Below are 144,179 nucleotides of genomic sequence, written 5' to 3'. Positions count from 1 at the left end.
GAATAACTTACAGATCTTTGCTGCCCTGTTGTTTTTGTCTTTAAATCTCAAGGAAGGACTGATGATTTCCATTGTTACTTTATCCTCCCCAAAGCCCCATAAGGTAGGTTAAAATAAGAGATAGTACTGGCTGCAAGGCATGTAGGAAACTGAATAGATTGGAATGAAGATATTTATTATCCTAATTCAATAGTAGAGGGGGGGAATTTAGTTCTGTGTGAGCTAACTTCACTCTCCACAACATTCCAGGCCTTAATTATTTACATAATTGACTGACTGTGCAGCTTCTCAATGGACTTAATCCAATCAGGTTCATGTCTTCCATATAGAAGCTGTATACATGTAGAACCCATTCATCTACAAGCTGGATGCATATATAGCAAGGGTGGTGACCTTCACATGTGCCAGCAACAAGGAAGGAACTAATCCATATGGCCTCACAATGCCTGTATCTCACATGTTCATTCAGGGCTCTGCCATTATATTACACTGATACTAACTCAGTGTTGTACTTCAACTCCCATAATCCCCAGACACATCCAGAGGACACTGGGTTGTCAATGGCTGTTCTGTGTCCCTCCATTCAGTCTTCAGAAAGGTAGTCTGGACTAGCCCTAGCCCCGGTTTGTGGCCCCTAGAGCTCTATGAGAATGTCATGCTATAAAAATAAAAGCAATAAAATGTGGAAGAAAAATAATAAGCAGTAAATGAGTACCGTAAGCATCCAATAGACTTATCATACTTGTTTTACTTAAAAAAAAATAAAACAACTCACTCCATGACAAAAAAAGGGAGGGATGAAAATCCACCCCATTCTTTTTATTTATGTCACAGCAACACTACCATACCTCCCACGAAATCAGGGTGCAAATGAGAACAAGGCTTTCTAACGGTGGAAATGGGAACTTCCTACTCTTAGTACAACCTTGAAAACACTGAGAGACAATGTGATGTGGTGATTAAGGGGTTGGACTAGGACCAGCATGACCCAGATCCATCCTCAGCTACAGAGGCTTATTTTAGGTCAATCGCTTTCTCAAGCCAACTTACCTCACAGGATTGTTGTTGCAGGGAAAAATATGAAGAAGGAGCCTTATACTCCTGAATGCATACAAATCTAATGAACAGATAAACTCACTCCCCAAAATGGGCCTAAAATTACCCCTGTCTCTTCCTACAATGTCACCAGCTTCCCAAGTAGATCATGTACAGGACTCTAGAGGGCTGGAAGAATGATCCTTGGACAGTTGTCCAGCTCTGGCTTTGGCTGATAGTCAGGTAACCACTATGACAACAAAATGATGAGATGTGTGTTATGACGTCGTGATACAAACTCTGCCCTTTCGTGCTTATGTCCCAACGTTAGGTGCAAGTACCTAAGTCATGAAATCACAATGCACATTTTATAAGGGTTTTTTTTTTTTTTTGTAATCCTTTTCCCTCCCCCTGTCAACACTGGTGGATGTACCTAGATAGAGATAGTCTTGCGACAATAATTCATCCCTTGGTTGTCTTAGGTTGTCTACATAATGGTGAAAGTACAATTAGGATTATTTTTGTTTTATATTGCAGTTTTGCATTATTTTGCATTGTCAGCCTTGTGAGGTAGTTGTCCTATTCAGACTATGCAACCAGGTGAGGTCTTATAAAAACACTCTTTATTAAATAACTATTTACAATAATTAAGTCCTTGAAATATGAAGACTTGGATCCACAAGCCCAACTGGGCACAACAAAGCAGCAAAACAGAACTTCTCACTGGACAGGAAGGCTGGAAGCAATTGGAACGCCGTGTACTGGAGGCAGCAGATCTCGAACTGGAATGGTACTGGAACTGTTCTGCCATTGGATCGCTGGTTATCTGGAACTGGATTTGGACTGGACATGGTAACTGGAACCTGGAGGCAAGACTATGAACAGTGAATAAGGCTGGGCTAAATACTCAAAGCAGGACTCGAACCCAAGACAAGGCTAGACTTGGCTGGGAGCCCTGGACTAGATGGGATTCTCTGGACTGGAGACTCGGAGCAAGGCTTGGAACTTGGAACAAGGCTGGACTCAGCTAGAAGCCCTGGACTGGACTTACACCCAGATTCTGAACAAGATAGGTGTGAAATTCCAAGGCATGGCTGAGTGTACAAAACACAGTTGTGCAGGACCAAGGGCAAACAGTGGCACTGTAATTTCAAGGTGTGACTACGATGCTGAGGAGATTGCAGAGTTTCAAGGCTGGATGCTAGGTGAAGGCTTCTGGGTGTGGCTGACTCTGATTCCTTGGTTGCAGCAGACACAGGATTCAGTCCTTCCTCAGAGTGGAGTGAAGGCGCTGGTACCTCTTTGGCAACAGACGCTGTCTCTGATGCCAGTAAGGACTCTTCTTCCGAAGCTGCAGGCCTGGTGGATCGGTTGTCTCTGGCAGCTTGCTCTCCACGCGGCTGCCTTTTATCCCGATCTTTGGCGTGCTTGGAGTCTCCTGTAGCCAATCGGGCTGCTTTCTCCTTTGCATGCTTTTCAGCCCATCGTTGGTGCATGCCGAATGGAGGATTCAAATCCTCCCCCAAGTCTTGCCCAATCAGTGCCAAGGATTCTTCCTGCTGTGCTGACTCATCCAGGAGTTTCATTTTCCCGATTTCAGCCTGGTAAGTTTCCAATTCCTCCTCTGACTCAGAAAGAGTTTCACTTTCCGAGTCGGAGGCAGGCTTGGTTCTGACAGTAGCACAGGCAAGAAGCACACCCAGAAGCACTAGTTCTAACTTTATTGTACGGTTACATTAACAGACACTTGCAAGTCTGAAAGTACATCTCTCCCTCCCTCACCTTTACAGTCCAAGAAACTAGGGAGTGTCCCTTCTGAAATGTTTGCCAGCCCCCATTCCTTCTGCTGGCTAAGCCGCCTCTTATCTGACCATTGTCTAGTCTGCAGCTCTTCCTCCTGTCTCCCAAGGTCATTCCCACATACCATTACATGCATATACTGTATATCACTCAGAACTGAAGTCCTTGAGTGACCTTAAAATAAATTAATAAAATAAAAAAAGAGCAAATAAACACTCTAAAGCCACAGTCCTATACACCAGAGATGCTCAGCTCATAACCAAGAGACATGCCACCGGGTCATTTTTCCAAACCCCAGAGCCTAGAAGATTGCTGAGGAATTTTTGGCATTACAATTTTTCTTGGTAAGTGGAGGTGAAAATAGGCTACAGTTCTTTTGTTAAGGGTTTAATTCGTCTATTTTCCACTTAATTCCTCCCCCTCACCTCCCCACAACACTCATTCACTTGCAAAGCCAAGGAGAAGAAAACATATCCCAAATATGTGAGAGCAAGATCCATTTAATCAGTGGAACTTACTTCTAAGCAAGGATACTATAAAGTTCTAGTCAATCTCCCGTAACAGTACCTCTAAATCCATTAGTCAAACCTGCATGGAATTTTTTTTTTTTTCCCTACTCCGTATCCATTTTAGAAGAAATGCATAGTGTAGTACATTACTGGAATATTTAACAATGATAGGCCAAAAGAGGTTTTTCTTCCTTGTCTAAAGATTCTCAAGTGTATTATACTGAAAGATTAAATCTCATCCCAGAAGAATAGGACAGCTAGAATTTTTATTGCTAGCACAGCTAATCAAAAACCCCAGTTGCAATCAGCATTTATGGCACTACATTTAATCACAGACTTGCTGGTTATGGTTAGTCCAGAGGTGAACGTTTTTTATATCTTGTCCATAACAAAAGAGAACAGTATTTTTTGACCAGGAAGAAACATACCCATTTTGATCTTTTTGTTTTTTCAAAAAGAACTTCATTAATTTTCAGAGTATAGTTAAAATACAACATGTAGAATATACAGTAGAAAAGATAGAATACAGAACGAAAGAAAAAAGAAAAACTATAAAAGTGCAGAAATGGAGAGAAAAAAGAAAGTGACTTCTGACCTTCTCCAATACAGATATAGATGCATTTACAGATATAATCTCTCACCATTAGTTATACCTTAGTAACATTGTTGTTGTTTATTCGTTTAGTCGCTTCCGACTCTTCGTGACTTCATGGACCAGCCCACGCCAGAGCTTCCTGTCGGTCGTCAACACCCCCAGCTCCCCCAGGGACGAGTCCGTCACCTCTAGAATATCATCCATCCATCTTGCCCTTGGTCGGCCCCTCTTCCTTTTGCCCTCCACTCTCCCTAGCATCAGCATCTTCTCCAGGGTGTCCTGTCTTCTCATTATGTGGCCAAAGTATTTCAGTTTTGCCTTTAATATCATTCCCTCAAGTGAGCAGTCTGGCTTTATTTCCTGGAGGATGGACTGGTTTGATCTTCTTGCAGTCCAAGGAACTCTCAGAATTTTCCTCCAACACCACAGTTCAAAAGCATCGATCTTCCTTCGCTCAGCCTTCCTTATGGTCCAGCTCTCGCAGCCATATGTTACTACAGGGAACACCATTGCTTTAACTATGCGGGCCTTTGTTGTCAGTGTGATGTCTCTGCTCTTAACTATTTTATCGAGATTTGTCATTGCTTTTCTTCCAAGGATTAAGCGTCTTCTGATTTCCTGACTGCAGTCAGCATCTGCAGTAATCTTTGCACCTAGGAATACAAAGTCTTTCACTGCTTCTACATTTTCTCCCTCTATTTGCCAGTTATCAATCAAGCTGGTTGCCATAATCTTGGTTTTTTTGAGGTTTAGCTGCAAACCAGCTTTTGCACTTTCTTCTTTCACCTTCATCATAAGGCTCCTCAGTTCCTCTTCACTTTCAGCCATCAAAGTGGTATCATCTGCATATCTGAGATTGTTAATGTTTCTTCCAGAGATTTTAACTCCAGCCTTGGATTCCTCAAGGCCAGCTTGTCGCATGATGTGTTCTGCATACAAGTTGAATAGGTAGGGTGAGAGTATACAGCCCTGCCGTACTCCTTTCCCAATCTTAAACCAGTCTGTTGTTCCGTGGTCTGTTCTTACTGTTGCTACTTGGTCGTTATACAGATTCTTCAGGAGGCAGACAAGATGACTTGGTATCCCCATACCACTAAGAACTTGCCACAATTTGTTATGGTCCACACAGTCAAAGGCTTTAGAATAGTCAATAAAACAGAAATAGATGTTTTTCTGAAACTCCCTGGCTTTTTCCATTATCCAGCGGATATTGGCAATTTGGTCTCTAGTTCCTCTGCCTTTTCTAAACCCAGCTTGTACGTCTGGCAATTCTCGCTCCATGAACTGCTGAAGTCTACCTTGCAGGATCTTGAGCATTACCTTACTGGCATGTGAAATGAGTGCCACTGTTCGATAGTTTGAACATTCTTTAGTGTTTCCCTTTTTTGGTATGGGGATATAAGTTGATTTTTTCCAGTCTGATGGCCATTCTTGTGTTTTCCAAATTTGCTGGCATATAGCATGCATTACCTTGACAGCATCATCTTGCAAGATTTTGAACAGTTCAGCTGGGATGCCGTCGTCTCCTGTTGCCTTGTTATTAGCAATGCTTCTTAAGGCCCACTCAACCTCACTCTTCAGGATGTCTGGCTCTAGCTCACCGACCACACTGTCAAAGCTATCCCCGATATTGTTATCCTTCCTATACAGGTTTTCTGTATATTCTTGCCACCTTTTCTTGATCTCTTCTTCTTCTGTTAGGTCCTTGCCATCTTTGTTTTTGATCATACCCATTTTTGCCTGGAATTTACCTCCAATGTTTCTAATTTTCTGGAAGAGGTCTCTTGTCCTTCCTATTCTATTGTCTTCTTCCACTTCCGCGCATTGCTTGTTTAAAAATAATTCCTTATCTCTTCTGGCTAACCTCTGGAATTTTGCATTTAATTGGGCATATCTCCCCCGATCACTGTTGCCTTTTGCTTTCCTTCTTTCTTGGGCTACTTCTAGTGTCTCAGCAGACAGCCATTTTGCCTTCTTGGTTTTCTCTTTCTTTGGGATGTATTTTGTTGCCGCCTCCTGAACAATGCTGCCAACTTCTGTCCAGAGTTCTTCCGGGACCCTATCTACTAAGTCCAGTCCCTTAAATCTATTCTTCACTTCCACTGCATATTCCTTAGGAATATTAGTGAGCTCATATCTAGCTGATCTGTGGGTCTTCCCTAATCTCTTTAGTCTGATCCTAAATTGTGCAAGAAGAAGTTCGTGATCTGAACTACAGTCAGCTCCAGGCCTTGTTTTTACCGACTGTACAGATGTCCGCCACCTTTGGCTGCAAAGGATGTAATCAATCTGATTTCGATGTTGTCCATCTGGTGAAGTCCATGTATAAAGCCGTCTCTTAGGTTGTTGGAAGAGAGTGTTTGTTATGCAGAGTGAATTGTCTTGGCAAAATTCTATCAGCCTGTGTCCTGCTTCGTTTTGTTCTCCCAGGCCATACTTACCTGTAATTCGAGGTGTCATTTGACTGCCCACCTTAGCATTCCAGTCTCCTGTGATGAAAATAACATCTCTTTTAGGCGTGTTGTCCAGTAGGTGCTGCAGATCCTCATAGAACTGCTCTACTTCAGCTTCTTCAGCATTTGTGGTTGGGGCGTATATTTGGATCACTGTGATGTTAGATGGCTTGCCCTGAATTCGAATTGAGATCATTCTATCATTTTTTGGGTTGTATCCAAGCACTGCTTTAGCCACTTTACTATTAATTATGAAGGCTACTCCATTTCTTCTGTGGTCCTCTTGTCCGCAGTAGTAGATCTGGTGGTCATTTGATGTGAAGTGGCCCATTCCAGTCCATTTCAGTTCACTGACGCCCAGAATGTCTATCTTTAATCTTGACATCTCACCAATAACCACATCCAATTTGCCCTGGCTCATAGATCTTACATTCCAGGTTCCGATGGTGTGTTGATCCTTAGAACATCGGATTCGCCGTTCACCACCAGCACCGTCGGCCGCTAGCCGTCCTTTCGGCTTTGAGCTAGCTGCGTCATCACGTCTGGGGCTAGTTGAGCTCATCCTCTGTTCCTCCCCAGTAGCATTTTGACCATCTTCCGACCTGGGGGTCTCATTTTCCGATGGTATACCGACATATCTCTGGTTGTACTGATCCATTTAGTTTTCACGGCAAGAATACTGAGGTGGGTTGCCATTACCTTCCCCAGGGATCGCATTTAGTCTGACCTCTCTGTCATGACCTTCCCGTCTTGGGTGGCCCTTCACGGTTTAGCTCAGGGCATCATTGAGGTGCTCAAGCTCCAGCACCACGACAAGGTAACGATCCTTTGCTGAAGTTAGTAACATTATTTCTATCAAATCAAACCATTTAATCATCAAAACCCAAAATCAAAACTTCATTTTTTTCCTGACACAAGCAAATAGTCTAAAAGTGGTTGCCAAATAGAGACAAATCCAGACACGGTATTTTCTCTTATCAACGCTGTTAACTTAGCCATTTGGGCCAGTTCCATCAGTTTAATCATCCATTCCTCTACTGTAGGAATTTGTGGATCTTTCCATCTTTGTGCGTTTGTTTGTTTAAAAATTTGTCAAATTTTTATCACCGTCCATCTCCCCCCTAAGGAGGGACTCTGGGCAATTTACAATAGAAATTGTTATGGACATTGCTGATGAAGGAGAGGGGGGACCTCTCGAGGGAGAAAAACCCACGTCCAGTACTGATTCTCTTTGCCTCCCTATCAAGAAATCCAGAAAGGAACCGCCTTAGCCTCTGAGCTTTTCTGGTAGGAATTACTGGTGCTTTCTCAGTTTAGCAGGATTTTGTCTATTGTAGAGCAGAACAATAAACACTAGAGCTGAGGCTTCGGATCTCAGTTGGTTCTTCGCTCTATATTCTGACAGAAATAAATTTTAAAATTCAATACAACCTATAAATAATAGCTTAAATATAGATACAAATAGAAGATAAAAATATAAAATGCAATAAAATCCAGATGGCAGTAAGGTTCTAGTTCAGTCTGTGAATTTATAAGGGGCCATTCTAGGGCTCCAGCCATCCCCAAGAATGACTATTCCTGTTCCCGCCCCAGGTGTGATGGCAAAACCAGGTCTTCAGTTTTTTACGGAAGTCCAGGAGAGAGGGGGCTTGCCTCTATCTTGTTGCTGTAATCATGTGTAAAAGCAAAGTCCCATGTTGTTTCTCAACCATTTTGATCTTTTTGGAATATTTTATAAACTAGGAATAGTAAATGGAATGTGATTATATTAAGTTACATTCTGTCAACATATACCTGTGTTTTAAAAATACTGAATATGGAATTGTCCTGTTCAGACTATGAGATGGCCAGGCAGGTTTTAGAAGGAATTCTTTATTTACAATTAACTATTTGCACCAGATAAGAGTCTATTAATGAGGCAATACAGTTCAATCAAGTCCACCCAGGCAGTGGGGGAGAATGAGTCAAGGCTGCAAGATCAGGAGTAGAGGCAGAACTCAGATAGTCCTCGCAATGAAGCAGCAAGACCGGGTGTAGCTAGAGCGCATGGCAAGAATGAAGCATGAGGTTTGGCTGAAGGATGAGGCAGGGAGGCAAGGCAAGACTTGGCTATGGAGGCAAGGCTGGACTCGGCTGGAGTGGCAAGACAAGGCTTGGATCTGGAGGCAAGGCTGGACTCGGCTGGAGAAGAGTGCAAAGGAGGTAAGTCTGCGGTGGTGGAAGGAACTGGCAGTGGTTCTGTGTCAGCTACAGGCAAGGCTCCCGATTCTGGCAAGGACTCTTCTGAAGAAGCGGTTAGCTCAATGGATTGGTTGTCTCTGGCGATTTGCTCCTTGCACTGGTGCCTTTTTATCTGATTCTTTCTGCACCATTTCTCCTCTGGAGCCAATCAGGCTGCCTTTTGCTTGGCTCGCTTCTCAGTTCTCCTTTCACAAGCAGTGATTGGAGGATTCAAATCTACCTCTGGTTTCTGCCCAATCAGCTGCTCAGGACTTTCCTGCTCTGCTGAGTCACTCCTGGTTTCGATTTCCCCAATTCTTTCCAGATAGGTTTTGTTTTCCCCTTCTGGCTCAGCATAAGTTTCAATTTCCCCTTGTTCAGAGTCAGAGTCAGACTCAACCCTTACAAGAATACAGATACATTTTTTTCTTTTGCTTCATATGAGTACATAGACACACACACATATACAGGGACTTAAATATAAATAAATAAAAATGAATTAAAGTGTTGCAGTTGCTAGGATCAATAGCAGTTATTTAAAATATCTACAAAACCTTGAACTGTGGCTTCAATTCATTTTTGCATTTTTACTTTATTTTATCCTCTGCATTCATTGTGAAAGTTTCCAATTGTTTCTGCTTCATGAGAATGTAGATGAATAAAACAATTGGGAACTTTCACAAAATATCTTTGTATCTACATTCCTTTTAGATATAAAAGCTGCACATGAGCACTAATTGAATATTGAGCTTTATTTCCAGTTATTATCATAAAAATATATTACATATATTTTTAATTTCACTTTCCAGGAGGGAAGTAGCAAAAGGCGTTTCGGTTGAAGAGCAAGATTCACAGCAATGGGCAAAGACCTGGATTAAATTGTGATCAAGGAAGAGCTTTGCATAATTAAAACTGTGATTATTTTTTTTTTTCCTGTTGCATATCACTCAATTCTCCCTGGGGGACATATGCATGGAGAAGCAGGTTTCTGCATATGTACTATTAACTAAATGGGTTATCATAGGCAACAATTAATCCTCTGTGCATAATTTCCTACCCTGTTTTAAAGAAGTGTAGCCTATTTGCAGCCCTTTTCAAAAAGTTCCAACCAATCAGCGGTGCAGAAAATGGAGCAACATAGGTTGAGAACATTGCTGATTGGCAGTGCAACGGTTTGCTTTCTTGTTTTAAATATCTTAACAGTACTGTACAATAAGTTACAGTTTATCACCACGGATCACTCGAGCTTTTGGTGACCTTTCCTACAAAAAGAATGTGAAGCAAATGGATGGTATCACTTCAGGCAATGAAGGCTCGCATTTTTGCATGCTTTGTTATGTGAAAAATATGCTATATGAGAGAATTACATGAACAGGATCAGGCAGGGCTGCAGTTTTTCTCCCTGATGGGTTAGTATTGTAGCTGTTGCCTGGAGTTCTTTGACTTAGAGAAATATTCAGGAAATGCTTGGCTCCCTGGGGAGTAAAGTGTCACAGTGTCGTGTTCGTCGTTTCAATGTTCTGAATACATTGTAACGTTTCGCATGTCACTTTCCTGATCCGTGTTTGCTGAGTGGAGATTTCCAGCCGTGCCAGGCTGTAATCTCCTGTCATGTTCACCGTTTCAATGTGCTTGGTACATCGTAATGTTTCACATGTCATTAGCCTAATATGTGTTTGATCTCAAAAGGGAGGAAGATTCCTCTTCGGGGAGTTCTTATCTGTTGGCTGCTGGGTTGGAATGTATTTGGGTTATCTCATGTATTCAAGATTGCTTTCCCAGGATGTGTGGAAAACGGTTACCGGCACCTGGGAGGGGGGTGGTTGCTATGGCTGGTAGGGGGGAGGGATTATGTTTGGAGCCGAGGGCTTTTAGTTTGTATTTGGTGTGCTTTTAGTCATTCTCAGCTTTCTCTGTAACTGTCATAATATCCCTAATAAATCAGATTTCATTTAAGTAACCTCTTGTGAGTCTGAGTGTTTGGGATAGGCAACCATTACATAAAGCTGAGAATCCAAAACTTCAAATCCCGCTGGCCCCCATCCAGGAAAAGACAAGCTCGTCCAATCCTGTGAGGGAGAGTGCTGGCGATGACCAATCCAGATGTGCTACTCGTGGAGAGTGAGGGGTCGAGTGAGGGAGAGCCCGATTCCACCATGATGCGCCCCGACAGAGCCCCCCTGGGAGAACTCTCAGCGATTCGAGAGGAGGCAAGTTCGGGGTCTGAAGGCAAAGCTACGGGCATGAAGACCGTGCCAGAGACCACGGTCATGACCCTGGGCGAACTGGTCACCTGGGACGACAGTCGGGGGGACTTCTTGGAGGCAAGGGGCTCGTCCTGGAGGCAGAGATACCCGCTGTCGCCAACGGTGGTACAGGTGCCGCCGAGGGGGGACTCCCCCACTCCAGACCGAATCCGGGTGCTAGAGTCAAAGATGGACTCCCTGGAGCTCATTCTGCAGAAAATGAGCATGGACCTGAGTTCGCTGAAAGAGGTGTGGGAGGGGTCAAGCCAGTGGCATTCCACCCCTTCCTCCCAGGCACAGTCCCCAGAACAGAGAAGGGGAGCTCGCCCAAAAGAGGGGGATCGGGCTCCCAGGGTGGAACTAGTGTCACCGCCTGTCCCTGAGTGGAGGCGGGCGGGATCTGTCAGAGCAGCTGAACCGCCAGTGGGGGGACGCAGCCCGTCGGGCGGAGGATTGAGGGACTTCTCTGTCAAGTTTGACGGAGACCCGACAAAACTCTCATTCTTCCTGACGAATGCCAAGGTGTACATGGAAGAGTGGGGGTCGCTTCTTCGATCGGAAAAAGCGAAAATTATCACCATTGCCACCAAGCTTAAGGGGTGGGCAGCGGACTGGTATGTACAGATGTGCCAGTCGGAAGCTCCTGAACTGGAGAAATTCGACGAATTCCTCTGGGCTCTACAGCATCATTTCAAGGATCCACTAGCGAAGGAGTGGGCGAAGTGTGCCTTGAAAGAACTCAAGCAGGGATCGAGAACTGTGGCTGACTATGCACTGGAATTTAAAGCACTAGTGGGGAAGGTGGAAGATTGGTCGCAGGCAACTGTCATAGAGCTGTTCAAAGATGGTTTAAACACCGAAGTGCTGCGCTGGCCGCTGGGGTGAGATGACCCTGACAGTTTGTACGGGTGGATCCAGCTCGCTGGAAAGGCTGAGCATGCCCACAAGGTGTTTGTGCAGAGACGAGCAACAAAGTCAGGGCAAGATGGCAAGCCCACCCGCCCCTCGGGCTCCTTTGGACGATCCGGACAACGTTCCTGGGAAGAGGAGAAGGAGCGGCGTTACGCGAAGGGGCAGTGCCTGTGCTGTGGCAAGGAGGGGCACCGCACGGCAGCATGCCCGAGGGCGAAGGGTGAGGACCGGCAGGGGAAATCGACTGTGAAATCCCCTTCTCTACTGAGGAAAATGAAAGCAGCTGTGGCCGACAGCGAGCTGGAAAGCGTGCCATTCTATGGGGACGAGGGTGAACCAGAATTGCTACAGCCGGCGGGAAATGCCAGCCACCTGCTCTAAAGGGCGCCGCAGGGCAGGTGTCATGTTCGCCGTTTCAATGTCTTTGATACATCGTAACGTTTCGCATGTCATTAGCAGGATGCGTGTTTCATCTTTCTTGGGAGGATGGGAGTACTTATCTTTTGGCTTTGCTCTGGAATGTATTTGCATTATCTACTGCTCTCAAGGTTACTTTCCCAGGCTAGCAACTCTGACGATTGCTAGCACCTGTGCCGGGCGGGGCTGTCAGGAGGGAGGCGGGATACGTTTGCACCAAGGGTTTAAGTTTGTATTTGGCGCGCTTTTGCTCATTCTCAGCTTTCTCTGTATTTGCCTTTAGTTCCTTAATAAATCAGATTTCATATAGCAGCCTCTTGTGAGTCTGAGTATTTGGGCTAGGGCAATCATTACAGCAGGTGGTAGAAGTGGGGCGCGAGCCAGTGTCGGTGAGCGGCAACTATCGCATTCTCACTGTGAAAGTAAAATTGGGATCCCGTTCTAAGACGATAGAAGTGTGGGCGATGATCGATTCTGGGTGCTCACGGTGCTTAATGCATCTCGATGTGGTAGCTGCCTTGGAGTTACCCACCTTTCCATTGCAACGACCCATTGCTTTCACCCAATTGGACGGGTCCATGGCCGGGGGCAAACCGGTCACGCATTTCACCGGTTTGGTAGCCTTGCAGATGGGTAGCCACCGGGAAGGGTTGTCATTTGTAGTGGCTCCGGTGGGGGGTCCTTTGGTGGTTTCGGGTGTCCCATGGTTGGTCCAGCAGAATCCTCAAATAAATTGGGTCTATCGAACTGTAACCTTTAGGGACGGATTTTACCAAGCCCCAGAGGGAACTGAAGCCCCAGAGGAGGTGGTGGGGGTAGCGGCAGCTGCGACTCTGCAGTACCCAACCCCTCCTCTTGAGGGCCTACCGGAGGAGTACCAGGTCTTTGCTGATGTGTTTGGGGAGAAAGAAGTGGATCAACTGCCTCCTCATCGGAAAACTGATTGTGCCATTGAGCTGGTGCCTAACACCCAATTGCCTAAACCAAAGATTTACTCAATGACTCAGAAGGAACTAACTTTGTTAAGGGAGTTTGTGGACAAAAACTTGGCAAGAGGGTTCATTGAACCAGCTAGCTCGCCAGTGGGGGCACCGGTCCTCTTCCGCCCGAAGAAAGATGGGACATTAAGACTCTGTACCGATTTCTGTGGGCTTAATGCAGTCTCAATATCAAATAAATATCCCCTGCCTTTGATAAAAGATATGTTATCACATCTGGCAAAGGGGAAAATCTTCTCAAAACTGGATTTAAGGGAAGCCTATTACCGTGTGAGGATCTGGGAGGGGGATGAATGGAAAATGGCATTCAATTGCCCGTTGGGAGCTTTTCAATATAAGGTTTTACCCTTTGGTTTGGCTGGGGCCCCTGGGGTGTTTATGCAATTGATCAATGAAGTACTACATGAACATCTGTTTAAAGGGGTATTAGTCTACTTAGATGATGTATTGATTTATACTGAAACTCTGGAAGAACATGTACATTTGGTTAAGCAGGTGCTTCGCAAACTAAGGAAAGCTGAGTTGTATGCCAAACTGTCAAAATGTGCCTTCCATCAAACACAAATTGATTATTTGGGGTACCGGATCTCAGATAAAGGCATAGAAATGGATCCTGCTAAAATCCAGGCTATCTTAGAATGGGAAAGACCCCGCACCCGTAGGCAACTTCAAAGTTTCCTGGGGTTCAGCAATTACTACAGGTTGTTCATAAAGGGGTTCGCTGAAATAACCTTACCCCTGACTGATTTGCTTCGGACAAAGGTGGTGGGAGAAACCCGCCGGGTAAAAAACCCAGGCGCGCTGCTTAGATGGACTCCGGCTTGTCAGGCGGCATTCGACAAGCTGAAGGAGTCTTTTACACAGGAACCTATTTTACAACATCCTGACCCCTCCAAGCCTTTTGTTGTTCAGGTGGATGCCTCTGATTATTCTATTGGAGCCCTGTTGTTGCAAGCCAATGGGGCAGGGTGCTTAAAACCATGTGCCTACCTGTCCCGCAAATTCTCTGAGACAGAGAGACGTTGGCATGTGTGGGAAAAGGAGGCTTTTGCAGTTAAAGCGGCTTTGGACTCTTGGCGCCATTTGCTGGAAGGGGCTAATCACCCATTTGAGGTGTGGACTGACCATAAGAACTTGGAAGCCCTTAGTACCCCTCGCAAGCTGAGCCCTAAACAAGTCCACTGGGCTCAGTTCTTTAACCACTTCAACTTCAAACTGAAGTTTATCCCAGGGAAAAAGAACTTTTTAGCAGATGCGCTGTCCCAGCAACCTCAGGACTCCAGCGCAGCGCCAGAGGTGGTCAGCACGCTGTGGACACAGCCACAACTAGGAATGCCTGCTGTGACCCGCAGCCAAGCCTGTGCGCAGCAGCCAGCCGGCAGTGATTCCGCGCCGCAAGGCACCTTGTCCATTTCGTCTCAATTGCAACAAAAGTTTCTAAAGGAGCAGAAAACTGACACTTGGTTGCTAGCCAATAGAGACAATGTTACTTTTGATCGGGGATTCGCTTGGAAATCCAACCGTCTCTATGTCCCTGACAGCTTGCGAAAGGAGGTTTTACTCCGTTCGCACGATGATAAGCTTGCTGGGCATTTTGGTTTTGTAAAAACATTGCACCTCGTTCGCAGACAGTTTTGGTGGCCCACATTGCGCAAAGATGTGAACGATTATGTGGCGTCTTGTTCTGTGTGTGCTATGTCTAAACGTAAAGTGGGAAAGCCTCAAGGCTTGTTGCAACCAGTGGCCAGTCCCGCTTGCCCCTGGGAGGAGGTGTCCATGGATTTTATAGTGGAGTTGCCTCCTAGCCAACGAAAAACTGTGATTTGGGTCGTAAAAGACTATTTCTCCAAGCAAGCGCATTTTATCCCATGTGTCTCCATTCCTTCAGCACAATTGGCCCGCCTATTCCTTGTACACATGTACAGGTTACACAGATGCCCCTCCCGCTTAATTTCGGACAGGGGCACACAATTCACCTCTCAATTTTGGCGGGCATTCTTAAAGCTTTTGGGCACTAAACAGGCATTGTCCACGGCATGGCATCCTGAGACTGATGGGGCCACAGAGGCGCTAAATTCAACACTGGAGCAATATCTGCGTGCTTTCGTGAATTATCAACAGGACGACTGGGTTGACCTCCTTCCCTTTGCTGAGGTTGCCTACAACAACGCTGTTCATCAAAGCACCAGTCAAACCCCTTTTCGCACCGTACATGGCAGGGATTTTGTCCCTATCCCTGACTTGCCACAGCCATCCATCCCGCCTGCCTCGCCGTCCGAATGGGCAACACAGCTGGTGGACTCTTGGCCGGTCATCCAGCAGGCACTAGCAGACACCCAGTCTGCTTACAAACAGCACGCTGATAAAAAGCGTGCCCCTCACCCTGCGTTTCAAGTGGGTGACATGGTATATCTGTCTACTAAGTTCATCAAGTCCTCTCAACCTTCGAGAAAATTAGCTCCTAAGTTTGTGGGTCCATTTCCTATTGTCACACAAATCAACCCTGTGACTTTTAAACTTGATTTGCCGCATAACTTGAAATGCTTACACCCTGTCTTTCATTGCAGTTTGCTCAAACCCCTTACTCGCTCTGACCGCTGGCATGATCAACCTCCACCACCTCCTCCCATCATGATTGACGGGCAACAACACTTTGAAGTAAAAGAAATTCTTGACTCTCGCCGGCTTCGCAACACGCTGCAGTACATAGTTCGCTGGAAGCACTTCCCCCACCCTGAGTGGGTGGCCGCTCACGATGTGGCTTCCCCTGTACTTGTTACTCGATTCCATAATGCTTACCCCTCCAAACCGGGTCCTTAGGTTTTTTTGGGGGGGGCAGTATGTCATGTTCACCATTTCAATGTGCTTGGTACATCGTAACATTTCGCATGTCATTAGCCTGATACGTGTTTGATCTCAAAAGGGAGGAAGATTCCTCTTCGGGGAGTTCTTATCTGTTGGCTGCTGGGTTGGAATGTATTTGGGTTATCTCATGTATTCAAGGTTGCTTTTCCAGGATGTGTGGAAAACGGTTACCGGCACCTGGGAGGGGGGTGGTTGCTATGGCTGGTAGGGGGGAGGGATTACGTTTGGAGCCGAGGGCTTTTAGTTTGTATTTGGCACGCTTTTAGTCATTCTCAGCTTTCTCTGTAACTGTCATAATTTCCCTAATAAATCAGATTTCATTTAAGTAACCTCTTGTGAGTCTGAGTGTTTGGGATAGGCAACCATTACATCTCCTTACTGTAACTGTGGAATGTATGTTTGGGTTATTGACTGTGTTCAAGGTTACTTTCTCAGGCCGATGTGGGTGACAGTTGCTAACACCTGGGAGGGGGTGGTTGCTAAGTGGGAGCAAGGGCGGGACCGGGTTTGAAGCAAGGGTTTTTAGTTTGTATTTGGCGCGCTTTTGCTCATTCTCAGCTTTCTTTGTATTTGCACACTATTCTTTCAATAAATCAGTTATCCTTAAGCACCTGCTTGTGAGACTGAGTCTGTCAGAATAGGCAACCATTACATAAAGCTGAGAATCTCAAAACCCTTATTCCGCTAGCCCCTATCCAGATTCGTCTGTGAAGGGGAGCGCTAGCGAGGAACAAACCGAGATTGCAAGAGATGGAGAGCAAGGCATCGAGCGAAGGGGAACTGAACTCCACGGTGGTTAGAGTGGAGAAGGTACCCTGCAGTGACGCTCCAGAGGTTCAGGCAGAACCCAACCCCAACTCAAAGGAGAAAGAGGGACGTCAAAAAGTACCAGAAACGACCAGTACTTTGGCTGGTGATTACCTTACTTGGGAGAAAGAGGCTTTTGCTGTTAAAGCTGCTTTAGACACTTGGCGCCATTTGTTGGAGGGGGCTACCCACCCTTTCGAGGTTTGGACTGACCACAAGAACCTCGAAGCACTCAGTGCACCTCGTAAGCTCAACCCAAAGCAAATCAGATGGGCTCAATTCTTCAGTCATTTTGATTTCAACCTAAAATTTATTCCAGGAAAGAAAAACTTTCTGGCTGACGCACTTTCCCGCAGACCCCAAGATTCTAGCACTGTGCCTGATGTGATAGGTACACTATGGATGGAGACACAATTGAGTCTGGCAGCTGTGACCCGCAGCCAGACCCGTGCACAGCAACCAGACGCTTCACTTTCACCCCGTCCGGGACGTTTGCCAGTTCCCTCTGACTTGCAACAACAGTTTTTTTCCCAATTGAAATCTGACACTTGGTTGCAAGCAAATTTACACAATGTTACTTTTGACTGCGATTTTGCTTGGAAGAACGATCGTCTCTATGTGCCTGAGGCTTTGCGCAAAGACATTTTGCTCCGTTCCCATGATGACAAACTGGCTGGGCATTTTGGGTTTGTTAAAACGCTCCATTTGGTTAGACACCAATTCTGGTGGCCAACACTAAGGCGGGATGTTAAAGACTATGTTGCCTCCTGTCGTGTATGTGCTGGCTCTAAATGGAAGTTTGGTAAACCCCAAGGGTTGCTCCAACCAGTGGCCAGTCCCTCTCACCCTTGGGAGGAGATCTCTATGGATTTTATCGTGGATTTACCTCCAAGCCAGAGGAAAACTGTGATTTGGGTTGTAAAGGACTTCTTCTCAAAACAAGCCCATTTCATTCCATGCGCTTCCATTCCCTCAGCACAACAGCTAGCCCGCCTCTTCTTTGTACACGTGTACAGACTCCACGGGAGCCCCTCCCGTTTGGTGACTGACAGAGGCACACAATTTACTTCCCAGTTTTGGTGGGCTTTTATGAAATTGGTGGGCACCAAACAAGCGCTGTCCACTGTGTCGCATCCTGAGACTGACGGATCTACAGAGGCGCTTAATTCCACGCTGGAGCAATATCTGCGTGCTTTTGTTAACTATCAACAAGATAATTGGGTCGATCTCCTGCCCTTTGCTGAAGTCGCCTACAATAATGCAGTGCATCAGAGCACTGGTCAGGTGCCATTTCGCACTGTCTTTGGTCGAGATTTTGTGCCCATTCCTGAGCTGCCTCAACCAACCTCTCCTCCTTCGTCCCCTGCAGACTGGGCAGTGCATCTGGGGGACTCCTGGCCTAAAATAAAACAAGCTCTTGCTGATGCCCAAGCTGCTTACAAACGCTTTGCTGACACCAAACGGGCACCTCAGCCACCCTTCCAAGTTGGAGGTAAAATTTACCTCTCTACAAAATTTATTAAATCTCTGCAACCTTCTAAGAAGTTGGCACCAAAGTTCATGGGCCCCTTTTCTATTGTGGCCCAAATTAATCCTGTTACTTTTAAGTTGGATTTGCCTCATAATCTTAAACGTTTGCATCCCGTTTTTCATTGCAGCTTGCTCAAACCCTTCCACCACTCGGATCGCTGGCATCCACAACCCGCCCCCCACCTGCTCCCGTTATGATTGATGGCCAGCAACACTTCGAAGTCCAGGAGATTCTCGATTTTCGATGTCTTCGTTCTACTTTGCAATACCTGGTCCGATGGAAACATTTCCCTCATCCCGAGTGGGTTGCTGCCCGCGATGTTCACTCCCCTCTTTTAGTTGCCCGTTTTCATGCTGCCTATCCTACTAAGCCTGCCCCTTAATTTCGAGTTTTTTAAGGGGGGTGGTATGTCATGTTCATCATTTCAATGTTCTTAATACATCGTAACGTTTCGCATGTCACTTTCCTGATCCGTGTTTGCTGAGTGGAGATTTCCAGCCGTGCCAGGCTGTAATCTCCTTACTGTAACTGTGGAATGTATGTTTGGGTTATGGAATGTGTTCAAGGTTACTTTCTCAGGCCGATGTGGGCAACCGTTGCTAACACCTGGGAGGGGGTGGTTGCTAAGCGGGAGCAAGGGCGGGACCGGGTTTGAAGCAAGGGTTTTTAGTTTGTATTTGGCACGCTTTTGCTCATTCTCAGCTTTCTTTGTATTTGCATACTATTCTTTCAATAAATCAGTTATCCTTAAGCACCTGCTTGTGAGACTGAGTCTGTCAGAATAGGCAACCATTACACACAGCCTACAGTTTTCTCTGGTATTTTAACTTCTCACTCTGCAGTCGATGCTGGTGTATAGAACCAATGAGTTCGTACATGAGGCAAGGGGGTGAAAGTAACAACTCCATTCTGGCTTCTGTAAATGGTGTTCCTAGAACAGTTTGTCTCAACCTGATGTCTTCCATGCTGGCTGGAAATCCTGAGATTCATACTTCCAACATACCTGAAGACTGCAAAGTCTCAGGTGTGTTAGGAGAGAAACTCCTAGAATCCCAAACATAAAACTTCCAATCCTAAATCATAAAAGATCAGGTATTCTAAAAGTCTGGAAAAATAAATGGCTGTTCTACAGCCACCCAAAGATATAAAAGCAGCCTCCACCCACCCCAGAAATCTCCACCATCTAGAGGGCACCCAGCTGAGGAAACCTGCTCTAAGCAGTATGAAAAGAAAAGAGGAGGAGGAAGAGAAAATCCAGTATTTATCTGGTTTTGTCTGGCTACTGTACGGGAGCCGCAAACTGTCAAGTTAGGATTCCGCTTACAAGACTGGAAGCTGAGTTGCTAGGAAGACGGGTCAAATACGAGAAAATTGGGAGTGGGGGGGCAGAGCCACAGCCACAGCATCTTTAAAAAAAAAAGCTAAAAATAAACTAACTCAGACCTTGGACAATGCTGATGTTATAGAAACACAGAGATCCATAGGGCTTTCAAACTAGGTATAAAATCCCTTTGTGGAAGTTGCCCCAGTATGGTAATGACAATACAACTTCCATAAAAAATTCTGTAATTACTCAATTACATTAAAAATGTAATTAAGATGCTGAACTTCCCTTAATTGAAACTTCAGCTAAAGGAAGCAAGATGAAAAACAGGAGAGGCTGTCCACATATCTGCAGGCAGCCTGTTGTTGCATTACCCAAGCAATAACAGGAAGGAAGCCTTGAATCCTGGAGTCATGTGACTTTCATTATTCTATACTGTAGATGATTTCAGTCTCAAGTTAGATATTTAACATAAGAATGTGCAAATTCTTGAATCAGGCATAACAACATGGACATAATGCATTGGTATAGGTAGCCTCAACTTATAACCATTCGTTTAATGACCGTTTGAAGTTACAATGGTGCAGAAAAAAGTGACTTACGGTTGGTCCTCACACTTACAGCCATCAGAGTGTCCCCATGGTCATGTGATCAAAATTCAGACACTTGGCAACCAGCATGTATTTACAACAGTTGCAGCATCCCAGGGGCATGTCATCACCATTTGCGACCTTCCCAGGGGGCTTCCAACAAGCAAGTCAACGGCAGAAGCTGGATTTGCTTAACAACCATGGCAAAAAAAGTTGTAAAATCAGGTGCAACTCACTTAACAACTGCATCGCTTAGCAACCAAAGTTCCAGTCCCAACTGTGGTCGTAAATCAAGGATGACCTGTACACATGGTCAATTTGAACACATAATCTGGTCCTTAGGATAAACCCAAAACAGCTGTACAGATGCCAGTTTAAATTGAATTAATGTGGAAACTACTCTAGCTGGTGGTGGGAGATGTAAAAGAGAAAGCTTTGTAGAAAGTCTGTTTCAGAGTAAAACTATAAATGTTTTAAATATCTTGCCTGCAGCTGTGCTTCTGATCTTTGTTTATAGGAGTGTGCACGCAAGGGGGCCGGCCCCTGACTGAGACAATCATACATGAGTGGGACGTCTTAAACTCCCCTCCAGCAGCTTGCCTTGAAAAACTGTCTCACCTCAGCATGTTTTTATTTTAATCCAGAGTGCCAGAAGAGAGTTGGTTTTTTTTTTCCAAAGGAAAAAAAATCATATGGCAGGAGATTGTAAAAATAAAATGTTGGTGACGAGTTTATCCATTTGTCTCAATCTGGATCGAAGTTCCCCGTTATACATGAACAACAGAAGAGCAATTGCATGCAATGCATTTACTGTACTATGAAGTTCAGCCCTCAGTATTGGTTATTTCTAGTAAAACATTAATAAAAATAGGCAGTCGCTTTATCCAGTCAAAGTAAATAATCTTGGGCCACATGTACAAATAGGTCTTGTACAGTATATGGCATTTTCCTAAGAGTTCCTGATAGCCAATTTATAATATTCACCCTTCTAACATAAGCTACCTTTTCTATAGGCCATCCTATAATGCTGTATAGATGGTTTTGATACATTCTGTGCTAGAAAATAAAAGAGTAGAGGGGAAAATGTTGAAATAAGAAAAATAACAATGTCTCAAACTCCTTAGAGAAGGAACAAATGAGATGGGATATCACTGATAAGCTAGATGGCCATATACAGGGCCATTGGAATGTGTTTCAGCACACATTCTTATTAGGGCTGTACAATGTGTTTGAAAAAAAGTGTTTTGCAAAATGGGGTGCATGCAAAGCACTCTTCTTCAAACCATGAAAGCAAATACATCTTTTACCTGGCTTTTCTTGCTTTACATTTTTCCTAACGAAGTGGCTGTGTATACAGGACAAAGTGCAGGCATGGAAGAAGCTTGCAAAGCATCTGTACAAGTCTGGGAAAAAGATGCAGCTACTTTAACGATTCGAAGGATGGTGCTAATGATTAGGCCAGCAAAAGTGTAGAACTGATATATTTTGCCCTAAAGGTACTCTGCCAGAATATTCCTTCTGTTCTACATAGATGTTTTCTTTTCAAATCATCTAAAAGCCCTGTCTGTTTTACATTAATTGTACATAGTTATCACTTCTCCAGTAAGACTTTTTATTTTCTACTTTATAGCACCAAGGCTCAACAAAATTGAAGTAAGGTTATTTAGAGTTTTTTGGGCAAATTAAAATCAAAGCTTCCACCTCCATGAAGAGTTCTGATTTGTTTTATTCTACTAAAATCAGTGTTTCTTTCTTTAGTCAGACAAAATTTGGATTTGAAATAGTTAAATCGTCAATCAATATTTACAAAGTTTTAATAAAAGAATGTCTCTTTTAACAAATTGAGAACAAAGCATTTTCTTTTAACAAAGTTTAACTTTTAACAAATTGAGAACAAAGTATTGCATCTCAGAACAGAAATATTGCATTTTCAGAGAAATGTTCAGGCATCAGTACAGAATGGTGACCAAATCTGAACGAATGATGGGTGGTATAAAGTTACCCTACAGGGAAATATAACACAATCTAAAATATCTGAGCTGACATTAGATATTGATTAATAGTATTTCCTATGCAAGTCTTATTTGGCATATTATCTGTTGTTGGATGATGGAAGATGTAATCCAACATCTTCATAACTATCAGTTTGGGGGATGCTGTGCTTCATCATTAATATCATTAACCTAAGGGTTGATTATTTGCTTTTATCAGTCTTACAGTGATTTCAACAGAAGCTTGTTCACATAAAGAGCAAAAATGAAGTGTGCTGTGATATTGCCTTCCCTTTGGGGCTGTTGAGCTGAGAAGCATAAAAACATGATGGTGAGATGCTATTAAAACACAGAAGCATAGAAATATTCAAGCTACATTTCAAAGCACCTGTAAACTCAGTGCCCATGTACTTCTAGAATAGTGGTGGCCATTGCCATTTCTTAAAAAGAGGTTGAACTCCAGAAACAAGCCCATACCTGATAAAAACACGTGGCACTGAATTTGTGGAAATCTTGACAAATTAAGTGACCTAAGAGTGATGGTGGGAAGAGGAGCTTTGCTGATAAGGCAGAAGCTAAGGATAAGCTGTGCCGATGTAAGAGAAGCCAACCAGTATGGAGAAGGAACTCCATGATCAAACCCAGAAGAAAGGCATTTTTATATAATTGCCTAGAAAACTGCCTGGATGTGGCTCAACATTTAGACACTATGTCAGATTTTAAGACCACAAAAGGTGCTCTTCTAGTTATTTCATGAGCAGATCTGGAGACAGTGACGTGGACACACCAAACTCAAAAGAACGTCTGGTCACCAACAGGGTAGTACTGAAAGAGGAGGTCTTCATTTGGAATTGAAATGTGGAATGTGAGAAACATGAGCCAAGGAATATTTGGAACTGTCAAAGCAGAAATGAAGCACACTAAACTGGATATTTTAGGAATAAGTGAATGTAGGCAGACTGAAAGAAGACACTTTAAATCAGATTATGACAAGATACATTATTTAAGGCATGAGGCCGTATGAAGAAATGGAATAATAATTTTACTCAAAAAGGAAACTGCTATGTGCTCAGCTATGATAAGATCATAGCTGTTAGAGTTAGTAAATAGCTAGTGAGCATCACTATTATGTGTATGTGTGTGTGTGTAGCCTGAGTCAGTTTTGATTCCCAGCAACTGCCCGGACAAGTCCCTGCAGTTAACTTGGCAAGATTTTCAGAAATGGTTTGCCATTGCCTGCTTTCCAGGGCTGAGTGTGTGTGACTGGCCCAAGGTCACCCAACTGGCTTTGTGCCTAAGGCAGGGCTAGAACTCATGGTCTTCTGGTTTCTAGCCTGCTGCCTTAACTGCTACACAAAGCTGGTCTCATAAACATGCAGTATTAGAAGACTGTTGAATACCATGATGGCAAATTGCAAAGGATGTTAAAGGCAACACCTAGAAAGGATGTAGCATTACTATTGGATGATTGGAATGCAAATGTTGGAGTAATGAAGAAACCTGAAATTACGGGAAGATTTGAATGGTAAACAAATAATGTGGGAGATTGTATAACAGTTTTTTTTAACAGAATTCTTTGCTCATTGCCAACACCTGCTTCAGTCAATGTGAATATAGACTCCATACATGGACCTCACCAGATGAACAAGCTCTGAATCAAATAGATTACCCAGTAGAAATCAAAAGATGGAACAATGCAATCCTGCCAACCAGGAAACTTCCAAATACAGATTGTAGAACAGACCATGAATTATTGTTGTTAAATATATGGGTTAAACTCAGAAAGTTATGCAAGATTTGTCCTGCAGACATAGTCAGAATATAAGATCAGTGTAAGGAACAGATTCAGTACATTTATGAAAGTGAACTTGGAGAGATATGGAAAGAGATAAAACACATTGTGAAAACTGAAGCAGAACAAAAATATTTCCAAAAGTTCAGAGAGGAAAATAATCTAACCAGTTCTGACTGAATAAGCTGTCATGTTAGCTGGAGAAAGATGAATAATGAAAACCTTGAGCTACAAGAACCGATAAAACTTTCAACATCAAGCAAGAAAGGACAAGGAAAGCTGTCTCAGACAAGAAAGTCAACAAATAGAAGAAAATAAGAAGAAAAGGAAAATGAAAGGGCTTTTTCCTGCCAAGAAGATGAGAGAAATCACTGGAAAATTTATAACTAAGCAGGACTGTTAAAGAATATTCATGGTAGATGTGCAATAGAGGCACATGAAATTGAAGGAAGATGGAAAAACTATATTGAAACTTTGTATACACAGGATTAGAATGAGATAAATATTTGTAGAGAATATATTCAAAACAAATATAGCAAGTGAAGTATGACAGGCAATAGGCTAGTGTCAAATAAGAAAGCATCAGGTATAGTATAGAAGAAATACCCAACGAACTGCTTAATGTTGCAAAAGAAATGTGTGTGTGTATAAAAAGAAAATACTGCCCAGAGAATGTGCAAATTGCATTAATTCCTCATGTAAGCAAAGTTTTGCTTCAGCTCTTTCAAAAAACAATGGAGCCATACATGGAAAAAGAAATGACACAGATTTCAAAAAAGAAGGACAGGAGATCAGTTAAATAGCATAAGATGGATAATGTGCAGTCCAGGAGAATACAAAAAGGTTATTTAACTTTGTTTATTGATTATAGAAAAGCAGTTGATTGTGTAGATCACGTCAGAGTGTGAAATACATTAAGGGTCACAGGTATATCAGAATACCTGATACACTTCTGAAGAAGCTTACTGTGAACGAGAAGCTACTGTAAGAAATGGAGCTGGAGGATCTGAATGGTTCAGAATAGGAATACCCATTTGAGATATGCAGAGGATGACTTCATTTGGTTAGCTGAAAGAAAAGTGAAAAAGCTTCTTATAAAGTAAAAATTGCAACCAAGCCTGGATATGGTCAGTCTCAATGATCAGGGATGGAAAGTATAGAAATCAGGCTGAGGAAGAAGATTGTAATGAAGGCATGGGAAGTCCTTGTGGGAAGAAATTGAGTAGACAGATCTGAGGGCAGAGAAAGTGGAGATGGTAAGAAGAAAGAAAGGGTAGTGCAAAAAAGGGTAGAATGTGGAAATAAGAATGTAAAGGTGGAGGAGAAAAGGGGAGAAAGAAGAAGGAAGGGAAACTAAGCTAAGTAGATCTTTAGAGGCAAAAGGGACAGTTTTTGTTAGGCCTATGACTCCCTGTTCACGACACAAGGCCATAAGGTAAAACTGGGCATTCTGCTTATATACCACCTACCTTGTAGTACGGCAAAATCCTTTCTGGGCTCTCAGCCCTCATCTCAGAAAGTCTATTGGAGTTTCCGTATTGTATGATGCTGTGGGATTTTAATTCCCATTCCTTGGGGTAGAATTCAAGTAGAGTTCAGGAATTGGTGGCTTGATGGAGGTCAATCTCTGGCTCAGCACATGTAGGTGGGCATTCGTTAGACCTAGTCTTCACTTTGGAGTAGTTGCATGATAATCTGAAAAGGGATGTTAATCTTTTGCCTTTCATCCTTTGACTCAGACCTCTGCAGGGTGGGAGGAACTATTAAGCTAATGGATCCAAATGGATTCCAGTAGGTGCTTGGAGATTTATCTAGCAATCTGGAAGGCAATTCTCCCAAGTGCCTTGGTCAGTGCTGGAATACTAAAGTGGAGAATTAGATGAGTTCACCAACCCCTGGGTCTCCTGAGATTTAGGGTGTTTAGTCTGAAGGATAAGACAAAAGTATTTTCTGTTCAATTGATTGTTTAACTGTGTTTAAAAGCATAATTTACAATCTGGGATATTTTGGAAGAAAAAAATCATTTCCAGATAGTTGAAACTTTCCTTTTTAAGTTCTGGGCATTTGTCCAGCTTAGCCCTAGCAACTGTTTCTAACTAGCCAATAAGGGTTCATCCACCTGCCAAGCAAAGTCCGTAAGAAATGACAGGATAAACTTCCCCCTTCTCATGACAAGACAGCTATTTAGTTCCTTTCCTTTCCTTTCCTTTTGCTCTCAGTTGGAGATGAGGTTTGCAGGTGCGTTCCCCTCTTCTGGAATTCCTTGCCAATGATCTTTGCAACAGCCTATTCTCTTCCCTTGTCCCCAACCCTTGCAGGTCCGTTTGCCCAGCAACTAATTAGAAATAAGCCCAGAGGGATTAGTCTGGAGCTTTCTCTCTCTCCCTCATTGGCTCAGCTTCTCAGTCATTTCAACCAAGATTAACAGGTGGCATTTTTCCTGGCTTTGCTCCTCTGGTCAGTCCTACTAGTGGTCCTCCCTCAGTGGTTGGTCCATCAATTACCTGGTCTGGACCTCCATTGCTGGCCTCCTTCTCCCTGGCCCAAGCTCAACATAAAAGCTCAACTGCAGTGGATCTCAGCTGTCCACCTCAGGTGTCTTTCCTGAGAGTCTGGTTGCTTTATCATCCCTGGAGCCCTGCGACACAAAACATCTTCTTTCCAGTGTGCAGGAGGAAGGCCCATAGACACTGTTTCTCTGTCATGGCCCCAGTACTTAGGAACATTCTCCCCTGTGAAATCCAAACAGTCCCCTTCCTGTTAGGTTTTGGGAAATTATTAAAAACAGACCTATATAAGAAGGTTTTTAATGTTTGAGTGCAACCATCTTGGTGTTTGTTTGTGATTCTATCATGTGATTTTAATTTTTGACTGTCTGATTTTCTGTAGCCATTTCACTGCAAATTACTGATTGTAATCCATTGAGAGTCAACTGATTATGTCGGGCTAAAATTGAATACATAAATAACATAAATAAAACTGGACCTCCTGGAATTCTCCTTGATGATCATCAGCACTCCTCAGACTGCCCTCTCCAACTCTCCAGCCACTGATAGACAGAAACTTTATTTCGGTCATTGACCAATAAAAATACATTCTATAAAACAAAGCAAAATTATCCCTTAACATCAATAACTGTTGGCAACCATTTGTGGTCAAAGCTTATACATAATGTAGCAGAATGCAACTTTCAGAGAAATACATTTATCTTGGTTATTTAACAGCCACTGATACATGCCACACTATGCCACCGACACACCAATAGTTCACCCTTAGACCTGTAGCTCTCTGGAACTTAGTCTTTTTTAAGCCTTCTTTTTAAGCCTTCTTCTTCAGGATTCTTCCAGAATACTGACTGCCAGAAGTTGTCAATTGTATGCTGCTGTTGTACTTTCAGCATCCTTCCAATTAGCAGTTTTTAGTGAGGCATTTTGAGCTGAGGCACAAAAATATTTCCCCAGGGTCTAAAACATGAGGGATAGCACAAAGGAAGGAAAGAGCTACAATAACTGCTTCTGAACGCTGTATCAGTTAGCAGACTGGGTATTGTCATGAATTAAAACAAGATGGCTGTGATTAATCAATGAAGAAATTAATTTCCATTTCTGAATCTCTGTGCTAGTGAGCCACCCCTTTTGCAAGAAATGAGAGAGAGAGAGAGAATGTCCCACAGAAATTTAATTCTTCCCACTCATGTAGAAGGTTTTGAGGAGCTTTTGCTGATACACATTTTCTGGAGCTCTGGGCACAACTAGGCAAGTCTGAAGCCAGGTATCCCTCCCAGGGATACTATACTATACAGCTCCCATGGCATTACTCTTCTGTGCAGCTTGAAGATAAGCCTATCTATACTCATGAATGGGGTCTTTTCATTCCTTCCCTGTCACTCCCTGTTTTCACCCTTTGTCAGCCCCTTGAGGTAGTCCAGACATGAAAACGAAACCATGTGTACTAACGCTACCTTTATTGTAAGGTTACAATAACAGAATCTTGCAAGTCTGAAAGCTCTTCCCCCTTCCCTGCCTTTACTTTCTGGAGAACTAGGGAGGGTCCCTTCTGAGACGCTTTCTCCACCCCCATCCCTGCTGTGGGCTGATATATCTCTTGTCTGACCATTGTCTAGGATGCAGCTCCTCCTCCTCCTGTCTCCCAAGGTTATTCTCATGGCCCATTACACTCTTCCCCTTTGAACTCCCTAACCCATCCCTTGCTTTGCCCTCCACCATGCTTCCCAACTGTTTTTCCTCTCTCCACACTATCCTTCCTTCTCTCCCTCCCAATGTCTCTTTTCATTCCCCATCATGCCTCCCTCTGATTCTTTCCCTTGCCAGTCTTCAGCAAGTAGCAGCATCCAGTTATGCCTTATCTGAACTTTAAGCAAAGCAGGGTTGGGTTTGGTTAGTTTCTGGAAGGTAACTTTACCAAGGATATGGGCTAGATTGAGAAGGTGTTTTTTTTAACAGCAACCACAACAACAATGCCAGGAGAAGGTAAGGGCAAGCTGCTTCCATGTTTTTGCTAAGAAAACTACATGGAAAGTCCATGAGGTCTCCCGGAAGTGAGGTAGACTCAAAGGAGATGCTTCTCCACTTCCTCATATCCTTTTCCTTCCCTCCTGTACTGCCTCTGCTTTCTCCCATTCTGACTTTTCCTTTAACTCACTGTCCATCCAGTCATGCTGTATCTGGATTCTTTCTTCACTCGATACCCACAGTGTTGTTTGCTAATATGTATTTCAATCTTCCTGTGTAACTTATTGGTGTTTGGTTGTCCATTTCTTTGTGTTATAGTGTTTTAATGTATATGTGTATCTCTGATAATAACGTTTTCTTAAGGTGTACCAGATGGTAGCTTTCATACCCCAACTAGGAGTTAACATCTGTAGGTTTCCTGTATCTCATACTGCTGTTGTTATGCTGACCTCAATATCTAAATAATAACCACTGTGTTATTATTATAATGCATTTCAGAATGAAGCTTCCTGTAGAATATTAATAAATTCTCCAAACTAGATAAGTAAATCCAGATTGCCCTGCCAAATGATAAGGATACCATTTTAATAGTGTTTGTATAACTTAATTCTTCTACTTTCAAGATTCATTTTTGTTCAAAACGATCCATGTACAAATTGGCCAGCTCCAGGACAAATTTGCAGCATGCATCTGTCCCTGATTCTAGCCAATAAAATTAATCTTGAAATAATAACAACATCAGAATCTTTTAAATGCAACTTTTGACAAAGAACAAATAAATTATGTAGGAGATTCTGACTGCCAATCATATTCATAACATCCAAAGCTTTTTTCTCAGAGATACCACATTTAGAGGACCTATGTGGACCTATCTGGAATCCATGAAAATTAACATTTTAAAGATTTTAAAAAAAACTTTCACATAAGATGGTATCTTTGAAATGAAAGGTTTAAGAAAAGAATCCACAAACATAAGTTTGGAAATAGATCCATAACCAGAAACAAAAAGAGCTATCAGGGTTAGGAAGGCCTAGCTATTTGACAGATGATTTGTTTCCATACTGTTCACCCATCCTACATGCTCTGGTAGAGTTGGCTTGCTTTGTGCCAGTTAAGCAATGCCATCTAGCAGGTCCCAGGAAGTTGCTGTACTTGCCCTTTAGAACCACATCCCCCCCTTCCAAAATCCACATGGTCCCACCTTGCCCACCTGGCTTTTCCCTCAGGGCTTGGGTTAAGATGGATAGATGGGCTCCATTATGTTGGAGGGGAAATAGGAAAGGATGGCTTTGTTCCCTTGCACAGTTGTTTGATGGAAGTTTGCTGTTTTTAATGGAACTGTTGTTCTTTTATCTTCAGGAAACCACCCAGAGTAATGGGAGTTGGATGCCAGAAATTTTTAAAAAAATGAAGCTTAGGTAGTAATAGCAGATATACTGTTCTGCACTCTGATCCAGGTAAATATTCCATGTCCTTGGCAATAAAGTCCCATATGCAGCCTTCAGCTAAAAGAGTGCACACATCCCATTTCATAGGTTTTCTGCAAGGATAAAAACCAGGGGTGATAGTATTCTTTCACCTTTCCCCCTCTCCCGGGTATACAAAGTGGCATAGAGCCTTCCCTGCCTCCATTTTTAGCTTCACAGCTGTCTGGTGATTGTCAAGCCAAACCATTCCTGCTATTATTGAAATTGTGCAGGTAGAAATCCAACAGGTCTAAAATCAATTCCTGCAGATTATCCTGCTGAATTTCTGCCTAGATGCCTCATGAATTTTGGAATAGGTGAGCCAACTATGAGGCAGATTGCTTCAGATTTGGTTAAGACATGAGAGCTGGTCAGTTCTGAGCACTGGTGCCCATCTTTCCATTGCAAGTATATTCATCAGAGGCATTTCTGTCAAGTCCCAAGACGTCCTCCTTTCAGGGCAACTCACATACTGTGCATATCTTTCACATTCCATTTCATTCAGACATCCATGTTCAGAATTCCCATCCATCTTCCCAACCACAGCACGAGCTTTTGAAATGCTACATTAAGATCCCCTTTGCTTAAAAATGCATTAAGGGTCTGGAGACAGTTTCCTATGGCATGCAGTTCCCATGCCTTCCTCAGAGCCAAGCAGAAGAGGGTGGTTCAAGCAGACAGCAGGGGACTGTAATCTCAATAAAACAAACTCATGGCAAGACTTGTGATTTTGCACATGCCTATATAGTCCACATGCCACACCCTGGCACGTTCCATCCCCCCATATTCTTTTGCATTTCCTCAAGCCGTTTCTCAAAGAAGGAGCAATTCATTGCAATTTGGTGAAAGGAGTACAGAAACATGACCCGAAATGTACAGGTTTCTGCCTCGGAAAACGGGGTAAGCTAGGAATGTGTTCAAATCTTTCCTCTGATTTAAATAGTTTGATACAAATTAGTCAAATTACATATCTTAATTACCTCACCCATGCAAGAATAGCCGCGTCACATTTCTCCATGTTTTGTAAATGGTTACTGCACATATAAGCAGGCTTTTTAGTGTCATTTAGGTCAACCATGATATGAACTATATTGGTATGCATCAAGCAAAAATCCATTAGGTGTAGCTGTAAGAAGTGATTAGGAAATAGGGATGGACTGGGGAAACGGCTGAATTTCTGTGAGCACAGTTGTTATGGTAAGTGGAATTTGAGGAACCATTATGACCTGTGCAGATTATGACATTAAGCAGAGTTTCCTAAGAAACATCTCAAGTGATTGGAGCACTGTTCCTCTCCAGACCCTTTCCTAATGCAAACTGTGGATGCAAACCCATTGTAGCGTAAGGCTCAGCAAACATTTTCCACTTACATTGCACAGAATAGTAAAATCTTGATTTTCCAGTTGCCTGGATTTTTGAAGCAGGAGCGGAAACAACAGCAGCAGCACGATCTTTGCCCCTGAAAGTAATATTGTTGGGGTTGTTATACAGTATTATAATTTTTACAAATATGCAAAGTTCGTTGCTGGTACAGACTGAAAAATAATGGAAAAGTGGCCTTGAAGCATTATTTGCAAACATATTCAAATTTGAATCATCACTGGATTTGCAGCTGATAAATACTTTCATTATATCTCCACCCTTTAATATATTTTGCTAAAACAAATCTTTGGAACTGCAGAAGAGAGGCGGCTTAGCTGGTGCTTCCACATGCTGTATGGAATCCATAATTATAAATCTGCCAGAGAATACACATGAGAACCTCAGTATGAATATGCACACGGGTGGTATTCCTATATGCCTTGTCACTGTTTTCTATTTCAGAGCTAGTGGTTGGAGGGAAGCATCAAAGCTGACTCTTGAGTGCTTTATATAGCAGTAGATTTCCAATGCTGTTCTTCAAGTCTCACAGGATTTCTCCAAAGCTTCAATATTCTTTAATGAGACCAGTAATAATGAGAACATTTCCTGAAATACGTGTCTATGCTATTACTAATTCCCTTTAATTTTATTTACAGGTCATCCTTTAGAAGAGAATCAGGGTAGTGTATCTCAAAAGAAACAAACCATCATGGAGTATACAATCACATATAAACAAACCAGCAACAAAGCAGAACAAGGTGAGCATTCAAAATAAAAATTCAGCAAAATAGATGAAAGCACTGTATTGTGAATTGATGTTACATAATAGAAAGCTGGAGTAAAAATGGACTCAAGCTGATTTCTGGTTTGACCTACTGTAGAGGACATTTCATAAATGGGGTTCTGTAACAGAAATATGAGGTTTCATGAGAAAACTATCTAATTTACATTGTAAAAAGATTTGAAGGAGAATATATTATGGCAAACGAAGTGTTAAGGCAGAGTTGTGTTGTAGAAAACAGTCCTTAGGTGCTCTTGCACCCCACAACTCTTCTGAAATCACTTCTACAATGTGTAGCCACTGGAAATATGAAAACCATTCTAAATCACAATCTCAGTTTGTATGGTTTAACACAGTATCAACATCCAATACACATTCAGGGTTCTGTGGTGATATTCCATGTGGTCTGCAATAGACAGATGGGAAAATGCTGAAGGGTAAAGGTTGGAAAACATTTATGAATAGGAAAATCTCAGTTATTCACACTTCATCTCCAGAATGTAGTGGTGTCTACAATGGCATGGATGTTATTGTGGATATTGTCCATAAATTCTGTTACAGTTTATTACTAATATTCACTGCTAAACTCTTGATGGTGAGCTAAGCCCAGCCTTTCCTAAACAAGAAGCCTTCAAATATATGAGAATTACAGGTTCCAGAATCTCAAGCCAACATTACCTGTAAGGTGTTATTAATTTATTATGGATAAATAATAAATTAACTTCCTGTTTATGTTATATTTCTATTTTTCCTTGTCATACTGATGTTTTGAATTTATTTATTTATTTTTCGATTTTTTCAAATTTCTATCACTGCCCATCTCTCCCGAAAAGTTGGTGAATTGTGTTCGCCACCCAGAGTCACCATAGTAAAATGGGTGGCTATATAAATTGAATTAAATAAATAATCACCATTGACAGTAGTAGGCCTGATATATTTGGAAGTCATGAGCTTGGATAGACTTGTTCAACAGTCCAGTATAAGACAATGATGAGTGAACAGTGGGTAGGAAACAACTTTGTGAAGTGATTGGATATTAGGAATGAATACATCTTTCATAAATAAGAATAATCAGAAATTGCTGCTGAAAAACTAAATAGAAAGGGCATAATAAGTTAGGCAGTTCCCACTGAAATGTGGCAGTTGATAAATTAAGATTGCCAGAGCAATTCTACTGAGGTGGAGAGAACTGTTATTCTCTTCGCTTATCTTAGTCCAAGTAAGAAAAACTTTCCCTTCCCCTTGGCATAAATGTGAAATAAAATTCCAGACTTTGCACAGTTCTTCTCCCTTGGCAGTCTTATGTTTCAGAACCCAGGTGTCTGCCTTCATCTCTGTTTAGGCAACACATAGTTACAGATAAATCCACAGGACACTGATGAAGTTTTCTATCAATGTTCTAACATATGGGTCTTCTTCTCCATTTCCACCAGAATTTATCAGCCACCAGAGGCCAGCCAGCAGGCTTCAAATTGCAACCTAAAATTAATGGTGCATCAGAGACTCAGTTTTGGTTTATTAGTCAAATGTAGGAGCGCATCCACCAACTAAAACAAGCACTTTGTTTTATTATTCGGACATTTAAAACCTACTTGTCCCCTTAAGCTTTTAAGTGCCAACATTTTACAATGCTATCATTTCACTGCTCTTCTCTTGAATTTGACTGGTGTTCGGGTTCAGTGTCTACTCCAGCTTCAAAAGTTTTCTTAGCATAGCTTCATCATTTCCTCTTCTGCTGCCTTTGCTGGTTATCATTATTTGTTTTGAAATTTTTAAACAAGCTTCTAAAGTTTTAAAAGAAAGAAAAGCTGAGGAATATTTATCATCACAGGTGCCTGCTGCAAAGAGGTTGTGTCAAAATGACATTGATGCAGTACCATTGTAACACAATCTCTACCCTTACATATTGGTGCCCTGACATCTGAGTCAGTTTTTCTGCCATTGTGCATGTTAGCACTTGCCCTCTCCATTGCCTCCTTCTAGATGCCTATGTTGATCACGATAGGTAAAGAAAAGCATTCTAAAACTACACTGAAGTAAAGCTTTTCAAAAGATGCTTAATGATGGGAGATTCAACAAGTTCAACTCCAGTACTGAAAAGCAATTTGGGAATTCCATCATGTAATCTACTGAAAAACTTACGGGAAAATCCATTGTGTGGATTGTAATAATAATTCAGCAGCAAATAGTCATGTGAAAAAAGTGATCAATGAAAGAGCAAAATGGGAAACGCACAAAAGAAAGGTCTTCCCAAATCAGTCCAGGTACCTTGTGTTTAGCACCCAAGCTAATCACAGCCTATGTCCCAAAGATGGTAGCCCACCAAGCATCCTCAGATACCCGTGGTCATTTTTTGTCAAATTCCAGCAGCTCATGTTGATGACATGGTTTTTACAATTCACTGAATCTCTTAAAGGTCTCTTCTGCAGAAAAAGATGACAATGTATGCTTGAAAAAAATTATTTTATTTTCTTTAAAAATACAGTACACAGCAGTGTGTTTCTTTCCCAGTCTGTTACTGCTGGTTCACAAAGATAACATGATAAATTTAACCCCAATACTAGGCTGTTATAAATCCTGAGACTGACTCGGTTACATGCTGATTTACATAAGACAATATGCTGAAAAAGAATAATCTTTCTTTTAACATAAAAGAGTCTCTTCCTGAACTTATGAATCAGATATAAAACCTGCAGAATTACTGTGCTGCAATGTAAAGAGGTTGTAAAGGATTTCTCTGAAATCCTCATTGTGAATAATTTTATGTAAAGTGGATCCTAAATTGCTATACCCAAAAGTGGAAAGTGTAATGAACACATGGAATATGGTATGATTTACCAAACATATCTGATACTTTAATATAAGGTTTCTCAAACTTGGCAACTTTAGGATGTGTGGACTTCAACGTCCAGAATTCGCCAGCCAAGACGTTGGCTGGGCAATTATGGACGTTGAAGTCCACACATCTTAAAGTTGCCAAGTTTGAGAAACACTGCTTTAGTAGGTGGTGGTGGTTGTAACACCTGTTGTACTCTCATAGTTAAAGGGCCCAATTCTCCCATTTATATAAGCACTTCAGTATAGGTGCTTGTTTCATTTAAATTATCCAGTCTTACATAATCTTTGGGAAACATCCATGTCAGCTGCATATGCTCATAATAGTACTTTATATCACACAGTGTGGAATTTTTTATATTCCTAGAAAAGACAAGAATTTAAACCACCTCAGCTGCATACATGAGTACTTGCGTTCCCTGATGGCAGTATGTTGCAAAGGTGTATTTTGAGCCAAGCGACATGAATGGCAGAATCACTGCTCTAAACATTCAGTAGAGCCAGGCTTCCTTCATTTCAGGCTGCAGGCAGGAAATCACTTAAATGAGTAAGCAAGAAAGGAATTGTAGCTATGTTGGTTGACTAGGGGGAAAAATTCACACTTGAGACTTTTGTCAGGACCAAGCCAAATGATGCAAGGGTTTGCAAGCTTTCAAGCCTGTGTGTTTTGCTAGTGGAGAAGACAGATTGGGAGCAGTGGGTTTTGTTGTTAGAGTTGGCAGGCACCGTATTTGTTTCTGATGCTGATTACATTGCTAACAATTTAGTCTACAAACACCAGTTTGAGATGGCATCTGTAACAGCTAGCGTAATTCTGGGATTTTCTCATTTCTCCTCCTCCAAACTCTGCTTTCTGTAACATCCTACCTGAAGTTCAGGAGAACTCAAAAGCTTGCATGCTCCTGTGTTGTTGTATTCAGCCTTAATGCAGTTATTACCAAACTGATTGAAAAATCTTTCTTAAATAGGACCCTATACTTGTCAGAGATCATTCAGCAACTCCTTTTTGTGACATTTGTTTCTTGTATGCAGAGAGGTTTTAGTTTACAAGAAATACAAATGATACTTGTACCCATCTATATTCAGTGGCATCAGTATAAGGAAAAGGCTGCACCATATGATCCTGCTAACACTGTAGCTTTTTATTTATTTATTGCTTGGGGTAACATTTAACTGGTTGTGTTCTACTGAAGATAACGAAACGGGAATAATTCTAGATGATCACAGATTGCTATATTCATCTTTTTAAAAGTTGGCAATTGTACTACACAGAATTCATCTTTTTATCCTGGAGGGCAGTGTTTCTCAACCTTGGCAACTTTAAGATGTGTGGACTTCAGCTCCCAGAATCCCCCAGCCAGCATGCTGACTGAGGAATTCTGGGAGTTGAAGTCCACACATCTTAAAGTCTCTCTAAGGGTAAAACATGGGTAACTCTGTATCAAGTACACTGCAATCTTTCTTGTCTTTTTACTATCTACACGTGTACTTTCACGGTGCAGAAAGCATTTCAATGATCATTAAAAAGCAGGATTGTCTCTCTATTGGGTTTGGTTCTGTGCATATTCAAAACAGTTAATAGAAAGAAAAGGGCCTGATCCAATGAAAGCTCAGCATTATAAGTACTATTGTTTTAAGTGAAAGAAAATCAAGCGTGTGTCTAACTTTTTTAGTGAAATCAGTTATTTGAAAATACTTCATTTCTGCTGGAACACACCCAAAAGTCTATGTAATTTTGTAAATGTAAATTACAGGGGTGATGCCATGCATTTTTCCCCACATCTTAGACTGCCATGATGAGTTAGGTATTAGTATTTGATTCTTAATAATCATTGGGAAGGAGGAGGGAAGGAGGGAGAGGGAGAATGCAATTATACATTAGGCTTATTTCCCTCTGTCTCTCTTGTCTGATGCTTTCCTGGCATATCCAAAGAATTTCCTGAGATATAGAATAATTGGAAGGATGGTAGTACTTTGGTTCAACTTTATATTATTTCGAAGACCACTTTTCAAGAGATTTTTAAAAGACCTCTCACCACATACAGAACCCAAATTAAAGCAGTTTTAAAACACTGAATCTCCTGGTTGTCAAGCTGTAAAACAGCCCAGCTTCATTTTTCCTATTGTTTGAAACATCATGTGGAAATAACCTTATTTGGGAGGCTATATCTCATTTTCAAGAGAGGCATAAGCAATTTTTGGCCATTCATATCATTCTAGGCATTGGAGCTAGATTAGGCTAGATAATATTCCATGTATTAGTAGAAGAGGGAACTGGTATTACTGAACACCTGCTTGTAGTTATTGCACTAAAAGTGATAACTGCACCATTACCAGGTTTAAGGTGGTTCACAGCAAGGGAGCTTTTTTTTCAGGGGTGGGGAGGAAGTGGAAGAAATGAAATGGAAGCAGACACATCAAAAGACGGTGTTCAAATTCCGAGAATGTATACTACTATAACGTGAACGGATCCTCAAAAAACACATGCTGATTTTATATTATTTGAGGCCAATGGGACGATATCACTGTACATGATCTGTGACTTATTCCTGTCCCTAAATTTAAGGTAGCTGCTGTAGAGACTATATAGATATCCTGGGTGATGCAAACACAGCAATGCTGCACAACTCTAATTCATCTGCTGGTCAAAGGGGAACCCTTTGTGACAATATAGGAAGGTTTGCCATTCTTTTCACCCACCCCCCTTCTCTTTGCTCCGTGAATATTTATTTCCCCAAGTTTAAAAAACAATGGTGGTGATTCAGCACTAAGCAGGAGCAGGGGGAGATGTCAACAGCCGAAATAAAAACATATAAAGTCCTCTGCCCCCACTGGGAAACAAAGAATATTCTATTTATTGCTCCCAATATGTAAAGGACAGAATCGAAGGCTTTGAAATTACTTTTATAAATGTGTTTTCTAAGTCCCTGTAACTTTTAGGTACTATCAATGAATAGCAATAATTTTATGAATGAATAGGTATATGAATATGCTGGCGATAAGTTTGGAGCTATAACCCTTCAGTTAGTGATCGATAATAAAATAATCTATCCCAATGTCTACATGTTCTCATTCTAATCCTAACAACAGGGTACATTGAAGACATTGAAGAACTACAAAATCAACTATTCAACCACATGAAGTCAGGAAAAATATCGAAATAAATAATTTGTTTTAAAATAACAATAGAGTACTTATTACAGTATAAATGGCATTTTTTTTCTTCAAAAACAGAAGCACCAGTCTTAAGAAATGTGGTATGAGAAATATATAGTATGAAGTGCCAGTGGCATTTGAATTTTGGATGATTCTTTTAGAAAAGTGTACACTGAAATCTGCTTCAATGGGAGTAAGTGTCATGCTGAATTTTAAAAACCAGATTTCCTTGGAATACTGTTTAATACATGACCAAGTTGGGAAATAAATATGCCAAAAACAGGGGAAATGGTATGTTTATGTGACATGCTTAAGTTCACTCTTCCCCCACCCACAGTCCCTAAATGGTACAATGCTTTTGATTGGAGTTGGAAAATATTCTTAACTCAGGCATATTCTTCATAGGTTGCTGTAAATTTTAATGCTGCTAGATCAGATTCTAAAACCAAATAAGTTTTTTTTTTAAATATTGAAATAGTTTCAGTCATTACGAGTGAACTGTGAAAAGGGACGACGTCCAATGTAGTGAGTAGACATCCATTTCTCCATCATGTGACTTCTGCAAAGGCTGTGATGTGGTTCTACAAAGATGAAAAGAAGAAAGCATGGGAGTCATTCACTATAAAAATGAGATGTGCATTTTTTTTTCACCTTCACCTACCACAGTAGATCCCACATTTTAGACTTTAGTAGCACTTTGGAGATTGAACCACACACGTTTCAAGACAATCTAAAATGCTTTACAAAATACTCCACGTATGTTAAGGCAGAATTGTAACCCAGTGTATGACTGCTTTTGCATAGTACCCAATTCAGTCACCACTCTTCATGTTGATTGAGTTCTTAATGCACTTAAACTGAAGCCTAATTCTATAATCGTTTTATAATAAGTAACTACAATATAAATTCTGAGAACAAGCATGATAAAATCTGATAAATCATACTGTGTTTCATTAATACTACTTTAATTCTGCATTTCTTCCTTAATTTTTTCTCTTTTAATACAAAGCTTCATAACTCTTGAAAATGGTATAACATGAAACAAGAGAAATGTAAATGAAAATTATATTTACTATTCAGCAGAATGCAAAGAAGTCCTCTTTCATTAATTAAAATGTCTTCTTTATTTAAGCTACTCTCCTCTTCAACAGGATGCTTCTATATTTCTCTTGTGTAAAGACATTCATAGGAAAATACATGCATGTATACAAAACATCATCTTGCATCTGATTGTAATTGTCACCTGAGCTGAGGCCCATAATCCCTGATTTGCAGTGTGTGTGTGTGTGTACACTTCACATCTTGTTCTCAATGACAACTGTAACGGTACTGTAACATTAAAATAATCATGTTGTTTTGTTAACTAGAAAGGCTAAAGTAATAATGAAATTGACCTTAATTCTATTAAAATGAACAGGATGTCCCAATAATTACAACTGGACTTCAATGATTATTTTTCTTTGATTGGGACAAGATGCTCTATGACATCGGTTTCCCTAAGACAGAAATGGAAAGTAAGGGTCTGGACTTCAGTGGGGTTACCCTTTGCTGTTTCTTGGCCCTAAAAGTTATTTCATCTCAATGTTATTTAATTTTATTTATTACATTTACAAGGCTGCCCAACTCCATAACAGCTCTGTTTTGCCTGTATTTGTTATTGGAAAAAAAGAAGAGCTTGCTCTTTAAAAATACAGGAAGGTAATAGAGCCAAGCCATACTATGTAAGCCAAGTCATACTATGTAAGCCAAGCATAAGCTTACATAGTATGGGACATGTAGGCAGGTAACTTTCATAACTGCTTAAAGTACTGAATTCTAAGTGAACAGGGGATTTGATTTATGAAAACACAATGCACTGAAATTAATAGCTATTTCCATGAATTTTCTTATGAATGTACATCAGTCTACTGATCTGGATTGGAATTCTATCAAAGAGCAACAGGTTAAAGTTTCTTGCTAGGGATTCCAATCTAGACCAAATCCCCTGTTCACTTAGAATTCAGTACTTTAAGCAGTTATGAAATATGCTTTTTCTTTTCACCAAAATATACAGGGAGCCCCACTGGAGATTGGTTAATCAGGACTTTACCTCTGGCTTCCATAGGGCCTTGATCTAGATTGGAAATTAATGGAAATACCTATGGAAGCCGGAGAATACCTATGGAAGTCCTGATTAACCAACCTCCAGCAGGGATCCTAATTCATTTTGGGTCCCTGTATATTTTGGTGTGAGGAAAAAAAAATCTGCTAGCTGTCTCTGAAGTTGTGGTAAGCCATCTAGGGCTCTTCAAAAGTTTTGGGTGCTATTCCATAGCAGCAAAGCCATTAAAACATTTGTGGGGCACCGGGTTTTATAGTCTTGCTCTAAAGAAACATTTTATTCGATCGTTTGAGGCTGAACAGCAGCAGGAAAAAGCCACTTTAAATCTCATAGAATCATACGGAATCGGGGAGGGGGGGCTTGTAAATCATTTAGTCCAGCCTTGTCCAGACTCTGCTTGAAGACCTTCAGTGAATGATACCCACTCATCTCAAATAACTGGTCCTCTAACTTCACAACTTCTCTAGTTACGTATAAAATCGATCCACTGCTATAAGTTAGCCTCCATTAAATCACATCTTGCCCTTTAGAACTGCAGAGAATTTATCTTTTCCCTCTTCCATGTGATATGGCTTAGGTATCTGAAGAGTGCTTCAAATAATCATTTCCATCGTTATTCCTGGGAAACACTGATTATTGCTGTTTATTTATGAAAGGTAAAAATGCCAATTAAAATGGTAGCTTTTGAAATATAAGTTTCATTCCACTTGGCAGGGGGAAATAAAAAAATTCAAGATGGTACCTGCAACCTCATGATTTTTACATATGCTGCACATGTAAAGAAGAGTGGGGCTTCAATTCTGGGTATCTGGATTTTTGGGGGATGGGCACCTCTTACCTCCAGCCATATGCCTTCAATCACTCTTCCATGCTCTCTGTCTACAAAGAACTGTTTTGTGGAGATCCATTTTAGGAAATGTGAGGACAACTACCGATCTAGGATTAAAATCCCCCCAAATGCTAATGTTCTTGTCCTTAGGATTCCATTCATATCTAATAGTCTTAATTGTTTAGTCCTAATATTCCTTAAGGACCATGCCTAAATGTTCCTTAACATGTAATACAATAGAAAGCAGCGTAATGAGATGTAGATTTCTACTGTTTTAACTGGAGTTGGTAGTGACCATAATGCTACCTGAACAATAAATAAGGCAGTATAAACCTTTTTGCGATCATACGCTTGAGTTATTAATATATAAGCCAACAAGTACTGCAACAGACAGGACCCTAATATAATGAAGTCACTGGAGTGGGCAGATAGGATTTTCAGCCTGAGTTTTTCACTTTCAGAAGTTCAGAGATTTGGAGACCCCCTTATTTTTAAAGGCATCTATTACATCTGCGGCCAGCTTGTCCCATTTTTTTTTTTAATGGGTGAAAAATTGCATCTGTTACTCTTCTTCTTGACAGTAACTCTGTGGTACATTTTTGTGGAGCAGCCACTGGATTATGTCTTCTGAAGAATATAGGGCTCCACTCTTGCATCAATGCACATCTTTAAGAAATGGGGGAAGAAGTGCTATGCAAAGCACCCAAAGGGACATTGCAGCAAATATGTTAATAGAAGCAAAGTACTCTACCTCCTTAAATCTCCAAAAGGCTCAGTGCAGCTCCTTCAAGAGCTTTCCCAGGACATTGACATATACATGGGTGCGCAGAGCTGCTTTCCTTCACAGAAAGTCCTGGGTGCCGACAACCTGGGAAAGCCCATGAAGCAGCTGTTCTGAGCCTTCTGGAGAATGGAACTGCCTTCACGTTGAACAAAAATGCTTTTTTGTACCAATGTGTTTTATGAAGCATCCTTTCAAATGCTTTGCACAGACCTATTGGGGAGATTCAAGGAATCCATTTTTAAGTCAGCTATTCCTCATTCAACAACTGTGACAGGTGGAACTCCAGATGTGCTACAAAGCCAATGACAAAAGTGGGCAGGAATTAGGGAAATGTAAAAATACCTATATCTAGGGTACAAGGTACAGCTTGTTGGGAGTCCTCTGAGTACAAAACCTTTAGCAATGCCTTAAGATCTAGCACCTGGTCAGAGCAGACACACTGAAACCCATGCAAGGAAACAGGATATATTATCCAATTCCACAGTGAATGTTTGTTGGCACAAACATTCAGCATTAATTTGCATCAATGTTGTGCTTGATTTTGTGAAGAGCAATGCACAAGTTTGTATTTTTGCAACATCAGAGGTGGTTACTAGTAAGAGCAACAGAAAAAAGCATGCACAGCATAAAAAGCATGGTAATAGTTATTTCTAACCAATACATCACTGGAGGTCATCCAGTGATCTACTGGTATTAAGAGCAAACCAGAAGAGGTCAAACCATGAAACACCACCATTAAAACAACAGAATTTATTAAGACTGAACCTTAAGTGCAGGTTTCTGTTAAAAAAAAAAAGAGGGACTATACTTAGCAATATGCAAGGTAATGATGATTCTTGCTATTTTAAATAGCATTTCACTCATGTAAAGTACATTTTGACAACATTAGTAATTTATAATATAAATCTTCAGTAATGTATAGCTTACTAATAATTTTGAATATGGGCAGCAACAGAAAATACAGAATACACGATAAAATTACGTTGTATTCCTGATCACATTTCAGTCTATGCACTTCATTAAAATGCAGTATTAAACTGCAGTTTTGACCCTACATATCTTCTCAGTTTTTAAAATATTTTTCTCCCTACTACACAGAAGATAAATAGCAGCATAGAATACAAATGCAGATTCACAAACTTCTGTTTCTCAGAAAGACCTCTGCCTGCACTGAAGGTTAAAGTATGTCCCTTGCAAGGCAACACTTAAACACACCAGTGCGCTTGTTTGCACACATAACTTTACTGCCTTATATGAAGATGTTCAAACTGGTCCATTCCTGTTATCCAGGAGAAAAGCCTAAAGAGCTGTGCTTTAAAAGAGTGTTCTTGCAAAGGTTCATCTTGACCACGATTAGCACCTTGGTTCTGCAATATGTACAATAATTGCATCACTTGAATCATGTGACAAAAACATTTTTCCTTCATCTTACCAGCAGATAACATAAAAGGAGGGTTCTTTTTTTAGTTTTAACTGAAATAAAAAGAGTACATAGACTACTTTCTGAGGGTCAGTATTGAAGAAGGACAGAAGTATTTGACAAGAGTAGCAGTTCAAGAGCCATGTATAAGCAACACAGTGATCTTGTACTTTGTGAAACATTTACATTTTTTCTGTTTGCAGGAAAATAACAATAGAACCTGAATTTCACCTTTAAAAAATGCGGATAGAATATTTTTTTACTTATTCATATGCACAAAGATCCAAATGTATCTGAGAATTACATCATCAGTATAACACTTTTTAATTTTACAAATAATAGACTTGGTATGACCAAGATGGCACCAGGGGCTTCAAGATCCCTGTGGAGTTTTCCTTTAGTCATGCTGCCAGCCCCACCTGAACCCTTCCATAGGTAAAGGTAAAGGTTTCCCTTGATGTAAAGTCCAGTCGTGTCCGACTCTAGGGGGCGGTGCTCATCTCCGTTTCTAAGCCTTAGAGCCGGCGTTGTCCGTAGACACTTGATCATCATCATCATCATCATCCCAAATCCATCCACTTCAGTGAAAGCTTTTTCGCTGAAGGTTATAGACTGCAATCTGTCATGCTGGTCCAGATAAATGTTTTTCAACTTCCTACTCTTGGGCTGCATGTCGCAAAACAAATGTAACATTTATTTCCAAGAATTTCTCTGGATCAGGAAAAATCCCGAACCATATGTATGTCTTTGAGCCAATCTACAGCTGAGAACCAGTTTGGTGTGGCAGTTAAAGCACCAGAATAGAAACCAGGAGACCGTGAGTCCTAGTCCCGCCTTAGGCACAGTCACCCAGCTCGCTTTGTGACTGGTCCTTGAAATTCCAGCCACTGCAGCACCTCCATGGTCATGTGATCAAGATCCACAAGCTTGGCAACTGGCCTGGAATTCTGACCATCAGAGTGTTCCATGGTCTCGTGATCACAGTTTGCAACCTTTCCTGCCTACTTCCCCACTGAAGTCAGAAGTCGTGATCATATGAAGTCCTCACTTAACAACTGCACAATCCTTGCTACATGACAGTAACCGAGGACTGTTGGAACTGCTGTCACTAAGCGGTGCATTCACATGACTTCATGTGTTATGACCTCATTGCTTAGGGACAGAAAGTCTAGTCCCAATTACCTTTGTTAAGCAAGGACTACCTGGAATAGCATAAGGATGCATAGCATGTAAAGAAAACTAAGCTATATTAGAAAATGCAAAAACATAATGAAATAAGAACACAATCTCAGCTAAATGATGTTCTTCAGACTTGGCTTGAGATCTCAAATCATATATTTTCCAGTTCTTTGAGAAACAGGAGCACAGTTCATGCATGTTTTATAATAAATAAATCCATCCCACTCGGTTTCCTTGGCAGTGGGCTTTATCCCTAATACAAAAGTCAGGATTGTAGCCAAACATATGCAGGGGTCTGCAACAGCATAAATGGCTATTTAGGCAATCCACTATATTGTAGTTTCAGAGAGATGTAACAATTTCTTCAAGGCATAGTTGTTGCCTTTTTTTTTTAATAAATGCTGTAGAGGGTATAGAAAATGGCCTTGAAGGACAGTGGGAAGATCTGTTACCAAGGCAACGATCAGACAAGTGTGGCTTAAGTCCATTCCAAGAAACTAATTTGAGAAAATACCTCAGACAGGCCCCTCCCTAATTTACACAAAGATCAAGTGAGGGAGGAGGGAAACACATTCAGACTTGCAAGGTCCTGCTACTATAGCTGTCCTAATAAAAGTAGTTTTAGACCTGTATGGCATTGGTTTCTTAGTGTGGTCCACCCTATAGGGCTGATGGTTTTAATTTTATGTTAACCACTAAAAGTTTTCTCTAAACAACAGGTGACTAAATAAATAAAATAAACAGGGTGATCTATGAATGGAAGGGCTCCTTCCATTCCTAGAGGCCAATGGGATCTAGCAGAGGCTTGTCACTGAAAGAAATGTCAAAGAGGGGGGCATAACCTTTATGGATCCTCTTGGGTTGCCTCTCCTGCTGCTCTATAATGACTACACTAGGACCAAACAAACAGAAGAAGAAAGATTCATTTTCTTTAGGCTGAAGAGTGTAGCTTGGTATTTATCCCTTCCATACTAAAATTTATGTTTTGCTCATATTGCCAGCTAGGCAAAGTTACAGCCTTTGCATAAACTGTATTACCCAGGGCGAGGAATGAATTTGTAAACATTAAAAATAGAATGTAGATGAACTCTTCTGCTGTCCCCATGCTCCCCCACCATTTAACAGTTTTCTCCCTGCTCAGCTTTGACCCTGAGAGTCAGTGCAGTGCAGTGGTTGAGATAAAATTAAAATTAGGACTGAGAAAACCCAGATTTGAATCCACTCTCAGCAACAGAACCTCACTGCTGACTTTGAACCAGATCCTATATCTCAGGCTAGCCTATATTAAGGATTGTTGTCGGGGAATTTGGAAGAGCAAGTGTGATATGTACCACTCTTGAGATACTAGAAGAAAGATGGGATAGGAATCTAACAAATAACAATAACAACAACAACAACAACAACAACAATAATACCTGGAGACAGCAGAAGAGGAGAGAAAGAACTTGAGAAAATCACAAAATATAAAGACCTGCAAACAGAAGTAGAATGACGGTGGCAAAAGAAAGTGAAGATAGCACCAATAGCAATATGTGCCTTGGGTACAATTCCAAAACATCTGGAGCACCACTTGAGCACCATCAGCACTGATAAATTCACCATCAGTCAGTTGCAAAGGGCAGCTTTACTTGGAACAGCTTACATCCTGCAATACTATCTTTAATATTATTAAACAACAACATCTGCCTATCCCAGGTCCTTTGGAAGGACTTGATAGGTGGACAAAAATGCCAAATCCGTTCTAAACACCTGGCTGATTACGCAACCAACCATAATAATAACAACAGAACTGAATTGGATTCTAGATAAAGTGCCTGATGTAATGATGCCTAAGTAGGGAAGGCAGGCAGGCACGTTTAGCTGCCCCACCAATGTTAATTTGGGGCAAATGAAAGCCTTTATTTTGACATCTCACAGGAAGCTAACAGAATGGATTACACAGAAGTTACACATCCATCAACCAGATGCTTGCTTGAACAAGTGAGATGGTGACCCCCTTACGACAAAGTATCAGAGAGGCTTACTCTGGGCTTCAAAAACCATGATGAAGAATTCCAAAAGGAAATAGGTTGATTTTGAGATGGAACTGAACAGAATACATAAAGACTTTTACAACAGTTCCTACTCTGCTGTAACTACCACGGTTTTCAGTTAAACCAAATTGAGGGGGTTATCCTAAGAAAAAAACCCTAAGGAACAAAATCCCTCTTTCTGTGACACCACTTCATAAAACTAACAACCCAGCCCTATAACTTTTACACATGAGCACCCTCATGCTTGCATGCAGGATGTCCACAACCACGGTACACCGAGCACTTGAGCCTGTCATACTGTCAGGGATATTTTGGGGTAAAAACCAAAGTGCATATCAGCATTCAAAGCAATCACTGATTTTATGCAAACAGTCTCCTGCAAATACTGCTCAAACAGAAGCCTTCTAGTAAAAGGTATGGCTAGGATACCTTTAGGGCACACCTCAATATGTTAAGTGTAATTTTAAGGGTAAAGGGAATTTTAAAGGGAAACAAGTTAAAGAGAGAGTCCATATCTCTAGTCTCTGGTAACATCACATCTATTTATTTATCAGTCATTTCCATATAAGTCCCATGTCATTCAAACAATTAAACGCATGGCCATATAAAATGTGCATTTATTTTTACATGCAGTTTTTTCCTGTGTACGTGTACAGCCACAAAACCATCACTGGGCAACCAATGTATTCCTTGAACTGAGAAGTTCCAACAGAATAAGGATTTTTAATTAACTTAAAAATGGAAGAGAATGTTTCTGTCCCCTCTTCATGGTGTTGTGAGAGGAAGAAGGGAAGTGCATAAGCCAAGGCTTATTACTGCTTGTGATAAACTGTGATTTAACACCACGTGTAAAATTAGCCTCTTTTCTTTCAACACTGTACTGCATTTTCTTCATGGCCTCCTATGTATAATTCCTGAGAAGATACAGAAGTGTTCCTAGTCTTCAGTCGACCATTATTTATGACCTGGACCTGAAGATTCACTTCTAATACTAAAATTGAGCAAGGCAGCCATTCTACCTCAAATTCACCACAGAACTTATTAATTCACAACAGACATTACCTTTACTAAAGAGGTTTCTACACGAGGGATGCTGATCATAGGCATTTGTGCCAGATTCTCCATGTGTGAATGTTCATTTCCTGGTTGTCTACCTCTAAAATTATTGACCACACATACCACCTAGAAAGAGAAGGAAGTTGTTAGATACTATGAATTAGTAATTCATGATTATGACATCTGGGTCTTGAATGTAATTTGATAGAAATACCATTAAAATTAAACTGTATGATTTCCAAAATATTTCCACACCCAAAAAAGTTGTAATTTAATACACTGCGACTTATAAACCCAGCGCAGTTGAAGCGGAGGTTGCCATGTTATTCCTGGTACTTAAAACAATGTTTTTAAATATGTTGGTGATACTTCCAAACTAATATAGTTGCAGGGGGTGCAGCTTGATAGAATATGACCTTAAAATGTGATCACCTTCTTTAAATTAAAATGGAATCATGTCAGCGTAAGAGTTGATGCTGATGAGGCTGGAATCTTGGATTCTCATGCCTGAGAAAGTCATTTTGTACACAAGGGACAAATAACCTTGGAAAGAAGCAGCTCAGTGACTGCAGACTCAAAAATGCAGGAGAAAGAAGCCCATGATCCATGTCCAGATGGAATGTGGAGACTCAAAATGATAATGACTGTAATAAAATAAGCTCTGGTCTTAAAAAAATTATTGTCTGAATAGAATAGTCTAACAGTAAAAACCTCATAGATGGAATAACACAATACCATGTGATTACTTCAGTTGGGTAGGGTAATAAACAGTTGTGTTTACTGAAATGCACACAGCATATGATTTTATATATTTATTTAATCAGGTAGAGTTATAAATGCTCGTCATTCAGGCAAATGGTCTGTATCCTGATGGATAAATGAAGTGATGGATCCTTCCAAACAGACAGACATAGAACAGGTAGAATAATATGTAGCTCATACATACCAAAAACACAGCTATTGAAATACCGACTAGAAATCCTGCTATCACATCTGACCAATGATTTCGGTATTCTGCTACTCTGTTGATACCGGTAAGAAATGCTGTACAAATTAAGCTCAAGCAGAGAACTGGTTTTGCCAGCCTGGTTCCTCTGGCCTTTATTGTGTGGGTGATGTACATCTAGGAATAAAAAAGGAAGGGAGGGAGGGAGGAAGGGAGGGAGGGAGGAAAATGTAACACAACATCCATCAGTTTCCATTCATTTATTAAGGCATCTGAATCCCTCTCCCACTTTTGAAGAGTAATGACTTTAAAAATCACATAAAGTAACATTTCTGCCATGATCCAAATAAGTTATTGATTTATTTACTGGATTTATATCTTGCTTTTGGACTGAAATCATTTGCAATTGACACCCTGAAAATTACACAAAGTGGGAAGAAAACAAAATCAGCCCAGGAATCAATGCTAGGTTATCTTTATTTTCTTCTCTCATTCCTCCCCGCTGCCCCCGGTCAAGACTGGTGATAGATAGTCCTGTAGAAGAGGATACAATCAATGATGGGCCAGAATCAGATATGGCTTTCACACTCCTCATTTGTGTTTCTCAGACTCCTCCCCCTTCCCACAGTGCACTTGGTGGCACAGTTCTCAGTGAATAGAGGTTCAGATTTATTGCTATCTGGACTTATTTATGTACATAGCCAAATTAGTACCACGCACACACTTTTTAAAGTTTTGACCACATAAACTAACAAGGAATTCTGAAGATGACAGGAAAAACTAATACTGCTTTTATATCTAATATACTGAAGCATGTTTAGCAATATTGGACAGCAAAGGCAACTCTTTTACTTGCATTTTCATGAACACTCAGTGCAATTAACATTAAGCAACCACATTGTGTGCAGAGAAGTGCAGCTGAAATTGTTCAGTTAATTAAAAAATATTTATGCTGGCTAAATATCTTGCAAGACATAGTCTAGCTAGCAATCTTGTTACAGTTTATGGCTGCCATCCAACACTGCTGCACTTTAAAGTGAAATAAATGGATTGAGTGCTCAGAATTCTATTAAACCCGAACTTACTATTTTCTTCATTGTTGGGCAAAATGTGTTCACTGTATGCAAGAATTAAAAAGAAACAGCAAAGAACTACAAGGTGTATGTTTGATGGTTCTGCTGCTTCCAGTGACCAGATGAAACATGTGTACAAAACTTGTCTTTCTTGCCATTGATTTTTTTCTTACACCCACAGATACCTGATTCATTCTAATAAAAATCCAGCAAAAGACACCATCATTCCAGTTTTATATGTGGTGAACTGAAAACAAGCTATAGATGCACTTAGATGTCTTTGGTGTCTTAACAATGACAACAATATTTATATCACACTTAAAAAACTAAACACAGAACAGAAGTAAAGGAATATCAGTTAAATCAGAATATACACAAAGTAGACGTATTAAAACCTAGGCAGGGAATAACAGAATACCAAATAGGTAACCACCTTATAATAAAAAGAATAAACTTGATGTATAAAACCTACTAACAGCATATATCTGATTAAATCGGGTAAAATTAAGCAATACACAAGCCACAAGTCCCTAGCATTGAAGGTAAACTAACAGAGAACCCTGGCAAAGAAATGTTTAGCTTTTGTGGTGTTTGAAAAGACCCTGAATTCCTGAAAAAACTTATTTGCCCAGAGATGGCAGACAAAACATGTGATCATACACTGCATGTTCACCAACTTTTAAGTTTTTCAAAAAAACCCAATCTTTTTTTTTAAATGATCTGACACCTATTGAAGTATGTTTTACTAAGGGTGTGCAAGATTTGGGCCATTTCTGTGCTTATCATTTAAGTTGCTCCTGATCTGTGCTAATGCTGGCTTAACTCTAAGCTGGTTTAAGAAAGACCTGTTCAGACTGAGACCCTTTGACAACAGCTTACAAGGTATTCAGTCCAGACCACTGGCTACCACATCTTCCCATTTAACAAATCTCCTGCTTCTATGTGCTTCCACCTTTCTGTATAGAAAAGCAATGGCCAAAAGTTTTCCTTCCGGGACATACTGTATATACACACATATGTCCTTCCTGGACCCATATACACACATATGTCCTTCCTGGACATATACTGTATACACACACAAGCACACACACAAAGTTAAATTATAGCTACAAGGCCAAAGCCTCAAAGGTAGAAGGCTTTTTCCCTCCAGATCCCAAACAGCTACAGGGTTATTTGAAAGTAAGGGTGAAAGTTTTCTATCTCAAGCCACTGAAAAACTGGTGAAATGGTGGAACCGCAGTATTAGAAAAAATAGCGCATACTGAAGAGGAGGAAGCTTGGAAAGAAGAGCAGTAATTAAAAAACAAAAGAAGTTCCTGCTAAGTTTCAAACCAGCCACATTGGGGTTATAAAGCAAAAGATCTGTTGATTGTGCTGTTCTTCCAGTCAGGATAAAAGGGAGCTCTAAGAGTGGCTCGGCTGAAGAGGTGGCTCTTCTGTTCCAAAGTAGCCGATGCCCTGCTGAAGTTCAGCTGCAGCAAACTGAAAGTGCTCCACTCCAGATGGAGAGGAGCACTCAAGCCAACCAAGGAAGGGAAAGTGTACTTTTGAACCCAAGCAGGGAAATAGGTGTGCAAGTTGCGATCAAAGTGAGGGGAAGGTTTATTTATTTATTTATTATTCAAACTTCTATCACCACCCATCTCCCCCCAGAAAGGGGGTGTCTGGGTGGTTTATAATTAAATTATCCTTTTAAAAGCATCAACATATAAAATTACAAAGTTAACAACTAAGATACTAAAATAATAAATATAAATATAAAATCCAAGTGGGGGGGATTACATTTGGTAGGGAGGACTCTATGCCACCAGCCACCCCCAGGAAGAGCTACTGCCCTTCCCACCCCAGGTGATCAATATAAGATCAATAGAGGGTGACATCCATTTCTGCCCTCCAGAAATGGATGCCAGCCAGTTTTGCCAAGGGATTAAGAGGTAAATCCAGACCTGCTAAGAATTAGAATTGAATCAAGGTCTTCCAGCTTCATGACTGACCGCACTCCTGAAATTACAGCTACTCACTAATGGGCTAAATAGCAAACCTGACATACTAATAGAGGCACATTAATGTCCATTTCAGACCTGTTTCTTTTTTCCTATTTGGATCCAGTCCTTTCATTAGCTTATTACTGCTTGCCTTGCAGAGCAGTCACAGCCACGCTGGAAACTTATTCAATATATTTATCTTTATTGTAAGGCTGTTTTAAACATGTGAATGAGAAAAGAGGGGGGGGGAAGATAATGGTAATGAATGTTAAAATTCCAGTCCCTTATAGAGCAGGACACCTAATCATTCTGCTTATAACATTTCCACAAGAAAAAGAGAAGAGAGAAAAATTAGGTGTAGCATTTTCTTGTTGGAAAATGCTGAAGCTCATCACCTGCTTGTGAAATAAGGCTTTTTATGAACAGCAAGCTAACAAAAATAATTTTGCCTAAAATTGCCAGAATAAATCAGTGGTTAAAAAAAGACTGCATCCTAAATCACACCCTTCCGTCTTTCTCCCTTCATTTGGGAAGCAACGTGATTTTCACTTCACAGCTCTTTTTTCATCTACTCTGCTCAAATTGCAGCAGACACTCTTCTCTGTGGTAGCCTAAGTTGCCATATTAGGTTAGAATACTGATGAGTCTAGAAGGAATTCAGCTTCTACCTGTTTTCTACTCCCACAAGCATCTTGTGTGAGATACTAATAAACTCCCAAACTACTGTGGAGGTGGATTCCTGTCATGTTCGCCGTTTCAATGTCTTTGATACATCGTAACATTTCGCATGTCATTAGCAGGATGCGTGTTTCATCTTTCTCGGGAGGATGGGAGTACTTATCTTTTGGCTTTGCTCTGGAATGTATTTGCATTATCTACTGCGCTCAAGGTTACTTTCCCAGGCTAGCAACTCTGACGATTGCTTGCACCTGTGCCGGGCGGGGCTGTTACGAGGGAGGCGGGATACGTTTGCACCAAGGGTTTAAGTTTGTATTTCGTGCGCTTTTGCTCATTCTCAGCTTTCTCTGTATTTGCCTTTAGTTCCTTAATAAATCAGATTTCATATAGCAGCCTCTTGTGAGTCTGAGTATTTGGGCTAGGGCAATCATTACATAAAGCTGAGAATCTAAGATCCCAACTCCGCTGGCCCCCGTCCAGGAAAAGACAAGTTGTCTAACCCTGTGAGGGAGAGCGCCAGCGATGACCGAACCCGACATCGTGATGATGGAAGAAGGGGAACCGGACTCGACCGTGAGGCGGCCCGAACGACTGTCCCAGGGGGGGGAGCTGTCAGCCATCCTAGAAGAGGCGAGCTCCGAGTCGGAGGGTGAAGCCGAGGGTCTGAAAACCGCCCCGGAGACTACCGTAAATTCTCCGGGCGAGCTGGTCACCTGGGATGAGACCCAGGGGGATGTCACGGTGGCAGGGGGCCCATCCTGGAGGCAGAGATACCCATTATCCCCCACCGTGGTGCAGGTGCAGCCAACGGAGGGCTCCCCCACCCCGGATCGTATCCGAGTACTGGAGTCAAAAATGGACTCGTTAGAAACTATACTGAAGCAGCTGAGCCTAGATGTGACCTCGCTGAGAGAAACCCGGGAAGGATCAAGCCAGCGGCATTCAACCCCTTCGTCCCATGGGCGGTCCCCGGAGCAACGGCGGCCGACGCGGAGGCGCGAGGGGGACCAGTCGGTCCAGATGGAAATCGCAGCATCGGCGGTGCGGCCGCCCCCGGGCCCCGCGCCGCCGCGAGCCCGGGAGGTACCAACCCCTGCAGCCCCGGTGGCGGGGCGCAGCCCGGCGGGGGGCGGGATGAGAGACTTCCCTGTCAAGTTTGATGGGGACCCAACCAAACTCTCATTTTTCCTGACGAATGCCAAAGCCTACATGGAGGAATGGGGGTCGCTTTTTCAATCAGAAAAGGCAAAGATCATCACCATTGCCACCAAGCTGAAAGGGAGGGCGGCAGACTGGTATGTCCAGATGTGCCAGTCGGAAGCACCTGAACTGGAGAAATTTGATGAGTTCCTCTGGGCATTGAGACAACACTTCGAGGATCCCTTGGCGAAAGAGAGGGCAAAGCGAGCTCTGAAGGAACTTAAGCAGGGGTCAAGATCCGTGGCTGATTATGCACTGGAGTTTAAAGCGCTTGCTGGGAAGGTGGATGACTGGTCCCAAGCCACCATTATCGAGCTATTCAAGGATGGCCTGAATACAGAGGTGCTGCGCTGGTCCTTGGGGAGGGACGACCCATATACGCTTTACGAATGGATCCAACTGGCGGGGAGGGCTGAGCATGCCCATGAGATCTTCGCCCATCGAAAGACCGCCAAATCGGGGCGGGAGGTGAAGCCCAGCCACCCATCGAGCACCGGGGGGAGACCAGGACAACGATCCTGGGATGAGGAGCGAGAGAAGCGGTATGCAAAAGGCCTGTGTCTGAGATGTGGTAAAGAGGGGCATCGAGTGGCGGCGTGCCCGAAGGCAAAGGGAGAGGAACGGCTCGGCAAGCCGCCGACAAAGTCCCCTGCCCTGCCGAGGAAGCAGAAAGCCGCGGTGGCTGAAACCGTGGGAGACGATGCGATGTTCTACGAGGAGGAGGGTGAGCCCGAAATCCTGCAGCCGGCGGGAAACGCCAGCCACCTGCTTTAAAGGGCGCCGCAGGGCAGGTGGTGGAAGAAGGGCGCGAGCCTTCATCGGTGAGTGGCAGTTACCGCATTCTCACGGTGAAGTTGAAGTTGGGCTCCCAATCCAAGACTGTAGAAGTATGGGCCATGATTGATTCGGGGTGTTCCCGGTGTCTAATGCATCCTGATGTGGTAGCGGCTCTGGAGCTACCCACTTTCCCTTTACAGCGACCCATCGCCTTTACACAGCTGGATGGGTCCATGGCAGGGGGCAAACCGGTCACCCATTTCACAGGGCGGGTATCCTTGCAGCTGGGCAGCCATCGGGAAGGTTTGTCTTTTGTCGTGGCTCCAGTAGGGGGTCCCTTGGTGGTGTTGGGGGTGCCTTGGTTGGTTCAGCAAAATCCCCAAATAAACTGGGTTTACCGGACTATCACGTTTAGGGATGGGTTCTACCAAGCGACTGAGGGGAAGGGGGCCCCAGAGGAGATGGTGGGGGTTGCGGCAGCTGCGACTCCGCATGTCCCGGCCCCTCCTCTGGAAGGCTTGCCGGCAGAATACAGGATGTTTGCGGATGTGTTTGGCGAAAAGGAAGCCGACTAATTACCCCCCCATAGAAAGATGGACTGTGCCATTGAACTGGTGCCCAACACCCAATTGCCCAAGCCAAAGATTTATTCCATGACACAAAAGGAACTGACTCTGTTGCGAGACTTTGTGGACAAAAATTTGGCGCGCGGATTCATCGAGCCGGCGAATTCACCGGTGGGGGCGCCGGTTCTCTTTCGCCCAAAAAAGGATGGGACATTGAGACTTTGTACCGATTTCCGCGGATTAAATGCCGTCTCAATTTCCAATAAATATCCCTTGCCATTGATCAAGGACATGTTGTCACATCTGGCTAAGGGAAAGATCTTCTCTAAACTTGATTTAAGAGAAGCCTACTATCGTGTACGAATCAAGGAGGGCGATGAGTGGAAAACTGCCTTCAATTGCCCGTTGGGAGCTTTCCAGTATAAGGTGTTACCTTTTGGTTTGGCTGGGGCCCCTGGGGTATTTATGCAACTGATCAATGAAGTACTGCATGAACATCTGTTTAAAGGGGTATTGGTGTATTTGGATGATGTATTGATTTATACTGAAACCATGGAAGAGCATGTGTCTCTGGTAAAAAAAGTGCTGAGTAAACTCAGATCAGCAGAATTGTATGCCAAACTGTCTAAATGTGCATTTCACCAGACACAAATTGACTATTTGGGGTATAGAATTTCAGATAAAGGCATAGAAATGGACCCTGCCAAGGTGCAGGCTATCATGGACTGGGAAAGCCCCCGCACCCGCAGGCAACTTCAAAGTTTCCTGGGGTTCAGCAACTACTACAGATTATTCATAAGGGGATTTGCTGAAATTGCCTTGCCACTAACAGAACTGCTCCGAACCAAGGGTGTGGGAGATACTCGGAGAGTAAAGAATCCAGGGGCGCTGTTGCGCTGGACGCCTGCTTGTCAAACGGCATTTGAGCGGCTGAAAGCAGCTTTTATCAAAGAGCCCATTTTGCAACATCCTGATCCCTCCAAACCTTTTGTGGTGCAGGTGGATGCCTCCGATTATTCCATTGGGGCATTGTTGATGCAACAAGACGGGACAGGATGCCTCAAGCCATGTGCCTACTTGTCCCGCAAGTTCTCCGAGACTGAGCGACGTTGGCATGTATGGGAAAAGGAGGCATTCGCAGTAAAAGCCGCGTTGGAAGCTTGGCGGCATCTGTTAGAAGGGGCGAATCACCCTTTTGAGGTGTGGACTGACCATAAAAATTTGGAGGCTCTTAGCACCCCTCGAAAACTGAGCCCGAAACAAGTCCGTTGGGCTCAATTTTTTAATCGGTTCAATTTTCATTTGAAGTTTATTCCGGGGAAAAAGAATTTCCTGGCTGATGCGTTGTCAAGGCAACCTCAGGACTCGGGGGCAGCGCCAGAAGTGGTTAGCACCCTGTGGACAGCGCCCCAATTGGGTATGCAGGCTGTGACGCGTAGCCAAACGCGCGCGCAGCAGCCACCCGCTGCGGACGCCGCCCAGCCGAGCGCTTTGTCAATTCCTTCCCAGTTGCAACAAAAGTTTCTAAAAGAACTGAAAACAGATACTTGGTTGCTGGCAAATAAAAACAATGTTACTTTTGACCGAGGCTTCGCTTGGAAATCCGACCGCCTCTACGTCCCTGACAGCCTCAGAAAAGAGGCGTTACTATGTTCACACGATGACAAACTGGCAGGTCACTTCGGGTTTGTAAAAACCTTGCACCTTGTTAGGAGGCAGTTCTGGTGGCCCACATTACGTAAGGATGTCAAAGACTATATTGCCTCCTGCACTGTTTGTGCGATGTCTAAGCGCAAGGTGGGGAAGCCTCAAGGACTGCTGCAGCCGGTGGCTGCCCCTTCTTGCCCCTGGGATGAAATTTCTATGGACTTTATTGTTGAATTACCACCCAGTCAACGCAAAACTGTCATTTGGGTGGTCAAAGACTATTTCTCAAAACAAGCCCACTTCATCCCTTGCGTGTCCATTCCGTCGGCACGTCAATTGGCCCGCCTGTTTCTAGTACACGTGTACAGGCTACACGGATGTCCTTCCCGCTTAATTTCGGACAGGGGCACACAATTTACCTCACAATTTTGGCGGGCGTTCCTCAAATTGTTGGGAACGAAGCAAGCCCTGTCCACGGCTTGGCACCCCCAGACGGATGGGGCCACAGAGGCTTTAAATTCTACTCTGGAGCAATACCTTCGAGCTTTTGTGAATTACCAGCAGGACAATTGGGTAGATCTCCTCCCTTTTGCCGAAGTGGCTTACAACAATGCAGTGCATCAAAGCACCGGCCAAACCCCATTTCGGGTGGCCCAAGGCAAAGACTTTGTACCTATCCCTGATCTACCGCAGCCTTCAGGCGGATCGGCCACTCCGGGTGATCTGGCGTCGCAACTGGCAGACTCCTGGCCAATGATTCAAAAGGCACTAGCTGAGGCACAATTGGATTACAAACAGTATGCTGATCGGAAGCGTGCTCCTCAGCCAGCGTTTCAAGTAGGGGACTCGGTTTACCTTTCCACCAAGTTCATAAAGTCCTCACAACCTTCCAAGAAGCTGGCTCCTAAATTTGTGGGTCCTTTCCCAATTACCGCTCAAATTAACCCTGTGACTTTTAAACTTGACTTGCCTCATAATCTCAAACGCTTACACCCTGTTTTTCATTGCAGTTTGCTCAAACCGACTATTCCTTCTGACCGCTGGCATCGCCAACCTCCACCTCCAACCCCCATCATGATTGACGGTCAGCAACACTTTGAAGTTAAAGAAATTTTGGACTCTAGACGCCTTCGCAATACTTTGCAATACTTAGTTCGTTGGAAACATTTCCCTCATCCAGAGTGGGTCGCTGCACCAGATGTGGCTTCCCCTGTCCTAGTTGCCCGTTTCCACTCTGCTTATCCCACTAAGCCGGGTCCCTAGGGATATTTTTAGGGGGGCGGTATGTCATGTTCGCCGTTTCAATGTCTTTGATACATCGTAACGTTTCGCATGTCATTAGCAGGATGCGTGTTTCATCTTTCTCGGGAGGATGGGAGTACTTATCTTTTGGCTTTGCTCTGGAATGTATTTGCATTATCTACTGCGCTCAAGGTTACTTTCCCAGGCTAGCAACTCTGACGATTGCTAGCACCTGTGCCGGGCGGGGCTGTTACGAGGGAGGAGGGATACGTTTGCACCAAGGGTTTAAGTTTGTATTTGGCGCGCTTTTGCTCATTCTCAGCTTTCTCTGTATTTGCCTTTAGTTCCTTAATAAATCAGATTTCATATAGCAGCCTCTTGTGAGTCTGAGTATTTGGGCTAGGGCAATCATTACAATTCCTCAAAGCCTGTATTTAAGACTACTCCATACTTTAAGGAGCCATCATACCAGCTAAGACTCGCATGGTGTCCTGCAGCAAAGTAAACAAGTATGAAAATAAATGTTTGTTCTTAAACATTCTCTGCATAAAACTGAAACCCTTGGCTGACACATGTTCTCAGTTGCTCAGGAAGTATTGTCTATGTCTTAAAGTCTACCAGGAGCAAATAAGTATGCTGCATAATGTGGGCTTGATACTCAGTGGCCTCTCTAGTAGAAGTAAATCACCAGCCAATACAAAAAAGCAACATGTGAACAGATGAACAGATGAAAATGTCTTTTGCAGTTGCTGACTATCCACAGTTGTATGAGACTCTTTACACTTGCAAAGGCTTATTTTCTCACTATTAAATTCTATTCTAGGGCTTGCTAGAGAGAGGCATAGATGGGACTGCAATCTGCAGAAAACAATCTATAAAGGTCTTTCCATCCTCAGTTATACTACTTTTTAGCTTTACTGCAATTAAACTCACTTTCTATCTCTATATATCTGATAAGCAGTTCATCCAAAGCCAGAAATGGCAAGATAAGCCACTTCACTTCTATGCCCTCTCTAATTTAGCCAACTCTCAAAATTCTAAGTTTGTTTCTTCTCTAATTTATGATTGCATTTGATTTCCATGTTTGTTCCAAGCGCTGTTCATCTGTGTTCTATGTGAGCACAGTTAATACTGTAAAAATGTTCCTTTATCTTTACATTTTATCAAATAGTTGATGATGGTTGCTGTAATCCAAGAAAGATTTTGACAACGTCCAGTACCTCTCACCATTAGTTATGCTAACTGCAGCTGTCAGGACTTCTAGTTTGGCAGCTACTTTTCCCCACTCTGGATTGGATAGACAAAATTTCATTTTCAGGGAAAATATGATTATGGTTGAGCACACCCCCTCAGTTTATAGGTATTTAGATAGAAGAACAGACCATCTTATTTATTATGGCACAGCAAAAAGCAGTTTTTTTCGTATCAAAAAGGTAAGTTTAGGTTAAATATGAGATGCACTGATTCTGCCTAAAATTGCCAGAATAAATCAATGGTTAAATGATGTGCTGAACAAAACATTGGAGCATGGAACTGTCTGAGGGCTTCAGCTGGTCAGCCAGGCTCCATTACAAGACACTCCCTTTCATTCTGCCTTCTTCCACAGTGTGTAATTTTTTTTTCTCCCTAAAATCTGGGCTGAATCAGCAGACTTACTCTCAGAGGTTTTGGTGGTTTTTGTTTTGCTGACAGGTCAAGGAAAAACACTTGGGTTATTTTCCCTTTTAAATATGCCTTTAAACCATGAGGTTCACCAAGTATGCTGGTAACTCCCACACGCACAAATCAATTCCAGCCTATTTCCACAAAAAAGAATCCTTGGTATTTGTGTGCACATTTTGTGTGAATGAAAATTCATACCCATTTTTATACACAAATTTCCCAGAGAAAAATGGTTGAAAGCACTTTTGATGTCAACCCTCTCTTCCAAAAGGAGAAATATTTAAACAGCCCAAAACTAAGTTCTCTATGATCTTCTCATATACATCTGGTTCATAATTTTAGAAAAGATGCTGATCTAGATGGGACTATAATCTGTCCCAGCTCTTACCTTCTTATAAACCTCAACTAAACAACCTATAGAAAATGTCTCTCCTAATCTATGCCTTACAAATATGTCAGAGTATAGCTTCCATCCCAACTCTACATTTGGGATACACAGAGATTAAGTGATATGGGTATTGCCAAACCCTGGTCTTTTAGAAGTAGAACTGTGAAGAATATAGATCTAGGCTACAAAAATAAGGGTGGCTACCAGATGGCAGCAAAGAGATACAGGAAGCTCTAACTCTTAGGCACCATCTGGTAGTTGCCCAGATCCAATAGCCTTACTTTTAATATTGGCAAAGAGAGAGAAGGCAGTTGCTACACCTTCCAATCCATTGATTTACTAATCTTTTGTGAGCTCTTATGTCCCTCAGGATGCAAATTCTTTCACTTTTTGAGAATGTTTGAGAAGGGGGGGGGTCTGTTAAGAGACACTTTCACTTAAAGATAACTGACTAGGGGGGAATTAGCTGGCAGTGGGAGAGGCTGAAGCAAGAAGAGTCTTTTTCTTTATCCCATTCTCTTCCTCTCCTTTTTGTCACCTGACACTCTCACTTTTCTCTTTCCTGCTAAGCATCCTATTGAAGGAGGGACACAGCACTGGTTCCGGGTATTTGATCATTTCCTGATTCCTCTTTCTTGCTCTTTCAGTATTTTTTCTTCTACCAGATATATGAATGGATCACTTTCCAAAGAAAGATACCCTTCTTTCCTTACATCTGCTTAAGCTTTCAACTCCATTTATCCCCCTCCTTGCTGCAGAAGCAAGGGTAAACCATGCAATGGCTATGCACATAAAAGGGTAGATGGATGGCAGGGATTTAAGTTATGTATATGAAATTGGACAACTCGACAATCTGTAGGCCCTCAAATTACCAAACTACATTTTTGGACAAGATCATTCAAGTTTAAGAGAATGCTGGTTGAGATGAAAACCTTGATAAGACACATTACAGGGGGGAGATACCCAAAGACTGGTCTAACTCAGATTTGATGAGGGCAAGATTCATATTTCAGAATTTGCATTTTGTTAGTGTATCAACTTACTGAAAGGTTTAGAGTGTTCTTTACGTGAAACCAGATAGAGAAGCAACCTTAATGTGAGCAACAGTTCCATCTTTTCTAAGAAGTACTTGGTTAAAACAACAACAGCAGCAGCAGCATAAAACATCCTTCTTCCAATGTGGAACCTCTAGATATATTGGCTTGTAGCTTCCAGGAATCCCAGCCAGCATGGCCAGTGTACTGAATGGACTAAAGAGAACTGGGGGCACCAGGTGGGGCAGGCTAGCGTAAAGTAATAATGAAGTTTTGCAAATAGGCAACACCCAAGCTGTTGGGAAAATGCTGATTAGCAGGCGAAAGAAGTCAGTTACCATAGCAGCAGCCACCCACAGTAAGCAGTCACAAAAAAGGGGAGAATCTATTGTTAATAAAACAATATGCTAGGATATTTTAAAAGATTAAGAGTTAGAACAGATGCCAGAAACAGTTAAGGAGGACAAAGGCACATGAAACGTAACATTAATCATATCTCTTAATCTGAAGGCCATATAGATTGGGGGTGGGGATGCAGAGAAAATCCTGGGCAGGGAAGAGAAAGAGAAGGTATGTATTTATTTTCACTACTTTCACACTCAACGTCCAAAAAGCTTCAGGGTGACTCATCCCATAACAGCTGTGAGATTAGCTCAAGTGAAAAGGTTAGTCGCCAAAGGCTTGAAATTTCAAGGCTGAGCAGGAGTCTTCCAAGATCATCCACTTAACTCACTTCCCTTTTGTACAGTTCCAGATTCTAGCAGGTTCCAGATTCTCCTAAAGGGTTAGGAGACCAGGCACACCCTATCTATTTCAACTCGTATCAGTCTGCAAGTTCCCTGTTCTCTCTGAAGTGTTTCTGGCAGCCTAGAAGAATTGATGACCAAGTGATCCTTCTCTCCCTACATATGTAGGACTACCAGCTGCTCTCACCCAACTTCCTATCATTTAAACAGACCATTTTTGTATGTTGCAGCACCTTTCCTCTAGAACAGCATCTCTCCGGAGATCCAGAAAATCCCAACCCTTTCAAAAGGCACTGAAGACCTGGCTGTTCCTCCAGGCATTTGAATGAGGAGGTTAAGCAAGCTCTGCTGGCTAGTATGATTTTGTCTGTTGACCTTGGACAATTATTGGACCTTGGGCAATTATTATTGGACAATTATTATTGGATTGTTTTAATTGCTGTTTGTTTTTGTATGCTACTCAGAGTCACTGTGTGAGATGGGCAGCCATACAATTTAAATAAAATAAATATGTGTCTTAATCTAGCTCTCCAGTAGTCCCATGAAGCCAAATACACATTCTAAACAACCCATTTTGTTGTTTTGTTTCAGCTAGAGGTGTGACACAAAAATAGGATATTCACGTTTATAGGACCACTGTATATGATCAACAGGCTTGTCTGGCAGTAATTCAGTCCTAGTGGAAGTATTTCATGTCACATTTGATGCACTTTTGTAACACTGTTAGCAATAACACAAAAGTGGAACATCAGAAGCACTAAAGCTATTGAAGAAATACATTATAGAGATTTTTGAAAAAATATCACATGAATTATTTATTTGATTTATATTACCACCCCTCTCCCCCAATGGAAGAGTTGGTTGTTAGGGTGTTAACCCTAACAATTAAATAACTGTTCAAGCCATTCCTGTCTTCTTAAATTTTAGAGAATATACCACCAAAAAAACAAACAAACAGAAAGTCCTTGCCACTTTATCCTGCCCACCCATCTCAGCATTTGGAAGAATTAATTTGTAAGAGGGGTTTGGACTACAAAAGAATGTATGACAAACCTGCTTTGTTAGATCTGACTCATCTTTCATTCTTATTTTTACTTGATCTCAGAAGAGGGAAAATATTTTCACTGTAACATTCTTCTTTAAGTAACCAGTAGTAAAGACCTGTCGAGTATGAGGAAAATGGGTTGACAAGATAAAAGCAGTTGTAGCACAGTTAGATTAGTGGGACTGGAGTTCTGTGGACATGGCCATACAAAAATTAATGCCATTTATTTAATGACTGCATTGTTTGATGTTCTCTTTAATGAGACAAATACATTTTGGGGAAGAGGAACCCACATCCTCCTGATGTTCAGGAAGCTATTAAAGACCTGGCTATTCTCCCAGGCTTTGGGGCAGGGTGATGGTTGAGCCCCTGACAGATGGCTTTGTTGATAGGTTTGTCTTTGAGTCACTTGTGGTTTCTTCTCTATTTTGTTGTATTTTTATTCCTTTTTCAACTGTAAGCTGCCCAGAGTCATTAGGAGTCAGGCAGACTCTAAATAGTATGGACGTACAGTATGTATAAATAATAAACACCACTAACCCTTTTCACTATCCACAGCAGGAGTAGAGAGATTTTCTTGGACTATAACTCTTACCACCTCTCACCACTGGTCATTGCAAGGGCTGATAGGAGTGTATTTCCTCCATCTTTGATTTATATCAAGGTGCCAGTTTATTTATCTACTTAAGACTAGATATCTGCTGAATTGGGTAAAAAGCTATATAGGTAAAGAATGAGGGAACTTAGAAGTCCTTCTGGATTCAAAACTGTGGTGTGGAAGCAAAACTTTGCTTCAGCAACTTTGAATAACACATCACCTGTAAACTTACAACCAGGAGACAGATCTATTCCCAATGATGTATGCATTATTCACATTCTAGTAACATTAGACAGCTCTGCATAGTTGGAAACATTGGCTGATACTCACTTGGGGATACAGAGTAAGAGTATGGTTCTCCAATTTTGTGCCAGCTGCACTGACTGCGGGTGTGTTTTCAGCCTCACTTCAAAATTCTGGAATAATCTTTAATCAAGAGCCCATGATACCTGAAGGACCACCTATACCTTTACTGACCTGCCATACATTGGTTTTATTCATGCTGTTATTACTGATTATTTCAGTTTTAATGTGGCTTATTTTCACTAGTTCTTTAAACAAATATAAATATTATTTATGGTTCTATGGACTTGTTATTGATATGGGATTGAATTTTTTATATTGTAAGTCACCTTGAGATAGGAAAAATGGCTAAGCAGTACATTGAACATATATGTGAATTCCATTTACGTAGCTTTCAGCGCCACTCTATTTCCTAGATCGGGATCAAATGAACAGGAACAATCTAGTTTTGTACAACAAAACTCAAATTGTAATCATCTACATAGAGATTTCAATTTGTCTGGACTAAGGAAGTAATATACTTCTGGACATACCTTTTAAAAGACAATTTGGTAGTCATGTATCCATAGGTTGGGGTTCAGTTGTAATACTGACTGGCATGGGAGGTATAATTACTCACATTTTTTTAACCATCTGCTAAGGATGCTATAAATAAATCCTATATTTTAAATCCTGAATTGAGCAGGGGGTTGGGTTAGATTATCTTTATGTGTCTCCCAACACTATGATTTTGTGAATATAAGCAAAGTCTTTGGGAAGACTTCCCAGCCTAAAGTATGGTGCCTGTGGTTGCTTACCTCTCATTTATTACACCCTAATTCATGTAAAAGAGCCTATGAAAGAACTGTTCCATGTGCACAAATGTACACAAGCTCCCATTTGTGGCACAGCCAAGAAAAAGGGACTGATTCAGACATCTGGCCTTTATGTGTATTGGCCAGATACTAGACCAACTGTGATGAACTGAGTAAAGGGGTGAGCCATGACATGGGTATGTCACAACATAAATGGCCCTTCAACTAGCCAACCAGCACAATGCGTTGTAAATGAAGATGGTTTTATGATGCCAGTAGGAATTAATATTATCCATCATTCACCCTAATATGGGATCATTATTTTCTTATTACAAATATTTCTGTATCAGAATTGACATTAACTATCCCAAATAATTCTGATTGCTCTATTAATAAGTATAAAGTGAATTCTAAGAGCCAAACTATTTTTTCTTTGTTAAGATATTACCCATTATCTTTAATTTTAATTGGCATTAGATGTTGCTTTGATTTTACTTCCTGTCCTAAACTATCAAGTCAGGATAGTGTTTGTTTTTATTCTCTTTCTAAGGGAAAAAAAAACTTTATATGTATATATAAAAGCATATGGATCATTCTAAAGGTAGTCTGTGTTAATGTCACAGGTATTATACTATTCCTTCCAATACATTTTCTGCAAATAGCTTTTTCTTTAAAAGGAATTCATAACACTTTGCAAAATCCACATGTTGTCCTGTATAACTTTCATTTCCCTATACAATTTCCTCTAATAAATGTGTTTTAATGCAATTTTTAATATATGCTTTTTGTCTGAATTTTTGAACAGAGAACCATAGAAGCTACCACATGCTATTTATCACTTTTCAACCGTGTTTTGGTTGCTTATGCCATTTCAATCCCAAAGTGGCCATTGCTTTTATATCCCTAAGCAATTATGTATATAGAGATACATGTTTACATATTGATGCATGCATCTGATTTAATATGCAGATCTCTCTCTCTCTCTCTGGAATTATTATCTGCTATCTAATTCAGATGTATGATTTTCAACTTACAAACCTAAATGAAGCATGTATCAGACTAATGACGTGTAATCATGTTGTTCTGGATGCTTAAAAGACCCCCCGATGTCAACATCAATGTGGTCAAGTCAGCCTGCCAAGGTTGTTTTTCACTCATGCAGAAGAATTAGATGATAACTGGGACTCCACATAAAACCACATCAGCAGAAAAAAGGAAAAGATGTTGTATCTTTCTTTCTGCTAACCAAGCGTGAGCATTAATGGGGCAGCAGGAAGAAAATTCTCTTTGACAAGATAAAACATTCTCTGCTTAATTTGCAACAAATGCATGATCTTATCTCTCCTTATGTATTTTAGTCAATTATTTAAATTTGTATGAAAAACTAATTCAAAAATGAACCTAGGTGCAATGGTAAGTAATTTAAGCAAGATTTGCATGTTGTTATAATCACAGCAGATTTAATTACAAGTGATCCAGCATACTGTGCCAAATTCAGCCCTTGAAATAAACTGAGCATTTTCTCCTGCCTCTGGTACACAAGCCACAGACTTAAGATAACAGATACCTGCTACAGAGGCTCTGAAACAGGAAGAGCTGCATTTGTCAGAATTGTGTGGAATAGATCTGGCTGGAATTTCTTGAGCAAAGGATTGTTCTAATGCCAGGGAGCTCAAAAGCTTTTATTACATGCTCACGCTCCCTCTCTCACGGTTTCTCATTCTCTCTCTCTCTCTCAGCAAATGGTCATAGGCACCAAAGATTTTTGACTTTATCCATCCAAGATAAGATCTCCCATATCTTTACACACTACATACCCATAGAAATTGAAGTGGGAAAAACATTAGTAAGGAGTTTATTACCAACTGTGCATATTTTTATCAGTCTGTATTTACTATAGTTATATCCTGTGGTTCTTTCACCAAGGTTCTGCAGAAGTTTCCGAAACGTTAGGTATTGACAAAACCAGACTTGTTTTACAAGTTTTGCAAGGTTGTTACAGCATGGATTTTCAGATCATACCCTTGGACCTAACATACTCTTACTCATTCATTATTCTGCTTCTAGTGAATTCAATAATGTAGCTGTTAGTGAAGCGTCAAGAGCTTTCTGTATGAACTGTGGCCTGTTCTGTCACCCTATCAGTCATTTTGATAGACTGTCAAGGACTCCACAAATCTCCTGTAGAACTGCAGCCTTCCTTTCAACCTTGAGAATGCCCAGATAGGTGGGTCAGAATAATCTCAGCAGGTACCTTCTCCTACTTCCAAGATTGAAAAGAAGTCTTCCTAAATTGATACTTGATTGCCAACTCAGCCAACATAGTGGTCAAACAAACAAACAAACAAACAAACCCAGGAATTTGGAATATGAAAATAAAATAAAAAGTTTCCTTGCCTACAATGCAGTTGAATGGGCACACTTAAGCCAAAAGAAAAAGTTCTCTATCTTGTTTGCCCAGATCAACTGAATGGCCTGATAGCCAGACCACCAAGACTAGATCCCGCCAATGACAATAATTTGATACCAAAGCCAGCCAAAATCATAAACCCCAATGGTTAAAAAATAAAAAGTAAACAAGTGGCTTGATTAAAGATTTGTAGTTTACCTTTTTGTAGCAATGTAAGAACAAAGGGAAGAACAATGACATTTAAGAAAGCCTTAACATTTTAACAAAAGTAAGGAGAGGGTTATGTTAATACATGTAACTGAACTATCAATATTTTGTATACACACAGATAGCCTTTCACCACATTCACTTTGTCAGCTCACTGATCAGCTGATTGGCAGGCTGCCTTCTATCACAATGGGGAAGCTTTTCTGCCCAACACAACAATGCTATCAGGCAGGCTGCCATGAAGTTGGGATGACCGTACTGTATTTGCAGCAGGACACAGAGCCAACTGCAGACGGCCACACAGGCCCTTGAGTCAGATATGGGAAAAACTCAGCTCCACCATACCCAGATTTTTTAAGAGTGGATGGAGAAACATTCACACGGGATTCTTCCTTCTCTGGATATCAAGCAGAAGGCTGGATGAGATGGCCATCAAAGTGACCTCTACCTATGCTTCTTCCTTATCCTTATAACATTTAATGGATTCTTAAGAGGTAATTTTGTAATTATACTTATATTTGCTGCAAAGGAAACTGGAAGCTTCTTTCGATTTCTTCTTCTTTCTTTCTTTCTGCACTTTTTCTTTTTCATTCTCTCTCTGTTTTTTCCATTCTTTATTAGCTGGTGTTAATGTTCTTTGTAAAACTTTTAATAAAATTTATATATATATATTTTAAAAAAGCATTTAATGGTTTCTTGCAGCAGTGCTGTGCAAACCTCTGGAAGGATAACCTAAGAACAACTATGCAAAATTTTGAAGCCACTTTTTGAAGCTCCTTCACAAAGCATCATGGCTGTCCTTTTCAAAAAAGCAAAATGAAACTGTGGCATTGCTTTTGAAGCCTCCCCTGCTATCTGCCTATTGTATGGGCCGGAGAAAGCTGTCAGGAAAAACAATGCACTCCGTGAGAACATCACCTTGGTGTCCCACCAGGGAGAGTAACACTGCCTCGGTGTATCCTCAAAGCAAACAGCCTTGCTTCTGTGCCTTGCTGAGCCCAACATCACCTCCCCAATTCACAGTGCCTCACTGAGACAAATAAAAGCCACTTTGCACAGGGTTAATTATTACATATCATTTGAAGTTGAAACAGCAGGCAGTGCTATCAAAAAAGTAATATTTAGCCTGCAAACAGCTGTGTTTGAGATTTTAAGTGGTAAGTGGAGCAGTATTGCCCTCATTCTCTTCTCCAAAGAGCATGCATTGGAAATTAAGATCTTAAAAGAGAACATTTCAAATGAAAAGGAAAAAAAAAGAGTGGCCATTTGACTCTTAGCCATATTATGATACCTAAGCTATGAATCAGGAGAACTTAATACCGAAAGAGCCATGCATGAACCCAAAGTAGGGTCAAAAATTCTGTGGGTGGATACAAAAGCCAATATGCAAACCCTGGAGGAGAGAAATAAAGGGCCACAATGTCAGTCACGTCACCCTCCCCAGTCTGGAACATCTGTACAAGTGAAACTGACTTAAAAATGTTCCGAAGTCAACATGCCTGATACTCCTGTAATGATATAAGCCATTTCTTCATAAGTGACTTACAGCATATCATCATCTGGCCATTGCTGTACCTATGTAACAAGAATGAAGGCAGGTTTCACACTGCTGTAATGGTGGTTGGGCAAAGCTGGTGGGAATTGCCTACAAGAAGTTGAAGTCAACTGGGGAAAAGGCCAGCATCCTGAACACAATTGTCTGGTTTACTTACAGCCACGTACGTTGCTGCATATATACTCAGAGCTGCTTCTTTGGATGGAAAAGTTTTTCGGGCTTTCATGATAAGATCAGGATTTCCAGAGCAAGCCTCAGTGCCACTGATGAACTGTGTAAACTGCTGACATCCCAGAGCTGTGTAGTTGGGTTTGCAAAGTGCAAGGAAATGAGGCGCAAGATTCCCAGTTACTACTTGTCCAGCATTTACAAATATGTCTGTTGCAAAAAGTCCAAATGCATAAATGCCTAAAGGAAGGGAAGAAAAGGAAATAATTAATTTGCTATTGGTACCATAAAATATTGGGCATATAAACATGGTGAAAGGACCACTGCTAAGTGAAAATAGGAACAATATAGAACCTTGCCCTGTCTTTGAACATACCAATGCAGATATGCTTACCATAATCTTGATTTATTTTTATACATGCTATGTTTGTAACAGATACAATCACTGCTCCTCTCTCAAAACAGGTAAAGAAGTAATTGGTTTAAGAAGTTCTCACTTGTACCCCTAATATCATTTTTGGCTTGGTATTTCTTAATTAATAAGCTGCTAAGGGATATTTACGCTATATAATTTTTTTATTTTTAAATTTATTACTTGGGTAATTAAAGTATTAATACAGTAATAGAGGAGTGAATGTAATATCATTATGTGATTTGTCTTTTAGTATACTGCTGTATCAATTTGTTTCACCTGTTATTGTTCTTTTAAATTTGCTGGTCATTGACTGAATAAATACCTACCGACCTTGGTCCTCTCTCCCCCGGATTCTCCTACCATGGCAGTGTGCAAGTGAATATTAGGGGTGCATGGGAGGGGCTGACTCTTTCCTGGCAGGTCTCTGATCCTATGAAACTGTCTCTGCCCTATCCAAAAAACCTGGCCCGGTGCCACGAAGGCCTTTATAGATGATAACTAGTGCCTTGAATTGCATCCAGAATCTTACTGGTAGCCAATTCAGCTCATGATACAGAAATGTTATGTTGGCATACTGTGGTATGCATGCCCATAATTCCCTTAGCTGCTGCATTCTGGACCAACTGCAGCTTCCAAGTGGTCTTCATTGCTACAGTCCACACATGAGGCGACCAAGCATGCATGATTGTCCTGGTCCAGATATGGGTGCAACTGGTGCGCTAGATAATTTGTACAAAGGTTTTCCTGGCCTCCTCTGAGCAAGAGCTGTTCAAAGACACACCCAAAGTGTGTACCAGTCCCAAAGGGTGAAGTGCAATCCTTTTCAGGACTAAAGATGGAACCCTTTAGTCCTCTCTCCAGACTCGGGTGATCCAAATTCCCACAACTACTTAATCTTGCCACAGCTGAACTTACCACTGTACCTCCCTATCCATACCTGTACAGCCTCCAACACTGGGACAAGATGCTGACAGCATGACCTGGCTGGCCTGAGATCGAGAAATCATCGGTGTATTGATGATACCTGACCCCAAACTGTTGAATGACCTCATCTGGTAGCCTCATGCAAATGTTAAACAGGAGGAGTAAGGGAAAGGTTAGAGACTATATGAAAATGGCCAGAGTGTCAAATCCAGCCGTCTCTAACTTCAATAGCTCTGGACTAATCTCCAGCCTTAATTTTCCCCATGCCTGCACATTCCCTGGTAACAGTACATAAAATATCAGTCATTTCTGGCATATTTATCCAATGTGCCACAAATGCAACCAAAAGCCTCTTTTACTTCAACCGTGGTCATGCTATCCTATGCAAGCTAGGATCTCTACTCTAGAGACCACCTTGCTAACCAACATATTGTTGCTTGCATCTCACCAACTCAGAAGTAGATGCAATGAACTGACACAAACTGAGAATGCTGGTTTTCCAGTGGCATCATTTTGGCTTCAATCATAGGCACTCAAGAGCAGGGTTTGCTATTAGAGGCAGTCTTGAGAGTTAAGATTATAATTTTATATTTATAGGGGAACCATAAGAACCCAGAGAAAAATTCAATTGAACAGGAGGTTTATATTACTGAATTATACTCCCTAATGCATGAAGGTTAGAAAATAACACCCAATACTCTTACCGAGGAACCTGACAGTCCTTCGCACCAGTGGGTTTATATAGCAACAGTCTCCAGTTAATATTGTTTTTTCTTGGTTTTCAAAATCCTGTGTGGCCATCCGTAAGCAAAATACTGCAGTTTCTCCGACAATAATCTTGAAAGGAAACAATAAAAATAAAAGGAGGCATTAGATTCCATAAAAAGAAGGCAACACTACAATATACAGTAGATACATTTAAATCCATTCACAGGGGAAAGATACCATAAGCCTCATTTCATTTTTCAGAAAAAAATTAAAGCAGGACCGAAGCCTAACTTCACCCTTGAAAGGGGCTGTGCACAATACACAGAAAAACCCAAGTAGAGAGAGAATGGATTATAAGTTCCTAGGGTTCTATAGAAACCTAGTGTTTCACCATAGACTGTGATTGAAAAAATTAAATGTTGTTTGAACTTTGCACGTTGCATAGTGCTAGCGCTCGCAGTGATGGGAATTTTTATACACCATGACTCAGCTGCTGGCCTACTGCTTTGCTGTTGTTGTAAACATAATGCAGATTGTGTAGGTTAGAAATAAATTGTACAGATAGTCCTTGCTTAGTGACTGCCTTGTTCAAAGTTATGATGGTGCTGAAAAAATAACTTTATGACCAATGCCCTCATTTACAAACTTTGCAGCGTCCCTCAGTCACACATTCGCCATTACAGTCAATATGCATTTTCCTGTGCCCAACCTGTTGTTTTTCTTTTTTTTCCCCCTTTGCAGAGTGGAGAGATTGGAGAGGAAGGGATTACAAGAGAGTAAGCAGACACACAATGGGGAATACACATCGAAAAGAATGTGGTGGCACCAGCAGGCCTGAGCATGCTCAGGGCTGGGAGCCACAAGTGCACTATGCAAACAGCCCAGTGTATTTTCCATTGTGTACTTGCTTACTCTCTTGCAATCCCCTCCTCTCCAACAAATGTAAATACAAACATTAATTCCCTTCCCTTCATTAATTAATACATAATTAATTCCCTTAATTATCCCAGCACTGGGGTGAACATTCCAAAGGGCCTGGGAGGGGAGAAAAGGAAAGCACAGTCACGGTCATATGATTTCCTACTTAGCAACAGCTTCGCTTAGCAACGGAGTTGTTGGTCCCAATTGTAGTTGCTAAACAAGGACTACCTGTAATGTGTCATGCCCCCAGTTGATGAGTGAGCCTCAGAAGAGGAAGAAGACCAAGAGAAGACAATTGGGAGTAAGACTGTGCAATGTTTCAATTCCACTTAGGTGTTTTAGATCATGGAGGAGCATGGTAGCAGCTGCACCTCTTCCTAGGATCACTCAGCTGTTGCAGGGAGGCGTCTGCTGCAGCTCTGTGTTTGTCGAAGCAGATGCAGCTGCTTTAATGAGTCACTGCCAGATCTGTTTTCATGCTTCTGTTTGTTCCAAAGCGTCTCTTTTGAGTCAAAATGCAAGGAACTGCACAGAGCCAGTGGGGATTGTCCCAGGCCTAGCAACAGTGCTGAGAGGGCATCAGACCCCACCACCCCCAACTGTAGACCTTGTGGCTGAAACCATAGTTTATCCAGCCCATAGGAGGACACCCATCTTCGTGTGAAGAGACAAACAGCAGGAAAGCAGAGGAGTGTTCAGTTGCATAGAGGAGCAACTGGCATAGTCATATCTACTTAGGAGCAATCTGGTGCTGAAACGCAGGACTGATCAGTGGCCACAATAAACTTCCTCTATTTAAGATCCCAGGTGAATGTAGTATACCGTCAAAGCAACTTATGCAACAGCCCACCCTGCACTTTCCTCTGAACTATGTAGTAGCTGACTCTTGGTTATCTACTGTGAAAGTAGTAGATAACCTACCAGTGCTATGAAACTTCCTTGAAACCTTAACCCTTGCTTGACCCTGTCTTGCCCCATGAACTCCAGCTGCAATAGGGACATGCTTCCCTTTGAACTCAAACTATATTAAAACTAGGCCCATGCCTGCTGGGTTTAGGAGTCTTAAATTGTTAATTAACCAACTCCAGCTGGGGTGGGCATGGGGAAGAAGGTAGGTACTGCTTTATAAAATCTAGGCATCTTACACTGCAAGCTAATCTGTCCAAATGTGATCATTTTATCTGGCAGCAACAAAAGGAGGGGAGGCACAAGAGAAAGGCCACAACTTTAACTGTTGATATGTGACTTTTCACAGGTTCTGGATCCCCATTCCATACTTAGCCAGCCTCTCAGCTGGCTACTTAATCTTTCTGAAGTCGCCTGGCTAGGAAATTTCCAGGAGGGGACAGGAGAACCAATCATGGGCTTCCCAGCCATCATTGGGAGTGGATAGGTAGAGAATCTTGGAGCCTTTGAGCTTCTTGAGACCTCCCCTCTACTTTGGCGCTTTTCTGGGGAATGCACATCATTACCAATCTGCTTCCCACCATTACAGATCTGGCCTAATGCCCCATACGCCAAGGCTGCCCCCTCCCATGATGAGAGTGATTTATACACAGATGTATGCGTTAACATAAATACAACAAAGGATGAATGGATCAGAAAGCACTTCACGGACCTTGTGAAGACCCCATTTAAGTACTTTGGGGATGGATTTGAGTGAAGACCAAATGGCCAGGTTCATCTGAGCAGCCCTGTCCTCCCCAAAGCTACTTGGTTCCCCAAACAACTTCTTTTAGCACAGTCCCCTTCCATTCAGACATTCACAGCCTGGATGCCTGCCTGCTGCCTTCCACCAAGTAAAAAGAGATCTCTTAGTTAAGTCGTGGTTAACTAGACTGCTTGCTTGCTTTGCTCAAACAAAACATCATTACAGAAACTACTCTGGTGATACCTCTGTCCAGACAGACTTGCCTTGCATGGGCAGTGACCCAGAGAACAGCAGATAATCAAGTGGGAAAATGTCTGTAAAGCATTCTGTTTTCCCCACATTATTGAACACTCAATACTTTTTTGTGGCTAAAATAAGCATTAGGGATAGACATATGAAATCTAGTCCAGGGAGCTGACACCTCAAGACCAAAGTTAAGTTTCATTCCCAGTTGATGAGATTCACTCCATCTCCCTTCTTCCCAAAGAACACAGTGTGACTCAGACAACCTTTTCTGGTATTTCTTCCTTGCAATAAGGATGAGGAATAATACTAAGAAAGTAAAGGTAGCCTGCATAAGCTATAGGAAAAAAAATCAGAATTTTATATGAGGGCAATACCTTTATTAGGTATAAGCTTCAAGTTTTCCAGAACTCTTCATCAGGCAAGATGGTAAATAAAGCTAGTAAACAAATGGGCAGAGAGAGGGAAAGATCAATCATCACTGAAGTCATCAAGTTTTCCTTTAATTATACTCCTAAAAATTCATGTGGAAGGAGATCATTAGATTCCACCTGATGGTGAGATCATTTTTTGAATGTCACCCATATCTATCTCTGTTTTAAAGTGAAAAGGATGACAAAGAACTATGGGGGAGTAGGGCAAAAAATATGGATTGAACTGTCATGGCTACTGGCACTTTACAGGTGCCATGGCAGAATGGAGATGACAGCACAGAGTGCAATTAGTGACAGCATCATTCATCATGGATCTATTATAGAAGTGGTTATCATTGGTGGAACACTATATGGGGTCCCACCATAACCATCCCCTCAGTGTCACCAAAGAGGAGTAACTGTAGCCACACACTGCTGCTAGAAAACTACTGAAATAAAAGAAGAAATAAAGAAATCTTCCCTTATTTCTGAAACTATATAATTAATCTGTTTCTTGGAACTTTATCCATCATACAACAGTGTAAAAAATAATCACTCTCAGACATTTGTAGAGAAATTTGAGAACTTTAGTTAGATATAGTTTAAGATTTTTTATAGCATGTCAGTATAATGGGAATAATGCAACACTGAACATGATTAAAATAGAATGTGGCAATAAAATTCAATAGGGTAATACAGGAAAATGACTAAAAGCAATAAAATATGTACCACGATGTATTTAAAAATGAAACCAACAGCTTAAAGAGATTTATAAAGGAATTATTCTGAAGATACAGACAGTGGGCATTTTTCAACCAGATGCCCCCTAGATGGGTTGGCCATGGTGGTGGGAATATGCAAGTTATAGTCCAACACCATCAGAAGGACACCAATTTCAGGAATGTTAAGTCTATCTGGCCCACAGGCTGCATGCAGCCCATCAAGCAGCTTTGTGCAGCCTGCTGGTGTTTTTAAAAAAGTAATAAATTCGCCACCACCACAAAAGAAATGCTGCCAAGCACCTCCAAACCTCATCACCACCACTAGCTCCAGCATGGCCTGTGCTCCACTAGCCACAGAACAGCTATTCTGCACACCAGGCATTCTTTTGCAGTCCCTCAGGATTTTTAATTTATCAATGTGCCCCTTTCGCCTCTATAAGTTGTGCAGGCTTGGTCTAGAGCATTACATAGTTACCGTATATTCCAAGCATACTGTACAATGTGGTGTTCTCAAAAATCTAAACAGTTCTTCTAAATGCCTATACTACTTCTTCACTTTTCAGGTTTGAAAAGATTAGCTGATTTGTTTTTAAAATTTTCTGAATTAGATTCAAGTCACTTCTGCATGTGCATCCATGCATAGCTGCTTTGCTTTGCTGGCTGTTCCAGCAGAAGCTTTCCCTCTGTTTACACATGATGTGCAGAGAACTGGAGAAAGCTTTTGATGCAGCTGTGCCAAGCCTTCCAGATGATGCAGCTGCCTTGGCACTCAGAGGAAAAGCCAGTCATTCATGCCAGCATGCTTTGCTTTGCAAAAGGCTAACAGATAGACTGCTGGATCATCACATATGTAAAGCATCTTTACATTTATTGTGCAGTGCTATAAACTGCCCAGAAAGGACTGTGAACCCTGAGAAAATTATACACTTTTCTGTGTAAGCTAACCTATCTAAAAACTATATATTTATTATTGTTATTATTTACACTCTCTCACACACACAATTAAAGAAATTGGGTAATACATGCTTCAATGACAGCACATTTTTAATATTGATTCATAATCCCAGTTATAGCGAGGAAAAAAAATCTTGAAACTTAAAATATCCTCTGAATTCCTAACTAGTACGTGCATACATTCAAAACCCAAAGGCTTTTACTGAATATACATACAAGGAGCCATTTAATTCTGTAGTCAGCTTACATATATTTGGGTAACTTCTTTATCTCCTGTCTAACCTCTATGATTTGAAAGATGTAGTTTCTCTACTTGAAACCCCTTCAGGAGTATAGTATTCAGAAGGTCAATAAATTGAACTTAACCTGGAAGGAATGATAAGCAGAATGATTTGACATTAACAACTCTGTTTGCCAGTCCTAGGCTTTCATCAAGAACAACTAAAGTATTATTTATTAAGTGATATTTTGACTGAACTTTTCACATTACTATACAGTTCAGGGGTAAACATGTCCTCCATCAATACCACTCTGCCAACTAGTAAAAAATACCCAACCTCCCCATCCAAACTCCCACAGCCTCCAGACACGGAGAAAGCACTAATGCCACCACTTGGTCAATCAGGTATATTGATGATGATCTCCCCAGTAGTTTCATGCAGATGTTAAAGAAGAGTGGGGATAGAGTAGAGCCCTGAGGAATCTCACAGAGGAGATACCTGGGTCTCAAGCTCTTGTCCTCATCAACACCAACTGGAACCACCTTGGAAGAAGAAGGAGAACCACAACACTGTGTCCACACTCCTATCCCCCAACATTGATCTAGAAGGATACCATGATTAATAGAATCAAAATTTGCTGAGAGATCAAGGAGGATCAGATGGCTGCACTACCCCCATCCTGATTCCATCAGAGATTATTCACAAGTGCAATCAATGCCCTGTTAGAACTCTAGGTCTGCATCCTGACTGAAGAGGGTCTAGATAATGTGGATGACTATCTGTAACACAGAAGTTCCTTTTTCTGTACATGTTTTTTCTATGACTAGAGAATGAGAAAGGAGGACCAGATCAAGCACACTTGTCCCTATTCCTCTTTGTTCAGACATGGAGCCTAAAATTTTACAAATGAACTGAAGACCTGAAATTGAGATGAGTATTCATGTGAAAAGCATAATCATCATTAAATGGGTTATGCAGAGTTATAGAGTTCAAAATCAGTACTAATTTTCAAGAATCAAAACAAGGCAATTTTAAAAAATCTGATTCATACTAACACATTTAAATTATAAAACTTAGGTTTAACTCATTGTGATTTCAAGCATGTAACAGAGTCTACATAGAAACAAAATAACAGCTGTCAGATGAGGCCGAAGTCCATCTCGCTCAGCATTCCATCTCCAAAACTCAAAAGTTCTATCTTTATTTCTATTTTCCCTTCCCTCTGCCTGTTCTAAAAGTACCCATTTTACTGTTTCTACACAAAAGCCTGCAACATCTCCTTGCTTTTGAATTGTTCTAGAATGTATCTTGATAATTTTATTTGTTTGGGTGAGCATCTGAACTATATGGCTCTTTCAAAGCTCTTTTTCTGTCTAGCAGTATTGTTGATGTTTACAAAAAACATCAAAATGGGCTCATACTTTTGAATGTTCAAAATATTCATGGAAATTCAGGACTAAGGTGAAACATCAGGTTACTGCTCTGAAAATTCTTACTTTTGATGAAGATAGAAAAAAGGTATTTAAAAAAAACAACAACCAGAAGTGAAATCAACAGTCTTGGGAATGGTTCCAATGTTACCAGAAATGTAGATAGTTCAGCAAGCTACTATTATCCAGTTCCACATGATAGTCCCTCCTTCACTTTTAATGGATGAGCTTCTGAAGAATCATCTTGCCATGGAATAGAAGAGGCAGGCTGAACTTGAACTCAACATCAGCATTTGACATTGCATAGACTTAGATCCTTTCCATGTTGGCATTATTTTTACTTCCTACTTCTCAGAAACAATTTCAAACCAAGCCACCTTGGTTTGAAACGTACAAAAAACCAAGTAAGACCATCAGTGGTGTCCACAAAGAGTCAAAATCTGAAAGATGTTAGGACAGCACTGCAATCCCAAATCTGTTTCTTTTGTGTGTGTATTGCTACCCATGCACAAGAGGTGAGGCTTAAATCACAATATCACACTGCCATCTTGCACATTATGACACACACCTCATGGACATTCCTGACAACAATGAAAGCACCTTCCAGGTGACATTAGGAAGGTGCAAAAAACCCTATACGCAACCAGTACTTCACCCCGATTGAATCTGAATTTTGCAAAACCCCTGAGTGTTTTCAGTTGATGGAAACTAAAAGCAGTAGCGCACCATCCCTCTGCTCAGTTTGTGCCAGCCCAGGAGCTGAAAGACTGGGTGGTGTAAGAGTTCCCATTAATGGGAAAGTGGCCCTCCCCAAAGTTAACCAAATCTGTAGCATTCCCATTACAGAAGAGCTTCAGTGCAATTCCCGACGAACTGTAGGTCAGCCAGAAATTAGTCGGCAGCACACAGATACAGAGCCAATCTGGAGGCAATGCAAACTGGAGGTAGTGCAGATAGGTATTTATTTATTCATTTATTTATTACATGTGTATAGCTGCCCATCTCATGTAGTGACTCCAGGCAGCATACATAGTAAAAACAGTCCAAATACATAAAAACCATTAAGAACAACCACTTTAAATTAAAAAGATAAAAAAGAAAATGGAAGAAAAGCATGCGAGAGGGTGCATTCAAATAACTATCATACAGCCATCTAGCAGGCTCCACTCTATCAAGGGAACCCCAAGCCAGTTGGCAAAACCATGTTTTGAGGGCCTTCCAGAATGCCCAGAAGGTTGAAGCCAGCCTCACTTTGGGGGGAAGTATGTTCCACAGAGAGGGGCACAGCAGAAAAGGCTTTCCTCCTAGGTCCCACCCGACAAAATTCCCCAGCCAATAGGACCTGCAACATGCCTCTCCTGCTGGACCTGATGGGATGGGTAGATGTACCTGGGGAGAGGCAGTCCCTCAAGTAACCGGGTCCCATGCCATGTAGGGCTTTACAGGTCATACCCAGCACCTTGACTTGAACCTGGAAGCTTACTGGCAACCAGCGCAGCTCATAGAGCAAAGGCGTCACATGTGCTGAATGACAGGCACCCGCAATTGCCTGCACGACTACATTTTGCACCAGCTGAAGCTTCCAGACACTCTTCAAGGGCAACCCCATGTAAATAGGCCATTTGAGAAGTGACTAGGGCATGAATGACTGAGAGTAGAAGGAATACCTTGAAGACTTAATGTCAAGGTAACCAAAATGGGTATGGAGAAGTTTGCCCCTCCTTGGCAACTCTTGCCATCTCAAAGAGGTATTGACTGGATGAAAAACCCACCAGTATATGCCATGACTCCTTGTGTTCTTGCAAATGAGAATTAAGCTCTCTGTAAAATTAAATTGATTTGTGAGGTGAGAGCACTGAGAAGTTAGAAGAGTACCAAAACAACTATCCAGGGCAATTTCAAGTGCATTATGCTGAGTGTTCCCTTGAGGCCATTGCTGTGGCACTTCCTTTTTCATCCTTCCTTGCTCCTTTGAACAGACACAGAAAGCCTTGCTTAATTCCTCATAAGCAGTTCTTTCCCTCCTATTGGGGGAATAAGTTTGTGGGTGAATTTAACTGGTTATGTTACTGATTAGAATACATAAGATTGAAACTGGAACCTGTTTCAGCCAGACTGAAACTGGGAACTGTTCCATTTTGGGCTAAAACACCAATACAAAGGACAGAAAAGGAGTAATCTACTATGCTTCTACCAGCAGTTGCACACCTTAAGATTTCTCCATTTTCCCATCTTTAGAAAAAACAGCATACTAATCCATCTACTTGCTCTAGGTCTTGCTACTCATGTGTAACTTGCAATTGTTCTCACTGTTTTCCCTGTCAAACACAAATACCTTGCAGTTTGATACCTTAACTTTCAGGTTCAGTCTCCTCATTGCATCGAAGTAGCATTTGCTGCAAATTATTCAGACTCTCAGCCAGCTACTTGGCAGTGTCTGAATTAAAAATATATCATATTATTGGTTCCAATCAACACACCTCTACCAACACCAGAAGAATTCTTTATACATTTATCTATAAATATACTAAACAACTAAGGGGACATTATCCATCTTTATCTAGTTTCCTGCTTGTTATTGAACCATTCACCAAACTTTCCATATAGTCATGGATACTTTATTTCCATCATATTCCATTCTTATAATAACAAGCAAACAACCTTCAACTCCATGTTTGTGCACAAACTTCCATATTTCAAGTCTATTCATTTTATCATATGCCTTCTCTAAATCAACAAGCACACAATAAACTTTCTCACATTCAGACTGTGCGGCTAAACTGAAGTACTGTACTGCTTAACTTAAAATAGCATGAGTGTTATATTTTTCATTGCTTTTATTATGCTGATCATGTTTCTCCATCAACAAATTCCTGCTCTTATCCTGCAATCTCTACATTCCCTCAAAATCTAATTAAATTTGGGGACACAGAACACTACTGGATAGAAGGAAAGAAAGGCAAGAAGTCTACTTGTGCATCACTGAATGTTCCTACAAGGGAAAAAATAACTCTGCAATTCATTTTTGTGCATAAAATATGAGCAAGATTTTCAACTTTTTATTAAATAATTGGATATGAAGCTCGTTCATGGCCTTTTCTGGGGGTGAGGCAAGAACCTTTAACAAACAGAAGTGACACAGACACATTTCATAAGGTCAAAATATAAATATTATACAATTCACAGGCAGCTGTTGTGCAGATGGTACAAGTTGTTCATGTTAAAATGATGCCACCTCGTAGTTATCATTTTGGGCTGATAACTAATTTCTTTGTCTCTACATCAAAGACAATAAACATTACTGTGCAAATCTAGGAGCATGCTCATGCTATTTAAAATCAACCTTGGTACTGCAAGGAGCAGATAATTTAATATTCCCTTCACTACTCAGCCCTGCAAATTTACTGTTAGACTGTAGATCTTGATGAGCTGCAACAGTGAGCATGAAAACTTACAGAATGTAATGCCAAATAGTTTACTACAGGTAATTCGCAAAGTATATGATAGCACAAATGTAACTGGCATCAAAATTAGGTATCTTCCTACCCACAAAACTGCACGTTTCCACTGCATTAGTAAAATTTGCATACTGTACTATATGATATGGTGGGAGATTTGTACTTTCAGACTTGCAAGATTCTGTTAATGTAGTCTTACAATAAAGTAGAATTAGCTCATCTGGTGATGTTTCCTGTCTGGTCCACCTGGGGAAGGCTGACATCAATCTTGCAAGTCCAAAGTACAAATCTCCCGCCATCTTCTTTCAGTCTGAGTAGTTAGGCAGTGTCCCTTCTGAGCCTTTTTCCCTGCCCATTATGCAGCTGTGGGCTATGCCCACGGTTATCTGACCGTTCCCTAGGCAGCATCTCTTTGCCCCATCTCTCAAAGCCTTTCTCACATTTCATTACATCTCCTTGATCTAGTTCTAAGTATGAATCTGACAAATGGCAACATATATTTGTTGCTATTTTATCTTTCAGATACATTTCCAGCAGATTAATCAACTAGGTTTTATGGAAATTCAATTATTACTTTTAATGTGGGGCATGCAAGCTCTTTTTAACATTTTACAGAGTCAGAAATCACATTTGCCTTAATATATAAAAATACATCATTTGCTATAGTATTTTATGTTTTATTATGATTACTGTTTTTAATCCTTAATTGACTACTTTATTGTAAACTGCTCAGAGTCCCTCTTTGGGGGGAGATGAGCAGTAGTAAAAATTTGAGAAATAAATAAATAAAATATATTTATTAATTTAAAAAACACATACACCAGCCCTCATTTCATATAAACAATAGCTGATTCAGTGAAGCCCAATTTTACCACGCTTAGATTCCATGCATGTTGCATGTGGTGAAGCAAAATTCTGCTGTGATTTATGACATTTGTGAAATGCCATAACTCAAATGACATAAACTGTTGCAAATAATGTGATTTGCATAGTCTGCATGATAACCTAAACATGCAGATTAAGTTAATCCCCACAACACACTATTTGATGATTTGTTGCTTAAAGAGAGGCTTCCCTGTTAGTGCCAAACAGTCCTAATGACCTAATATGCTATATTATTTTACGTAAGTTATTTCATGATTATTGCAAACCACTGTGAGGGAGTAAATGGCAATTTCAATACTTCTCAGCCTTATAGCAGGGTTTCTCAACCAGGGTTCCACGAGAGGTCAATAGGGGTTCCATGGGAGATCATGATTTATTTAAAAAATTATTTGAAATTTCACATTAAATATGTCTTCAGATTAAAGAGGTAAGTTTCATTCTTTATTTTTAGTTTAAGAACACTGTTAATGCATATATACAGGCCTACACATGAAACGAATATAATAGTTTTGCAACTTCTGGCCTATATTTGAGCCTGAATGTGCAGGGGTTCCCCAAGGCCCAAAAAATATTTCAAGGGTTCCTGTAGGGTCAAAAAGTTGAGAAAGGCTGTCTTATAGGAAAAGAGAAAATAGTTGATAACAGACATTTAAAAAATAATCCCCCAAATGCTAATTTCCCATTTGAAAAATTGTTTAGTTGATATTTCAGAAAAAAGATGGGAAGGATTCCCTTCCCAATCTTTCTCATCTTTCTTTTGAATCTCTATTTACATCTATTCCATAACAAACTGCATTTAGCAATAAAACAGATCTGATGAGTGAGTAGGAAATGTTGCAGGGCCTGGCTTCTCCAGCTCAAGAAACTTCAGAGCATCTCCTCTTGATATAAAGCTACTAAAGCTTCGGTTTGTTGCATGAGGCAGTGTTACCTAGCCCTACTGTAACCAAGTCTTCAGACTCAAACAGAGAGTAAATATCACAAAAACACTATGGTTTCAGTTTTCAAATTTTTAAACATGTCCATGTTGAAAGTTGTTATTCTCCACTAGGATAATTTGGTCAGTCCTAATAATCCTTACCTTACTGACATTGTATAAATTGTCATTCTTCTTAGCATGTGTACTATGACTTTTCTATAAATAATAAAATAAGCATTTGGTGATCACGAACATGAGTTCCTGGTATCTGTTCATCCACAGTTCCAGCCCAACAAGATGCCTACACACTCATTCCATCTGCTCTTTAGACATCATGCTGCATCACAGAGTGATTCAATTGTATCATTAGTAATAATGGACTTAATTATGAAGTCCCAGTTTGCTGCCACAGCATTGTGAATTGTAATATATGATCCTGTTCAGAATAGAACATTTTGAATATTGCATTTTAAAAGTTGTCATTTTCTTATTTAGTTATGGCCTGACACCAGTCAATGGAATCAAACTCAACATGTCCAGAAGGAAATGCTGGACATTTTTATACTTCTTTCACTGCACAGGCGATGTCTATGATTAGAAACAAAAAAATGCCCATAGACCACATTGCACTGTGAACAGACTGGAACATCCATCAGCAATCCTTAAACAGGCGAAACTATCACTACATCCTGCAAAGCTGAATGCCAAATCAAACAGATGGAAACTCATTACTCTTCTTTTCCCTTGGCATATGCTTACCCATCATTTCACTGCATAAAAATAATACACACATGGTACTCTGTTTTCAAGGAACAGAGCCTTTTATATTTCATCTATTAAAAGGCCTTAGATAAAATTCAATTGCTGGGCTTCTCTATGGAAAGTCTGTGCTCATTAGGTTTTCATAATGCTAGAACCGCCCTTAAACAATGAATCTGGGATATAGATCTCCAAACCAATTTAAGTAAGGTGCTACACCACAATATTTAATAATTTTCTTCCAAAAGGGCTCATTCCAGCATCCTATTTATCATCCACTACAATTTTGAAACTTTGTAAGGCTTTCACCTTAGCCAGGCTGGATACTCTGCCCTCAGCAGTCCTTTTTTGGACATTTTAAGGGTACTCCTATGAGTACCCAGCTTGCTGGGGGAAAGGTAATTAAGACTGGGGAAGGCAATGGGAAACCACCCCGCTCTATAGTCTGCCAAGAAAACATTGCAAAAGCGGCGTCCCCCAAAGAGTCAGAAAATGACTTGGGGACCTTTCTTCTTCTTCTTCTTCTTCTTCTTCTTCTTCTCCTCCTCCTCCTCCTCCTCCTCCTCCGCTACACCTTCAGTTATGTCCATGTGATGATGACTCAATAGAAACTCTAGGCCATATGCTATTGTTGTTTTTGTTGTTCAGTCGTTAAGTCGTCTACGACTCTTCATGACCCCATGGGCCATAGTGCACCAGGCCTTCCTGTCCTCCACTGTCTCCCGGAGTTCACTCAAATTCATGTTCATTGCATCGGTGATGCTATCTAACCATCTCATCCTCTGCCATTCCCTTCTCCTTTTGCCTTCAGTCTTTCCTAGCATCAGGGTCTTTTCCAGTAAGTCCTCTCTTTGCATTAGGTGGCCAAAGTATTTGAGCTTTAGCTTCAGTATCTGTCCTTCCAATGAATAGTCAGGGATGATTTCCTGTAGGATTGACTGATTTGACCTCCTTAGGGCTCCAGAAAGACCCTTATATACCTGATTTTGAAGAAATGTCCAGGTAGGGAGTGTGATTTCTATTTAATGCTACTTCTTTCAGACAAGGACTCGAAAATATCCTCCCAAGTTGCCAGTTTTGTGCTACCATCTGTACAATACACCACACCATTACTTAGGCTTATAATTTCTTGAAATAGTATTTTATTTTGATTTATTTTAGTATTTTTATTCATAATTATTTTTAGATCTTATCATACATTTTACATACATACATACATACGCATGCATGCTATTACTAGGTATTTTGATTGTATCTAGCCTTAGGGCTGTAATAAATTTGATTTGATTCTATAAAAGGACATTTCACTGGTTACATCATATGGCCCATTGAGAAACGTAACCACTAAACAGCATAGCTACTGTATAGGGCAAGCTAGGTTCCACAAAGTTCTCAATTTCCAGTGAACAGTTTTGCCTTATGTTTTATTATAGCTCTTATTTTCCTCTTAAAATTATGCTAAGCCCAGATATGCATAATTATATACGTATGTATGGTTTTTCCCAGTCTCCCAGACTCCTAAGAGAATCTTCCCTCTTTCATTATGTGTAGAGGTTACTTCTATAGACCATCATCCATATTACTTATGAATAAGAACCTCTGATGCACAAGGATCAGTAATTGGAGTTTAGAACTGGCTTTATTGCTCAGTCTTCAAGTCTTTATTATGTCAGTAAAGGGATGGTGTCAAACTTCAGATTATTACTGAGCCTCGATTTCATACCTACTGGAATCCAGACAATGGAGGCCATGCTTTCTGGGTGACAGTAACATTGATTGTTCCCACAGACGTCTCTCTAAAGCTTTTCTGTAAAGTTACAGTATTTGGTTTGACACCTACTTTATGTTGTAAATGGATTTTATGTGAGCTACAAAACCTTCCGACTTTTCCTTTGTTGAGTGCATTGACAAAATTTATCTTAAATATGCCTAGCTATTTCTGGTTGATTGAGGTCACAAAGGGGTTTTGTAACTTTGCAATTCACTGTCATGCAACTCTTTGTTCTCTTGGCTCTCTTGCAGCATTTTACAGAATTCGGCTTGTCACATTGACTAAATAGTCAAATTTTTAAAAAGTGAAAACAAAAGATCCTCCTTGTATTGGAGAGAAAAGTAGTTTGAATTCAGTTGATGTAATTCCATGTGGGCACTTTTATGTTCTTCTTGTTGTGTGAAGAACACCCAATGATATTAGCATCTGCTTGGAGGCTGAAATGGTGCTGTCTAGGACTAGGTGCAATGCTAGATTATAAAATAACTTTATACAATCTTAAGGTATCACCATTTCTTTTGTTTTTCTAGGAACCCAGAAGATATAAGTTTGACAAAATATTCCAGCAGTTGGATCACAAAAATAATATGTTCAGCAGGGTGGCTGGTAGAGACCCACAGAGACTATGCCCCCCTTCTGGGAGAGTATGGACCTGTGCACCCCAAAAATGTTGGAGAGCTGGTGAGTTGCAGGGCCATATTGAGAGTAAATGTTACTTAAGAGCCATCATTTGAATTCGGGCAACCCACTGGAAGTAGCCACTTGAGATCTAAGAGACCGCCTTTTCCAAACTGCTTCTGCTCACCCAATCTGAACAATCAGAGAAAAACTACTAAGGGATCTACCTACCTGGAAGTGTGGCAGTGGGCATTTTCTGTAGAGTCTTCCTTCCTATGGAATGGTTTGTCTCTGAGGTGAGGATAATTGACTCTCATGGCCTTCCAGGAACTGGTTAAAAAAAACCTGGCTTTTCCAGAAGGCCTTTACAGATTAAGCTTAGTTGCTGGCACCAAATTCAGATGAGATATTATTGTAATCTGATGTCTTAATGCAATTTTCTAATTAAAATAATTGTTTTATTTGTATTACTGTCTTTAACTGCCTTGATCTTATTAAGGACTAATGCGGGAATAAATCTCATAAATAAATAAATAAATCTCTTTTTTGGAATTCTTTTATTGAATATTTTAAGAAAGAATACATAAACCACAAAAAAGAGCAAGAACAAGGGGTGAAAGAGTCACATGCAAGTGAATGAACAGGAGATTTATAAATAATTTTTTTCAGTATTTCATTAAGAATAATTGAACATATTATATCCTTTAACAACCTGACAATCACTATTAAACTCTAAATAGTAAGAACAGTACCCAGCACAATATGAGTTACAAAATGAAATTTTAGACTAAAATAAATTTTGTCTATACTACTAAATGTCTGTTCTAATTTAAGATGCCCTATAAAACTGAAATATTAAGACTTGATGTAAAAAGAAACTCAATTTTTTGTTGGTACAAATGTTTAAAATTATAATCTAGAAATGGATTATTAAATTTGATGTATTAAATTCTATGTCAGATTTCCATTTAAGATACGAAGTTATTTTGGACACTGGACCAGACTCCCACAACTTGACTGGGCATTTTTCTAATGAGGGGATCAAATGTCCTTTCCAATAAAAGATATAAAATATCCATGCAGCAAATAGCATGTAGGACACAAGTTCAGTATACTTTCTAGGGATATATAGTTTAATAAAGTTTAATAGGAATATTGCAAATGAAAAGAAAATTCAACTTTTAAAATTTGTTTCATTGTGATATAAATCATTTTCCAGTATTGTTGAGCTTTACAACATTGCCATCTGATATGAAAGAACATTCTGACCTAGTCATTACATTTCCAACAGTTTTTAGAAAATGAACTATACTGTTTAGCACTCAGGACTGCAGTAATATATCAGGGGAAAATCTTCTAGCAGTTTTCTCTAAGTATGATATTCAATGAAAATTCAATATTTTTCTTCCATTAGAATTCTCACTGTTACATATCTATTCCTGTGTCTAAATTCTGCATCCATTTAATCATACAGTCTTTAATTTGTTCAGTTTCTGAATCATATTCCACCAACGATTTGTAAATAAGGCCCGGCAAATGCTCTGAGTTTCATATTCCAAGATTAGTCAAGTCTCTAAATGTTACCCCATTTCTGCATTTGTTTTAATAGTATACTATTAATTTGAGAATACTGAAACCACCTAGGTCACTGTGAAGGGTCTGAAAAGATTTCAATTTTCTCTTATTAATAATCAAATCTTACATTCTATACAAACTATTTCCCCACTGAACATGTTTCTTTGTGCTTTCCTCTTCATGAAAATGGGCCTTCAACAATGAAGCACCAAGGGATAAATCTGGACTGATTCTTTTCCTGTATTTGTCCCAAACTTTCAATACATTGCTTACAATCTCTTATAAATTGTTTGTTCCTATTTGTATCAATCAAGATATATCTATGCAAATCATCTGGAAATCCTGCTCCCTTCATATAGGAGACTGGGCCATAAGGAGATAACAATCCACTCTCTGATCCATGTTAAGCAATTAGCATGGTAACATAATTTGAAATTTATCATCCAGGTCTCTTCCTTAAATGCTGTCATCTGATGGGACCTTGGAGGCATGCCTTTTCTGTAGCCACCCCAGTTCTTTGGAATAGATTCCTACCTGTGATTTGAGAGGCCCCTGACCTTTTAGCCTTCCAGAAGGCCATGAAGACCTGGGTCTTCCCCTAAGAGTTGGGCTAGGATGGCATTGAGTCAGGGGATGTCAGCCTTGCAAGGTGGTCCAGACAAGAAGCACACTCACAAGTACCAGCTCTATCTTTATTGTAAGGTTACATTAACAGAATCTTGCAAGTCTGAAAGTACCCCTCCCATCCCTCACTTTTACTGTCCTGAAAATGAGGGTCCCTTCTGAGACACTTTTGCCACCTCTTCCTCCTTTGGACTCACATTTCATTTATCAGAACATTGTCTAGGCTGCAACTCTTCCTCCTGTCTCCCAAGGTCATTCTCACACACCATTACAGGGGAACAACAGTACGGTTGATCTGGCACCTGGTGGGAAGGGTGTGCTCCATTTTTAATTTATTATTTTTAGTTATTGTTTTCAGCCACCTAGGATCACTATGCAAGATAGGTGGCCATGTAAGTTCTTCAAATAAATTAAATAAATAAATACAGTAAGGAGAAGTACTAGTAAAATCAGGCTCCTCAGTCATGTATGGACATATACATATTTCACGTGGGGGAAAGCAAGGGGGTGGAGTTATGGTTTTGCTGTAGGTTGGAGGCAGTATACCAAGGTTCTTTGCCATATGCACTGCGAAGCAGGTAGTCCTATGGTCTATGTTCCAATTCTAAACAGTATGAAAATCACAAGCAGGGGTCAGAAAAATCAGAGGGAGATAGCAATCCTTTTGGTATCCTAAGCTCTGATACACTGCTCTATGAAGCAAAAAGATTGATAACTGCTTAATGAAAGAGTACCTTTTTTCATCCCCTCATGTGAAAAGGGCTTCTACGTACACATCACAGTATGTGTGAACAGGCTCCCAAATGTATAAAGAGGCCTATATAAGTACAGGTAGTCGTCACTTAATGACCACAACTGGGACCAGCAACACCATCGCTAAGCGATGCAGTTGTTAAGCAAAGCATCACATGATGGTGACTTGCAATTTTACTGCCAGCTTCTCCAATGACCTTGCTTGTTGGAAGCTGGCTGTGAAGCTCGCACATGACCGCAGGACACCGCAACCGTCTCAAGTTCAAGGGCCAGTTGTAAAGTTACCTTTTCAGTGCCATCATAACTTCAAACAGTCACTAAACAGGGCAGTTATTAACCAAGGACTACCTCTAGTTTATTCAGATTAAGCTCTGTCCATACTCATTCATTCATTCATTCATTATCCTGCCTTTATTATTTTTACAAGTAACTCAAGGCAGGGAACATACCTAACACTCCTTCCTCCTCCTATTTTCCCCACAACCCTGTGAGGTGGGTTGGGCTGAGAGGGAAGGACTGGCACAAGGTCACCCAGCCAGCTTTCATGCCTCAGGCGGGACTAGAACTCACAGACTTCTGGTTTCTAGCCCAGCACCTTAACCACTAGACCAAACTGGCTCTCTTGCGGGACAGAGTCGAGCCAAACCAATAGGCACAATTTTACTCTCCTTTCATATGTCAGAAATTGATTATTAAAGGGCAGGGGAAATAACTGAATAGAACTTTTACCTTTTTAAAAGTTTTCACTTTAATGTACATGTTAATTATATACTATGTATTATTTTATTAATAATAAAAATATTAATTTTGTCAGGAGGAAAGGACATCACAAGGGTTATGGGTTATACCTTGTGACTATTAAATTTAAGAGTGAAGTTCAGGAAAGGTACTACAAACCAAAAAATATATACACTGATGGGACTGATGGGTTTAGGGACACATCTTATTTATTTCTTTATCCATAAAAAAAAAATCTTCAATTTTTAGTTTACAATAAAAGTTGCCAAGCAGTTTACCACCTTTATCAGCAAACAGACACAAAACTAAGCTAAAAGGATACTGCAGTTAATCCAGGGCAGAAATAGAAGCCGAGATACCACCAACCTAATTTCATTCTGCCATATCCAATTGATTGAAGACACAGGCAAGAAGTTTGCTTAAGACCACAAAGCAAATACAGGACAGTAGTGGAACCTGAATTAAAAACATCAACTGCCACCGGTTCCATTTCCCCATCAATTTATCCCCTTCCCTACAGATATCAGTTAAGCTAGACACAGATAAGCATACCAACTGGACATTGCCTTATCCTGATAAAACTGTAGAAATCGCCCTCTTTGGAGCAAACACTAATCATGGGCAACATGGTCCTGACTTATGTAGGAGTTGAGTGATATTTCTAGATTTCTGAATTTAAATTTTGTTTTAGAAAATCTGAACTACTGGTTTACAAAGCAACATGTACAAAATTTCATTCTGAATTACCAAAAGACAATAGAATTGGGTGAGTCATGTCCTATTAAATGACAAGCTCTCCAACAAGCTCTCAAAACTGCTCAGTGGGGGGGAAAAACAAAAAACAGAAAGGAACTATTAGCCAATTCATTATGCAGACTTCAACACAAGTGGTTTTGCATCCAGAAATGAACAGGTTTTGTTACTTCAGATTATAAACAGAAATTCTAATGTTCATAAATTTATAATTTAAAAAAATCTGAAACATAGATATATCATGTGCATTGAATTGTGGATTTTCTTTGGTTAGCTATGCCTTACGAGTCTTGAATTTCACAGAGAATGCATTGTATTACCTGCCATGAAAGCAGGTCAAAGAACCATAACTCAGGGGTAAAATAATATCATGCTCTGCATACAAAAGATCCCAGATTTCTAGTTGGAGAACCCAAGAGAGCTACTGCTATCCTGAATTATAAACTAATGATGCAGGCTGGGTCCTTAAGACATGCTCAGCTAAAATGTACTTTGTTCATTTGTGGTTCAGTATGTCATGCAAAGACAACTAGTACAGACTATAGCAATAATCTGCAATTGCAAAAACACAACTTCCTATATGCACTTCTTTGTAAGACTGATTGATTGGTTCAATTTATATAGCTACCCATCTTGCAATTACGACTCTGGGTGGCAAAGGCAAGATTAAAAACCAACAGAACACAAACAAATAATAACAGACAACAATACCACAATAATACCACAATGGTACCCAGCTTGAAAAGGGAGTTGGCAACGTATCAATCTGAATTGCTCTACACTTTCTTCACACAACTGTGTGTAAACAGGAATGTGTGAGTATTTTATTTATTTATTTTATATTTCAAATTTAGTCACCACCCATCTCACTCAAAGAGCAACTGAGGCACTGAAATAATTTTTAAAATTCTATTTTAATTGTCTAATTTTACTACCTTAAAAGAAAAATATGGAATTATTTGATTATTTCAAACTGAAATCATGCTTTGGAAAAGACGCCATCATTATAAGTGACTGTTCCTAAACCTGATGATGCCAGGGTGACAAAACAGGCATCATGACAACATGACAGAAGTACATAAGGGATATATTTATTTATTTATTTATTTTTCAAATTTCTATCGCCGCCCATCTCTCCCGAAAAGGGGACTCTGGGTAGTTTACAATAAAATCACAATTAAAACACGTAAATTACAATATAAATAGATCAGTAAAAAATAAAATAGATATAAAATATAAAATCCAAGCAGCGCAGATCTTATTTGATGGGGAGAGATCTATGATACTAGCCACCCCCAAGATGAACTGATGCCCCTCCCACCCCAAGTGAGGTGGCAGAACCAGGTTTTCAGGTTCTTCCAGAAGGCCAGGAGCGAATGAGCCTGTCTCTCCTCCGGGGGCAGAATGTTCCAGAGGGCGGGTGCCACTGCAGAGAAGGCCTACCTCCTGGACCCCGCCAGGTGGAATTCTCTTACCGGCGGGGTTCATAGCATGCCCCCTCTGTATGACAGGGTGGGACGGGTTGATGTTAGGGGGATGAGGCAGTCTCTCAGGTAACCTGGCCCCATGCCATGTAGGGCTTTAAAGGTGATAACCAACACCTTGAATTGGACCCAGAAGCAGACTGGTACCCAGTGCAGCTTGCACAGCAGTGGTGTCACCTGTGCCGATCTTGGGGCACCAATAACTGCTTGCGCAGCCGCATTCTGAACCAGTTGAAGCTTCCAGATACATTGTGACATCATAATGCATATTTCATCACTTGCTCACCCGCAGCCTCTCCTGCTGACGCCCATGACTATCACTTGTGGGGTCCAGAGCTAGTGCCTCTTTTCAGGAAAAAATATGGCTAGGTACCAACAATATGTGCCTCAGGATGGTTGGTGTTACCAGCCAAGGATGGAATAATCCATGTCTCATCCTATTTCCTTCTCTGGCCTACTTTCTTTCATAAAGATCACTAAATTCTAGGTAGTAGAGTTTCAGTTCAGGAATTCTGTCCAATCATTTAAAAAGTAACTGGATTCTGGAACACGAGCTGTTGGAATTCATTTTCCAGACTTCAAAATTGATAGTAAAAGTTTAGTTTTCCATAAAAGGTCAATCATTTCCCATTCTGAATATGAGTTGGATTTATTAGCTAATTGTTTCAGTAGTGGGTTTGTGCTGGTTCCTACCATTATTAACTTTATCAATCCCTGCCTCTTTGTGTTTTTGGTCATCTTATGTCTATTCAATTAACACAGCTGCTATTTTGAATCATGCCAGGACAGGCCTATACAGGAAGAAATCAAGTGCAATTCAAAGTGCTAGTTTGGACTTACAAAGGTTTACGTGGCTGGTTCCTAGGTACTTACCAAACCGCTTACTCTAACCAGTTTAATCCAGCCAAGCAGGTTCTCCTTGGAAAAGTTGCTTGCGGTACCCCACTTTTGTGAGGTGTGGATGGCTGAGGCCAGAAAATCTTGCTTTTCTTTCATGGTGACTACATTATAGAACAGCCTCCCTCTAGATACAGTATTAGGCTGATCTCCTCCGTAACAGCCTTGTGGGAACTTTTAAATACCTTTTCGGAGGGCCTTGGGGCAATGATTATCTGCTACTGCTTCTTTGATGAGTCTTCATCTATCCTTAGGCATTAGGATTATTCTTTTGTTTTTCCTGAGTACTGTTTTACCTTTTCCTTTCTTGTGGAACTTCTATGGTAGTTTTTTAAAAAGTTGCAGAGAAGGTTCAGCAGTGCATAAAACAAACAAACAAAGCACTAAAAAAAATTCCACGGGTTTAAAGAATTCTGATGAGGTTCAGAGGTCAGTTATAGCACGTCCCTCTGTGAAATCTTCCTTATAAAAACAGTGCCAATATGAAAGTTAGAACTAATCTTTGGCAGCATTTGCTAACATTCCCCTTCCTGTCCATCATGTAGATAAAAGTCTCTGCAAAATAAAGTGCTTTCCATCAATTAAGGGACACTGCCTGAATATACTGTAACACTGCCTTTTTTTCAAATATGGTGTCCATGCAGATTCAGTCTACTGAATCAGTTCCTAAACAGCACAGTATTAAAGAACATTTCACAGGAAACAAACAAGAAAAATGACAATGCAGATGTCAATGCATATGACAATGCAATGACAACAATCCTGACGATATAAGACATTCATAACAATGTCTCTATAATGTTCGAATCGGGCACTGTTTTTATTTACAACAAACTTTTGCTTAGAGAGTAGTTGGTTTATTGTGACATAAATCTCATTATGTTGCTACTTGAAAGAACTTAGCTTGCAACAGATCATTTCAGCTGAAATTAAGAAAACGTCCCATTCCACCAGCCTATATGCAAAATCATATGGCCAGTTAACTATGTGAGGTATGTCTGCGTGAGAAGGAAATTCTTTGCTGCAACTTGATCTTCTTCACACACGTTTCCTAACTTAAGAAAACCAGATGGCCATTTATGCAGAAACCTGATGGCATACTGAAGTGGTTCCCTAGACAGGAGAATGGAGTTGCTTTGTAGATTCCAACAAAATAATGAGACAGAAAGATTTAGGGATTTGTGCTGTCTCTCTTCTCATTTCATTTAAGATAAGGGTAGATGCATGCCTTGAAGGTAGAAAATCTGTCTTCCCATAGGGACATGCACAGCATTCCACCACAAATGATGGGAGAGAAAGTATACCTATCTCATAATTCATGTCTCTTTTCTGGAAGGTGTAAGAGAGGTCATAGCCTCTAAAATGTGTTAACCAATACTACTATCCTTCAGCAATTTGTATATAATGAAAGGATAATAACTCATCAGCTCACACAGAAATCCTACACATTTCAACATTCCACAGCAAAAGCTCATTTCTGTTTCACTGACTTGTTTACACTAAGATTTCTAAAGTCACTTATATATGGTACATATCAAGAAAAGCACTTTCTGTTGTAATAATTTTCTACTTAATATAATGTTTCTAAAGGAATGGGAAATGTGTATGTTTTTCTTAACCAGAAATGCCGCATTATCATTAAAAACATTAGAGTAACATTCAGTTGTTGGAAAGAAAGAATTTTTATCCCGGTTCATTGGTGATTCAAACTCTGCTCCTAGGATAATTCTGTAGGAATATTTGGGGGAGACTGGGATCTACAGTAGCATGTGTATGCAATAATCAATTTGTTATCACAGGATTAGATCTGCGAACCAGGCATTTTGTGTGGGATGCTCATAATGGAAATGGTGTCAATCCTTTCTTCAGGCTTTCAACCTTGATAGAATTTTTCCAGGCCAATAAGGCTACCAAGGAATTCTTTTTTATCTTCTGTAGAGACTCTATATATACCAGAAGTTCCTAGACCATCTACAGCTTCTATTTTTTTATACTCACAGGAGGAGAAATTTGGTTCTTCAGAGAAACTCCCTGTTTCTTATTTGTCCACTAAAAAAATCCCCATCACCTTCCAGGAAGGCCAGGGTTTCTTAGGGTACACTTTTAAGCTGGGGGAGATAACAGAGAGAGAGCAAGAAATACTGAGCAGATGCACTGATTCATAAGTAAAATCTGCAAGCTCAAAAGACAGATGCATCCAGCTTGTGAATCCCAAATTATTGCTATTAATAGCACCTAGACATGCCAATTTTTTCTGAAAAAGGATTTAAAAAATTATCTGCCTCTGACCTGTACCTGCTTAACAGACAGTAATATGACTGTTTGTATGATATCTGGCCAGCAAGATGATTTTTCTATTACGGTAGTTTAGGAATAAAATTATACTGTTGTGTTCAGTCGAAACTGCAGAAGTTACCTGTCTCCTTTTAGAAACACAATTTCTTTGACAGACAACATTCTCTCTCTTTCTCTCTCCTTCTCCTTCTCTTCCCCCGTGTCACTCACATGCACACATCTCTTATTAAATTCTTTAAGGGACTTCAGTCATTTTTCTTTGCATAGTGCTTGAAGCAACTGGACCCATAAGAGATGGATGTTAACATTAAGGTAGGTTGATAATCAAATTCTAGCTAATCAAAACACCTGTTTCTTTGACATTAGAAAGACAAAAAAAAAAAAAAAAGAATATCAGTTATAACAACTAATTATAACAAATTAATTCACTTCAGCAGAACAAGGTTGAGTTGAATTAAATCTAGGGGAACAAATTAACTATTTTACTGATGACTGCTCTGAATTACAGTATGTATTTGGAGGACCACACTGAATCTCAATACAATTACTAATGCAACTGGGCTAACCTCCCATTTTCTTTACATGGATGTAGACTGATCAACTAAAGAATCGTACTGTATTATGGATATCATTCACTTACGTATGACATGAAATCCTGTCATACTATGTACGCAGACTATACACTTCTACACTGTCAAGAACAAGGTTTTTCTGGATCCACGTGAATTTGATTCTGTGGAGTTCTGTGAGAAACTAAGGGCAAAAAAAGAAAATTCACTCAAACACAGGAGGGGTATCCATAGCAATTTTTCTAAGGTTCCATGGAAAGAACAGGTCTTGTTCTCCCATGAAGAAATTTTAGAGCTGCCATTTTGCAGATCCCAGATTCTGGAAAATGTTTTCTAACAAGTTCCACAAACTGAAAACCTTTGAAAACCCCAGGTCTGGAATGCTCCTCTTTCAGAAATTTAGAACTACACAGACATAATCCTCAGAGAGAAAGGTCATTAAATATTATGGTAAATGCTATGGGAGTTGTAGGACTGCACAAGGTTGGGAAAGACTGGGTTATACCACTAGCTCATCCCTGTACTGACTTCTCACCCCCAAAAATATAATGCTTCTGCTGGGAAATTACATCCTAAATGTATACCAGACAGGCATGAAAAATGGCTATAAAAAGCAGCAAAATAGCTGTCAGTATAAATTATGGTGCCCATTTGGCCTGCTTAATGATTGACATTCTAAAAACATTTCTGAAAATATTGTCCAAATGAAAATTGACATGGCTTAAAAACAGCACATTACATCGCATAAAAATAATGGTTCACTGGCAGAACTTGTGTCTTCCATAATACATTCATCAATTAGTATCAGAAAGTGTGAACTACCTCTAAAGGTAAAGGTAAAGGTTTCCCTTGACGTAAAGTCCAGTCGAATCCGACTCTAGGGGGCGGTGCTCATCTCTGTTTCTAAGCCTTGGAGCCGGCGTTGTCATAGACACTTCCGGGTCATGTGGCCAGCATGACGACACAGAACGCCGTTACCTTCCCGCCGAAGCGGTACCTATTGATCTACTCACATTTTGCATGTTTTCGAACTGCTAGGTGAGCAGGAGCTGGGATTAACAACGGGAGCTCACCCCGCCGCGCGGTTTCGAACCGCTGACCTTCCGATCGACAGCTCAGCGGTTTAACCCGCAGCGCCACCGCGTCCTCTACAGAGATATTAATTGAACTGACTTGAGCAACTATAAAAATGCTGCCTAATTGTAGGCATCCATTCCTAACCACAATGATGCCAAAACAGTGAGTGTGCATCATGACATCACAATGTAAACTCTGTCTTGCAGTGTTGCACACATGTATGTAAGGAGTGGAATTTGTATAATGTCATAATGCACATTTTGTCACTTGTCTCCTTTGCCTGCTCCCACAGATGCCTATGCCTAGAGCCTTTGCTCTTTCGATCATTGTTTCACACAAGGAAACCATCCTAATCCTGAAATCATTGTTTATATATTTCATGAAACAGGAAATACACTTTACATCAATGGTACTTCTGGGATACTCTCTCAGGTATCAGTGGGCTATTCAAGATACATGAAGATTGCAATGTGACTGTTGTTGCATCTACAGCTTTTCTAACATGTAACATAGATAAAGCATACTTGTTTGTTCAGAAGCCAGTAGACTTATTCCTTCATATGTAATCCTGCAGCCTTGATTTTTTTATAATCTGTTCAAGAAAAAGCAAATACCAAGAATGTTTTACAGTGTAAATAAAGTATGAAACTTACATGAGAATTTATTGCTTCTGCTGTTTTATGAAAACAGTTAACCTTGAGAACTGCAATTTGCAAAAGATGGAACTAGTCTGGGGAAAGTAATTTCTTCATATTCCTCAGATGCCAAACAAGCAGATTCCTTCTTTTTTTCTCCTGTAAATTCAAGCCAAGCCTTATGTACTCCAGCACTAATCCCAGTGAAGGAATAATTCCTTCATTACACATAATCTATAATGGTATTTGCTTGTTTTTAGCACAGTATGATGGGTAAACCCAGCCACTATAGTTTATTAACTAAGGTTTATAGTTCAGCATTATGTACGAATCAGGCTACTATATCTTGTTCAACAAATCATGGTTAAAATAAAACATGACTTAGAGCTATATGTGAACTCAAACATCACTTTCAGAATATGACTTGAGGTTTTGCCAACCATGGGTGCAAGAAATATCATTTATAATTGTGGTGGTATAAGTGAACTTATTAACCACATTTAACACTGCAAAGAGAATGGAGGAAGAAATCATTCAACAAAGAAAGGGGAAGGGGGGAATACACAACCCATTTCCAAAATCATACTTCTGCCAGCTCTAATGGATTACCAAGCACCACATTATCTGCTCAATACATTCTACTCAAAAAGGCATTAACTGGCAAATCTAACCTTAACCTCAAACTATGAGCTAAAATTTTCCATACCATCTTAGATATTCTGAGCACATCCTTTTACAAGAAAGTTATTATTCCTTAACCAGCCTTATACAGATTATTGTGGGGCGGGGGGGGGGGGGTTCTGTGCCTTTTCTTTCTTTCCATATAAAGAATGAAGAAGTACATGCAGTGGCAGCTAATAAATCATGCATCAACAAAGGCCAAAGGATGAGAGAGGTGAGGAAGGTAATTTTTATTGTTTTGACTGGGAGGAAAAGCCTTCAGTGTAAGAAGCTGATGGATTTCTCAGGTTCTAAGGACTACAATACTCTCCTTGAGTAATAGTAGTCTTTTCTGGCATCTTGGAAAACCTACAAATGTTATTTTGGCAACATTCCCCAATCTAAAAGCTGTAGCCCTGACACATCTGTAGGGAATAATGATGATGATGATGATAATGTTATTATGGCTTAAAGGATGATCCTTTATAGTACATAAAGCCATTCACCAGGATACACTTATTACAACTAAGTCAAATAATTCTATTTATTTATGAAAGTGATGATTTAATAGAGGCTTGATTTCCCCTTCTTCTTCCAGCAATAAGCACCACTTCTCATGCTGGAACATCTCCCAGTCCTCCAAACCAGCTCACATGATGTGGGGGGTGGTATCCGAAGAAAGCAGCAAAAAGCACCTTCTCACTTCTACTAGTTGAGCAGCTCCTAAGTAGAGCTTCTGAAAATTCTGAATACAGCCCAGAATCTTTAAATTACTAAGAGATTTTCTGTTGGTTTTCTGCAACAGGTTTGGGTTTTGTTTTGTTTGGTGCCTTGGAATCAGGTTTTTTTTTTTTTTCCACTCCTGGTGACTGCCTGGACAAGTCCCTGTTTTTGGCAAGGTTTTTCAGAAGCAGTTTGCCATTGCCTCCTTCCTAGGGCTGAGAGAGTGTGACTGGCCCAAGGTCACCCAGCTGGCTTTGTGCCTAAGGCAGGACTAGAACTCCCGGTCTCCCGGTTTCTAGCCTGAAGCCTTAACCACTATGCCAAACTAGCTATTCTTCTCAAAATTGTCCTTAAAAACACATTTTTGCTGCAAAGAGATATTTGGAGTAATAAAGAACTCTTTTCTGTAAGTTATGAAGGCTAGGTAAGTAATTTATAATTTTAGGTAGGAAAAAGAATATAATCGCTCTTTGCTGATGTTTCTGAAAATGTAGTATGCTAAATAATAGTCGTCTAGAGGACCAGAAACTAAATCAGTGAATCAAAGAGAAAAATTCATAACATACTGAAATAATTCATTAACATAAATCCTGAAAAGAGTTTCAGAAAATAGAGAAGAGAAAATATATTCCACCCCCTTCCACAATTGCTACATTAAGGAAAAGCACCATTCAGAGGGACGGTAACACTTGTAAAATCTTTATTTTTATTTTTGTTTCCAAGCTGTATTTTTAAAATGATTCCAAATAAGTAGATAAGGCATCTGAAGGAAAGGACCACATAGGTAGTGCCAATATATAGAGGGAGGAAAACAGCACTGATTCTTAGGAGAAATCAAATCTCACTTTATGATCTTTATGTTACTGACAGCTCTTTGAAAGCCACACTGCTCACGTTAGTCAAATAATAATCCAAACCCTGAAGGCTGCAGCATAGATCTAGAAGTCCTGTAAAATCTGAAAACATCACACAGCTGGTACACTAATTTATAAAAACCCTGTCCTACAAGCAATCTGTCCAGGCAAGGAAAACTGTGTATACTCAGCTAATGCAGACTATAATCAACTGTTCATTATCTCAACATAAAACAGTGATTGCTTCAACATAAAACATAATCACAAGTGTTTTTAAGCAATGTTGATGGAATTGAAATACAGTAGCTACAGTGTATGAGGGTGTGGGTTTTGGCAGCTAATGATACAGAACCTAGCTTAACCTGAACAGGTCTGGCACTGTCTGCCATCTGAAAGGGAAACCCTCCACGAACACCATATGTGCCACCCAAGTTCCTAAACCAACCTTCCCCAAGATGGTGTCTTCCAAATATCACTGCCCATAATTCCTAGACATCACTGCCCATAATTCCCAGCCTGCAGAACCAAACAGAAAGATTTTGCCTAGGAAATATGAAACCATCTGGAAGGTACCAGCTTGGGGAATAATGCACTACAGGAAATACATACATAATTTTTATTACAGTCTTAGACCAGTACAACTAGAGAAAATCTGCAAAATACATGTACAACAAATCATGCACTTAATTCCTATCCTGGTCCTCAAGATCAGCAGCTGCTAATTTACCTGCAAATGCTAGACAGCTCCATCTAGGATTTCAGGAACCAGGCAAGATTCAGAATATACTCAATGTTGTGGTATAACGTTCAGGATTTGGGCCAACCAGCTAGTTATGCCATCTTTCAGTGTACTCTATTCTATTCTCCCACCCATCTCCACCACATCCCTACACCGGCACTTAATGAGTCACCAATATTCCACAACCCCTGGATACTCCCAACAGTCATTGTACTTTGTAGCTTCTCTCTCCTCCCTACCACTTGCCCAAATCTTGTACTTAAAATTCTCATACTTCTATGAACCTTGTGATTTCCTCCAGCTTATCAACATCTCTCTAATATACCTGCAGGTAATCTTTGAGCATAATAAGTAATGGCACTCACTCCTAAACTTAGAGAATGATGGAACATCTGTGATCAAACCTTCCATCTCTTTCATATAGTTTAATTTCTTTTCAAAACAGCTGCAAGTAAGACAGGGATTGCCACTGAGGAGAAAGGTTTAATTTTTCATCCATAATTGATGATTGCAGCTTCCAAATTGCAGTTTACTCCACTAAAAAAAACCTACTGGCATATGTGTATTTTCTGTCTGGAGCAGCAGCACAACGTGGAGAGAAATAGAAACAGAGAAAACCGTTCAAGCTTAATTGGCTGCAGGCTATCTCATCTTGGGGAGGGGGGTTATTTTTCAAATGCAGATTTCTAGGTCCCTCAGTCAGAATCTCTAAACTCCCTCCAAGCCATATTCTCTGACAGGTCCTACTACAATTACTGATACAAGCTACCCAGTCTTGCTGTATTCCCCGGCAACAAAGTTGTCTGGAGGATATTTGCAGAAATTTGGCATGCAGAAGATTTTAATGCAAATGAATTTTTTATCCTTTACATACTGAACAAAGATAGGATAGTATAACTCTGCTTTAGACTCAGTCTATGCCCATGGCTGGAATAGTTTTATCTAAGGCAGTGTCTCTCAACCTTGGGAACTTAGGTTTAGTGGAATATAATTCAATAAGTACAAGTTAACTAAATAAATCTGCCTTTTACTTCAGATAAAAGGATTGCCCATAAATTGCTTCAGTTTTGAAATCTAATGAAGATACAAATATAAGAACCTTGCCAGATCAAAGTTAAAGACAATCCTCCACGCTTTTCCTTGTTGTGCCCATTCACATTAGGACCTAGAGGCAGTAAGCTCTCCCAAAACGTTGTTTGAAGTCACTATATACTAGAAGAGATAAAAGTATGTATTAACTATGGGGTGGACCAGAACCCAAGCAAATGCACTGTTTCAGATGTCTATCATGACAACAGCCCCACTAGGTAGACCAGACCAGGAAATCAACTCCACAAGAAGGGTAAAATTACTTTTATTCAGATTGACTATCATAATAGAATCTTGCAAGTGTGATTGTGCTGTACCTCCTCCTCCTTCTGATACTCCTGTGAATCTGGGAGGTGTCTGCCTGAGCCATTTCCGAATGTTATCTCATTCTGGACTTTAAAAAAATATGCTTCATCCCCTTTTGCCTAGATAACGGTTCCTGCATATCTCTGTCAAGGTCATCTTCCTTACCCGCTACAGATAACAGAATGTCACAATCATTGAGCTTCTTTCCTAGATATGATTGGACTGTGGGTTTTTGAAGGAAGAGGGGGAATGCAGTTAAGGTATTTGGGAACAGTACTGTGCCAATTTGGGGGTGGGGGTTGCATTGGCTCAGTTAAACTATAGCAATGAACTAACTATGGCCAATCTCAAAACTGCTAATTATGTCTGATCTGGTAGTACTTGACTGGAAGACAACTAAGATGTCTCTGGTCTGTAGACTAGACTGGGAACTAAGGAAAAAAAAATCCCAAAAAGTGATAAACCACTTCTGCAATGCTGCCATAACATTACATAGATATGTATATGAAATCACAGTGCTTCTTCACCTTGGTGAGCCCAATCAAGGTCTCTTTGCACAAACCTATTGTAGTTGGTTACCTGTCTGGCTTTATGGAATGAAAAAAATTTGGTCACCATTAAAAAAAAAGAAAACAAACAAAAAAAGGAAACAAAAAGACCAGAACACCTCCTTGACAGCAATCAACACCCAGATAAGCAAAGATTAACACCAGGATTAACAGTGGACAAACAATCAAGCATTATACAATACCCAGATACCCAGTCAAACAACCAAGCAGTAAACAGCCTAATCAAGGAACTGCCAAGGAGAGAACAACACTCCCACCAACACAGGCAGGGCAAACTACCGTATATAAACAGAGAGCAAACCCCACTCCCTTCTAGCACTGAAGATGTTGCCTAGTGGGGCAATGAAACGTCTGCAAGCAAACAACAAGGCTCAGAGAGCACCAAGGACTCCACAGTTCAACCCTGAGCTACAGATATTCTCTTCCATCGGTATGTACTTGCATCAGACACCAAACACAAATATGCAACAGTCATTATGTGCATATAATTTTGGCATCACTACTTTGCCGTGGAGGCTGCTGGTGGTTTTGCAGCATCTGGGGGACTGCATGGTATGTTCCAAGCCATGAGTAAGATCCATGCAGTCTTTGAAACCTTTCTGCAGCCTTCAGAGGATCTTCTGATCATAATTGCTGAAAACTGACCACATAGTTCACCCTGTTTTGAGGTGGGTGTGGCAGGATGGACTGTACTAAAATTGTAGGCACACTTTAAGTGCTTTTCTTCCCCTTTAAGCCTAACACACCTCAATGTAAGGGCTGGGAGATGGTTAAAAGCCCTGGGTTTGGAACAGCTGGGTGTGCTGTGGTGTGTAGGAGAAGCAGAAGACAGAAGGAAGCGAGGGTGAGAGCAGCAGTTAAGGCTTGTAGCAAAGGTAGAGAAGGAGTAAGTGAGACTTTGTCCACTTAAAGGGGAACTGGGTTCTTAAGATAGTAGTTGAATTGTTAGTAGTGTTTAATAGTTATAGTAACAGAAATAGTATAGTGATAGAATAGCTTAGCGACCTACATGTATTAGTTAGAATAGACATAGTTTAGAATAGTATAGTAATAGAAATACAGGTTAGTTGGAAAGAATTGTATTGGTCACCTAGGTAGAAAAAAAGCACTTTTATACTGTGAATAGTGGTTTTGTAAGTATAAGAACCTTCCCCCCAACATAAAAGGGGTGAATGAAAGGTCTTTGTGTGCAGTGTCTCATTTGGGAACATCTTGGTGAGTCTGAATAAACAACCCTTGGGTATCAAACGAACCTGTGACAGTGGGAAACAGATGAAAATCAATATAAGCTTTAAAACAGGCACATCAGTTAAAAAGCAAAACAATTCAGGAGAATCTCAGCCCTGCCCACATGTGTTACATGACCACAGCTGCTTTCTGACCTCTGGTCCCTTCCCAAAGTTAACCGTGGTTCTTGGCTATAAGAGAGGCAGTGGGCTGCAAATGCTTGTAAAAATAGTTTTTCCCTATTAGGGGATGTGTCCCATCTTGCATTACAACTACAGTTTAATTATGCACTCTTTGAAGAAGTAATCTACAAATCATCATAATGACATATAGGTATTTGGCTATGTTAGATATTTATTTCCAAGCTATCAAAAAAGCTTTAAAAGTTCTCAATACTGCTGGAGAGATGGAGTGTAGGGTGGCATAACAATAACATGCATTTTTTTCTCTACTTCTCTCATTAAAAAAAATACCTGAGAATCCAGGAAGAACATACATCTCTATATATAAATTTAATATTTTGGTACAGATAAATGTCTTGACATGTCCATGACTTTTAGATATTAAGCATACTTCAATCAGCAAAGAAATTTCTCAGCTTTTTCTGCATATTCTGACTGAGCTTCACAGCCACTGGACAGAATTGAGGGAAAACATTTTCATTCAGAAAAAAGGAGTACAAGGTGAGAACTTTTCCCCCATTCATACCTAAAAAATTGATTTCTTTCTTACCTCCTGTCAGCATCTCTAACTCTGGCTGTGGGGCACCATCTTGATGTTTCTACCAACTACAAAAGTGCAAGGCAGGAAGAAGCAGATAGTCATTCTCAGCAACTCCTCACCAAATGTACAAGTCTTTTCTTCTGTTTTTATTTTCAAATAGGGCAATGCCAGATCGGATTTTAAACCAATACAGCGTACATGTTGCCAATTTTGCTCTTTCATACACTGAAAAATACGCATGAATATACACTGTATTCAAATGACCTTTCTAAACTATGACTGTGCTAGGGGAGGGTGTAATATTGCCATTGTCACTAGATTTTTTTATAGCTGTCACTAATTTCTGGTAGATTAAACACAGTGGGCTGAAGGTCATATAAGGGAAACTGGAGGCCAAACAACTTAGGTGAGTAAAAGTGGATGAAATGTAAGAAAAAAGGGTACTTTTTAAAATTCTGTACATAATCAAGTTTTAGAATGCCCACTCTTGCTGTTTAACATATCTGTTCCGGGTGCTTCTGTCCCAGGTTCTGATCAGCACCAGGGCAATGCTTATACTGGATGAGACTTCACGTGGCTCACCTGGTTGTCTCTTCTTCTCCCAGAGTGACAGCTGAAAGATGCTTACTCTGGATGGGACTTTATATTGGTCTTCTAGAACCTGCAGTGAAATTTATCCACCATCCCTCCATGGCCTGCCCACTTCCACACACAAAAAAATGATGATGTAGCCTGCACTGGTCACTGATCTATCTGGTCCAAACTGGGTGTGCTATCTCAGAGGCCATTTGCATGCTACACACTACACACATTGGTAATGCTCTGGTCAGCAGTAAACCACATTGTCCAGGCAGAAGAGGACAGCTGTCTTGATCTTGCTTCAAGTGTCTTAAAGATAAACTACTTCCTGCTGTTTTTTTTTTTAAGAGAAAGATCAATCTCTGATATGGGAAACTGTACTTCAGGTGGGTAGAAAAGCAGATAGCTGAAAGTAGAATGCTGGCAATCTCTAAAGTGCATGCTCATGCTCTACTGTTCTTCAGTTCAATACAAGGTGTGGATATGCTATAATCTTAAATGTAAATTATTTGTATAAATGGAGTGGGATTCATTTTCTTCCTGGCTGTCCAGATTGTCTTCTGATGGAACCCTTGAGGCACTTTGAGTTTTGTTCTGCTGGAATACAAAATAGGAGGAGGAAGGAGTATTAGGTATGTTCGCCACCTTGAGTTATTTATAAAAATAAGGTGGGATAAAAATTAAATAAACTCCAAAGGAATATTCTTGGTGGAGCTATTTCATTCTGAGCTCCAAAAGCAATACTTAATTTCACTAGATTTTTAATAACTACACAATATTTTTATTTTTAGATCTGTGCTCCTATATGTTCTTCAGGTACATATGCATTTATCACATTTTTATTGTATTTCTGACGAGTGATATGTATTTCTGCTACAAATCCTAATAAGAAAGCATATTATATTTCAAACTCCTACTTTTTCCATTGCATCACTAGTCAATTAGTGTGTGCTATATGACTGCATTATATGCACAGAAGATAACACTCTGGATTTATTAATACGTGGCTACATATCAGCAATTGTATCATATAGCATTGGAGTAGCATGCTAGCTATGTGTGGGCTGGTTAGCATGACAATGAAGTGGATAAATGGCTGACTTAAAAAGAATGCTTATTAATCATTCCTTTTCAAATTGGAATGAGGTATTGAATGGTGCCAATCTTGGGGCTTATACTCTTCAACATTTTTATTAATGATATGAAGAGGAGGAAGAAATGTTTATCAAATTTGCAAGTGATGTAAGATTGAGTTGGCTAGCATATAAACTAGAAGACTAAAATAAAATTCAAAATAATGTTGGTAGGATTATAGAAATTGATTGAAAACAACACAGTGAAGTTTAATAAAGACAAATGAAAAATTCTTCACTTGGAAAACAGCTCAAGGACAGAGGTATGGAGGATATCTGCCTTGGTAGCCCGTACTTGTGAAAAAGATCTGGAACTGTAAACAAACACAAACTAAACAGGCTACATCAACAGAAATATGATTTGTCAAGCATAGAAAGAGACTTAATACACAGGGGAAGGGCCAGTTCTATTTCATTCTGAATTGGTCAGAATGTTCATCAGTTATTGTGTCCAGTTCCAGGCACCACAGTTTGAAGAAAAAATGAGAGAGCTACAGAGGAGTGCAACAAATACCTAAAAAATAAGTTCTATGAAGAGAGATTGGAAAAACTGGGAATATTAAGAAGGCTGGCATAATAGCTCTCTCCAAATACCCAAAAGATACCATATAGATGGCCAAGATGGTATTCCCTACCACACCAGACATGAAACAACAGACTTACGTTAAAGAAGGCAGATTCTGGTTCAGTGTTGGAAACAGCTTCCTAACAGACAAGTTTGACAGTGGAAACAATTACTCAGGGAAGTGGTAGGCTCCCCTTCCCTGAAAATGTTCAAGCAGAGGCTAGACACCTATCTGTCCATGATAGTTTAATTTGAATTCCTGCACTGAACAGGAAGTTGGACTCAGTGGCCTAAATGGCCCCTTCTAACTCTTGTTATTTTAATTGCAGGTAAAAATCCAAACAGAGTTCTGCCTTTGAACCAAAGAGGCATTCTACCTGTGCTGCTTTTACTAGCATAAATAAGAACATTTTAATCACTTTCTAATGTGATCGATTGGATTTGCCCCAAACTTTCAGCCTAAGGCAAAAGACAAATTGACAATTCCTTCCCTCGTCCTGCTTATAGAAACTGATTAGTAATCCAGACTGGCGGGATGTCATGCAATAGTCAGTCTTCCCACCCCCACCCCCCCAAAATAGGGGTAACAGGTAGACCTTAGAGCCAAAAGACTGCCACTGCTAGCACCTGCTACCTGAAGGTGGTGCTTCACACTGCCTTTATGGCCAATAAACAAAATATAAGATGGGATTCTGCTAGGTAGAGAGTAGTGGGCTTGGTACTTAGGGGAGAGAAACACCAGGAAGAGACTTAACCCTAATCCTTACAGTGTCCTTTAGTGCAGTCTTTTACCATTTCTGTCATTTATTTTCTTGGGGGAAAAGACTGAACTTGAGAACACCATTTTGTTGGAGCCAAAAACCTTTCAATCATCTCTGCCAGTGGACAGTTTAACCCCCATTATAGACCCTGAAAGAGTCACAGTGCAGAGCAAAGCAGGTAACCTTTGCGGGGCGGGGGGGGGGGGCCCTGCGGACTGTCCTTTTATCTTTTCCCAAAGGCCGTGGGACAAGATGATGACATAAGTGGATAGGAAGGGTGTCTCAGATTTTTTTTTCTCTTTCCTAGGGGATTTTACTTTTATAGGATAGTTAGACTGTCAGTTTCCTGTAGAGATACAAATCCCACAAAAATATCACTCAGAGTCCACCTCTGGGTTACCCTTCCCAATGTGATCATCAAGGCAAACTCACTTGCTACCAGCAAAATTATAGACATCTATTAACAGTTCATCACTCCCGAGAGAAAGAAGAAAGTAGCTGGGAATGAGGATGAAAAATTCCGTGGATACGGTGGCTGGCTCTGAAGAAAAAAGTGGATGGCTCCCTCCCTCCCTCCCTCCATTAGGACTGGTAACAGGCCTCTATCTTGTAAATATAAATGAGTCAGCTGGCACTGAAAAGGAATGCTTTGAGAGAGCACACTTCAAATTAGATAATCTATTGCATTCCAAGCTCCTCTGGAGGGCAGATCATATTAATGATGGAAGCTCTTCCAAAGCAATTGCATTGTATTCATAATCCTCTTCACACTGTACAGAGCAATCTGTTTAATATATACTAGACATAAATAATGTAGCTGCCTATTTGCAATGTAACATTTCAGGGGATAAATAAAAAAGTATTTTAATGGCCATTTTAAAATAATACTGCCAGAGCAGCATGTTATTAATATATCACTTGGCCACAAATCTTCTTAAAAATTAATATCTTGTATCTTTGGAAATAGCCTGCCAGTGACCAACCTGTTTGGGATGCGATGATTTAACCCTGTGAAAAAACTGATTAAGAAGAAGCTCCTCTCCATGCATCTTCCCTCTCCTCTACTGTGAACACTCCCTGGGCCTAAGATACCAATTCCAGGAGCAACATCTCTATGGCCAAAAAGAACAATCCATAAAAAGAGCAGGAAAAAGCCAGCCTCAGCTAGGGAATAATCAAGAATGTTCAGCTATATGGTAGGCATATAGCTATGGCTAAGGCAATGTTAGTCAGCCATTTTGAATCCAGGGTAAACATGAAGAGTTTGGTGCAAATAATCATGGGAACACAGATTAAAAATGTAAGACCTATTCAGCATTCAGTTCCCACAGCGGCCAAGCAGAATCCTATGAGAAACCCACAAGTAAGACAAGAATACAATAGCACTCTTCCACTCATGTTCCCTAGCAACTAGTACTTACAGACATACCAGAGGTAATCTGTAGCCATGATGACTTGATGAGGTGAACTTAATGTTGCTGAGAAAATCTGTGTGTTGGGGATAGTAATCTCATGCTGTCTTTACAAGAGGCACAGAACACATATCTTTAACCTTCTCTCACAGCCATGCCTAGAGAAATAACAATTCTTTTGGGATCTCCTTCTTTCCAGCTGACACTGGAGTGATGCAACCACACCCACAAATCCAGTGTGAAACAGCGAGCATGCATAGTTTGGTTGGAAAGAAGTTATGTATCAAGGTCTGGAGAGGGGAAATAAAGAAGAGCCACTGTGACCACTCTCTGGATTCTATCTTTCCAGGAATGCACAAGTTGAAATAATCATGACTCCCTAGGACAAAAAAAGAAATTTCTTAAAAATATGTATTTCATAGGAAAAATAACGCCAAGCTAACAAAATAACCTAAAGAAGACTCATCACCCTATATACAGCCCAGTCAATTCTGCAACAGAATGTTCATCAACCAATGGAGTTGTCTACAGAAAACGAGATTGATTAATCTATTACATATTTTGCAAAGATAAAGTACATTTCTGTGTTTCTATTTATTTCTATAATGTGTTTATTTACAAGCCTATAAATGTCAGAAACAAGACCTCTTTAAATGCAAAGGCTCTGTTCTCTTCCTGACACTGTCCAACACGTTTCATCGTAAACTCAGAGGACTAAGTTACACCACAATTTTAAGCATGTTTATGCAGAAATTGGGCCTTGGAATTCAGTGGGGATTTTTTTCCAAGCATGAGCACAGCATAGTAGCCCTCTTCATATTCTGCTTATACTAACAAGTGTCAGCAAGAAACCATTATGTACCCATCCTTGAACCATCATATGACCAAATTTAATTGGTAAAGATGCATGTATTACATGCATATGTGCAAATATGATTGTGATAATTTAAAGCAATGGGAAGGACTCACTGGTTTTCTTGTTTTCCAGACATGGCTATGTATTATAACAATAATATTGTAATTTGAACTTATTTTTATCCCACAGCAGGCTAAAATTTTTGTTCAACAGGAGAAACAGTTTGTACAATGGGAGAAAATTACCAGCCCAACTTCAAATATTTTATAATTGGGGCATAAATGGCTCCATGATTTTAAATCAACGTGAAGGGTTCCAACATTTGATAACCAATGAGATTTTTAGTGCAGCCCTGCTGGTATTATTTCTTTGTCAGAAATTCATAGGACAGTGTGTTTATAAAACTGCACATTCCAAAATATCCCTTTCCATTTTTATTGCCTTAACATTTATTGCTGGGAGGGAGAATCCCAGCATCATCATTTTATGCAGTGTCTTACACATCTAAGCGTGTGTGCGTTTGTGTCTAAATATATCCCACCTCGAATGGTCACACCCTCCCCTTTTTGTTCATCCGCTCAATATGCTGCGGGACTATTAAATGCTTTTGCCTAATGACATTACAACTTGTACACTGAGCTGTTTCAAGACAGATGCTCCTTGATACCCTTTTCCCCAGGGGAACCCAGCTGAATGCCACTCAACAGCCTATTCATATACCTTACCACAGAACCCCACATAAAGATTTTCCCCATACATCACGTTCTGGCATCTCCTAAGCATGCAGAAAGGGCTAAAGCAGAAGTAGGATAAATGCCTGTTCCGTTATAAAGAGCCTTTGACCATTAGAAACAGACAAGCTTATCACTTTTGCTAGCAGAAGAGACAACCAGAAACTGCCCTCTCATCTGTGACCAACCAATGCACTGAAGAAAATAAAGACAAGAAAGAAGCCTATTTTTTTCCGCGCGGCATCTCCTTCCCAAAACCAGTGCTGTGAGCTTCGAAAAGGGGGAGGGAGTTGAGGATCCGAGCGGTCTTTAGAAAATGGCTCTTCCAGCTGAAGCTAACCCAGAAAGGGTTCCCAGCCACCCACCCACCCGGGCAATTTAGGTGGGGACCCCGAAGTGGGATGAGATGAAAAATCCTGAGACAAGGAAAAGGCAACGGGGCTGATACCCGCAGGGAGGAAGTTAGTGCAAATGGGAGATACTACGCCAGGCACATAAGGATGAACATCGCTCCAAAAGCGGGCTAGTACAGATTATGCACTCACAAGCACATATAAATATATATGGAGGCCTCTTTTCTTTCCCTCTTGCCCAACCCGGCTCAGGATTCCCGCGCCGCCTCGGGGAGACTTAGCAACAAGTTGAACAACTTGAAAGGCGGAAAGCGCCACTTTCGGAGCGGTCGTGAGAAAGGGAACAGCGGACGCAGAGGCGGGCCGAGCTCGATCGCAAAGATGCTTACCACCAAGACTGGCACCCCCGCCGCCAGCGAGTAGAGGAGCACGGGGGGCACCGCGCTGCTCTCCTCCGGGCCCGGATAAGGCTTGCGGTAGGCGCTCTCGTAGCAGAAGAAGCCCTGCAGGTTGACCGTGAAGGTGTCGGTGTACTCGAAGTAATAAGCCAGCATCACAGTCCCTGCCATGATCACCATCTGGAAGTAAAGCATTCTGGTAGGAAGAGGAGGAGAGGGCACTGGCATGTACTCCGGCGGCCGCGGCAGCCCCCCTCCCCGGCTGCGCGCTCCGCCCGCTTCCCGGCGGCATTCACCGGGGAAGGGGGCGGCGGCGGCGGCAGCTAGAGGAAAAGCAGGAGGAGGAGGAGGAGGAGAAGTACCGGGCGAACAACCAAGTCCACGGGAAGGGGAGAGGGCTTCCCAGTCCCTGGGTCTGCAGCACGTGGAGCGGGCAGGCGGGCAGGCGCGGTCGCGGACAGCTGCCCTCGGAATGAAAGCAAGCACGTGCCCAGCGCCGGCACCTCCCGTGCCGCTTGAAGAAAAGAGGGGCTCGGTCTCCGAAACTCCGCCGGATTTTAGACGTGGAATCCAGGCCTGCGAGCGCGAGGAGGCGTCTCCGCGGGGAAGCCGACCCAAGGCGCTGGCCCGGGGAGCGGCTTCCGCGCGATCCTTTCAATGGGGAGATGAGGGGAAGTGGGGGCTGGCTTTAATTCCGCTGCCTTAGCGTGGTCCCGCCGAGGACAGAGTAGGTGCCTCGGGTTCCACGATCCGAAATCGTCTTCCTGCAGATGCCAGTCGGGCAATATCAAGAGACCGTGAACGAAAGAAAAAAAAAATCCTGGCTGTTCCTGAGATTGGGGACCCAGCACGTCTTCAAGGGCAATCGGGCCGATTTTCCCCAAGCTCAGTGGCTTCGGAGGTGCCGCCGGCTTCTGCAAAAGTTCCTCGTCCCCGGGCGGATTCAGCCCTTCCCACCTTGTAGCCAAGCCTCCGCGCCTATCAGCTCTCCCCGGCCGGGATCCGCAATTCCGCGCTTAATCCCTTGGCTTGGAACGCGGCCGCGGAGGCAGCACAAATGCCGTTCCTGAAGCTGCATGGGAGCTGAAGGGATGGGAAGAGAGGTGGGTGGGTGCTTGAGATTTCTCCCTCTCCCCTCTAGTAAAGGATTTTGCTTCCAGTCTTTAAAAAAAACACACACACAGCGGAAGCCGTAACTCCCCCGTGCGTCAGTTGGAATGTGCGCGAGTATCTCCTCCTCCTGCAATAACTACATGATTGCAAGCTCTGGCCTTGCTGCTGGAGCCAAGCCTCCCCAGGACTAGCCCTTGAGAAGCACGCTTTAACCCAGACCGGGTTAAAGGAGGAAGTGGCTATTCACCCACCACCAGCCCAACCCGAAAAGCCCCACCCCCCGCTTTCACTCTGTGGATCACTTTGCCCCCAGTTCTGCCTTCAAGATGCTCCATGGAAAAACTGAATTTTTTGCAAAATTAAAATTGCCACAAAAGCAATCAAAGAAGGTCAGTCAGTGCATCCCTTGAACAGAACCAGGTTTATGCACAATCTCTGTGTATAATTTACACATAGCTTCAGCATTGTCTGCCCTGCCCATGCTCAGTTTCTCCCCTTGATCCCATGGCAGTGACCTTATCACATCCCCAGGCCATGACATAACCTGAAGCTGTCATTAGCTATAGGGGTATAAAAGTGACAACTTCTCTCTTATCCCAACATAAATGCTTTAAAGTGTGTAAAATCTGTTACCCCTGCCCACTCATTAATATAGGTGATCAGTTGACCTCTCAGCATGGGATTGCGGATGTGGTTTGGAGTGTTGAGAAATGCAGACATACGGTAGCACTTATTAGCTACCTCTGCAGCTTTTTCTGTTCCAGCCTTTGCTCTTTCTATTAGCAATTGGTTTACTAAGTTTATTTTACATGGATCATCTCTCCTGCCCCCACTGTGCTGGGTGCCACCTTCTTTCCTAGTTTCCCACAAGGAAGAGAGTAGGCCTCTAGTCTTTCCATTGGGGAAGAAGAGAGGTTTTTCACTCTTCTGCTTTAACAGTATTCAGAAGGGATTCCAGGGCATAATCCTGAGGATGCAGATTGACTCCTGTTTACATAAAGCCTGTATTGCACAGGCTCACCTTTGCATTGGTTAAGCAATGCCTTCTGGAAGTACTAGCTCCCCTCAATTACAGTCACTTAAACTGATTTGATATAGTGGAGAGGCATCTGCAGGGGGAGGTCAAAAAAGGCAAGTTGGCAGACACAGCAGTGTGATCGAAGCAATGCATGCCTTACAAAGGGGCCGGTGTTTGATCACACTGCTGTGATTGCCATCTTGCCTTTTTTTACCTTCCCCAGATGCTGCTGATGTAGTGCATTCAAAACGGCTATACCCATTTCTCTGCTGATTGCAAATGGGACAGGACTACTGTGTGATGGTGGTTTAGCTAAATCCATCTAGCAAATTTGCCATTGAAATCAGATTATAAATCAGAAAATTCCACATTCACTTTGTTATTCTCTTCCCACCACCTCCCATCAGTTTTCTAAAATTTATATTCTTTGTTTATTTAAGAAAAGGAACTAGCTTTATATTGTCTTCAGCAACTGGCAGCACTGAGTCAATATGAGGCTGACCTCATGAAACCTAGTCAAAATCAGATCTGGTTAATGTTTGGATTATTTGGACCACTATCTGAAAATTCCAGTGCTGTGGATAAGATTCAAGAGTTTAAAAGAACCCCCTCAATGAAGGCAGTGGCAAACCATGGTGTGCCCTTATTAAGGTCAAAACCTGGCATGGCCATGGCTGTGTCCACTCCAAGAGTAGAACTTGACTCAGCCTTATATTGTTTCCAATTGGTGATTTATTCAGAGGGGAGGGCGGTCAACTAAAGATTGCTTGATTGCTATGGAAGATTAATGGGAAACATTCTCTCGGTCCAAATGCAGTGTTTCCAAGACAAGCAACCTTAATAGAACAATAAAAAATAAGCCCAATGCTGCCTAGTAGAATAAGTGGATGTTTTATTACACAATTGCTTAATTGGCATTAGAAGATAATATATGGGAGCAGAAATCGTTTGTGGCACTGCAGTACAAATTCCAAACAGGCTATCCTATAGTTGGGCACGCTGTTTCAGTTGGAAATTAAGTAGGTTCTGGGGACTACAAATTGAGGAAGGCTGCACTATATCCTTATCTAGCCTTGTAAGAGATTAATCCAACATGAAAACAAAACCAAGCAACCGGTTCCTGTTTATGTATTAAATAAGTAGAGGTTACATTTCCCCTAGGCTATTTCAGATAAGGAGGTTTGCCTTGAATGAACTTGGTAGCTCGTTTCCTAATTAGCTGAATTCTTCCTTGGAATGGATCGGGCATTCAGAAGCAGAACCCTGGCAGCTGCTACCAAAGAAACTATCTCAGCTAGTTTTGTTGGTTCTCACACTATACTATGCAGCATACCTGTACTTCAAAACACAAAGGGCAAACCTGAAAAATTTCCAGCTGTTTAAGTGAACTTCCATGGTGCTTAACAATCACATAGAGGAGCTGGATGCTGGCAGATAGATGCTGGGTGCTTTGCTTATGAGTAGGGCGAGGTTTTCTATGACATGTCATATTTTTTCTGGAACCTTTATTTGAATTTATAAGTAAATTAAAACATGTATTAGAGTAATCTGGTGAGAATTAGATGCTTTTTATTTTGCCTGCAAAGTCATATTTTGACTTTTTAAAGGTGTTATGTCATATTTCTGCTTAATTTTGTAATAAATGTCATATTTTGGTCATTGGCAACCCTCCTGATAAGCCAGCAAGTTCAAGCCAGCAAAGAAAGAGAATTTGCCTGTTGTTGTTGTTTTTCTTTTTCTTATTCGCTCCCCAACTCAGGGAGGTATGTGTGTTTGTGTGTGTGTGAGAGAGAGAGAGAGAGGTGGGAACAAAGGCTTCTCTTCTGACCAGGCCTGAAAAAAAAGGTGAGAATTTGCCTGTTCTGTTTTCTTTTTCTTATTTGCTCCCCAACTCAGGGCTGTGTGTGAGGGAGGGAGGGAAAGGGAAAAGGCTTCTCTCCTGATCAGGCCTGAAAAAAAGGTGAGAATTTGCCTGTTTTTCTTTTTCGTCTTTGCTCCCCAACTCAGGGCTGTGTGTGTGTGTGTGTAAGAGAGGGAGAACAACATTTTTTAAAATGACTTCAGCAGGCAGAGGCTTCTCCCCTGACCAGGCCTGAAAAAAAGAGTGAGAATTTGCCTATTTTTTTTCTCATTTGCTCCCCAACTCAGGTATGTTTGTGTTCGAGGTGGTGGAGTCATGTGAGAGCTGCAATCTGATTTCAGCATGCCTAAAAGTAGATGTTCAGTGAGTGTGAAATTATGGCGACTTGTTAAAGAATTTGGGGAGCAGATGTTCAGTAGCAATGGTGATATTTTGTTTTGTAAATTGTGTGAAGTTAAGTTATTGGCCCAAAAGCATTTTAATATTCAACAACATTGTGACACTGTGAAACACAAGAGTTGTTTAGCAAGATTTCCCTTCACTGAGAACAGGCAACATCTCCTTTTCGAGAGAGCTGCTTCTTCAACTGCAGGTTCATCAAATACCCAGTCAGAATTTTGTAAAGATCTCTGTACAATGATGGTTACTTCAAATATTCCCTTCAAGAAATTAGGTAGTGGTAGCCTCAGGCATTTTTTGGAGAAGTACACCAGTCACCCGATTCCAAATGAATCAACTGTAAGGAAAAATTACATCTCTGCCTGCTATGAAGATGTGTTAGAAGAGATAAGATCTGATGTTGACAACAATAAGATATGGGTTTCAATAGATGAAACAACTGATGTAAACGGAAGACATGTAGCCAGTGTTTTTATTGGCACTCTGAAATGTGACAGGCCTGGTGAAGTATTTCTTCTTACATGTGAAACTCTACAAAAAGTAAACAATTCCGCTATTGCTATGCTCTTTGATGATACTATGAAACTACTCTGGCCGGATGGTGGAAAAAGGGGAAATATCCTTCTCTTTGTAACAAATGCCACTCCATACATGACTAAAGCAGCCAAGGGACTTAAACTTCTTTATCCAAAAATGATCCATATCACATGCCTTGCACATGGTTTACACAGAGTGGCCAAAGAGATTCGAAGCAACTATCCTGATGTAGATAAGATAATTTCAGATGGGGAAGAAATGTTCATTAAAGCTCCACTTTGAGTACAAAAGTTCAAAGAAATTGCTCATACTTTGGCTCTCCCTCCCCAACCTGTCATGACACATTGGGGGACTTTGCTGGATGCACCTATGTATTATTTCACAAATTATGCTTCCTTGCAGCAGATAGTTAAAGAATTTGACTGTTGTGAACCTTCCTCCATCAAGATTGTGCAAGATTCCTTTTCTGAAGCCTTGGCTGGAAACTTAGCATATATAGGATCTCACTTCAGTGGATTATCAAGAGCAGTCACCTGCCCTGAAACTGTAGGAATGGAACTTAGTGATGCGCTGAACATTGTAAAACCAACAGAGTGATTTAAAGCAAGCAAAGGGGAAAGTGGCTGAAAAAATTAGTGATAAACTAACTGCAAAGAGTGCTGCAATCTAATCTGAGTTATTCAACACTTTGCAAAATAAGTAATGTTCTAAATGGACTCGAAGCAAAATTTGAAGACTTCAAGCCAGAATTTTTTCCAGATGAGTTTGCTTTTTTCAAATTTGTTCCTATAACCTCTTGTGATGTCGAACCGAGTTTCTCCAGATACAAGAACATACTGGTGGACAACAGAAGGAGTTTTGAGTTTGATAACCTCAAGATGCACGTGGTCATCCAATGCAGTTTTGCTGTTAATGAAAACTAATCCAGGGATGACCATTTTACTCTCAAAATGTTCATTTGATTCCTTCAATACTAGCCCTTCTGCACTGGAAGTGAAGAAGAATAAAGCTTTTAGTGTGTGTGTGTGTGTGTGTAAGCACAGATTTTTAAAAATTGGGTGCTAATTTCAGAAAAATTGTAAAGTCATATTTTTGCTTTAAAAGTCATATTTTTGGTTTAACTGGTCATATTTAAACAGTTTTAAGGTCATAAATGCTTGCATATTTCTAACACTTTTAGGTCATAGAAATCCTCACCCTACTTATGAGTGTTGAAAAAACAGTGAAGTTTTCATTGCAGGAAAAAAATGCCTCAGGGCAGGTGCAGCAAATATTTATTTTAAAAAAACTTCTTAATTAGCTTACGTACAGTATACTTATAGGAGAATTCATACTTTCACCAAAAAAGAAGCTTGAAGGACTCAAGCAAAACTCTGATTTGCTTAAACAGTGTTCTGGGTTATTTCACTCATCCTTCTAAACCAGGAATTCCTGATATTTTTGGGTCATTGACCCTTTTGAGAGTCCAGTGAAATCTATAGACCCCTTCTTAGAAAAAATGTATTTAATTGCATAAAATAAAATACCTAGATACGGACTGTATTACAAAGAAAATCACTTATGCTGAAACGCAGTTATCAAAATATTAAAAATAACAAATATGTTATTAGTGATATGTATGCTTCTTTATTCATCCACACACCGGTAATTTTAAATAACGAGATTTATTGTTTTGCAGTCTACAGGACAAATTATTTTGTTGCCTATATTCATTATTAAATGAAAAGCTAAATTCCAGTGAGAAGTTAGTGAAAGTCAGTTTTATTTGTTTTCCCCATCCAAGTTCCTGGACCCCCTGAAATCTATCCATGGACCCCCAAGGGTGCTTAAGGTGTGATTTGTCAGCATCCAGTTCCTCTGCACGATTATCAAGCGTGTGTGCCTACAACACACACACACAAAACCCCAAGCATTTTATCAGTGAGCAGTGAATGAGGACTTGGGAGCATGCTTGCACATATTCAGGCTTAGCAGTGACAGTGAATGGCCCAGTGTAAGAGATCTACCCAGCATGTGGGAAACAAAGGATCCAGGTTCTTGCACTGCCTTGCTTGGGGTCACCTGACAGAGACTAGCCCTAGATTTCTGAAGAAAGGACAGACAAAATCTATTTTTTTAAAGTACATATAAATAAGATAAAATGCTGTCAAACATTCAGATCTTAAAATAATGCTGCCTTATTTTCTTACATGCATCAAATATAAATCCACAATGATGAAGCACTGCAAATTGCTTTGTTCCTTTATATCATCCTTCCCCAGCCTGACAGCCTCCAGATATCCAGCAATAAATAAAGGATGGTTTCAATATACACCTAAACCATAAACCAACAGTGTGAGTTGAATCATTTAAATCAACTGTTGTTTCTAACAAGCTATCTTGGAGACTCCTTTGCCAAGCAGAGGAGTGGCATAAAAATCAAACTACGCTTTATTTATTTCCTGCATTTAAAATATTTGTAAGCCTGCCTTACAGCTAGTGGATTCCACATCAAGAGAAAGCAAGTATGATAAATATTTGCAGCATAAAACTTGAAAACACACTAGAGAATCATAAGCTTAACAGTAGTATGAGACAGCAGCTAAAAGATATAACAGACTGTTACTTGGAAAAATAAAAATATGTAGCTTGGTGCATCTCCTTAAGGAGGACATACTGCAAGCTGGGGGGCAGGGGGTGCAACCAAGTCCTTTGCTCTGTTAATGTATTTTGCATTTCTAGCAAGGCAGAGATTTGGAGATCTTCCCTGGAAGAACTCAAAACATAAAAATGCTGGTGCAGAAAAAAATAATGTGCTCTGGGCTGATGAACCAGCAAATGTCTATATATTTAGGGTGCTCCCCAGTATCCAAAACGTTTTCTTCCCCTGTAAAAAGGAGGTTCTGTTTTTCTCTCCAGGCCCATGTGCTTTAGAATTTCTTTCAAGGGATTTTCTTTAATATGGTGTGGTGGTGATGGGGGTATGATGCAGATGTTGATATTCCATAAAGGTCTTTCCTTATGGACAGCATAGGAAGCTAGTGAAGTTGCAAACTGCTGGAGAGGTGATTGTCCAGTGAAAGATAGGACTTTCTTGCATCCCTCATCCACCTCATAATTAAATAAATGGGAAAAATATTTCAACACGTTAGCAATCATCATGGCTTTAAAATTACATTATCACTCTTCTCTTCTGTTAGAAAACCTACCAATTTAAGGACTTTTAATATCCACAATATGGAATTTAGAATAAAGCTCTCTTTTTCATCTGAAGGGCAGCCATCATCCAGGTTTAAGGATATGAAATCATTTATTTTCCTTTTTAATGGCATTTAGATGGAAAGAACGTCGTGCTTCCTCTGTTTTGACATTTGTACAGTCTTTAAAGGGAGATTTAAAATGGTAGTTCTTAAGATATTTAAAGCTGATCATCCATTAATTGAGATCTTAAGTGATGCCTGTTAAAATCCGAGAATGGCCTAGGAGCATAGATACCACCAAAAAAATAAAAAACACCCTACTCTTAATGGCCTGTTGCATAAGTATTTGAATTTCAAGTTAGTTGTTCCCCCTTCCCTTCCCTTCCCTTCCCTTCTTTTCGCCCAGAGTTAAAATTGTTACAACAAAATTAAGTATGTCAGGATCTAAGAGTTGGCAGCCACATACATTAACATTGATCTAACAGTTTTCAGCCACTCAGAAAAAAAAAAAACCCTGTATCTGGAAATGGAGGAATCTAATTGCTTATGATGTGGGGAAAGCAAAGTCCCAGAAGGAAAAGTTGAAGATGAAGAACCAAAGAAGAACATTAGGGAAACAATAGAATTGGAAGCTTCCTTGCTTATTGGATAACTTGATATGATGTCACAGAACATTCTAGGAGAGAAAGCTCCCACGTTACTTAGGGACAGATTGTCCACATGCAGAATTACCCTTTTCTCCATTTCCCTCAGGGCATCACTCTGTTTTTGTGTCTGGACTGCTTCTTCAACAGCAAATCCACAAAGCTCTAGTTCTTGGAGCATTTCCTCATCTGCAAATATATGCTTTTAGGGCATGTATGGCACTGAACATCCAATGCACAGACTAGCAGAAAAGTAAACAATTTGGGGTGGGGGGAAGGTCAGTTTTAAGAGAATATCAGGGTGTTCCCAGAAAACCAACAGGGCTTGCCTATTGACAATATGGCTGCTAAATTATCTGTTATCTGTGGTGAGCCCCAAAGCACCATTTAACGTTTTTGAGAAAGCTAACTGCTCCCAAATACCCCTTCCAATCCAGGATGTTCCTTAAGCATCTTGGAAATAAATATGATGCAAGAGAATGGCACTTTACTCTGCAGCAGGCCAGCTACCCATTAGCTAACTTATTTTTAAATAAAAGAATCTAAAAATAATTTTAGGCATGTCTAGGAGACCAGTAGAAGCCACAGAAGGAGTTTCAGATCCATTGGCATAAACGTTTTTTTTTTTTTTTCAGTTTTGCAGCTTCCACCTCTGGTATTGTTGCCTCTGCAAATCTTGTGTAGAAGGTCTTGAATAAAGTTGGAGTAAAAGATGACAAAATAGCAAATAGGAGAAAACAGGAGGGGAGGACAAGGTTGCTGTGAACTGAATTGAAGCTGTATGTGTAATCTCAGCCTATTGGCAGTTTAACACTTAATTAAATGACTGAAGTAATTAACACTTTAAAACATCCCAAAGCTGCTTAGATGATCAAAAAGCAAAGAGTAACAATAGGAAAACACACACGTTTATTTATAAAGAACAAGCAAACCACAGCTGAGACTATCATTCTTTTAATCTTTTAAAATGAATAAAAACTGTAACTTAAGGGGATCTAGCACACAGCTGCAAAGTATAAAAGTGCTGGTGCAAGAAAATATTAAAGAGCAAGGGCACCGGGTCATTTACCGTAAGGTAAGTTACCTTGTTCACTGCATTGGCTAAACAAGCTGGTGCTGACAGGAATTCTAGCCCCCAAACCACTAAAAAGTGGTTAGAATCATTCCCAGAGTTGCTGGGAGGTGGGCAATGTACAAATTAAATCAATCAATCAGTCAATCAACTATGAAAAGAATTAGAGATCATTAATACCATAGTCAAACAAGGAGAATTCTGGATTTTGGCCTCTGCTCTATCAGATAGAGACGGCTCTGGTTTTCACAAAAAGCTGAGGAAAAGGATGAAGAGGATCAGAATACACGTTTTGTCACCTATAACTTTGCTCAATCAATCTCATTTTCGGAATCTGAAACACTGTCACTTTCACTATTTCTTCTTCTTCCCATCCTTTTCCCAACCTTGTTTAAACTAAAAGTTTACCTGTACCATGACAAATTTCTCTATTGTTTCGCATGTTTATTACTTGGTGTGAATATTTTCCAATATTCAGCAATTTCTTTCATATCAAAATAATTATTTTAAATAATACATGAGTATTATTTTAAAAAGGAAAACTTTCATAACTTTGTTTTTTCAATGTTTCCAGATTTTTGGGAAAAAATCCCAAAACCAGAAAGGTACAGTATTTTAAATAAAAGATTTCCCCCACCCCGCAAAAAGGCATTTCCATTTTTTTCCAGATACACATTTGTAGAGATAACTTACTCTTGCATGTCCAAACTGCCACAGTGGCTTACTGTATGCTACATGATAAAAATCAGCATCTTCAATTTCCTATGAGCAGCGTCTCCTGACATCTAAATAGGAAAGAGGAACAATCACAGGAGCTGTGTGTTCATATATTTTTCCAGCCAACTGTTCCGTATCTTCATCTAACAGCAGCAAATACTTTTCTCTCAGGAAAAAGACATAATTTAATGTTAGAGCATATGTTTGTAAGCCGGTGGTCTGAGATTCATACGCTGGCAGTTGTAGATGGAGCTGATAGCTCCCCAACCAAAAGAACTGGGAAGCTGTGTCCATCAGCTTTCCTCCAGGTTTGCTGGAATTTAGGGAAGTTGTAATCTTAACATGAGTTGGAGAAAGCTGATACAGGCTGCAAAACAGGGGTGGACAACCTTCAGCCCATACACCACTTGAATGTTGGTGATGTCCCCAGCCCCTTTCTGAAGCTCCTAGAATCCCAGATTGCCTCACCAACATTAAGCAACGATGGAACATGATTTGTCTTTTTTTCCTCCCCCAGGAATAAGGAGTAAAATGGGTATGTTAAACCTTGAACAGGCTGAGCATTACTTTATTTATAAAAATCCCAAGTGCCCTCCCACAAAAAAACAAGCTGTTACACAGGGAAAAAAGATTCCTCTGAATATATTTCAGAGGTCCAATAGAAGAGAATATCTGTAGCTCAGGGCTGAACTGTGGAGTCCTTGGTGCCCTCTGAGTTTGGTTGTTTGGTTGCAGACATTTCATTACCCAACTAGGTAACATTGTCAGTGCAATTGAGTGTGGAGTTTGCTCTCTTTTTTATACAGTAGCTTAACCTGCTAGTAACTGGGCAAACTACTGTATATACCAGAGGGAGAGACAGTTTGGTCTAGTGTTAAGGCAACGGGCTAGAAACCAGGAGACTGAGAGTTCTAGTCCCACCTGAGGCATGAAAGCCGGCTGGGTAACCTTGGGCCAGTCGCTCCCTCTCAGCCCAACAAACCTCACAGGATTGTTGTTGTGGGGAAAATAGGAGGAGTAAGGCGTATTAGGTATGTTCACTGCCTTGAGTTATTTATGAAAATAATCAAGGTGAGATAGAAAATAAATAAATAAATATAAATAAGCTCCTAAAGCATCTTGGAAATAAAAATGATATAAATATAAAAAGAGCAAGCTACTGTATGTAACAGGGAGCAAACAGCACACTCACTCGCACTGATGATGTTACCTAGTTGGGTAATGAAATGTCTGCAAGCAAACAACCAACCTCAGAGAGCACCAAGGACTCCACAGTCCTTTAGCGTTTCCCAGGACCAAACCCCGCTATACTGAATTAGGTGGACTAAAAGTGTTTTCTAGACCCTTCTAAGTAGCGGAGAAATAGAAAACCTCAGACGGCAATAAGCCATCAAGGGTAGGCTATTGCTGGACTGCTTCTTATCTTCTGCACACTGTGACTAAAAGCAGCCAGTGTTTCATCTGGTATAAGAAGGAGAAAGCCGAAAGTTAATTAGAACATTATTGCAAATCTCATCCAATCACTAACATGTTGGGTGAATGTAATATTGAATCACATTCAGAAATTGGCATTAGACTTAAAACTGTAAATTGCTTTGCATTTATCAAAGTCTAGCTCTTTTTGGCACTGCTTGTTAGATAGAAATTGAATTTTCAGGCAGTGCAATTAAGAAGAAATGGCCCAATCTCATCAGCTTTGAATAAACATATAAGTACTTTAACTTGAATAATTTGCCCCTTGGGATTCAGGAAAGAGCCTGGGGATTGTTCATATGATTTGGGCTTGAAGAAATAGCATACTGGCAACAAAGCTGTCATAGGAAGAATTCTTGCCTTATTCAATAAAATGTGCGCAACTGAAAAGGTAATGGGTGGGACCAAACTGTTACCTACAGGACTATCCAGTAGACCTTGGGTTTATTCCTGCTGGCAAGGGTCACTGCTCTTCAATATTTTTTTAGCACCAACAGTGTGAAAAACAGGATGGAATCATTCCACTTTATATCAAAGAAGGTGAAAGACTTGCTGTACTAAATCTTGCAGATAATCCCTCGACTACTTCAAAAACTTGTTTTCCCCAACAGGTGTCCCTTGCTTCTCTAAATTCCAATATGATGCTGAATTCAACTAACATTCTGGCCTCCGCTTGGCTGAGTATTTCATGGGCACCTAACAGAGTATTTCACCATTACCACCTTGTGCAGAAATGGTCATCTTGTGTTCTTGAACACACTTGTAGCATCACTATATTAAGTTCAACTATGCTTATTAAGAAAGAAAAATCCCAGGAACTTATTTCAAAAGTGACTGTTTCAATTTATAGGCACCAAGTAGAGCAGGGATGGGGAATCTGTGGCCATTCAGACATTGGACTTCAATGCTATCGCCATACTCAGTGGCTGGGCTGGATGGCAATTAGTAGAACTGGGAGTCCAGAAACATTTGGCCTTTAAGGTAGATCATTTCTGACCTTTAGACACTAGAGTATTTCCCCTTATATATAGACACACAGCAGATACTAATGCAACAAGTAGTTTAATCAACTTATATAGTTACATAAAGACGAATATAAATGGGTTGCAGCTATCATCTTATTGTGGTTTCAAAAATAGAATCAGATTTTTTAAAGAATCCCTGAAACTTCCAGTGAGTGAAGAATTGGTCCCCATAATAGCTGCACAGATTTATGTTCTTTCTCAGAATGTAGCCATCTATGGGTACATATTAACTTTCTATTCCTGACACCTACGCAGAGGTCTGAAACCCTCTGCCTGAAAATTGATACCTAAGCTTAACCAATTATAAGAAAAATGAAGAAAAATGTCTGAGACCAAACTAGCTGTAACTAAGGAAACTGGATTCATTATTTCTGAGAAGATGTGTGAACACCATTTTCCATCACTTCATAGAAATCTTTCTGGTATCTAACAGTCTTCTCATACTCAATCACAATAATTGAACACTTTATGTCCTTGCTCATACAGAAGCAGACAGGAAACAAGAGGTCTAGGACCTGAACCACCTCTACAATTAGACTCTGAAGTGCCTTATCTTCATTTTAAAAAGAAATTCAAGGATCACGTTATTTAAAAATGCTAAATATTTGACTGAAGCTTGCATAGGAGAAAGGGGATGTTTGCTCACTACTGAAGTTTTATACTTCTCTTTAAAGCAGAGTTAGTCTTACAAAATTGCATCTCTGGATTGCCCATGCTAATGTTATACAGCCTTGAATCCATTTTCCTCTTCTCTTTCAGTGAAGTGTAAGTGGCAACTCTATGCTTTTCAGGAAGGTGCATACAGTGCCCGAGCCACCAAGTGATCCTGCACATTTCTCAACTTGTTATAATGGTACTAATAAAACTCATCTGTTTTGCTCAGAACATAACATGTTCACAACACTCATTTCTGCTGAATCAGTCTAAGCTGGGTTGGATTATTTTTTAAAGTGGGTGTTTTCTATCCATCCAAAGCCGCAACTAGGGTCTGTGTCACCCGGGGCAAACATGGATTCCGCGCCCATTTTGGTGCCACACCAGCGTGGCGCCCAGGGCACATGCCCTGGTTGCCCCTCCGTAGTTGCGGCCCTCTATCTATCTATCTATCTATCTATCTATCTATCTATCTATCTATCTATCTATCTATCTATCTATCTATCAATGATGGACCTTGAAACCTGCTTTTTGCTTTTCACTATTCATTACAAACTGCTTTTGTGGATGAGTGGAGACATGAAGACAGATTAGACCTTGTGTATTTTGCTTAAAGTAGCAACTCTAAGTGGAAAAAAAGGCCTTTTTCACACAGGGTGGAGTACAGGCAGTCCATTATTATGCATTATATTGGAAAACAAGGAATCTGGGAAGAAAAGGTAGCCATTTTGCATATGAAAATGTTTGGGGTACCTTATGAGGCAAGGCTGCATTTATTAGCAATATTTTGATAAATTGTCACAATATGTCTATTTGTACAACAGCTTTATGGTTTTTTCTTGCTAACTCTGCAGCATACACATTTGCAATTCAACAGATTGTTAGCCTTAATATCCACCGCAGAGCATCGTTCTTATCGTAATTCACCAAACAACTCTGGCTTTTTGATTTAGGCTGCTTGACACTATTAGAATTTTGTCAGTAAATTGCAAAACTAGACTGTCTGTTGGAATAGCAGATAAATGGCACAGAACAAGTACCTATCCATTTGAATGCTGAACTGAAATTTTCTGATTTTCCTCTCAGAAGAATGGAGTTTTATGGAAAAAGGAGGAAGGAAGGAAGGAAGGAAGGAAGGAAGGAAGGAAGGAAGGAAGGAAGGAAGGAAGGAAGGAAGGAAGGAAGGAAGGAGCTGGGAAGAAATTCTCAACATTTAAGAGGTCTTTCTAGGAAAGAAGCAGCAGTGTTGTTCTTTTATGAACAAAATTATTTTCTTTGTTACACTAAATTACTGTGCTGTTGCAGTTAACAGTAGAGCTACAACTACCAACAGCTAAAGAAATACTATTTCTCCCTCTACACACACACACAGAGAGAGAGAGAGAGAGAGAGAGAACACCTTATTAGAAAAAAGCCCATACAGCAGTGTTTCTCAACCTTGGCAACTTGAAGATGGCTGGCTAGAGAATTCTGGGAGTTGAAGTCCACACATCTTCAAGCTGCCAAGGTTGAGAAACCTTGCCATACAGTATTAGCAAAGCACAGCTTCATTCTAGAGGCACTGTAGAACAAAGGCAATTCTGATGCTTTCCAGCTAATTGAGAATTTCTCTGGTCCCTTGAGACTAAGCCAGTACACACACATACACACACATTTTTACAGTCTGCAAACTGTCCTCTTCTAGGAGTAATATTGAGAAGCACACTGACTGATATGGGAAAACACAGTAGCCATCCAACAGGATTAATAGTCATTGGTAGCTTTGCCTTCAGGAATCTTCTGAACTGGCTTTTAAAAGTTGTCCATATTCGTGGATGTCAACACCTTTTCAACACATAGTAAATTCCACAATAAACAATTTCATTTTTCTGTCTGTACTTCAGCATAACCAGATAACACTAGGAACAACTTCCCATTTCTCTGCTACTTACATTATTTATATTTCCTTCCTTGCTAACCCACTCCACCTCAACCTAAAGAGCTCCAAGCATTGCAACTTTTTCTCAGCATAGAGCTACTCCAGCTGCTTGATCATTTTGAGTTCCCTTTTTTGGCACTAATTCTGCAGACTAAATGCATTCAGCCTTTTCTGTTCTTGGTGCTTGCTCTAAAGTACCTCTAAATCACCTTCCTTTTTCTTTTTGTCTCAAAATCCACCAGCTTATTTTATTTTATTCTCATATTAACTTATTTCGTATAAGATGGTCAGATGAGTAGAGTTTCTATTCCGTAATCTCAGAAGGCAGCTTTGGTGGGTTTTGGTTTGGCTTGGTTAATGAGAGTATCTTTTATTACACATCTGCAGATATTTTCTTTAAATCCACCAAAAAATCTGCCTGCCCTTTGGCCAATGAGTTTGTATGCTAAATAAGCCAGCTCTTCTAGCTACCTGGATTGTTAAGACCAGGGGCTCTCTCTCTCAGTAGAAGGAAGCATTTCAGAGTGTTTGCTCTTGATATATGTATATATTTCAAATCAATCAAAACTTCAGAATAGTGGGGGTAGGGGCAGAGGGGAGAAGGAGAGGGAGGAGGGAGGGAGAGCGAGCACACAATTTTATTTAGAAGTTTGGATCAAACAAGTAACACCGAAGTCTGGTGAATGTTTCATATATTTCATGAGTGAAGTCATCCTTATGATGACCACATTTTCTTGGAAAAAATAAAGAGCAAACCTGAAAAAGGGGCAAATCTGAAGAAGTTCATAAGGATAAAAAAATTCAGTAGTAACTTACCTCTCTTCTAATGTTTATTTATGTCAATATTTTTCTCAAAAGATTTTTCACTGAAAATCATAAGGCAAAGCACCAAACACAACCTATTGCATTTCTAGTCAAGTTTCCTAGTATTTCTGTGTCCAAGACCATTGTTCATTTCTTTTTCTTTTTCTTCCTTACCTCAAAGCTGTATCTACAACAGTGTGCTCCCAGGCATCTCCTCTAGTACTCCACCTGACTTTTTACATTTAAAAAAAATGTAAGTAATATCTATCTTAATAAAAGAAAAGTAAAAACCAGGAAGCTCACATTCTGCAATGCAAAGTGCTGGTCCCAGTAGCACCCAGTAGCACCTTATTCCAAGCTTTCCACTGGATCCCAAATGGACCCCATAAGATTTCTCTGAAGATTTTAAAAAAATAATGGGCAGTTGCAGTCCTAGGCTTTGTTCGTAAGACTGCCCACCTACGGATAGGAAAGGAGAAACGTGTAGGGACAGTAAGGGGAAATCTGCCGTAGGGAAACTAGAAGGGTGGGAGGTAACATTATAGGGTTTTTTTTTAATCTGTTCAATCAGCTCTGATTCTCAGAGACTGCCTGGACAAGTCCCTGTAGTTTTTTTGGCAAGATTTTCGGAAGTGGTTTGCCATTGCCTGCTTCCTAGGACTGAGAGGGAGGGACTGGCCCAAGGTCACACAGCTGGCTTTGTGCCTCAAGCAGGACTAGAACTGGTTATAACTCCCTGGCAGTCATTTTGAAAGAGTGCCTACAACATGTTCTCAAAATTTGAAACAATCTGACTGCCTAAAATGTTTGAGGGTTTCTACTATATCTCATTTTAAAAGTATTATTCCATCTTTATTCTCATTTTGGGCAGGTACACTTATTATGTGCAGTCTCCGTATCCAGCCATCATCCCACTCTTTTTTTCTTGATTTTGGAACTTCTTTCTTCCTACATTGTTTTGAAACCAAAGTCAAGATTTTGACTCTACTTGTATCAGATATAGAAACCATCTGGTCTCCTCCAGTGCTGTCCTTTCACTTCATCTGATTTGGCTTGCACAAGAGATGGGCAGTCAGTAACCTTTTTGGTTCTGTATAATGAAGTTAACCTAGTCATCAAATTGATATTTTTATATTCTATTATATAATCTTTTCTTGGTGGACAATGGGCAATTAGATTTATGTGATCCAGTATTTGGGGGAAATGGTAATATTTTTAGTTTGCATGGTTCCCCTTTATCTATTCCTCTCCCAAAATGTACAGCAAATTATTCCTACGGGGATTTGGTATACGCGCAATGTTACTTACTGTCCTGAAAATATAGCTGGTGGCACATACATGTGAAAAATAATTCAATCTCTTTTTAAAAGCTCTAGCCTGGTAAGCTGTATAGAGTAAAGAGGATGGCCTTGTCAGAGAGAGGGAAGAACTTTTACCAAAGCAATGAGGAGAGGAACATTGCTTAAGCCCAAACAGTGAAGAAAATATGCATCTCAGACAGACACCCTTCCAATTCATACAAGTGTAAGAAAGGAAGGAAGTAAAGCATAATCAGACTTTCAAGATTATGTTACTATAGCCAATCTTAATAAAAGTAGTTTTAGTCTTAATGTGGCATTGATTTCTTGGTCTGACCTATATCCTGGAGCTGACATCAGTCTATATATAGACATCCACTGCTTTGGACATTTGAGTACCTCCTCAGAGTGGCAACACAGCCTCTTTGAGGCTCTGGGTTTCTGCCTCTGTTGTAAGATACTTTTTTGGGAATGTCTCTCTATAGCCTCATGTCTTTCAGTGTGGACACCTCAAATGTTCTGAGAACCAAAGATCTCTCTTTAATATGATATTCTTGACTGATGCCATACAGAACTTAGGCAGCATCTCTGTTAAAAAACAACGTAAATCAGTTTGAGCTTGTTAGACAGGTCTGTTTCTAAGAAGTATGAAAAACAGAGTTCAACTGAGTTTATTTCTTATAAGACATTTCGGATCAGAAGAGGAAAGGTCAATTTTGGTTAGCAAAGATAGCTGTCCTCAACCTGATGCTCTCTAAATAGGACTTCAAGTCCCATAATCTTGTGATTTAGGAGCTGGAGTCTGGAAAACACTATCTTATGAAACATAGGTAGGGATTATCAGGCTCTTGAACTGAAATTTTGTTGAGTTTGGCTCTTACTGTGGTGCTAGATAGTATGCTTAGACCTTTTCTCTGGCTGTAACTTTAGCTAAATCTAGCCTTAGCCTCTAGCCAATACTTTGCTCTCTGACTAGGCAGTTCTTGGGCCTTCAGACTCAAAGCCAGGATCCATAGTTACTTCTGCCTCCTTTGTACCTTTCTTGTGAATCCAACAGTTCTTTCAAGCTCCCTGTTCTTCATCTCTCACATGCTTCGCCATTTTGGAGCTAGAGTTGACAACAATGCCCCCTACAGGCAAAACAATTCATGACAGCCTTTGCAGGTTCGGGTTCCCCTGTAAAACTGAAAAACGGAGACTGCCATTTAATTACTTTGTAATACTCATTTCAGGATTGTACAGACTGAGTAGATTGTAGAGACGAAGTAGATCAAAGGCAGGGGAAAAACCTGTTGTTTGTAAGCAGCACAAGCTTTGCCTCAACAGAAGAGTTGCTCTGGCACTGCTGCAGCAGACCAACATGAATCAGAGCAGCTCCCGGCTGTCACATTGTTCACAAGCACAGTGGACCACCTAAGGAGGTTGTAATAATCCTGCTGTAGACATTAGCTTCAAGTATGCCCCTTATCTACAGGAGCCATATTGTTCCAGGGATGATGCTGGTTTATTTCTCTTCCCATTTTGAAAACAGATTACTTCTACCTCTTGTCTTATCAGTAGAAACTTAAAAAAAGAATTGGGTCTGGATAATCTTGCTTATTGTTTCAGAAATGTTCTGACATCAGAGCCTCTGATTGTCTAAACTTTCCTGGGCTCCGGCTGGCAGACTGGTAATAAAGTAGTAGCAGAACCTTCCTTCCTTCCTTCCTTCCTTTCCTTCCTTCCTTTCCTTCCTTCCTTCCTTCCTTCCTTCCTTCCTTCCTTCCTTCCTTCCTTCCTTCCTTCCTTTTCTCTCCCATTAAACATTAAAATAATAGAAATGATTCATCTTAGTCAGAAATGTCTACTGATTTTTTTCTACTATACTTACTCAATTTGATGGAAGAGAAAGGTGTCTTTTTACACACAAGACTAACGTTTTGCTGCAATTCTCAAGTTGTAGGGTTTGTGCACTTAGTTCTGAAATAGCCAAACAAATGCATATAAGTCTGCAGCCTGCATGATCTTTACCCTTTACTTAAAGCCCAAGGGAAGCCATAATGAGGAGGTATTTTCAGATCTGAAAACAAAGGCAGCCAGAGAAGGTACCTCCTCTCAAAGGTACCAATAATATGCACTTAGGCTTCTGTGCTGCTCTGATCAACCAGTCTCTGCACCAGCTTGCCCCAATAAAATAAGCTCCAAACCACCACCAAAAATAAAATGTAAATACATTCTAAACCACCCTGAGAATTAAGTCGAACAACATGAGCTTCTTCACACAGGGAGAAAGATTTGAGGAACACTAGAGGATCAGTTTACCAAAGAATTGACTTTAATGGTTCTAGGACTAGCACAGATTAAACACTGGTTCAAGGACACATCTGGGGACACATCAGATTACTTTGGAGTTTGTTGATCTGTGGCTCCTGTTCAACCACGAGAATGCCTCTTTTCTTTCCTCTGGCCTCTAAAGGGCAACATCAGAATGAAATGGCCTCGGAAGCTTCCATAAGAGCCAGAGGGGGATTTCTCATTTGGTTTTTCTCCTCCAAATTTGGAGGTCTCTCACTGCTTTTGAATAGGAGGACTGAAGGCTCCTTTGGTTCTTGGGATGACCCTTAGGGTTTGTAGGATTGCAGTCATAAACTTTTCACCCATCCTCCATAGTCCTGTTCTCCATAAGGAACCAGACCCAATACTGTCCTCTAAGATATGCATTGCTGTTTTACCCATGCTTCAGAGCTGGGTTTTTTTTTTTTCAGTTCATTGCCACTAATAATGTGCCTTCATTCTTAAAGTTGAAATATCCGGGGAGATACAAAGAACTTCACATTTTCTAATACCGTCTTGCTCTGTTCAGCAATGACTAACAAGAATAGCTGCTGCCATATATAACTTCCAAAATGTAAACACATTAAAATGAATGTTGGAGTGACTCATCCAGAAAACGCTCATTTCCTTAAGTTCATCCACCTATAAGTTCAAATGACACAACCCACGAAGCAGTCCTTATAATTAGTCCAATATCAGCACATGGCTGTGCTATATAAAAACAATCCAGGGTCCTAACAGATCTGGAGAGGGAGACAAAAGGAGGAAAGATGTGAGTTATCAAAATAAATTCCTTTCCTGAATTCTTCCTACATACTGCACACTCAGCAGGTGGCTGCCGAGGTTAGGGGGGCCTTTGCACAGATTTGTTCTGTGTGCCAATTGTACCCTTTCCTGGACCAGGAGGCCTTGTTCATTGTCTTTCATGCCTTGGTGACTCCCCATTTGGATTTCTGCAATGTGCTCTACATGGGGCTGTCCTTGAAGACTACTCAGAAGTTACAGTTGGTCCAGAATGCTGTGGCAAATGCAGTATTGGATGTTCCTAGATTTGCCCGTGTTACACCCCTGTTGCCTTAGCTGCACTGGCTCCCAGTTTCCTTCTGGGTGCAACTGAAGGTGCTAATTAGCACCTTTAAAGCCCTGTGTGGCACAGGACTGGGATATTTGTGGGACTGCCTCTTCCTGATAGTATCTAGCCATCCCACCAGAGCAGATAGAGTGGGCATGTTCCAGGTCCCTTCCCTTAAACACTGTCACCTTGTGGGTCCTTGGAAATGTGCCTTTCCCACTGTAGCCCCTGCCCTATGGAATACTCTCCCCCTGGAGGTCTGACAGGCCCACACCCTTTTAACCTTCCAGAGGGCACTCTAGACCTGACTCTTCCCCCACGTGCTAGGATGGTGAGTTCAGAGCAGGATGAGAACACCAGGGTTGCATCAGGAATGTGTGGCTGCGGCACCAGGTTTTCTGTTTTTCTTATTTTGGTTTTCTTGCCTTTGGTTTTCTTGCATTCCGAAGGAAGGAAGGAAGGAAGGAAGGAAGGAAGGAAGGAAGGAAGGAAGGAAGGAAGGAAGATTATGACCAGCATCAAGGTCTGTTATTTTCTAAAGGGCTGTGTTGCTTAAGTCAGATTATAAATTTTAGAGTAACTGTCCAATCTATTCATAGCAGAGGGCTTTGGCAGAGATGAGCATTGAGATTCCTTCTCCAAACCAAAAGAGATAATTTATTTACAGATCATATCTTTTATATAATACAGTGATGTTGGCTCCAGATAGTTTCCAGCTTCAGATTTGGTAGAAAGGATCATTGTGCCATAGAAGAACTCTCCCAGATTCATTTGAAACTGTTCTGATGTCAACATTTGGCCAGATGTGAGGCCTTATTTGTGAAGTTGGGCCAAAGGGATAAGCTGGAGGTGCTGCTACTATACTTGCCAGCTACATGGTGGCATCCCTTACTATGATGGGATGTCTAACAGACCCTAGGAAAGCAGAGAAAGAAACAAAACCATTGTAAGAGGGGGACCTCGACCTAGGGGAGGGGGGTAGTGAGAAAGTGACTTAGAGCAACTCTACCTTTATGTTGCTAGGTATAAGTTCAGCAGCAGAATTACTTTGACAGGCTTTCAGGTTTCTTTTACATTACTCTACTAGCAATAAAGACCTTTCCAGAAATCTAAGTGGTTCTTGTTTCCTGAATTTGCCAGCCTCGCAGAGCTTGACATTTATCAAGCTGCTTGATCTTATTGCAGGATGTTTATGGATTCATCCACAGTTAGTACTGGCTGATTTCAGTCTTCCCTCCCTGGGAAGGAAGGCAGCTCCAGATTTCATGACAACCACGGCCTTGACCCAGGTCATCACCGACTTGATTCACACAGCTAACTAAATTTTAGATCTGGTGTTCACCATGGAGCAAATGTGCCATGATCTGGTTCTGGGGGACTTTTCCATCAGTCTGGTTTCAGGGACAGATCACTTCCTTAGGATGATGGGATTATTATGTTACCTAGAAGGTTTTTGAGCCTGTTGTCAGCCCTTTGAGATAGTCCAGACAAAAAGAACAAACCATGAGTACTAACACTACCTTCATTGTAAGGTTACAGTAACAAATCTTGCAAGTCTGAAAGTATTTCTCTCCTCCTTTACTTTTACTTTCCAGAATACTAGGGAGGGTCCCTTCTGAAATGCTTCCCATGCCCCTTATTTTTCTATGGGCTGAGATAACTTTTTCATGGTGGTTGTGTAGTCTGTGGCTCTTCCTCCTGTCTCCCAAGGTCATTCCCACATACCATTTCACCTGTGGACCCCAAGGAAGTGAACAGAGTCCTCTGCTACCTTAATTCTGCCACTTATGGAGAGGACCCCCGCCCGACCTGGCTAATAAAAGTGGCTAGGGAGAGTACTGGGAGTTGGATCTAGGCTATAGGCAACACTTTTTTGGGGGAAGGGGAGATGCCAGATGTCCTTAAAAGACCCAGCTTGAATAGAACGAAGTTAAACAACTACCATCCTTTCTGGGGAAGGTTATTGAGACAGTGGTGGGATAGGGATTATCTAGACATCCAGCAGTCAGAGTTTAGATCTGAACATGAGACAGAAACCACATCAGTTGTCTATGATGGGACTTGGATGTTGGAGGTATGACATCTTTGTCCTCTTAGATTTCTCAGCAGCTTTTGAGACTGTTCATCACAGTATCCTTCCAGACTATCTGCAAGAGTTGGGAGTTGAGGGCATGGCATTACTGTAGTTCTGTTTGTACCTGAGCAGGTGGGTCCAGATTGTGTTGGAGGTTGATCAGTCCAATGGACACTTTGTTATGGAGTGCCTCAAGGTTCATTTCTTTTCCCCATCCTATTTAATATTGACATGAGATGGCTAGAGGATATCATCTGCCAGTTTGGGGTGAGGTATCATCAATATGCAGATGATACCCAGGTATACATCTCCACCCCAGGCTCTGCAGGAGATGTGGTGGAAGTCATGGCCCAGTGACTGGAGACTGTCAGGGTCTGGATGGAGAAAAACTGACTCAAGCTCAACTCAAAGAAGATGGAATGGCTCTTGATTCAAGGCCAACTGATTCCAGGAGTGTTCCATATTTGTCTCTTGATGGGACTGTACTTCCAGAAAAAGTTGGGTCACAATTTGGGGGGGTCCTTCTGGACTCACATCTCTGGCTTGAAGAGCAGATGGATACTGTGGTCAGGATGGCTTTGCAGAGCAGCAGGTGGTGTGCCAGTTGCAGATTTACCTGGAAGAAAATGCACTGAAGACAGCATTTATGCCCTTGTCATCCTCAGATTAGATTACTGTAACTCACTGTACATGGGACCGCCCTTGTAGATCACCTGAAAACTTCAGCTAGTCCAGAATGCAGCTGTACGCATGCTGAGTGATCAGTGGCTATACTGCCACTGCTGCGGGAGCTACAATGGCTACCATTAATTTCCAAGTACAATTCAAGGTACTGGTCACTATCTATAAAAGCCTATATGACTCAGGTCCTGGATATCTTAGAAACTGCCTTTCTCTCAGTAGTTTCTGTCCATCCTACCCAAACAACTAGGAGCACCTGCTAAGGAGGTATGGTGGAGGAGGGGGCACACTGCATATTTTCTGTAGCAGCTCCCCCCTCTTGGAATAGCTTGACCTCAGAAACACAGTGGGCCCCCATTCTTACAGCCTTCCAGAAGCAGGAGGCCTTTGGAGATTAACTACAAGCAACAGTGCCATAGTAGATATCAAAATAATTTTTTAGCTGTTACTCTTTTTTAAAAAAGATTTTTTAAAAAGATTTTTTTTAATAATACTTATTATTGAATTGTGAGTTAGATTTTGGTTTTTATCGTTTAATTAACTATTAAGACTGTTTTGTATCGTAAATTCTGTAAACTGGCAGATTTCAGGTGGCAGATAAATGGCAGAAATAAATAAGTAAATAGCAGAAATACATAAATAAACGAAATCTTGCACTTGCTCACTCCAGGAGGGGAGGGGAGACACATTCTTTGGCAAATTCGTCATGTCAGTTTTAGCAATGAATATGACTGTCATGAGTAAGGATGGCGAGCAGGGGGCTCCCATCCAGACTGTTAAGCGCATGCGTAGCACTGAGGAATTGGGCAGCCATTCAAAGAGACACAGATCGGGACCGCCTTAACCTTTGGGGTTTGTATGTCTGGGTTTTTCCCACGCTTCTTCAGTTTGTTAGGATTCCTGTTATGTACAAGCAATAAAACATTAGAGACCAGTTCCTTGTCTCAGCGTGTTTCCTGGCTGTTAGGACGACTATAGATCAGTATCTCATTGGAAAACTCACATTTGAACACACTGAAAACAATGGGATAAAACAATAGTTTACATACAGTGACAGTATGTCGCAAACATGCTTTACCGATCGATACTACTAGCTTCCTTCTTTGTGCACCAATTTCTATCTCCAATTTTGGTTATTCCTCAGGTGTACTTTTTGATTCCACCTTCCATAATCTGGTCTCCACCAGATGTGTTAGGATTATAACCTCCATCATGTATGAGAGTTTTGGGAGTTGCAGCCCCAATACAGGTGAAGGATACTAGTTTGGGAAGGTAATCTTAGACTTACATTAGGATTAAATCATTCTTCCCTTATAAATATCTAATAACATGAACATATCTATGATGTGATGAATCCCTATTCCAAACTATGAAGTGGTTCGCGGGATTATGGAAAATAAAATATGGAGCTGCACCCCCTCCCCCAACACCAATTTCTAGCTTGAAAAAAAAAAGGGGGGGAGATAACCCAAGAGTTGTAACCAGAAAGAAAACACATCTGAATTGTTCTGCCCAACTATCATTCACCAGGAGGAAAATTCAGAGAAACTCAAAATTAAATCAAGGACAATATTGTCTTACATATATAGCTGAATCAGCTATAGGTTGTCCAAGTTAATTTGATTCCTGGCACAGGAAAAGAAAACTTTAAGGTTCAGTGAAAAATGGATGCATAACAAAATCTAAGTGTAGCAGAGAGATGACCTTTCAGCTTCTTCTTGAAAACATTAACATCTCAATCTGGCAGTCATTTCCCACATTTGGTAAGGATAACAAGGGTATGAAACACCTGCTCCTCATGTTCCTACAGCAACCAGCTAGACATAGAGCACAAGAATAAATGCCAGGGTACCTCTTCCCAAACATGAAAACAGCATGGAATCTCGCTTTGCATGGGAGAATTTATGCAGTTCAGCAGCAGTGCAAGATTTCATATGCGCACAATATGGTGAGGCAGTACCAGTCAAATAAATGAGTTTACCTTCCCTGCATCTTAGGATGGGTACATACCTGTCTCCTTTTAAGTGTGCATTATTAAACAAGTAAAACAACCTGTGCAGAGAGGTATGTACTGTATAAGAGTGTACAGAGACTGACACAGTCATTTGGAGACCAGATCTGAGGTTCTAATATACTGTAGCTCAACCTGCCCTAGATTGATCCAGGGATAATTTGTCCTACCTCGTACCCAGATCAAGAGACCTATTCAGAAAATGGAGCCTCTTTCTCACAACAAGGATTCTCCTTGATTTATTCAAAAAGCCCTAGGTCCCTCTTTCTACAGCGAGTCCTCACTTAACAACCATTTGTTTAGTGATGGTTCAAACTTACAACGGTGCTGAAAAAACCAACTTACAGCTGGTCCTCACATTTATGACTGTCACAGCATCCCCATAGTCACATGATCATGGTTTGTGTGCTTGGCAAGCAGTTCACATATTTGACCATCGGAGAGTCCCAGGATTGTGCAATCGCCATTTTTGACCATCCCAGCCCAGCTTCTGGCAAGCAAAATCAATGGGGAACTGCATGATGTGCTTGACGACCACATGGTTCCCTTAACACCCATGGTGATTTACTTAGCAACTGTTGCAAAAAATGTTGTAAAATCAGGCTGGATTTGCTTAATGACTGCTTCGCTTAGCAACTGAAATTCCGGTCCCAATTGTAGTTGTTAAGTGAGGACTTAACTCTATATATTCTATAGAGTTTCTATAGAATTCTATAGAATTAGGGAAAGGTCAGGGCCCAGTCATTGCAGACATTTTTTTGGTTAGCACAGGTAATCTCAGATGTACAGTTAAAATATGCAAACTAGTAGTAGTTTTCTGAATCAGAATCCATACTTCAAAATATGGTGTCCTGTCCTTTTGAATATTTCTTATATGTATTGTATAGTGGCTGCAGCAAATAAACAAAAATGTGCAGTGATCAGATGTGCTTTTCATAAATGAACCCTACATTTTCATTCAAATTTACCTTCCCTGATTCCCTTTTATTGACTTCCTACCTTCACATCAATATGTTGGGATGAGCAATAGTGTACCAGGTGGTTGGAAACTATTGGCATGCACTAATTCCACTCCATGAGATGGGTTAGATTGGAAGACTGATGCTGTCTTAGCCAGCTTTAGTTTTAGCAGAACAATCTGGTTCATTCACACATGCAAGTTGGCATTTCATAATCATTTGTCAATTGATAAATGTGAGAGTGTGAACTCTGCTCTGATGACTGAACGTTCCAATGTTCTTCCCTGGAGTATATTATAGATATCAGAAAGATTCAAATATGACTTGCCCTGAGCTTCAAGGACTTCATTGCATATATAATCAATAAATCCAGAATTGTTTACATAAAATCTAGTCAATTTAATATGTATTTCAGCATCATAATGATAACTCAAAGAAAGTGAAGGTGCTGAAGATTTCTTCAAGGGATTGAAATTTGGAATGAATGAATGAAGTCTAACTTAAATTTATAGATAACTCGAAGAGCAGCAGTGCATAACAAATCTAGAACCTACTTTGATGTAATTACAAGGAAGACAAATTGCAAGATATACTGTATTATCAGAGGCAGTTTGTGCTCCTCAATGTGGGCATCTCTGAATCGTTTTTCTTCTGGAACTGGACGGCTCTGGAAATGAGAAGTCATTACCACTTGTGGTTGATTGAGGCAGAAGAAGATACAACAGGAGAATGTCATGTTGTTCAGAAGGAAAAAAAAAACAATGAAATAAGCTTTCTCTTCCATTTGGCCATTAGTAATGTAGGATGCCAGTCCAGCTTAGTTATAAAATCATGGTGTGTGTGTGTTTGTGTGTGGGTGTGTGTGGGTGCATGCATTTCTCCAAGAAAATTATACTCTCCTTAGAAGGCACTGGCAAATCCTCACTTCTTATTGTTGCCCCAGAAGCTATATGGAGAAGTCATGTACCTAAGCTCCACTTGTGGGAGGACTTTGAGAACTAAAGCATGGAGTTGCATAATTCATGTTGCACTTGAAAGAGCAGAAAGAAGAAATGATGGTGCAATCTTCTGCTTGAGTTATGCCATCTAGCTAAGAATAGGATCACTACTTATAATTTGTTTGGAAGGGCTTATCTGTCTCAGGTTCCAATATAAGGTGACTGGCTTTCGTACCATGGGTCTTTCCATGGGAGGAAGATGCTTGACTCCTCCACCTCAGGTATCCCCATATTTTGGGGTGAGCCCCACCCACTGGAGGTCCTAACTTTCCCTAGGCTTTAATCAAATAGCAGAGCAGTTCAGGGAAGAGGAGAGGGATGACTTCACAGGGAAAGGCCAGCAACTCACATTCACCTCTTGCTTGACCCTAACAAGGTTAAAAGCAAAGGAACTAAGGTGAGTACCATCAACCCCTTCCTCCCAATACATGCATTAGAATTTCACCATTTTCTTCTCCCTTGGGGAACTCCTGGAAAAAAGAGTTGATGTCAAGCCATCAGACAAATGAATGATCCCTAATACTTGGCTCCTCCTGTCAGTGAGAATGGCTAAACGAACCCAGGTGGCTCCATCTATGGTCTGGTTGGCATTATGAGCATACCAAGAATTCTGCTTATCTTATTTTTACAAGATAAACCCAGATGGCAGAGTTTGCTCAAGGTGGAATAAGATATAATTCCTAATTTATAGAGGAGTACAGAGATGGCCTTGAAGAAGGAATTCATCAATTGTTATGTACACATCCACTTAGCTCCAGATGGAAAGGAGAAAGTGAGAAAAAAACTGGAGATTGCCCCATCTTGATTCTCTTTAGTATAAAGAGGGATGAGACAGAATTTCTGTCAGGATTTCAAGATTCTATTATTATATCCTGTAACAATAAAATAGTGTACCAGTAGTTTAGGTGGTGTCTGACATAGATATGATGCTAAAAAAGCTACAGATGGAGTTAGCCAGGTTTCTGTAGCAACTCTAATTAGCATGAAGAATCAAGTCTGGGAAGGTCAGAATTGTTTGCAATTTTAGCTTTGCACAGTGCTAATATTTTAATATCTTAGAGCACTGCAATATTTTTTTTGTCCTACTTATGCAACTTCCTTAATGATTACCATGCTAGTTGGCACAGCAGGGCTGTGCAACATTTCCACAGTGAATGATGTACATATCTACCTGCTACACCTGTCCTTTTCTGTGATGATTCTGCTGCCGTGCAGTTGCTTTCAAAAACTTTGGAAACATTACAGTCAACCACCTCCTTCCACTACCACTACTGAAAAATTGCCAGTGGAAAAAGCTCACGTTATTTCTCATTCCTGTAAAGAATGCAACATAGGGCATGAACAATAACATTTTTAGCTGTGGAAGGTGATTACAGAAAATGGATAGGTAACTGTAATAGCAGACAAATGGCTCTTTTAGTTCACAAGGAACACAGAGATAAATAACAATGCACTCCTTTTATAGGAATCCCCTTCCCCCTCCCCTAAATGGGCAATTCCACAAAAGCATTTCAATCTTTTTCTTACCTCGACTAAAATAAAGCATGGTAAAAATGTGTTGATCCTCTGAGACCGCATCTTACTATAGGGAAGCATATTCACCTGTGAGGAAAATAGGGAGAAAATGTCCTATTATGTAGGCCGGCATAAAAAGTGACAATATTTATTCAGAATTTAAAACTGTTTAACATACAGCAAAATGACCAAAGTCTTCTTCATGATTGTAAAGCCCCTTGTATTGCATTGATTCTGTGATTGTTATTTCAGACCACTGAACAACAAGAACAAAGTCTATATAATATTTCTTGGAGGTCTGGGGGTCTTCCTGAATTCACAGCTCCTGCTCAATGAGCAGGCAGCAGCTGTAGCCAGGAAGGGCTTTGCCCAGCTTCATCTGGTATGCCATTTGTGTCCTTTCCTAGATTGGGAGGCTCTTCAGACAGTCAGTCATCACTTGGTCACCTTGTGGGCTTGACTAGTGCAATGCACTCTACATGGGTCTGCCCTTGAAGACCACCCAGAAGCTTCAACTGGTGCAGGCAGTGATGGGTGTGACTCAATATGCCCATGTAATGTCCTTGTCTTGTGAGTTGCACTGGTTGCCAGTTTGCTTCTGGGTGCAATTCAAGGTGCTGGCCATTACCTGTACAACCCTACCTGGCACAGGGCCTAGTTACTTGAGGGACTGCCTATCTCCCACAGTATCTGCCTGGCCGATTTGATCCAGCAGGGTTAGTGCGCTCTGGGTTCTTTCAATTAAACAATGGCATCTATCAGTACCTCGGAAGCATGCCTTCTCTGTCACAGCACCTGCTTTCTGGGATGAGGTTCTCCCCGAAATCTGGGCAACTCCCATTCTACTGGTGTTTTGGAGGGCCTTGAAGACATGGCTTATCGCCCAGGCCTTTGACTAGGGTAGTTGAAGTCCCTTCTGAGTTGCCTGGATACGTCTTTTGTTTTTGCCCAGTTTTGCCTCTTTTGTTCCTTTGGTCTTTGTTGTCTTGTTTTATTGTTATTTTTTGGTGTTTTTACTTTGGAAACTCCCAAAGTCACTGGGAATTAGGTGATATGCAAGCTAACTAAATCGTCTTTTGCATTCTCTCTGTAGCTAGTTAGTGCAAGCACCTTTTGTCACAATACTGAATAGATATGGAGTACATTCAATATCTGAACCTGATTAGGTAATGTGGAGGAGCAGGAAGGAGATGAATTTAGTTTCATTACCCTTCAGCTTCCTTAGAAGAATTGCCAGAAGCTACCACTGGAATTTCCTTTACATTTTGCTTTGGGTTAAAATCCAGTGACCCCCTTAGGGATTGTGAAAGATACCCTCTTAGACATTTTGTCTTGAAGGAATTCTAAGGGCTGCCATTAAGGTTGCTCAGATTATTCACCTAAGGAGACCTTCTTTGTTTTGTTTTAATGTTTGCAGATAGGCAAAATTTGGTGGTGATCTATATATGTATGGAAGCCTCTCTTGGCAAATGTACATAATTCAATTTATATTCAGTATCATAGGTTGTTGTTGTTTTTAATCCATTCAATCATGCCCGATTCTCAGAGACTGCCTGGACAAGTCCCTGCAGTTTTCTTGGCAAGGTTTTTCAGAAGTGGTTTGCCATTGCCTGCTCCCTAGGGCTGAGAGAGAGTGACTGGCCCAAGGTCACCCAGCTGGTTTTGTGCCTAAGACGGAACTAGAACTCACGGTCTCCCTGTTTCTAGCTCAGTGCCTTAACCACTGCACCAAACTGACTCTTGTTATAGTTATATATACTATCTTTTAATAGAAAAGCATTTTCTAAAACACGTGGCAATTCACAGTTTAAACTGAGTGCAACCTAAGAAACGTAATACAATATGCAATGAAAATTGGGGTAAACAAGGAAGATAAAAGCAGATTTAGACACTATGGCATCTTTATGAGACAGTTCTAGAACAGGAAGCAAGAATGGCAATTAAATATAAGTGGTCCAATAGAGGAAATAGTGCTAGTTTTATTTATTGTACAGAAACCTTTCAGCATGATCTTGGGTTTCTTCGGATGACTGCCTGAAAGGCAACCCCCATATTCCTTCTGAATATCTTCTTATGCAAAAAAAGAAAAAAGGAAAAAAACATGTTGACAACCTACTTCTGAAAAGAGGAAACAGAAGAAAAGAGATTCCGCTTTATGCATTACTTCCTTGCATGCTATCTTATACTTCTTGGACTTCCTCAGGTCTATTGAACCTGCAAGTGCCAAATGATTTGCTCCTTCTGTGAAGAACAATTGTTCTACAGATTGTGTACATTGTTAATCCATGGGATGCCAGTTAGTAATGGAAAACCTTCTGTTGTTGGTCTTTTATACCATGATGATGATTAGATGAGCATATCAGCTCTTCACTCTTACAACCACTTCACTTTTACATGGAGTATGTGTATGTATGTATGTATGTATGTATGTGTAGATTCTCTCTCTCTCTCTCTCTCTCTCTCTATATATATATATATATATATATATATATTCAGTCAGTCAGTCTCTGGAGCATACTGTAAAGGGTATAAAGAGAATTTTATTCCAGAGTTTTTTTATTAGTATGTAAACAGGGAGATCTTCTGACATCCTGCCAAAGCCAGGCAAAAATTCACAAGAGGTTGCTTCTTACAAACTGATTTGATTAGTTAATTAGACTATAAATTCTATACCAAACTATTGATATAGTTAGTATAGCGTGGTTAACTATCTTAAATTAATTATACATAGATTTATAAGCTCTATCAGCCTTATTCTAAAAAGAAACATAGCTAGCTCAGTCAACAGATTATTCACAGTGGTTTCCCATGGTAAACAGGTAGGTCCTTAAATGTGGTGGATTCATGCTAGAGGGCCAGGGCCAATGCAGGTTCTCAGTGCATGGCCCCCAGTATCTATGAATGAGTCAGCCTTTCTCATTTTTCTAAGTTACTGATATATGTTCTTTGTCAATACCTGATATGGTCCTTATCAGAGAAGCAATGATGACAACTTTCCAAAAATTAGGTCATTTTTTGTAGCTGCTTAATCTGTACAGGTAGTCCTCAACTTAAAACAGCAGTTGGGACTTTCCATGGCTAAGTGATGCAGTCATAAAGTGCAACCACATCACTTAGTGATGGCAGTCCTTGCAGTCTCAGTTGCTGTCATTAACTGAATCCCACAGTCGTTAGGCGAGGCAACTCCCTGCCAGCTTCTCACAACCAAAGTCAGTGGGGAAGCTGGCAGAAAGTTGCAAATCCCAGGCCTGCAGGCAGGAAAGTGGCTGCTGCCAGGCAGGGGAGTGAGTGAGGGGGGGCATGGAGATGCGGGGGAGGGTCAGGGAGGGTGCACAAGAGGCACAGAATGGGGCGGTTGCATGAAGGTGTGAGCGAGGGTCAGGGAGGGTGCAAGAGGGTGTGTGAGAGGTCAGAGAGGGCACACGAGGGTGCAAGGGGGTATGCGAGAGGTGCCGCGCTGGTCAGGGAGGGCTAGGGTGGGTGTGCAAGGGTGTGAGGGGATGCATGAGAGGCACCATATGGGTTGGGAAGGGTGCGCAGGGGTGCAGCACAGGTCGGGGAGGGTGTGCGGCAGTGCACGAGTGGCTGGCATGGCGTGAGCATAGAGGGGCTGGGGCATGTGTGAGGGAGACTTGCCCCAGCAACTTGCTACCTTTCCTGCCACCTTCCTCATTGACTTTCTGGGGAAGTCAGCAGGGAAGGTTGCAAATGACGATCACATGATCGCAGGGCACTTGGCAACCAATCATAAGTGACTCAGGGGTGCTGGGGTGGCCAGAACTCCGAGAACCGGTTGTAACCACCATTCATTCAGCAGCATCGTAACTTGGAACAGTCACTGACCGAATGGTTGTAGGTCGAGGACTACCTGTAATACATTTTAGAAGTCCCTTCTTTTTCTTTCCTTTTTTCATTAATATTGTATTTATCTGTTAATATTTGACATGTATAATAATATTGATTTACAGTATTTGAAATATTAGTTTCTTTTGTTTGTCTCATTTTAGTAACAGGGTATATTAACTACAGGAAACAGAGATCTTTGGAGGTTTTTAAGAGGTAGGGCAGCCACCTCTCAAGTATGGTCTAATTGATTTCCATACTCATTGCAGAAGATTGAATTAGATGATTCTCACTGTACCTTCCAATTCCACAGTTCTGTGATTGCATG

At 40.8% G+C, this 144,179-nt stretch overlaps 1 protein-coding gene across 2 annotated transcripts; it reads right to left on the bottom strand.

Moving 5' to 3' along the window:
* Window positions 1-38,224: 38,224 nt before the first annotated feature.
* Window positions 38,225-110,922, bottom strand: PLPPR5 (phospholipid phosphatase related 5). 2 transcript variants are annotated; one of them, XM_063300154.1, is made up of 7 exons: window positions 110,665-110,922; window positions 70,627-70,759; window positions 68,573-68,823; window positions 48,506-48,682; window positions 47,557-47,685; window positions 47,469-47,474; window positions 38,225-38,738 (listed from the first exon to the last, which is right to left on the bottom strand). In XM_063300154.1, exons 1-7 carry the CDS (start codon window positions 110,899-110,901, stop codon window positions 38,706-38,708), a joined length of 966 nt encoding a protein of 321 aa, XP_063156224.1. In that variant the 5' UTR covers window positions 110,902-110,922; the 3' UTR covers window positions 38,225-38,705. The 2 variants fall into 2 exon arrangements, with proteins under 2 accessions (XP_063156224.1, XP_063156223.1); XM_063300153.1 differs by lacking the exon at window positions 47,469-47,474 and having other exon boundaries at window positions 47,566-47,685.
* Window positions 110,923-144,179: the final 33,257 nt, after the last annotated feature.

This window comes from Candoia aspera, chromosome 3, assembly GCF_035149785.1.
Source record: "Candoia aspera isolate rCanAsp1 chromosome 3, rCanAsp1.hap2, whole genome shotgun sequence".
Lineage (NCBI taxonomy): Eukaryota > Metazoa > Chordata > Lepidosauria > Squamata > Boidae > Candoia > Candoia aspera.
Note: the sequence above shows the minus strand (reverse complement) of the source record. Positions and strands in the feature narration are given on the sequence as shown.

Bases quoted from the DNA above. Each gene is read 5' to 3' on its own strand.
- PLPPR5 (XM_063300154.1), bottom strand. From the start codon at position 110,901: ATGCCAGTGCCCTCTCCTCCTCTTCCTACCAGAATGCTTTACTTCCAG. The intron at 70,760-110,664 runs GTAAGCATCTTT...TTTCCTTTCAAG, and splicing joins CGGGGGTGCCAGTCTTGGTG to ATTATTGTCGGAGAAACTGC. The intron at 47,686-48,505 runs GTATGTATGAGC...TTCTCTTTCTAG, and splicing joins TTTCAATAGCTGTGTTTTTG to GTGGTATGTGTGGTCAATAA.